Source organism: Anas acuta, chromosome 8, assembly GCF_963932015.1.
Source record: "Anas acuta chromosome 8, bAnaAcu1.1, whole genome shotgun sequence".
Taxonomy (NCBI): Eukaryota; Metazoa; Chordata; class Aves; order Anseriformes; family Anatidae; genus Anas; species Anas acuta.
Genome location: NC_088986.1, coordinates 6,168,177 through 6,277,860, shown reverse-complemented (window position 1 = coordinate 6,277,860; position 109,684 = coordinate 6,168,177). Strand labels below are relative to the sequence as shown.

Genomic DNA, 109,684 nt, shown 5'->3' with positions numbered 1-109,684 from the left:
GCTATTGCCATACTGAAAACAGTTTGTTCTCTGCACAGAGTTGCATATACAGCCTTTCATCAGCAAGCTTTGCTGTCCTTTTGACGTCTGTTCAGCTTGCATTGTTATGCAAGCTAAGAACCAACTTCTACAAGAATTTTGAGCACAGACATGACTTTCTCTTGTCACTGTTTAATTAATAAAGCCACCTCAACTATTCTAAGACACTGCTTCTCCATGCAAAACACTAAAGTGAATATCATGGTAAAAAAAAAAGTATTATTCAATATATTGCCTTTTAAATGTTTCTTATTTTATATTGCATATTGTTTATGATTCTTGGTGAATCATCTTTCATCTCCTTGAGCTGATCAAAGTCAGTAATTACCTGATGCTGTGGTGAGCCAGTTTATGAAGCTATACAGACAGAAACAATTTTACAGGATTTCGATGAGTTCCTGATGGTCTGGCTCCCTTTGGAATGGGATGAGAACAAATTCACCTGCAAGTTGTGATAGCTTTTTTAGGGGGGCGGGAGGGAGGCAGTGCAGAAATAACTTTGGAGTTTATTTGATACCAAGAGAAAGAACATCCAAGTCCGAGATCCCAACCTTCAGAGAAATCTCTAGGTTTGTACAGGCTCAGGATCTTCAGGTTTTATTGCTTGCAGATACAATATTGTTATAACAAAACATGCATAAATCAGCTTTACATATTTAGTTCACTTACCGATATAAGCTAGATGGACTAATGCAGAGGTGAGCACAGCCTACTTTCTCTGCTTGGGAGTAAGATTCTGTATTTCTCTCTGTTCCTCCGAAGATCTAACCTAAATCTCGCCTCTTTTAGTTTAAAACCATTCTCCCTTGTCCTGTCATTATCTAACTGAGCAAAAAGTTGATTTCCATCTTTTTTATAACCCTCTGTTAAGTATTGAAAAGCTGCAGTAAGGTCACCCCTGAGCTTTCTTGTCTTTAGGCTGAACAGCTCCAGCTCTCTCAGCCTTTCTTCGTAGGAGAGGTTATTTTCAGTATGCTGTAATGTATTTTCTAATTTTCTTTGTGTGTTTCTTTTCTAAAGATCTCATATCCCTTATTTATATTCTGCAGTCTTAGACTGATTACTTTGAATAAAAATTTTTCAAGTGAATGGAAATTGTTTGCCCTGTTTGTAATGATGAGGAAGTAGGCACAGCCCTGTGACACAGAGCAACTTTTGACATTTCTTTAAATTCTGTTACTTATTTGTTGTCCAACTCAGATAAGGCATTACCTAAGTGTGTACCAATATAGAAATCTCTTTATGAAAGTATTTTCTACCTCCATTATGCTCTCTTGACCAAGCAGCTTAAGCACCTCCTCTCCAGCTGAAATACTCTGTAACGTTAGATCAACTTTTCTTACAAAATGCATGTACTACTGCAATTCTGTTATGTTACCTTGATTTCTTGAGGGCAGAATTAGAAAGGTACCTAGGAGGTTATGAGTCACTGAACGCAGCAAAGGCCTGGTGTAAAGAAAACAAACAAAATAGTCCTCTGGTCAGAGGGTTCAGTGCTTTCAGGTTCCCAGTTCACATAAGGGGAAATTTCAGCTTTAGACATTAAAGCTCAGGAGGGTTGTTAACCCTTCATGGACTCTGGTGAATACTCTTTGGGTTAGGACTTTGGTGAATACCCTCTGGTGTATACCTGTTTGTTTCTTTTTTTTTTTTTTTAAACCAGGAGTGATTGATGTATTAATCATTAAATAACCAGGGGTGGTGTCCGGTTGACAGGTATACATCATCTTTACATTCTTTTGTAAAATTCATGGAATTCTTTCAGATATCAGTTTTCATAGTAAAGAAAGTAAAACAGATGCTTCATTGTTACAAGAGAATCAAATGGATTTGTCAGAGCTGGAGCCAGAGAACAGAGCAACGCCTGACTCAGCAGATCTGGCTTGCAGGAATGTGAGTGAATGCTTTGCGTTTGGAGTACAGGTTTTATTTTTAAACATCTACTGTTGCTTTGTCTAGTCAGAAATGGGTACAACGGAGTAAATGAATTTATGCATGTTGTACCATATGTGTTTTTAAAAATGATTGCTGCTTGTATTATAATGAATTTTAGTCGTTACAAGAGTAGCTGGTGTTCAGAAATGGCACCTTTCCTTAAGAAAACTCTGCTTCATTAAGTAATCTCAGTTCCCATGTTGCTCAGGCTAACAAAAAGGATTTTCTTACAGATCTGGGAGATTTGCAAGAGAGCTGTCTGTGGATAAATGAGGGCATATCTCTGGGCACATTAGGTGGTCTGAAGGGGAAAAGAAGTTTCTGCAGCTGGACATTATTGGATGGGGCTTACATTATCATGGGGGTGTGTGGCAGAGTAACTAATACAGGTGTTCATATCTGTGCTGCTTTTAAGAGGTGAGCAGAGAAACTGGCAGGTGGCTCCTTGTGGCTTTATTTGCACAAAGAAAGTCCTCCCTAGTAAGAGGTGACCTGTGGTCCCTTTGGCAAACAGCAGAGAGACCAGTTTGCTCGAGCAAGGAGGCTGTGAGTAGCTGAGAATGGCTTGTGGCAGCTGGGTTAAGGGGCTACTCTTTGGGAGATGGATCACGTTGGGATGCAGGAGGATGGGGCAAAGGAGCTTGATCGTATCTTCCCTCTCACAACAAAAAAAAGTCAGATAATCACAAGGCTGGATTTGTCCATTCCCCTTACACCCAATTTATCTGAGGTCAGTTTAAACTGTTACCTCCTTGGAACAGGAACTACATCCCTTCCTGTTTTACAGAGCGCTGAGCTGAATGTCAGCTCTCGTTAAACAGAAAGAAATAAGAAGGCAATTAGCCTGGTGGATAAAAGGCAGGAAAAAGTCTCACAGCTATGAAAAATCAACACTTAAGGAAGCAAACCACATGTGGAGAGCAAATGCTGGGGATGGGAGGGGGGGAACTAACCCACAACTGGAACAAATTCCTTTATTACTTAAATAAACAGCAGCATAATTTGTTGGAGTGACAGTGTGAGCTGTTCTGTACCGTGTATCTGTAAGAAGAATTCATTGCTAAGATAAAAGCAGATGGCTTTATATGGCCCTGGCTGGGTTCTCTGGGAAATGTTAGTTATTTACTGTAGATAGAGGAACAGAAATATCCTAATAATGCTGCAGCAAGCTAAAGGAAAACATATAGTATAAAGCAAGTACAAAATATGCTGTGTCTGTGTCCCATATTTCAGGTAGATTAAAAGCAGTCATGGATTTTGTTTATTTATTTATTTATCTTTAATTTTGAACAGTACACGTCCTCTGGGAGAACAGACATCTTAAAATTCATTTGGATCAACACACAGATGCCAATAGGCTCATGGCCAGGCTCTGTTGTGCATACTTAGGTTTGAAAAATACTTCCCTTCCTGCCTTGGAGACAAAAAAGCCTTTTACTCTCAGTGTTTTGATTATTCATTTTTTAAAGCGAATGACAGCAAGTTACTTAAAAGATTTTTAATAGGCTTTGTTCTCTCCTTTCAAATAAAAGCATAGTATCAGCATATAACAACAGACCCTTGAGGAATGTCATTGTTTCTGCAGTCTTTTTTTAAATCAGCTAAGTAAAGGTGAAAATAAATAACACTTTATTACATATTAAGATGCAACTAAAACCTCCTGAATGCCTTATGCCTCACTCCATGCTTATCAGAAGTGAGCTAATGTAAAACCTCCTGCTAAACCAGCATTCTTGCATCTCCCCAAATATGCTTCAATAGATGTGTTTATACCTTTTGTTCTCTTTCTTACTGTTGCTTGACTGGGATGGGCTTTATTTGAGTTTAGCATATCCCATCTAAATTTAGTCTGCAATCTCTTTAGGACAGTGACAGTAGTTGCAGAGTCAGAGCTGAGCAGGTCTTATGGATTTGAGCTCCCTCTGTGCTTCCTGATCCTCCGTGGTTCCAAGAGGCAGATGCAGCTTTGGTGTAACTTCAGTAAGTCATAATTCTCAGTTACTACTCCTGGACAGTAATAATTATGTGCCATGTACAGCAGCTTGGCCCTGGACATGTCCTGATGCAGAGTCTATGAGAGAGATCTTATTTGAAAAATAAGAGTTCAGGTTAGCAAAGTCTGTCTTTCACCACCACTATTTTTTTGTTTGTTTGGTTTGGTTTGGTGTTTTTTTCTGCTGCAGCCAGGGCAGAAGGTAGGTCTTGCCCAGTGCTCTGGATGTCAGGACCACTGCAAAGGCCCCGTGAGCTGCTGTGGTGCAGGCAGCTGTGATAGCTGCCAGTTGTTCACCGAAGTACCCCAGCAGTTTGTCCAAGGACTTGTTTTTGTGCCATCTGTGTAACCTAAAGAAGTGATTGTACCAAAATTTAAACTGAATTTTCAGCTCCAGGTTTTGAACCTGAATGTCTCTTTGTTTAGACTGCAGCTACCGCAGTCACTTGTCAACAGGGAACAGCAAGGGTACCCAGGGTGGTTTGACCAGGAATGTGTCATGCAACTAATCCTGAGTTGTGAGTCCTGCAATGGGATGGCTTTCCTCTGAAAGCACCTGACTGCTGTCGTAAGAGAAACTGGTTGCCTGAGACCTTACACCATGCTAGGGCAGCGTCCTTGGCTTGGTGGTGGGTAAGAACACCTCTGGGTAGGTTTGAATCCAGCTCGTTTCCCTATTTAGGTAATTTGTAGCATAGTGTAAGGGTGTAACCTTCACACATGATTTCTCATACCAGCTCTAGGGTGCTGGGTAATCCTGAGCTGGCCATGGCACTTCTTTGCCTCTGTCCCCCATCACTGAAGGGGACATAATGCCCATCTTTTTGTAATGTCCTGCAGTACCTCTAGATGCAATGGGGTAGCTAAGTACTCTACTTCCACAACAAAAACACAGAGAAAAATACACTTTTAGATAAGAGTGAATCTGATCTCTACCTCTCCCTCTTGGGCTGCTCTGGCATTAGTAGTGAGCTGGGTGATCACCCGACTCCTCTGTTTGCAGACTGGGGTAAGATAGGTGGTTTCCCAACATAAACACACTTTTTTTTCCTTCCTGAAAACATGGTGTTAATTTTGGTCTGTGGCTTCAGGATGCTGTAATGAAGAAAGGGTAGCAGGCAAATACATTCTGGATCTCTGAATCAGTAAGAATACGCAGCCAGCTTTGCTTTGTTTTTATTTTTGTTTCAGTAGAAACACACTTCCCACAATAACTTTTGAAACTTACACGTGGCACAGACGGGGATCAGTTCCAGTTGATATGAGCCTGGAAGAAGAGAGGGAGGAAATAACTTAATTGCTTTAGACTTTAGTTCAGCTGGAGTCGAGAGGAAAGAATCGGTGTGGGGATTTTTTTTGGGGGGGTAGGGGAAGGAATACAGCAAGAAGGTTGTGTTCTTGATGAGGAGAGCTCCTCTGCGGATTTTGTGAAGGTACTGTACAGCATGCTGCAGGGCATTCACAAAACAGGTGGCTTTATATTAAAAAAATACAGCACAAAACCTAACTCTGCTGCCAGTGATAAACAGCTGTGTTGCTTTCTTGGAAGTATTGCTGCACTTAGAGCATACCGTGTTATAAACAGCATGTTCCTCTCTTTTTTTACCAAGACGGGAAAAATAGGAAATCTGAGACTTTGGGCTAAACGTGACCGGAGAGGTTTGAGGGGTGGGGGATAGTTTTTTGGTGTTTAGTACTGTAATATGGGGCTTAAAAAATATAGAAGACATTGGGTAGATTGTGTGTTAATGTCAAATGCTGTGACTTTGCCTCTAAGACTTTTGTCATTTCACAGCCTATCTATCCCAGGTCCCTGAAGATCAGTTAATGTGTTAAAAAAAATAATGGGGGGGAGTTAAAGGGCAAAAAAGATGAAATACAGGAAAAACTGTTGATCTCTCTGTTCCTGGCTAATCTGAAACAGGCCCCCAGGGAATGGGAGAACATTCCCACCTGGAATTCAGATTTTGTGTTGAATGCAGCTAAAATTCAAGATTTAGTATCAGACAGTGCAGCTCCAGTGTCCTGCAATGAAATGCTAAAGCACACACCGCCTCTGTGTCTGTCAATTCCAGCATGCTTGCTTTTGGCACCTCTCAAAGATCTCACAAACTGTGTTGACAAAAAGCAATGGGAGATTGCTTCTTGCCCAGGTCTTTATATTCGGACTATAGCTGCTTCCTCTTTCCTACTCACATTTTCCCATATGGTGACTTTGGAAAATTCCTCTCTGATTTCGTTGGAAAGTGCAGGAAACTCGTTGGTAGAGGGTTGCCTATTACTCTCTCTAATTCTGCTGCTCACATCTGGAAAGGATCTGGCTTGGAAAGGGGAGACTTGCTCTGAGCTCAGCGCATGTAACTGACATGGCATGAGCTGAGGGAGCCTGTGGGGGCAAGAGAAATGTTCTTCTCCATTCATCTGATCTCTGACAGCAAAGGTGAGTTTCTCAGCACTTTATTTTTTTTAAAAGCTGTATTGCCAGACATCATCCAGCAGCCTGCCTTTCAGCTATAGCTTTCAGAATAGATATCAAATGTAAGCTACAAATTTACTTAACCTGTTGATATTGAAGGAGAGGATATTTTTTCAAGTGTGCATGTGTCCTGTAAGAAATGTGTGTGGAGAACAACAGATGCAGAGATGAGATATTTTGAACATGAGCCTGCTGTTCTTTGAGGTAGTTGGAATTGCTGAAAACCTACACTAACTCCTGAAACTTCAGTTTACTTCTGGAGACTGTGCCTTTTGGAGCACCCTGCCCCTGGGGCTGTGCTGCAGCAAAGTGCAGAAATCCGTGGTGCCTCTGTCTGAACTCAGAAAGATGCAACCACAGGGAACCCTGAACTTGCTTTCAGTGTAACTTCGGTCTCTGAGTGGAAGAGTCTGATCCAAACCCCTCTGACAGTGAGGGAAGAGTGCTCTTTTTAGTGGGTTTCGAGCTACCCCTTTAATAAGATTTCTTAATAATGCTTTGGATCAGGCCCAATTAAATTCATGGGAATGAATTTAAAAGGAGTGAGTTACTTCAGGCTTTCTTTGAACTAAAAGAAAATCAAACTCATGCCTGGTTTTACTGCCTGCTCTCCAGATGCAAGCAGATGTTTCTGTATCTGAAGTGTCTCCCTGTGGCACCAGAGCAGCATGCCCTTCAGAGGCATTGTAGCAGAATCATACCTACTGATGACAGTAGGGTGAGACTGTCTAGGAAATTCTAGTATATAATGGATGCACTACTTCATGCTATTTTTTTAACATTGTTTTTTGCTATAGATGTGGAAAAATCTGCATGTTGCAAATATATAGAGCCCAATACCAGTCATGATGTAACTGCTATCGAAACAGTGTTGGCATTGTTACAGCAAGGCTGCTCTTGACCTGTATTTAATTTTTTTATTCAGTTTTGCTTGTAAATATCTGTAACAGTAAGCTGATATATAGGAAAAAAATAACTTTGTTAGAGATATGATTCATTGTACTTTCTGAGATTATTTTCTCTAAGATTTCTGAAATATTTTCTGAGGTTAGGTCACCAAATACTAAGGATTTTACTAATCCCTTGTTGGCATGTTCATATGGCCAATTTTGATCTCACTGTTAATATCTAGCTATATTGCCATATAAGGAACACCATCTGATCTCTGGAATGCTTTATAAAGGAGATTAATTTCATTATATTCAGCTTTTACAGATATGGAAGCTGTGGAATAGTGGAGCAGGGGGAAGAGGGATCAAGCAAACAATGTTAAATTCTTAAAATCACCCAGCAAGTTGGTAGCAAAGACCAGGACCAAACCAAACCCATCCATATCTCAGGCCAGTGCTCTGTCCTCTAGTGCCACCCTTCTCCCATTTCTTCAAGTGTAAGTCAATATTTAAATAAATTATTTAACATTGTCATGACTGGGACTCAGAGCAGGATCTCTCCAATGCTTCCCAAGCACCCAAATTCTGCGGGAGCCCCTCAGTTCAGCTGGTGCAAAGCAGCAAATCCCAGGGATGCAAACAGAGCCGTGCTGCTCTGACAGGTGCCAGCCGGGCTCTGGTCAGTTCTTGTTTCTCATGCAAAGAAACCTGGAGTGGTAGGAGTATTTATTTCACAAGATCAAAAATCTGTTGTGCTTGTTGTCCTTAAAAGATGAGCCTAAATAAGAATTTCTCATCACTGCTGAATACAAAGGATAGTAGAAAGGGAAAAAAAGGAAAGCCATCCCCGGCTGTTACTGCAAATTGTTGTGTATAAAATTTGAGCAGAGCAACAAACGAGATGGGGGGGCTGGATGAGGGCCAGCTAGCTGATCTGGTAGATACCCAACTGCTGTTTGCATTATTTTAACCTGCTGCCAGAAAGATAAAAGCTGAGCGTTAGCCAGGCCTCTAAGGGTCGGATCAGCACCATCCAAAACCAATAGGCAGCCCGTGGGGTTTTCAGTAGCGGGGTGGTTTTGTTCCCCTGTTAGCCAGGGCTCCAGAGCAGCCCCTGAGAGGCATCCTGGTGGCTGGGCCAGTTTTCCAGCGCACCTCCTTTCCGTCCATTCTCGCTTCCCTGGGCCGGCGTGACCAGCAGCTACACACGAATAACATTGCAAAACCTCCTCTATAAACCTCCGGGATCAGCTGGCGTTTCTCAATATAAAAACACGCAATAAATAACGTGGGCGGGCAGGGGGGCGGCAACTGGGGACCCACGGGGGGTTTCAGAAGGGATCGGACCCCCCGGGGAAGGCCTCATGGGGCTGACCCCGAGCTCTCTCGGCTTCCAGGGGCGATGCCGGCCGGCGGCCGGGCGCTGCTGGCGCTGGGGCTCCTGGCTCTGGGCTGCGCCGCCGCCACCGCCGCCGATTTCCCCGAGGGCTCCCCCGAGAGGCGGCGCCGACCCCCGGCCCCGGCCCCCGGCTGCCCTCGGGACTGCGGCTGCACCCAGGAGGGCGTCGTGGACTGCGGCGGCATCGACCTGAAGGAGTTCCCGCTGCTGCTGCCCGAGCTCACCAACCACCTCTCGCTGCAGGTACGGGCCCGGCTCCCCCCGGCCCCCTCAGGAGCCCCGCTCCCCAGCACCACACAGCTCAGAGAGCGGTGACCCGGTGCTCAGCACAGCCCTTTGGAAAGGCTTGGGCTGCCGCCCAGAGTCAAGGGGGACATTTCACCCTAACTCTCCACACATCAAAGGAGGAAAAAAGATTGGATTTCTTCCCTCTTTATCCTCTCCCCAGCTCCAAGAGAAGAATTTTTGTCCAAAGCAATATACATATGTACATATATATATATATATATATATATATTTTTTTTTTCTGGCTAAGGCCTTCAATTCTGAGGTGTCTTTGAAAAGTATGGACTAAACTGCTTCATTAATAAAGTCTTTGGCAGCTCTACTTAGCTAAAGTATTGTAAGCACAGCACACTGGTCCTGACACAGAGCCAACCAGTGGCTCCCAGTGTCCTGTCTCCTCCAAGCCTCCTCCCTGCAGCCTGTGCACGCAGCAAGGAGTGCTTGAAGTGTGGCTGAAACCATCCCTCACGGGCCTAGAAGCAGCACCAGAGGGATGGATGGCCTCAACACGGGGTGACAGCCAGTGCTATGCTTGCTGGGCTGAGTGCAATGAGGATATTTTGGGGTCATTTTACCCAGGAAGCTGTAACACCACAACCGCAGCCATTGGTTACACTGTGGAGCCTTCATGTCTTTTCAAGACAAAGGCACACAATAGGAGACTCAAACTTCAGGTAGGAGCCTGTCCTGGACTGTCCACAACACGCTTTGCTGTTTGGGTCCTAGATCCCTATGACCAGCATTTTGGCAAGCATACTTCCCTGCCCTTGCTCTGACACCGCAGGACGTGAGCAGGGCTGGTGTGTGGCAGAGCCGTGGCTGTTCCTCCAAGGTTTGGTCATGGCTCCAGACTTCTCCACAGTGCTTCTTTGGCTCTTAAGCAATTGCTTGTTGTTTACTGCTCCTGTTTGCCAATTCTGATCAATGGTTAAAATGCAGTTTTTGTTCAAAGCTTTCCATCCAAGTGCTGTGTAGTTAGAAAAACCGTAATGTAAGCTGGCACCTTCCTCAGCAGATCTGTTCCAGGCATGTGCTAGCCATGGCTCCCACCTCTACTGCCAAAAGCAGAGAAGCTACTTTGAAGCAGCAGCTGTCACTTTCTGTGTATTAGCTTGGCTTCCAGCTCAGTGGGTCCTTGACTTTTTTAGTCCCCTAGATGCTAAAATGCTAGAGTCACTCATTAATGGTCTAAATGCTAGTAAGCCTGTTAATGAAAATCTGATGGCAGTCGCTTCCGACAGTAAAGCCATTGAAACTGAACTCAGTTTGACTCTCCCTGCTCATGACAAGTTTGCAATGGGACAAAAATTCTTCATTTTAAAAACAACATTTAAATAACAGAATAAACCTGAAACTCTACAGTGCCAACCTCGTAGCAAATGCTTTGCTGCAGCTACACGTTTGGCTGTGGCAGATGGATTATAAACCTTGCCAGGCATGATTGCACTCTGTGTGCTACCAGTCCATAAGCTGGATATTTATGGAGATGAACACAGAACTTGTTTCAGGCCTTCAAATGCTGCTGGGTTTGGATGTCTTGGTTTTGACATCCAAGTTTGGCTCATTATGAAGAGAAGGCTGTTGACAGTGATTTGACATGGTGGGTTCATTTCCAAGTTTTATTGGAGTTCATAGTCTGGGTTTTATTGGGATCCTTCTTGGATTACTTTGCTGATGATTAATCCTCTCCTTTTTCTTAGAATAACCAGATAGAAGAAATCTTTCCAGAAGAGCTCGCTCGTCTTCACAGACTAGAAACTCTCAATTTGCAAAACAACAGGCTGACTTCAAAAGGTAAGCCAGAAGATCCGTGAAGTGCACAGAGACAGAGCCTCAGCAACACCAGCTTGTGCAGTGGGCCCAGTGGCAGCTGATAAGGAAGCCATGAGGAGTGATGGACTCACTTGACTGGAGTGGTTGGCTGTAAGCATCACTCCTTTTGCCATCACACAGATTGTGGAGGCACTTTATCATCTGAAACATAATACTCAGTGTATAAGAATGCAGCCTTACTGAACCAGTGGAGGAGACCTGGCAGCAGTACTATGTACTGTGGCGTGAGATCTTCTCATCCAGGAAACTCCCTCCAGTCCGTCAGGCACATCAATGCAATGCACTTGAGAACCAGAAATGTCTACATGCTGAATGATTTCCTTCTGACTGGCCTCGTTTCTTAATTCACTTGTTTAGTTCAGTCAGTCAATGAAGTTTACTCCAGTTTGGTTCTCATTGAATTAAATATAAATACATATAACATATATTGCAAATATTGCAACTTCTCCCCTTCTAAAAGCATTTTCATTTTTGTAGGCAGGCTTTGTTTGCTAAGCCTAGTGTTTACTAGAGAAACTTGGTAACTGGTCGGTGAAGAAAGTAGAAGAATTTGGAGTAAATAATAAGACAGTAGGATATGCAATACAAAGGATGCAATTGTTCTTAACATGTGTGTTCAGTTGCTCTGATTTTTCTTACTCTTCTTGTTGCAATGATAGCAAACAGCTTTTATTGAGAATGTGGGCACATTATGCATGGGACCCAAACCATATCACTCTTACGTAACACAAGAAGGACTGCTTAATAGATTCAGACCTTGATATTACTACCTTTTGGGTGTGATGTTTCTTTCACAAGCCTCAGTGCAGCTCTAAGTTTTACGTAAGTTTTGACATGGGAAATAGCTTTGCCTTTGACTTCCAGTTTTCTAAGTGCCAGGTCAAAGTGTTATTTGCATCCTTTCCATTGTGACTGCAGTAGTGCTTGTGTGATCAGCTGGATGTGGGGTGATTCAGCTGAAAATTAAAAATTATTGGAGGACGATTAGCTCTGAGCTGGATCAACTCTAAGCTGGTTACTGCATGGCTGTATGGGATTGTGGGGAAGCAGCACAAGAGAAGAGTTACAACATGCAGCTACTGGTGTTACTTTGGCGACCTCATGGTCATAGATCAGATTGATCTGATCATTAAATGACCTCAGATTATGTCCTGCCAAGAAAAGTTATCTGCAGATTCATGAAAAAATTACAAAAGAAACTTCTCAGATAGCATGGTTGCTGCAAGCACTGATAATCAGCTGTACAGCAAATCTACGCCAGCTCTGTACATGACCCCTGTCAGCGGGGTGGGCCACAACCATGTATGCTTATAATTTTTAACAGTCTGCCATTGTTCTTAACAGTCTGTGTTGGCTTGATTTGGTTTGGTTTTTATAAAAAAGCAACAATAGGTCTGAATCAGATTGTATCAGTGCCAATGAACGATATCTAAATCTTCTGTTAAAATATTCTCTGAGAGAGAGAAAAACACCCTCTGGTATTTTCAGTCAGAGAGGCAATAGGGTGCCAGTGTTACTGATCAGAGCTATTCCTGTTTCTAAGGGCTGCCAGAGGAAGCATTTGAGCATCTGGAGAACCTGAATTACCTATACCTGGCAAACAATAAGGTAAGAGGCTCATAAGGCTTTCAGAGCTCTTTTCTAATTGGGCTCTGAAAGTTGAACAAGCAAGTTTTCAATTCTTTTAAAAATAGATATCCTATGGATGTAAAATTGTCCAAAAGTGATATTCTAACGAAGGTTCATTTAAGGTCAAGACAACCAGTTAGAGCCCGAAAAACTTAGAGGCTACACATGCTGGTATGTTTTGAATGCTTATTTCTTTGTGTGGTTGGTGAAAGCTTTCCCTTGTGTGTGTAGGGAGATATGGAGAGCCTCTGCACCTATAAATTACCCCTGTATGCAAATAAGCTGTGGGGGAATGGTGTAAAATGCTGCATATCTCAATCGGATGAGGCTGGGTTGAAATACCAGTGAATAAACGCATCCTAGTACCTGTGTATGAGCTGTCAAGATCTGCAAAATACCATCCAGTTTTCTCAGACCCCCATTCACAGTAGGTTTGTTCAGGGCGGATATCCACACACAAGTGAAACTGAGCAGGTAATGAATTTATTCTTTTTGCTGCAGTGGTAGGAGTTGAATTTCTTTTTTAATGGAAAAGATCCCATCTGGAGGATCCAAGATGATTTGTCATGACAGAAGCACATTTCCCTTCCTGCCAAAGCAAAGAAGCAAAATGTCTACTCATATACCCTTACAATACCACCATACCCACCCTTAATGGTGGTTCCCATTATGGCTTTTTCTCTGGTCATCTCCCACAAATATTTTCAAAGAAATGGGATGCCACAGAAAAAAGTTAAAAATCAGGCAGAGCTTCTTTCGTCTACAAATACCCTTCCCTTCTTCCTTTGCTCTCTCTCTACATATCTATATGTGTGTCCATATATACATATTTTTATTATCCTTTTATAATCTGTGACCCTTTGATGTTTCATTTATATACATGTGGCCACACTGAGGTTTCAGTCATGCCAAGACATTTCCAGAATCACTCCACAGATTTCTGTGTGGAGTGATTGAAAATAGAACCCATTCTTTAGTACAGTAACATTGTGTTCTTTTCTCTCTTTCAAGCACCATTTCCATATAACAATCTTGGCAGTTAATAACTCCATAAAGAGGAACAAGCCAGACTGTGACTAATATTCCAGAACTTCGCACTCCAGTTTTCCCTGTGTGACAAAACAAAGTGTTTGGTTTTTCTGGCTTTACTGCAGAGAGAAAAGGATCCCAAAAGAAAATGCAAACATCAGCGAATGTCAGAACTAGTTATGGTGAGAAGTTGTGGACCCACAAAAATAACACATTTCTTTATAAATCACAAGCCAGGACAAACCAGATTGGCTTCAAACTGCATCCACTCTGCAGTGGGAAATGATGCAGATCAAGTAACTGTGGTGTCTGGAGGAGAGCAGGGATTTGCTGGTAGTTTGCTCCTTGTTTTATTTAATATTTTTTATGCTTTATCTTCACTTGTGATCCCACCAGATATTATCTTTCATTAAACGAGCTTAGCTAGTTGGAGAAAAAAAATATTGTAATGGACTAAAATCCTGCAATGGCTTATGATTAAAAAGTACTTTAAGTAAAGAATGGTTGCTGTAGTTTCCTTTAGAATTTTTCATCGCACTCATGATATGTATTAATTAAATAGCAGCTACAATAAGCATTGCTAATAACTGAAATCTCTCCCATCAAACTGTAGATCTTGTCCTGAGCTAGTATATTCATCTAGTATACTGAGACAGTATATTAGATGAAGCTGTTCGGTCACCTTTGATTTTGCTAAATTACAACAATCCAGCAGTAATCCTTCAAGCAGTCAACCAGTGGAGATCAATTAGCCTCATGACTAAGTGCTGAAATGCCAAAGCAAAGTTCTAAGCAAGTGAATGCTCTTTTTGGATGAAACTTCTCTTTCTCTTTCCTGTGGTTCTGATGTTTTTTATTTCACATATCTTAGACATTCACTTTGTGTTGTATGAAAGTTATGACCCAATAGACGGTGTTTCAGGAAAAAAGCTTTAATGTGCCACTGTGTATGAAAGTGATTAAGTTTATTTCCTGTGTCTGTTATCTCAGTATTATGTTGTGGTAGAGACTTAGTTCTGTCAGCCCTTCCTAATCAGAGCTGAGTGTCTTTATGCACTTCCATGAGATCATATCTCCCAGGTCAGGAGGTGAGAGACTACCAACAAAGTCAAGGGCAGTGCTGTGGCAACAGTGGTATTACACAAACACCTCTTATTTCCACTGCTTAGGTACTATCTGTACATATAGATAGAAGGGACTGAGAGATCTTTCCACTCGTGTTTGTGATCATTAACTACTTAAGACAGCTTAAGGATTGCACAGGTGAAGATTAGAAATAGTATATAATGTACTTTAACCCTTTAAAAAAATACAACTGTATTTTGAGTCCAGTAAGTTACAAGTTAATGGCTATAGTACATCAATACACACTTGACAAACTATCACAGAGGTTTTACTTTAGGTAAATACATAGTATAAGTGTTGGGTTAGATCTTCAGTAAAGTGTCTGTTCTCTCATACATTATTCATCTTCCAAATAGTTCTGTTCTTACACTATTATTAACAACCGATTGCTCTTTCACATAACAGTGCTGTGAGGAAGAAGCTTTACAAATTCAAATAATTTCAAGCTAGAAGGTACATTCCTACCAGTTCCCAGAGTTTTCAGTCATGATCTCAAAGCCCTAGAGGACAAAAAATACAGTGTCTCCTTAGAAAAGAGTCCTTCAGAGTATACATAAAATATTTTATCAGTTGTCTCACTGCTACTATAGTTAATATATGTAACCACAATGGTAGCACGTGCCTACTGCAATTCAGTAGTCTTCTGTTTATGTACTGAAGGATCATATCTAGCACAGCATCATGTTGAGAATTTGTTTCCCAGGGAATTTGTTTTCCATCTTGATGTATAAGTCTGCTGGGTTCATGCTTTCCACAAAATTGTCCTTCTGTATTTGGTTTCTGATGCATCACTTCATCAGAACAAGGTACCCCCATACAACAGATCTTTGCTTTGAAGTTCCATTTGATATCCCGTCATTGAACTCGGAAACATCCCTGCCCTTTGGGAACCTGTGTCCTTTGTTGAAGAGATCATTGTAAATGGACACAGTACTGGAACAAACACACGAAGTGACACTTCCTCTCGCAACCAACATACTTTCATTTGGGAGTAAACAGTAGGCCAGTGTGAGGTGGGTTGGATTTTTTTGGCACAGCAGACTGAGGAATTATGAACAATAACAAGCAATGCATTTGCTTTCAGAATAATAACTTCTTGACTTCTTCCACCAAAAAGAGGCAGGATTCTTCCAACCAAAACAAATATTCACATATCTTGGAGCAAAAGTCTGTCTCCTTCCTGGAGAGATTAGTGAGTGAGGACAATTTGTTTTTGTTCATACAATCTGCATTCTGTTTCATTTGCTTTTGCCCGTTCAGAGAAAATAAATTTGCAAGTGTTTTGTTGATGGCTTTATACTTGGTCAAAACATTTGTTGCATTTAATTGGAATTGCCCCTTATATTTCTTTTTCAGCTAACGGTGGCTCCAAAATTCCTCCCGAATACCTTGATCAGTGCAGATTTTGCAGCCAATTATCTCACTAAGATATATGGACTCACATTTGGACAGAAACCAAACTTGAGGTAAGGGATCAGAAAGTGAAACAAAAATAGTGTGCTGCTGCTGCTTGGAGGTAGCTGGTGAGTTAAAGAAACTATCTGGCTAAGCCATTTTATTGCCTCCTCATACTTTTTTGAAAGAAGCTGACTACTGGTTAATTTCACCATCAAGGATCAAATAACCTCTCAGACAAATACATTCCAAGGTCTTTTACTAGCTGCCAGACACTTTGCATAGATAAAAATTATTTTGTCTCCATTTTGGCTATGCTTCAGTTACAATTTAAAAGGAAGAGCTTCAGTTTCTCAAAATGGGGATTTATGGCTAGAAATTGCCAGATTTTTGTAATCCATTCATTAAAAAGAAGAGTCACATTGAGTGTACAGAACTCAATACAGTTGAGTGTAACTCAACTATGTTGAAGTTAAGCATAGTTACCTTCCTCTGGTGTCTGAGGTCTCTCTGCTAGTTTCAGGTTGTGATTTTCTCAGCTGAATACAGTGCAACACATTAGTCCATCTGTGTGTAGACACATCTCCTGTGAGATACAGTCTTTTCCAAAGGCCTTTTGGGTAACCTCTTTATATGGACACTACAGTATCTAAATCCTGCAGAGACATCTCAGGCTCCTTTGGTAGCAATTTATGCATCCAATTTGGAAGCACTTAATAATAGCTGACCCAGTTGAGCTCCAAGAGCCCAATCATGTGATGAATTGAGGAACTCAGTTCCCTCTGATTTCACTGAGAGCAGAAACTATTCTGCTTATTAGGCCTTTAGTCTCATAGGCTCTTGGTAGTTGAAAAGACAGAATCGGGCATTGATTTCTGGCAATATCTCATCATAAAAGAAGCAAGATTTATATGTGTTCTTCCTAAATTTGAGTTACTTAAGCTGCCATATACCAATTTTATATTAAAATACTTGCACTTCTTCTGAAGTGATTTTTGCAACAGCATTCATTTTAATAAGAGTGATAACTCATTAATTTCTGAAATTGCTGATATCACATCCTAATTCAGTTGTTTCATTTGGTTTATTTGCTCCCAGCGGAGTTCATGGTCTCACACTGATTATTTGGAAAACAGCATTTTCTGAAAGGCAAATATTTGTAAGTTAAAAGTACAGCTGACCATGAAGGGTGAGCTTTATTTTCATGTGGCTCTGGACCTCCTGGAGTGTGTGATCACACTATTGTGTTTCCATTCTGAGCCTTTCCTTCCTTTCGGAAAGATGTTGCCAAGTTCTCTGGAACTGGTAGAGAGTCCAAGCCCACTTTTACACTGTGCTCTTTTTTGCAGCTTTAATCTGTCTCCATGATTTTATCTGCCTGCTTCATCTCAGGGTACACACAGGGAATGAAGGGGTAATAGTGATCAGTAAAGTCCTGTAATTTCTTTTGTTAAAAAGAAGTGAAATTATTTTATTTAGCAGTTAAACCAGCAATAACTTCATAGTTACTTCATAACTTTGTAACAACTTCAGTTGCTTTATACAGAATTACAACCAGTGCAAGGAAGATTAAATCTTTTTGTTTGTTTGTTTTAACCTGATTGGAGAAACTCTTTGGTGAATATTAAAGGTTAAAAGCAAGAAAATAAGAAACCTTCTTTCTCTAGATCCCAAAGGGTCATTAAAAAAAAAAAAAACACTTCTACAGATATAAGTTTTAACCCTCTTGAGTAAAGCCACAACACTGATGTGTTTTGTCCCTCTTAGACAAGTACAAAGCTAGGTCCAAATGACAAAACTGAAATTTAGGTTTCAAAGCATTGTGCAATCTCAGATTTGCATTCTGTTATTTGTTAAGAAGGTGAGGCTACTTATGAAATTCATATTCACATCCAGGTTTGGAATTAAATAGACCTACATTTTGGAGAGTATTTGGACTAAGCATTTGGTTGTGCATTTGGTTATGCCTCCCTAAATTAAAGGGCATGCTTTGAAAACAACTCTAATTATCTCAAGGAAAGAAGAATAGACTGAACCACAATTTTTCAACAGCTTTCTCTTGGTAAAACAAACAAAAATAGGTCTAAGTATCTGTTTATCTTTCTTCTTCTTCTGACAGATCTGTGTATCTTCATAACAACAAACTTTCAGATGCTGGGTTACCCGATAGCATGTTCAATGGCTCTGATAATGTGGAGATACTCATCATGTCCAGCAATTTCCTGAAATATGTTCCAAAGAATCTCCCTCCAGCCTTATACAAATTGCATTTAAAGGTAACGACACCAAGCTTCTGTATTCCTTTACAGTTGTGACAAAAGTACTATGTTTGTATGGGATTCAAACTGCACAGCCAAGTGATTTCAGTTCACCTGAACACATTCCCAGGCCCACTGTAAGTCTTGTAGCTATCTCCTTACTTTTTTCTAAGTAATAGAGTGTTTTTGCAAAACACGAAAATGCTCACAGGAGATAAAAGTGCTTTTCAGTGTTTTCAGGAGAATGAAAGGCAAATGCCCATGTGGTAGCACTGTTGGACCCTGCTTGAGTATAATCATATTAATGCCTGGTAGTACAAGAAGGTAGATAGATCATTCTTCATGGCCATTCACTAATTGGCCTACTGGTTAAGTTTGCCACTGATGATGGTGTTTTTCCTGACAGCTGCTTACCCCCTAGATGTTGGCTTTGCTCACTTATTCCTATCACATAGACTGCTGTTCCCTATCATCAGTGATTTTTGTTTGCTACCGAACTGGCAATTCAGTCAACACAGAGAAAGTTTGGATCAGTGATTCTTCACTGCTACAACTTCTCCATCAGTAGTGTAACAGCAGAAGTTGTGGTATTATCTACTCTCCAGCATTTTTAATTCCATGTCATCTGATTTCAATAAAAACATTTCATGATGTCTGTGCTAAAGTTCTTAGCTTTTTTAGCAATGGGAGAGCTGCAGTGGTGGGGAATCCTGGTTCCGTTTGTTTCTCGTGTTGACAGCTCCTTGGACGTGTGTAGACTGAAGTCTGTTATCAGCCCTTGGTCTTATGCAGTTCTGTGTTGCCTCCAAGCTTTCTTTTCCCTTGAAGATTTCGCTGCTAAATCCCATTAAAGTCTTCTAGAAAATGGGCTTCTGTAGCTTGAAGAAGGCAAAGGGTCTGATCCTTTAAATTTCTCGAATTTCTCTGCAAAGTGTGAAGTTACTAAACCCCTGGGTTTTATTGGCATTTATAAGTAACTGTTATCTCCCAAGGGAAGGCTCAACTTTGAAGACTCTTTGAACTTTTATCCTTCCCCGCTGTTGCCAACTGTGTTAAGGGCAGAGAAGTGGGAGAGAGAAACAGGCATTTTGTTTTAAAGTGCACTGCCTGTCAATAGTGACATTAAAATTGATGTTTTGAATGGGAAAAAAAACAAAAACATAACATTGAGAAATGGGAAATAGCAAATAGTGGGCCAAAACGGATTAAAAGTACTGTAGGTGTGACAGGTCTTTCCTTTTCTTTTGCTGTTCATTGAGATACCCAGCTGAATCAGTCTGTGGTGGTATCCACTTTATATTAGTTGGGACGTATATCTCATTTAGCCTGCCAATCATATTATTGCATATACCTTAACAATGGAAAGTTTAACATTCAGTTTCAGAGTTTTATATATCCTTTTATAATTCCTACAGTACCCGTATGGAATTCCTAAATGGAATTTAGTTTTATATTTTATTCATATCTGCCTGCTGGCTACTCCAAAGCCACAATAAGCAATAATTATTTTGGAAGGAGTAATTATTTTGGAATGTACATTGCAGAAACTGTGCCTTTTCAAATGCTGAATACTAAAAGAATGTCTGGTTCACAGCTTCCAACCAAGCATTAGTTGCCTAAATTACATTGTAGATTTTCACGTAGGTGCAGGGACTACGAATACAAAATAATTCCTCCTGGGGTCCCAAATTCTAACTCAACCTAAAAATTCCATGGGAAATCAATAAAAAGAAGTTGTAATATTTTAAGCTCTTATTTGTATGTATTTCTTAGGCAGAATTATAACATCCCCTAAAAACAACTCGTGTCTGCCTGGTATTAAATTTGTTTGCCTGGTATTAGCTGAGTAGAACTCGAATGTCTTATGTTGTTTCATGCTAAATAATGTGCTATGTTTTTCTGGTGACTCTAGAACAACAAGCTAGAGAAGATTCCCAAAGGAGCCTTCAGTGAACTTACAGGCCTGAGGGAGCTGTATTTACAGAATAATTACTTGACTAATGAAGGAATGGACAATGAAACTTTCTGGTGAGAATCACATCTGTAGATTGAACCTGTGTTTGTGAATGTCTGCCTCCTCTGGTTCATCTACTTAAAAGTACATTTATTAAAAACGGCACTACGTTATGCATTTCTCTGCTAGCTCCAGATGAAAAGGTGTAGATGTAGATGCTGCCATTGAAAAGCAAAGGTTGTGGTGAGTGGTGTGAATTCACACTCCAGAGTACTTGTATACGAAAAATAGAACACTGCACATCAGACTGCACCACTCCTGATGGCCACAGACCCAATCATGTGAGGTGCTATCTGCTGTCTGAGAACAGGCAACCAGAGTGATGGTGCAGGCTGGTCTCTGTTCTTCCAAACAAGTCAGAAGTGAGGCTACTCAAAACTTCTCAGTATCAAGGGCAGTTCACTGGAAGTTAAGGCCAGACATTCATCTTTGTTAAACCACTTCTCTGTTTCTGTGACCCGAAATCAGCAGCCACAGATACACAGTTGTGAATTCATCTGGGTAGATGAATTCATCATAGAATTCATCATAGAATTCATCTACCCCAGTGCAGAGAGACTGCTGGAGGGGATGTAATGGTGCTGCTCAATAGCCAGATGGCTGCAAAAGCTTTTCTAGAAACTGGTGCGACTGAAAAAGCCTTTGGCTGTCCTAAATTTAGCCTGGGACTTAGCGCTTCAAAATGTTAACCTTTGTCTCTGCTTGCACTGAGTGCTGCCCTTGTTTTACCTGAAAATCCAGGCCTGCCTATAACTTGGTGTGAGTTATGTAAACTTTTCTGATCTCCAGCAATGAAAAATTTCTTTCCTTTTCCACATCCCACTCCCAGAAACCTCCTGTAGTATTTTACTTTAGCTCTGTTGTGTCAGGTAATGTTGGCCGTATCATTTCTGTTAAGATTTCGATGAACAGAGTACAGTGGCTACACCAAAGGCACCAGTCACAGTCAGCAGAGGGGGTGGATATTACGCTGCTGTTGTGATATTAACTGTACAGCACAGCATAATCCTATTGGAGATGTACCCAACTGGGGAGGCATTACAACTTGCATCAATGAAGTGCTTTACCCAGAAAGTGTATTTGTTCATTCAGAACATACTTGGATAGCTCTGAACAACAGCGTAGTAACCAGTGAGTAATGTCTGCAATGCATTAGTTCTTGTATTTCCTGAAAACTTTCTAGTCATCTGCAGCGGGTTATGTAGTGCCATGCAGATTAGTCTCTTCGTAGGAGCTCCTCAGTCCTGGCATATAATACCACTGATCCACATCCAGTTGGTGTAAGTGGCTGGTCTGAGGATTTATTTTAGCTTCAACTGAGTCCATGGAATCCAGATTCAGTAGCTTACACAAAGCAGATCTAGCCCTGACTCACTTCCATAATGCTGGAGGGTCAGGAGAAGTTCAGTATATTAGTCTAGGACACTGAATTAGCATTTCTACTTTCCATAAGAGCAATATTTCATCATCTCAAAAGCAGGCTTGCTTTTCAGTTTAAATATACAATTTCAGAGACAAAAATACTCTTACTTGGACTATATTTTTGTGAAATTGAGAGCTAAATTATATTTTAATGGTGAGCTTTTTTGTGAGGCACTGAAATTGTTCACATTGCTATTTGTACTGGCAAATGAGAGAACATTAGACTGCAAAACTGATCTCAGGTCTCATCCAGGTGGCAGGGTTTGGGTGTTTGTGTAGTCTAGCAAGGTTCTCTGCTAGTTTGGCCATGGAGCAATGGCAGAGCCTAGTCCTTAATGGCAGTGTGGGAGCTCCCTGTTTTGCTGTCTCCATCAGTCATTTTGTGAGACAAAAAAGGGCAGTAACAGGAGAGCTGTGCCAGGGAGAAAGACTCTCAAGCACGATTGTAAAGACTGTAAAATCCTAGGGGAAGCTGATTATCATTTCACCTTGCAGAATCTAAACAGAGAGTGTTTTCTTTCCTGCTTTCCCAAGGAAACTGTCTAGTCTCGAATACCTGGATTTGTCCAGCAATAACCTCTCACAAATCCCAAGTGGTTTACCTCGAAACATCGTCCTCCTTCACCTGGAGAAGAATGCAATTAAGGTGATTGGCAGAGATGTCTTGACCCAAATTAAGAACCTTGAGTACCTTCTGCTCCACAATAACAAACTAAAAGCCCGAGGTATTCACCCATTAGCCTTTCAGGGCTTAAAGAAACTGCACACTGTCCACCTGTACAACAACATGCTGGAAAGGATTCCCAGTGGTCTGCCCCGACGAGTGAAAACCCTTATGATCCTTCATAACCAGATCTCTGAGATTAACAGGAATGACTTTGCTACCACTTACTTCCTTGAAGAGCTGAACCTGAGCTACAACAAGCTCAAAAGCCCCCAGATCCATCGGGAGGCCTTCCGTAAATTGAGGCAACTAAAGTCCTTGGATCTTTCTGGAAATCATCTCAGCACAGTGCCTTTTGGTTTCCCAAAGAACTTGCAGATTCTGAAACTGAAGGAAAATGAGATAAGCATCATTCCAAAAGGGACTTTGTCTGGGATGACAAAACTGCGGGAACTGTATTTGAGCAACAATAAACTGAAAGTCAATTCCATTTATTCAAGAGCATGGAGAGAACTCAGCAGTCTCCAGGTAGAAACATCACCTTCTCTAATTGTGTTAGTAATGCTGATGTCCTCATCCGTCTGCCTAAGCCAATTTATGTAGCACCAGTACTAGCTTTGCTTGGTACTCATGCTTTGGGCTTGCATTGTAAGTGCTGCATGCTCTGTTTCTAGCAGTAGAAATGGTGTGCTGTTGTGCCAGAGGTGAGTACCTCCCACTGCTGACCAAAGTGGTGGTCTGCCATGTACTGCTAATTCTGGGAAATGTGAAGACATTTTTGTTTCTGAACCCTAACAGTGTCCTGTATATTCAGCTAAACATTAACAAATGTTGTCATTAAAACTGAAACTATGTGTTTCAAATAACTTGTATCCCAAAAGATCTAAAATCAGCACCGAAGAGAGAGCAGAAGGAAGGAATGCATAAACAAAAACACTCTTAATACTCAAAGCCCCCACATCAGCTTATAGGCAGTCAGGCCAAGCTGCAGGATTTAGCAGCTCAGCTGGCTAAGGCACCTGGATAGCAGTTAGGAGGTCTGGATTCAATCAGCAGTCTTGTCATTTGCTTAATTGTTGGAGAAAGTTAAACACAAACCATAAGGCAGGCAGGAACAATCACATTTGCGCTGTGCAAAATGACCTTTCAAAATTGTTACACTGGCTGAAGGATTTGTCTGCATTTCCTTTTAGGCAACAGCCTGTGTCCTGCAGTAAGAGGTTTTACCTGTGTCATATGGCAGCCATCTAGGGTGCATATGGGTAGGGCACTGTACAAGCAAACTTTGTACATCTGAGAGCAGAGCAGGGATAAAGAATGTGGAGTATATGTCCTACCGGTGCCCAGTGTGTTTTCAGACATTCCAGGCATTTATCTATGTGAACATTGCTCTTTCTGTTGTCTCTGGAAATAAATGAGCATGATTTTTAGGTAATGTAAATCAGCAGTGCAGGAACAGTATCTGTAGCGCTGTTGGTTTGCATCAGCCATAGATTTGGTTGGTGACTTTAGTGATACATTTTGCATTTGTTTGGTGCCTCGGTGATGTGTGCGTGCCTGCGTGTGTGTGCAAATATATCTGAGATGGAATGTAGGTTGGAAGGAAGCTGGTGATGAGAATTACAGACACTGGAAATCTTTCACTGCAGTAGCTTAATGAAATGTAGCCATTGTCACCTGCCTTTTTTCAAATCCCTCAAACAAAAATCGGTCATTAGGCAGCTATAGCTACTTTCTTGAAAGGCCTGATTCATTGCAGTTTCATGATACTTTTATGCTGTGGTCACTCCCCTGTAGTCACTATCAAGCCAGAGCAATGCATTGCTGAATGAAACATGGGCCCTTCAGCTGTACATACCCCACAGTAAACACTGTTCATTTTAAACAAGGCTAAGGTAGTAGCATGTATTGCTAGACTAATGGCCATTTTTGGCTGTGGCTTTTTCTTAAACAGTCTTAGTACTTGTTAGATATTTCCATAGTAGTATACATGAATCTGATTTTTTAACATTGAGGGCTTAACTCTGCACTTGGCTAATGAGTTAGTGCACTGGAGATTGGACAGATAACAATCCCATAAGATCCTGATTGTGCAAGTACTTAGCATACAGTGCAGTCCACACTGTTTCCATGGAAATCACTGAAGACTATCTATTTGCAATTGCAAAGCTAGGCATTTGCATAATTGTTTGCCAGACTGGGATTATGTGGAGAATAAAAACACTGAAATCATGACAATCATCCGCAGAACTGTAACTCTGGAAAATGTGTAACTAGTATTTTGGCTTGGTGCTATGAAAATGCTACAATACAGGATAACAAAACACTTATTTTGATCCATTTCCTTGCTTAAGCTCATCTAAGAAAGTATCACAGACTTTAGTCCTGAATGTCTTTGTTCATTGATCTATGTGAGAATGTTTTTAGGTGTTTTTATGTGTAAATTTATCTAAAGTAACCTTATCTAGGGAAGCATTTGCAATAACAGCTTCCAAAGAATATTCTCAAGCATATCTGAAACCCAGTCTGTTTTAATTCACTGTAAATAGTCATGGGCTAAAGCTTGGGGACAGACATAGAGAAATGTTCATCTGTGTAACAAAACAACATGGTATGGCATGTGAAATCATGACATTAAATGTAAGCAATGTAAGAGAGCAGAATTGTCACAGCCACACTTACCTTGATGAGAATTAGTAGTAGTAGATTAAATCAGTTTATGCTACAGTTAATATCACTTAAGTTTTCCACCATGAAATCAAACTCAATCTTTGTGCATGGCTGACAATTTACAATTTCCACTCTACACACAGCATGTGTTGTTTTCCTGACCTCACCAGAAGGTAAAGGTGCTGAAGCAGACTCACCAAAGTACCATCTGAAAAATAAAGCATGCTTCCAGATGAATTTCAAACCCAAATCCTGGATAAGCTTTGCGTAAACATCTTATTTCTGTGCTGCTACCATACTATTTTTTTTGTAAATGCACATATGCATGCACTATATCCTTATGTATGTATGTATATATGCACATAAAAGCAGTGGATAAAATTTTAAAGGAGAGGGGTATGTGTGGATATAGCCATCCTTTAAAAGCTCATTTGTTGTTAAGCTCACTTCTCTTTTTGAAGTGCTGCTAATATTTACATTCAATTATTTAACCCTTGTTGTCTCTTCCTTGCAGTCACTGGACATGGCTGGCAACCAGCTGCTTTCTATCCCATCAGGCCTGCCAGAATCTCTAGAATATTTGTATCTTCAGAACAACAAGATCACAACCATTTCAGAGAATGCTTTTGAATCCACACCCAAAATAAAGGGAATTTACCTCAGGTAGGGTCAGGTTTCTACTTCAATGTGCAAGGTTTTTCTTCTCTATCCACTTTATAATTGCTTAGTTTTCAGAAGGTATTTAAAATACTAACTTTCTAAATAAGCATTTTTGTTTTGTAGAAATGTGATGAAGCTATGTTAATCTGCTCAGAAAAGACATATGTACACATAACATGCTTTTTCTCTTGACATTGTCCATGCCTTATTAGAACGGATTAGGCACCTTACAAATTCTGGGAAATTAATGTTTAACAACACTATGTCGTATTCCAATATTTAGCTGTGAACTAAAAGTTTACAGTCCAGTTATAGGACTTCAGCATTGCCTTTGTCTGTTAGCCCTGGATTTTGGTACCGTACAAAAAAAATATCTGTCATGGGGCTTCTATGACTAATCTTGATGTGCACATTTCTTTGATAGTTCTGTTAGAAACAGATGACAACGTAATCAACTGTCACAAATATGGCAGTTATGTAACTAAATTTAGAAAGCTTTTCTGTTTTTTGCTTTTTTTTTTTTTTTTTCCTACTCTGTCATTTGGATGAGGACCTTGTTTATTAAATTGTGTTTTACGGGTGGCAGATACTGACCTTTTTTACACATAATGTAAAGTCACAACGAAGTAGCTGATTTAAGCAGAGTTATTAAGGATTTAAACCACAAGAAGTGAAGCCCGAATCTGGCACAGTAATATATTCAGTTTTAATGTAACAACATACTATTGAAAATATTGCTTAGAAGTAAAATACAAAATCTTCCAGAATATGTGATTAAACTGATCCCATGTTCAGGAATGCCTGCTGTCCAACATTAAATATGGCCTTGTTTTGTCTGTGTGCAACAATACTTCCCTACAGTTCTGAATCATACCTTTTTGGATGAATGATTCCATACCAAGCAAATAAAATTAAAATGTCTGGTGTAAATTAGAGCAGTCTGTCTATTCAGCTGCTCATATTTATGAGATTTTTGTGAATGCTTGGATGCAAACCAGAAACCACATACCACATTCTATATTCCTGTATAAAGAGAAAAAAAGAAATTTGCAGAACAGTTTTGCTGACATATTTAGGAGGCAACTCCACCCACGTTAAACTGTATTTCTTAATGGGAGGCAATTAATCCATGTAATAGTGTGAAACAATAATATACATCTGGAATATTAGACAGAATACAATTTTAAGCGTGTTCAAGAGTAAGGAACGAAGCAGGAAATGTGATGGGTTCTGAAACTTCTTATTAGTTTATTTACATTCTTGGAAACCAAAATAACATGAAAAATTATTGTATGTTGCCATGTTTCTAAAGAGATACTTTGTGCCGGTATTTCATATATTGTGGGAGAAGAATTAAACTGTCAAGGGATGACATGGAATCTCATGGAAAAGCAAGTTGCACTTTGAAATATTGGCAATGGAGCAGATGCCTTTCCTCTCTGGGAAGGAGAAAGCAGAACGCCAAGAGAAAGAATTTGTGGGGGAGGAATTTCAATATGATTTTTTTTCCTTGTAGAGTACCTTTATAGAGGGGGGAGCAGGGGCTGGGTAGAGAAAAGTAGGAGGTTTTTTTGAGAGTGCGACCAGTGAACTAGAAATCAGTGGGAGATAATTAATGTTTCCCAGTATTTTCCTGCAGGGTCCTTTGCAATGATATGCAGTGCTGTCAACAAGCTTTGCTCAGTCACTTTGCTTGCTTGCTTGCTAATCTGTACCTGCTTTCCCTTTCTTTTTATGGCCAGAGGAGTCAGTACTCTGCAACCTAATGTGTCCAGAGTTGGGGGGGGAAGCGGGAACAAAAAGTGAGGGGTCTGGAGGGGGGAACATTGATTTTGAGCTTCAACTTTTTATTGTCAGCCAGAACCTTTGTACACTGTTCAGACACTTGAAAGATAATCATCTTTCCATATTCCTCATTTCAAAATTCAGTTCTACATGAGGAGAAATCAACAACAGCATTTTTGGCGGTTCTGCTTTCTTTACAAGGGCTGGCATCTCTGAAGTGCTGTTGTGGGTCAGAGTAAAGTCATAGTAACTCTGCAGAAAGATTTTCTTGTAGTCTCCTTTCATTTCTGTGTTGGATATAAAAATGGGCTTATTTTAACAGTAAGGTCTTTTGTTTGTTTGTTTAAAGGTTTAATAAGATTGCAGTTGGAGCACTGAAGGAGAATCTCTTCCAAAGCCTAAAGTACTTACAAGTACTGGATATTGAAGGCAACCTTGAATTCAGCAACACTTCAAAGAATAAGGATGACTCAGAAGAGGAAATGGAAGATGAGGAAGAGGAAGAAAACTGAGATAAAATGTGAACTCACACAAGTACATCATGTTGGAGGTAACAATTGAAGTTTAGTTAAATCAGAGAGTGAAGTTCTTACACTCTCAGTAAATATTTCCTCTCTGTAAATAATTCCAATTACAAGTATGATTGAAGCATAACAAGTAGATGTCTGAGACCTAGATTCAAAGACTTTTGCTAAAACATGACCAGGAATTGCATAATTAAAAAAGATTAAAAATACTTTTTTTTTTTTTTTTTAATTGAAACAGGCAGTATATGCCTTTACTTTATCAGACGCTGTGGACTTCTCATAGCACCTCCGGCTTAGAGCTACAGCAGAGACAGTAGATAAATATGGAGGTCATTATTTACCAGTTCTGTTTTTTTTTTTTTTTTTTTTTTTTAATAAAGGTGTTTGATGATATTTTTAAGTAACTAGTTCAAAAGGAAAACAAAGAACGAACTCCAGTTTACTGATGCAGAAGACCATGTGAGCTGAAAGTGGATTAAAAAAAAAAAAGACAAATTAAAGGGAGGTAGTCCCAGCAGTAACTTGTAAACATGGCATTAAGATGTAGCCTGTCTCAGGCAATCTCTAAATCACTGGCCACTGAACTGGGTTGGAAGATAATACTGTACTTGGAATATTTCGTATGGAAAGTGTATCCATTTCAGGTCACTTTTGGAAACGTTATTAAGAACTGGACTGACTCTTGGTGCAGGTTAGCCATGCCTAAGTTCTTAGAACAACCTATGCTTTTGCTACTGATAAGTCTTGACAAGGGTTCATTGCTCACTTCACCCAGATTCACTGAAAAGCCTCTTGCCAGATACAGGTAATAATTGCTGCTGACTTTGATTCCAGACTGGTGATACTAAAATCTCAGCATTCCATAACCAGTCTGACCAGCCACTTGAACCTCTTTTCTTTTAAAATGCAGAGGACAAGATGAAAGGAAAATTATATTTTAAAAGTATGTATTTTTATTCCATAAGAATATGTATCTGCTTTATGCATATCTTAAGCCTTTTATATTCAAAAAGGATGATGAGGTTCAAGACACTGCCCTCTACTTTTGGAGAGCTAAACACCAAGACTTTGAAAGAAATGTTTAGTTTTGTCCCAAATCACATTTTGTCATGGGAAATGGCACAAGGAATTGCTAGGAATAGTGCTAATTCACTGAAATGATGAAGGAGGTTGGAAAGGACAGAAGTTACTTGGAAAGTTAAACGTTAGACCTTCAGGCTATGCTCTGTCAAATCTTTGTGGGAAAATAAATAATTATGTTTAAAAACTAAGAGTATATATAACTTCTTTATCAGCACATTGCTGGTTTGGTTTGGGGCATGTGCAGCTTGTCAGCAGGCACTAAATTTAGCCTATTCTGTATTCTGTTATGTAACTTATTTTGTTTTTCTGATGTTTTGCAGGAAAGCATATGGAAAATTACATATATGTCTATGTGTATATATCTATATAGATATATAGAGAACACTTAGCAAAACGTGCAATGAATTATGCAGAAACTGTTATGGCACTGGGCCAGGCTTATGGAAGACAGTGTGTTACAGTGCCTTATTCAGGGAGAGACCCTGAATGCCTTTCCAAAGCTTCCAAATCATCTTATACAAGACCCAGGATCATAAGGGATTGCTCTGGAACTCACAAAAGCTGGCTTTTGTTTCTTCTGTTTTTCTTCCTTCACTGTTTCCATCTGTAATAACAATATGGGACTGTTTTGAACACATGCCTTCAAATGCTGTTTTTGTCACTGCATTTTAAGTGAACCATGTATATGCTTCTTTTTTTTTTCTGCCACCCCAAAGAAGCTGTTGTTGATCAGGCAAGATGAGTATTTGCAGTAGTTTCATGTGTGGAGCAGTATATGAGGCATTTGGGTCATCAAGCAGCAATAATATGTCTGGATTAAACTATTCCTCTGTTAGAACAATGTGTATATTTGGATGAGAAAAACAAATTAAGGCTGGATCCCAAAATATTTTATCTCTACTGCCAAAGCCTGCAGTATATGCCTGTTTTAGAAAGGTTTTAAAATAAAACAATTGCTCTTGTGAATATATATAAAAAAACTATGTCTACCTTCCAGAGGTTTGTATAGTTTGTGTCTTGCTGTTATTTGTCCATGTGGCAGTTGTGTGAATGTCTTGGAAGATATGTCCAGAAGACTGAGTAGTGGTATGCAGTATGTATGATATATGTGGCAGAACTTATCATATATTGTATATCAGTACATTAGAAGTGAGACTAATGAAGCAAAAGAGATAAGTGAGTGTGAGGGTATCTTAAGAAGAAACTGTTAAGCATCAACTGAAATTTCTTTGTTTAGTTCAAGTCTTGAGACAGTACCTGCTATCGTACTCTCTTAAAGCCTCACCTGTTTTATGATGTTGAATATTCTCAGCTCCTGTTCAAATTACAGAAAATGAAGAAATCAAGGAAAAGAAGACTTACAAAGGTACCTGGATGGCAAGGTTCCCTTTTGATTATAATGTCCTTCATCTGAGGTAGCTAATCTGCTTGAGGAAATGGTCTTTTCTTTTGAGGATTTCTGATTTAACACGTGTTGTTTTGCACACTGTATTCCAGGATTTACTTGGAAACACAGTTGGCCTGATTCTTTACCAGCTGTTTTTCCTGATGGAGAAGATCTAGTTCCACACTCCCTTTGGGTTCTTGTAGCACAACAGTAATTTTGAGCTGATACTTTCTAATTTACGTGATTCAAGATGGTCAGGAACCATAGAAGGAAAGATTGCTTCCTGAAAAAAAAACAAAACAACTTGGCCCTAAACAATTACAAACAAACAAACAAACTAACAAAAAACAAACAAACAAACAAAAACTTTTTGAATACTAGCTATACAGCTGAGCAATAAAATAGCCTTCCAACTAACTTTTGGGACAGATTTCTATGTGAAATATTTGCAGAAGATTTCTTAAATTACTGAGGTATCGCTAGTAACAAACCCTAGTGACCAGTTTTGCTAGTCTTTGGTGAAATAGACTTATTTACTATACTCCTGAACAAGCTGAGAATTTGCACACTTGTACAGTTTTGTGTAGAAGTGTTTGTTTATCTTTAAACTTCAATGCCTTACACTGCGATTCTGTGAGAATTATGGTGCCCCCAAGCAACTTTGAATTCCTTGAGAGTCTGGTGGGGAGAATGCAGTGGTGAAAGCACCTCGAAGCACCTTTATGCACCTTTTTAGAATCAGGTCCAAAATGTCAAGATGATGAAAGTTTAATACTTAAGTGAGAGTCAATCTCTGCCAAAAGAGACCCACTGACAGTCAAAGGGGCTCATACTATAGACTGGTACAGTTAAGAAACCCTTTTCCAAGTTTTTTGTTTTGTTTTATTTATTTTATTTTATTTTTGTTTTTAATACCTGCACACTGAACTGTCCTTTGGAGGGGACAGTTTTTCCCAGAAACACCAACAATGCCCACCCACACCTAGCCCAGTAAAAACCAAACCAACTGGTATTTGTTTCATGCTTTCAAAGGGATAAGAGGCTCCAGGAGAGGTGATGAGGAAGAGTCAAGACCACAGGACTATGCCCACATATTTGTCTTGTCTGTGGATGGAACCTGTAATCCCAAAATCCAAGCCAGAACAGGATGCAAGAACAAAGTCTTGCTTTCTTATGGCCTTCACTGAAAATGAGGAGAGCTAGGAAGTTGGCATCTCCCTAGGCTGGAAATTTGGGCCAGAAAAGGACAACATAACCACTGTTTTCATGTGACTTTCTTCCTGTGAACTGCTTGGATTTAGGAAAGAGGAATAGCAAGTATTTAATGCTGACATAGATGTTATGGAAAGTGAAATGTTGAAGTATAAAACATTCAGTTGGCAACTTTATTCCTAAGTATGCATTTGGACATGCTTGGTATTATGTGTGGTCTGTATGTAAACTGAGATCTGGGTTTATTTGCTGTTTTTCTTTTAAAGGCCATGTTTCCTCATTATAGAGGGTACTGCCCAAAACGGGGAAAATGGTATTTTTCTGAGACTGGATATGAATTTTCCCAGCAAGAAGAGTGCAAATGCAGCACATAAACTATAAAGAACTCAATGTGTGCCAAAAATAGCCCCTGGATAATGAGCTTTTATTTCAGATGGTGGGCACATAGCCCAGCCGTGCCTGCAAAGTGGACAGGGCACTGCAGCCATTCTCCCCCTTGTTGCCCTTCCTTCAGGCTCCTCGCCTCTGTGGCCGTCCCCTTCTGAAGACTGGGGTGCCCAGTGCCTGCTCCCCACTCTGCAGCCCTCCCCTCACTCCTACCCTGCACTGTTCCCCTCAGGGTAACCCTAAGGGCTTGTTACTGGGGGGCAGTTCTTGGAAAAAAAGGTCAAGAGTAATTGTATCATCCCCACAGGTTTTGTCTCCCCCTTTTCCCTTCTGGGGCTCTGGGAGGGGCCACAGGGCCCACACTGAGGTGCCGGGGCTCAGAGTGGATGCAGGGAGCCCATCTCCCTCCACGCTCAACGTGCACAGCAGTGAAGGGCTCGGCCCCAAACACCAAAGAGACCCCCACAGGCTCTGGCACCATCCCGTGTGCTGTGAGGGTTGGGGAGATCCCGCCGCCGGTGGCTCCGCTGTGGTGAAGGAGGAGGCGCAACGCTGAGGTGAGTTGTGAGGGGAACTGGCGGCCATTTTGGGAAGATGTTTGATGAAACTTTTGCCCCTTTGAACATGGATGTGGGGGGGCAGGATGGAGGCAGCGAAGCTCTCCTCAGAGGAGCTGTGGCAGCCCATAATAAGCTGCTGGTCGCTGGCAGTGACAGCATTGCTGCAGGGCCGTTTCCCCTGAAGGTCAGCAAACACCCTCGGCCTCCAGGTCAGCCAGCCATGGCGAGGTGGAGATCTTCTGGATCTTCTGTGGAAAACAATAGCTGCTTTGGGGACTTGGAGATTATTTTCCTTAGCTCCCTCCCATAAATATTGCTGGATTGTCCATTAAAAGGGCAGTTGGGGAAAGGATCCTCCAACTCCTGCAGGTGTTGAAGAGCCGGGCTGGCAGCCCTACTCGTTAGGCACCTGTGGTATGAACCCCTCTACTGCTGCTGCTGTGCAAGAGGGATAGAGGGAATTTTTCCTGAAAAGGATGAGGATCTGGAGTAGCAGAAGGTATGAGGGAGGCTATGCACTTAAATTAACAAAATGGGTGAGAACAGTGAGTGTCCTCCCTGCGACCCAGCTGCCTTTTCTCCTGCCCCTCAGTGGTCCATGCAGAGAGGGTTGGCAGGAGGGGTCTGCAAACAGCTGCCCTTCCTTATGCTTCTCAGCTCTTCCTTTGTGCCATAACTGCAGCTGAGCTGTCTTGAATTTACAGTGTTTGCCTGCAGCTATCCCTGGCTGCATGGACTAAACAGCAGTGAATGGAGCTGGGCTGGAAGTTGTATTTCACTGTCAGCTAGGTCGTACTCTACTTCTTCAGAGGTGGCAGAAAGAAATGTTACGGATAGCTCATTAAACTGCCTTCACACTCCATTGCTTCTGGTGTCAGCCTTGCTAGATAAAGACAAAGAAGAGCATACTTCGTCTGCACTTCTGTGAAGAGAGACAATCTGCTCTTCTTTATGCACATTTGGTGGCTTAAGCCAGCTGGCAGTGTCTGACTGAAGTTTCACGATTGTTGTCTTTTGACAGTGATTCCTGATGGTGAACAGGAGTTTTGTTCATGATCTGTTTGTCACTGTGTTGACCCAGCCCACTAATTCTGCTTACAACAAAGTAGTAAGAATAGCGACATATTTTTCAAATAATATTTTTGATGGGATGCAGTCTCTTGGAAAACTTCTGCGTTCAGTATCCTATTAACTGATTTCACTCTGTTATTGGTAAATCTTTCTCACTGGGCATGGGAATAGTTATCCTAAAAACTTATATAAAATTCTAAATATGTTTAATATGAATTAAGCCTCATTTATTCACGATATTTCTTTCTCTAATGGGTTTAATCTATGGAGATCATTGTAATTGCTTTATTATGTTGCTAATGTAAAAACAGTGAGTAAATTCCCTAAAGAACTCCATTTCCTTTAGTGAGGAAAATATTGGTGTGCCCTGTACCTCTGATTCATACTGCTATTGTAGTCAGCCAGCTGTGAGATGTATGTGGAGGCAGTGGATGATAAATGTGTTCTAATAATGCAGTATACAGTGTTTCCATAAAAATTCTTCAGTAGTATCCAAGGACATTAAACAGTCCATCAATAAAGTCCTTCTTCAAATGGTTTTGAATCAGGCTAAGGCTGTTTTAATACACAGTTGTACAGGCTATCTCAAGTTTTCCCCATGGTAGTTCCAGAATCTGTTTTTAGCATATGATCATCATATTGTTAAGAATGTTGGTTCTGATAAAAAAATCAGATTGATTTACAGTATTCTCAGCTCTAATTGCAGGTGAGAAATGAGAGAGTGTTGTGCTTTTTTTTTTTAGTTAGGATACGATTGTGTGTTTGTTGACAGTCATTGAAGTAGTTAGCTTTAATAAATTTTACTTTTGGTATATCTTTTCTGTGGGATTAAAATGAACTTTAATTACTTATGTAGCACTCTAGATCTTTTCCCATCTTTGTGGTGGATCTCTCTGTCAGGGCTGTTTAACTCAAATGCAGCAGCAGGATAACACCCAAAGCACTTCACTGGCATGCTGAAGACAACAGAGTTGCCACACACTGACGTGCCCTCATCATCCACAGCTTCAAAGATTTGTCATTGGAAGAATTGCTTTGTTTGTTCCTACCCTCTCTGTAAAGCAGATAGGAACAAGCAAAGCGAGTTTGCCAATGCCGGACCAAGTAGGAACAACCAAAGTGAGTCCTTCAGGTTGTTCCCACCTGCTTTATATACAAGGGAGGAACAACACATCTGGGATGCAGATAATCTGTGATACCTATTTCCTCTGGAGAGCTGCAGATTACTTGCACAAAAGGTATCATACAGAGCCATACTTTAGTCCTGTGGACAGAACCAGTGAAAAACCATTTGAGAATGTGCAGTCACAGTAGAAAGTTTCTCCATCGAAGGAGAGCTTTGAGACTTCCTTTCTGGATTTTCTGCTACAGCTAAGTTCAACCGCAGTGCTGGACTTGATGCCCTCCTGTCCATTCTGACTCCTCTCTCCCCAGATACTTGGTTAGGAAGGATTTAATGTCAGAGAAATGCTTTCTTCAATTAGGAGAGAGAGAGAGAAGATTGGATGATGTATTCTAAATAAAGAACATACATTTACTGAGTAAACTATCAATAAAATATAGACTGCTCAATCTCAGCATATTGAGTTTGTTTTCCAGAAAACTAATGAAAGATAAAAGAACTATTTAAAGTATTCAAATGGAAAAGAAGATGGAAGATTAGAGTTGAAAATGCACTGTTTAACTTAGTTCTGTATAATTTCCACATGTTTTTAATAGCCTAGTGGTAAAATCCAATAAAACCACTAGAAGCAATGAAATCATAATGAAACATCTTAAGGTCAGTCTTGTTTTTCTTTTGGTTTTACCATCTAGCCCATACAGTATTTGTAACAGATGTAATGTGAGATATCTGTGAACATAAAACACTTCTTGTTTTGCTTCCCCTATTTTTCCATCTTATTAAAATACCCTTCTTTGGGGGAAAAAAGTACAACTAGAGATATTATATCCTTAGCAGGAAAGTTCAAAAACAATAATTAAGTACAGTAAGTTTCATGTGGTGTGTCAAATTCTGGCTTTCAGCTAGTGTTGTGTGCAGACGCATACAACATATGTGTAATTTCTAAATGAAATGCAGATACCTCTTTGTGATGAAAGACGACTGCTTTTAAAGAAACATATGCAGAATTTAAAGAAGAAAAGCTCCTATGGTGGAACCTGAAGAGCAAAATTGAGACCTTTCCTGAGCACATCTGTAATTCCCAGTGGCATGGGAAGTCCGGAGTTCTGTAATGATTTTTAACTGAAAAGACTTTTAACTTCAGCAACAGTACTCGCTTGTTCTTGTGCTGGACTGAATGCTTGGTGCCAGTTTGGAAGGAAGGACGGAATGCCCTACCACAAAAAGTCCTTGTGGGAATACAAATAACTTTTCATGTTATCACACATATGAGAAGAAAAAGAGTTGTTCCATTAACTGTATAATCTGTTCCAGTAGTTTTCAGTGAGTGAGAAGTAGCAAAGAATTAGCTGTGACAGGGTGTCCAGCGTGTCCCAGCTGTTTGTGGATGCCTGTAAATCTCTCTGCTTTGTCTTTAGTGGCTCTCCACAAGCAGAAGCTCTGTGAGAAGAAGGGTGGCTTGCTCCATCCCTGTATCTCCAGCTGTTGGTACCCTCTCACCTTGGAGCCAGCAAAGAAGAGGTCTGATACTATTGCAGGGGAAGAAACACTTAAACACTCTTTCTCTTCACCTAGCAATACTCAGCATCTTGTCTTCCTGAAGGCTTCTTTAATCCTTCCCTAAAATACCTCTCTCGGTAACAGACCGCTCTGTTTTCACTTTGACAGCCTGTAAAATATCTGAAATGTCCTGTGACACAAATCTGCCAAAAGTGTCAGCTATGCCAAATCCATTCCCATGCATCATCTTTTAGGGTATGGAGATGCAACTGTTGATGATTTATAAATGATGGATTCTGAGGTTTTGTCACTTACTACGGGGGCCTGGTAATTCCTGTGAATGTTCTAGACAGTGATTCTGTGTTTCCTGAGAGAGAGAAGTGGCTAGTCCAAGGTAATCAGATGAGTCCTCTTTAAAGAGTCATGCAACTCTCTCAGTGGTCAACTGATTTATCCTTGCTGTGAAACACCCTGTTGAATTAAAAAACCTGCTTTTTCTTGGTTTATAGATGGGAAGCAAACCCTGCATTCTTGTGGTCATTTGACCATGGATCACATGAGGAGTCTGAGGTAGTGAATAATGAACTGAACTACAGCAGTGAGCACCCTTCCTGGTCTGTTTCTCTCTTCCATTTGGGGTTATGTGGGACAAACTCATAAATTCCACAAGTGTCATTTGGTGTGCTCCAAAGTAGTTGGTAGGGGGTGTAATTTTGAGCATATGCTGCCTCTTTATTGCTTCTTCAGTTGTATATGAAATCATAGGCTAAAGTGGGAAATGTGATACCTGCACTTCATTTGCAACTCAGCCCTTAGCAAATGGATGCATTAAATTCGCCTGTTCTCTGGCCTCTTCTTGTGAGTGCTGCAGTCAGATATTTTCCAGCCATTATTACTATGGAAAGATGCCCTCCTGCACTGTAAGATAAGTACAAGAAGCATCCCCTTGGAAAAAACATCACTTTGTGTCCTCAGCTGGAAGGTTGTGATCTCAGCCAGCTTAGTGCCTGGAGGGGAAAACCAGCAATTCCTCCTCGCCACTGTGGCTGTACTGAAAGATAGCTGTCCTGATGTCAAAATGCACCTGGGCTTTCTATGGAGACGCAGCCACAGGAGCGCTTAGCATTGTGCAAGATCAAAGGCAGCCTGAGTTTTCCACATAGGTTACACATTCTGCTTGCACGGAGCGACCACCTTCTGTTAGTAGTTACCTCATTTTTATGGAAAGCACAAGAAAGGCTGAGGTCATTTTTCAAGGCTATCCATCTGGCTTGAAGACTTAGCTTTCTGTCTGCTCTGAAAATATGACAAATCACTTCTGCAGTTGTTAAAGACGGACTAAAATCAATGTTAATGTTTGTTGTATTGAAAGAGAGAGTTCTTCAAATGTGGTGATGTTACAGAGCTACTGTGTTTTCTAAGCACTTTAGAATTGCTAGTGTAGCATGGAGAGAATCTATACGATTTAATGTTTCAGCTAGTTATTTAGCTCATCTTCTTTGTATGTTGGGATACCTATGCAGGTGACACAAATAGGCTTAGCTGCAATTAAGACTAGGTGAGAATGAGGTAACTGCATTCATTTCATAAGCAGCTATTTGGGTTGGCACCCAGAAGCTCCTGGGAGTTCGTAGGATGCAGAAGTGCCCTGGTTGTGGCTCCTTCTCCCCGTTCTAATTTTTGCACAAGGATTCATTACAGCAATTCAGCACTTCACAACTTCCTTGGCATTAGCAAAATCCTCAAGGGCCTGTTTTAAGATACCGTTAATGATGCTTTATGCCACAACAGTCTGCAGCAGCTTCTTTCTTCTTGGTAGTGTCTCTGGAGTAATGAGGTTGCAAATGAACTAGCATAAAACTGGTGTCTCTGATACGTATTTGTTAATTTGGGTAATTTCTCAAATTATTTCTTCTACGGCTATATACAATGCATTATCCTTTTGAGTTGTTTTTATTTCCTTCCAACACACTGTTCTATGATGTAGTGAGTATACTCTAAATGGCTAAGCTCCCTTTCCTCTCAGGAGGGGGAGGCAACTTCAGAATATGACTGAATGTTGCCAGTTAGGAAATATGTTCTTCCCACGTACACTTGAACGTATTCCATGCAAACTGTTGTAATTAGTGATTGATGGATTTTTTTATAAATGTTTTGAGTCTGTAAGGGTCACATGCTTGCTTAAATGCTCTGACAGTAGGAGAAACATATTTACCAACACAGAATTTGCACTCTAACTTAACAGTCAACAGCTTCATTATTTTTGTTGTACAGAAGCGTGATTATAGCTGGAAAATGTGAACAGATCCATACGTGCAAATATGTTATGGAACCTACTGCTAGCCTAACTGCAGCAAGTGTCAAGATGTTTGACAACAAGCACCACGAGATGCAGAAAAAAAGCTAAGATGGAGGAAAGCTTATAGTAAAACCTCAGTGGCTCTCTACAGTGAGCAGTGGTGTCTTATATTCATAATATAGCATGGCTATAGCAGCAGTCAGATGCTCCAGTCAAGGGCACACTACACTGAACTACCTATGTTTACCAAAACAATGACCTAGAGTGCCATAGTCCTCTGGTTAGCAGCATCTATTGCCACAAGTGATAAAGGTCAGGTGAGAAACTGGCCCACAGCCTTCCTCCCAGTGGGTTCACGTTGCTGCTGCTTTGGTGTAATGCCCTAGAGAGCATCAACAGAAAATAAACCCGCCCCAAAAAGAGTATGTAAAAGCAAAATGCAAGAAACCAAGCTGTGGCTCCAAACTACAGGAGAGAGTGACTCGCCAAAAATAACAGTGAGTTAAGATTGGTGCAATTTTTAGGGTGAATGGGAGGCAAATATTGGTATAAACCACAAATTTTAAGAAAATAAAATATATAATGTACAAAAATAAAATATATAATGTACAAAAAAAAAAAACACATTTCAAATTTGCAAAGCAAAACTTGACAGTCTATGAATAAGGTTTGAATGCAGGCTAATTTTAAAATAGCCTGTTGATTCTACAAACACATGAGACTTCCCATCCTCTACTTGCCAAATAGAGTGTAAAGGGCAAAATTGCAGCTTTCATTATTGTTTAGGAATTGTGTAGCACAACCAGCTCCTTCTGGTCTTTGCTGATGTATCCCATCCAAAGTTCACCTTGTAGAAGTCGCATAGTTTCTTAGCACTGGTGTTGGCTTAGATCTCTTGAGACATCGCTAAGCTGAAGAGTGTCAGACTGGGTTAGCTGGCTCAGGCAAGCAGGCAAAAGGGTTTGCACTTTGTAGTTAGCCAAAAGCTATATGTGGCTGGAGAAGAAGGTGTGAAGGTGCTAAGGATGGCAGCGCTTTCTGCTTGGCACACCAAGTACCTTGGCATGGTGCGTGGGCAGACTCCTCCAAAACCTTCCAGGTCGGAGCTAGTTATTTTAACTCTTGCATCTGCACAGCCTCTTTCTTCATCATCTGTGTCTATTCAAAGTGACTGCAAAATGCTGGATGACTGGCAGGATTTTCCTATCACTTCACATAGCTGTAAATGACCGTGTGAAGGTGAAACTTTATGTTACATTCTCTGCTGGCAAAGTCATGTGCAGAGATCCTGCCCTCTCCATGTGAACTCCCACTGTATCATCCCTGGATGCTTGTTCTTGTCCCCGTGTCACCCCTTCACTCGTGTTGACACAATTGTTTGTTAGGACTGTGCTAAAACATATGTGAACTGGTTTGAATTAAAACTACTCATCTGATTATTTGTTTGGTCTCATAAATAATTGGGTCTGTACAGCTGGGAGAGGAGGGGAGGCAGTACAGGGAGGAAAGTATCAGATGTTTGTTTGTTGCCTAAGGCTTCTGCCCCTTCAGAGAGCCATGGAGCAGCCTCAGCCCTCCAAAATTGTACATTTTAATGGCACTCTGTAGAGCAAGTACGTTATATGACTCGTGGAATTAGACAAGAGACCTCTTGTAAGTGTCTGCACAACAATAACAATTGTATCAGTGCATTTAAGATATCTACAAATCTTCCCTATGTGATAAGAAGCTGCTGACTCTTGACATAAACCATTACGAAATGGAGAAAAGAAAAGCTAGTCATAAGGTCAGACCTCTATTGCATGGAAGCAGAATCACTTGGACTTGGACCTGGACTTCTGGAATTACAGGCAAATAAAATGCATTTGTTCATTCTGGCTTTGCCATTGGAAATTTAAGCTACCTATGCTACAGCCTTCAGAGGCAACTCATGACAGCATAATAAAAGAATGGTCTGAACAGGAACCCTTAAAAAGAGGTGAATATGCACATCACAGGGAAACTGTTAATCATGTGCATGAATCACTTCTCCTTCTGGCAAGTGTAGAAATTGTCCATTTTGACTGTTTTTTTTTTTTCTTTTTTTTTTCTTTTTTTTTCTTTTTTTTTTTTTTTCCTGTGAATGGGAGCAGCGTATTAGAATACCAGGCACACGTTATCTGAAACTGATATGTCACAAGTAGCTAAATATAATGTGTCAACAGTATTGGCATGAAGTAGTATGCAATCCCTGGATCAAATCCCAACTTTTGAAAAGGTCTCCTCACTTCCACTATCCTTTTTGGCAGAGAAATAAGTCACTAATAGTAGAAGTGCACAGACAGCCTGTTTTTGAAATGGCAGGTTTATTAAAAATGTTTTCTATCACAAACATTGGAAACATGCTCAGCAGGTTTTATGGGAACTGAAAGATCCAGTAGATTATGGAAAGAGCAAAACCTTCAACATAATTCAACCACTGAATTATGAAAAATAGCAATCCAGTTTCCTCAGCAGACTCCCCACAGAACCCCAATATTACTCAACATCACCAGGTTCCAGTTGGTGTACCATCTGCCCTCAGGATGAAGTGCATGGTTCAAGAGCTCGAGCTTCAAATGTGTACATATTTACAGTAGAAGAGCTGACAGACTACGGGTGAGGACACATTAGCACCAGTGCTCATGGATTGGGGCTCACGCTGCCTCTGCCACTGCGTGTGCATGGAACTGACTCTACCAAAGAGAGAGGTTAAAAAAAGGTTCATAAATCTGGCACTTGGAAGGCAAACTGTGCTCTGCAGTGATCTAGGATTGTTTGTGTTACGTATCACACCTGAGTGCCTGTCCCTGAAGGCTGCCCATCAGAATTACCTTGACGTGCTCTCTTGCAAAATCACAGGCTTTGCTTCACCTCTGCTTGAGCTCAGGAAATCAGTGCGATCTTCTTACCGCTGTTCTAAAACTAAGCACATATTCTATATTTCATGAATATTAGATACAACTAGTATCTTTAGCAGTTTTGGTGAAACATTTTCACACAGCAAATATATATATATATATACAAATACAGTGCTCATAATTACTGAGAGTCACAAAAAAAAAGGCTTTGGTTAAAAAAATTAGACAGGGTCAAATAAAAAAGAAACTTTTAAAAAAAGAAGCCAAAGGAGTGTCAAATACTATGTTGGAGTCAAATGAGTGCAGAATAAAACAGTAGTCATCCATTAGATATTTTTTCAGTATTAAGATCTTCCACCTAACGAAGCCCATGTCTCTTGCAGGCTGTGTGCCTTTCCTGACGTTCACAGCTGGTCTCCTAGCTCCAGGACAAGCCGAGTGGCGATAAGCCCACTTTTTTCTGTTCAAGGCAAAGAGTTCCTCTTCCAGCTGTGAGGTAGAGATTGGGTATCAGGTCACTGGGGTGTGAGATACCACTGAGTGTAGCAGTTACACGTTTGTTTCTAGTTCATTTATTTCAATAGTGCAGTGGTCTTTACTGTTGGATTTCTTAGTGTGATTCTCCACTGGGCTTTCTTCTTGCTCCACATGTACAGGTATGTGGTGCTGAAACCCTTTCTCTGTTTCTGGTCCACGAGATTCATTCATGGTCTTCACGCAGCCATTTCGCTGGTAAGCCACAATCTGATGGATGTTAATAGGCTTAGTTTCACAGATCAATGGCACCTATGTGAAAAGCAGTAAGATTTGGAACACTGCCACTGTTTGCTGGATACAACAGGAAGGAAATTTTTACTTTGAAATCTTCTAGTCTGCTTTGCATTCACCAGGATTATCTAGGCCCCCACAGTCTTCCAGGACCTGTCTCTTATATATACTAAAGCATCTTTGCACCATCTGGACAAAGTGAGGAAGTCTCTAAGTATGGAAAAATGTAAATTCTACCACAACTTTAATTTAACTTCTACCCACAGTGATACCTCTTTGCATCAATACAGTGACAGAAGTGGTGTACATAAAGTCTAGACTTTCAGGTTCCAAAGATATGGACTCAGTATGCTGAATTTTGGGCAGTGCTTGCTCTGAAGTGCAATTACACAGACCAGTAAGGCATTCGGTGTGGCCTCCTGCCTTTCTTCTAACCTGATGAACTAACACCTGTCTTTTTAGTTTGTCCCATTTCTAAAGAAATAAAGAGGATTTTATGGAGTGATTCATAAGTTAAATACTGAGGTGTCCTTTAAATCAGACCAGAAGTTCTGGTGGGGAAAATAAGACATAAATACTGGCAGAGAGGTGGGCTTGCAGCTGACAAAATATGGCTTTGTGTATACATTACTAACTCACAAATTATGCAGCCAAAACTTACGGCAGACTGATGGTATATGTTAATGCAATTACAGAGCATGATGCAAAGAAAAATCTCATCACAGATGACTAAATAATCCCTTAGGAGGGATTTTATATTCTTGAAACATCTCTTCTTGAGTTCCGACAGTTCTAAATACAGCAGTGAACTGTCGGGCCTGCATTATGCAGGGAGCCAGACTGCACTTCTGGCTTTGTGGCTGCTGGTACCTTCCCATTAGGTTGTATTTTTGTGTAACACGCGATGTGTGCAGCCAACGTATTCATGCCCAATCCTGTCATCAGTAATTACTGCAGGTGCTAAGCACCTCTGAGGATAAGACCTGTCTTTCTTTATAAAACTTGAAAGAGCTGGAATTTTAAATGCATATTCTGGGAAGGCACGAGAATGGGATTTACCAGAAAGACTGACTGTAAAATGGGAGAAATAATAACAGAAATAAAAGTTTTCTGTTAGTACTGTTGTTTTTAAGTTCTGCTGGTGAGTAGAATACTACAAATGACACAGAAATGAAACATGCTGTGTGGATGCCAGTCCCTGTGAAGGACCTTCTGTGTAAACTCTCCTGTCCCTGGGGAAGAAGGTGGGGAGGGTCTGCCAGTAGCTGCAGTGGGGGGGAGCACCTGTGAGCATGACAGGCTTGGGAATTACAGATCTCCTCTGCTGAGGATTTGAAGGAAGAGTAGAGAAGGTGTTCCTGGTGGAAGGACAGACTGAGTGAGGCATGCCAAGGAAAAAGGGAAAAGGGCACAGGAGTGGAGGGAGGCACATGTGATATATGGATTAAGAGCTAGAGAACAAAGTTGTAAGAAGGGACTTGTATTCAATGTATTACGCATGAAGTTGCCTGAGATTGAAGTCTAGAATGGAGCAATGTGCTTGTGTTAGCCCAGAATGGAAATTATTGAAATGGTGGCTTCAGATTATGCTAACGCAGTGGCTTGAAACACCCGGGACTGTGCCTGAAGCACCTTTTGTAAACTCAATGAAACAACCGTGGGAAGCTGAGAGCTTGTGGGATCTGTGCGGGCACACCCTGCCTCGTGTGCTGTTACCTCATCGCCGTCCTTGATGAACTCCTTCCGGCAGATGTGGGCCATGATCCCAGCAGCAAGAGCATCTCCCAGGACGTTGATCATCGTTCTAAACCTGTCCCTGACAAACGACATGGTAATGGTCAGCTGGGTACATGCCTACACCTTCAGCACTGCAGTCATAAAAGCTGACTGCCAGTTGGGCTGTTTTTACGAGCTAACAAGTTTGAAGTTTAGTTACGTAGCTGCTTGGCTGGGTGTTCCAGTTGTTTCTGAGCTTAGTGCGCTGTGCTGCCACACGTTAATTTGTAGCTGAGGTAACAGGGCAGCTGTTGCCTTCCGATGCGTGCACACCGATTCAGCACTAGAAAGGTTTAACACAGCGGATAAAGATTGCATCTGTGTCTGTATTTTTATGTTAAGCTCCAGTGTTATGGCCTCATTTGGAGGCTTGTGCCCAGACTCAATAAACATAAAGGGCAGCCAGTACAACCAGTACCTTCTGGTAGGTATCAGGGGCTCAGTCCTGCAATCTCAAGAAATTTTTTCAGCAAGAAGATTAGTGTATTGGTAGAATTTGCACAACACAATTAAAAGAAGATTGCTAAATAACTACTCACAAACTAGACAGGCACTGACCAGGGGTGACCTTATTGTACTCTACAGATACCTTAAAGGAGGCTGTAGCGAGGTGGGGGTTGGTCTATTCTCCCATGTGCCTGGTGACAATACAAGGGGGAATGGGCTAAACTTGCGCCAGGGGAGGTTTAGGTTGGATATTGGGAAAAACTTCTTTACCAAGAGGGTTTTTAGGCATTGGAATGGGCTTCCCAGGGAAGTGGTTGTGTCACCATCCCTGGAGGTCTTGAAAAGACGTTTAGATGTAGAGCTTAGTGATGTGGTTTAGTGGAGGACTGGTTAGTGTTAGGTCAGCGATTGGACTAAGTGATCTTGGAGGTCTCTTCCAAGCTAGATGATTGTGTGATTCTATGATACTTAAATCCTGTTAATTTCTGAAAAAGCTGTGGTGGCTATGGCACCTCTGGCTCTTAAAGAGTCTTCATTTTCAGTTACCTTTTTTTCCAGTCCAACTTTATATATTTGACAATATTGCATATATATATACAGTTTCACTATTTTTCATTTAGTTATTTAAGTGATCAGTTTTTCCCCATTTTACATCTTTTACCCACCACCATCTCAAAAATAAATCTATAAAAATATTGACTGTAAAAACACAGGAGTAAGTGGTTGCCATAGACAAGTGCTACACTTGAAGCTGCTTGGAATCTATTAGTTAAAACTGATGGGAGTTCAAATAGATGATATAGCTTTTAAGTCTGAAATATATCGCATAATTTCCAAGAAAAACATACACATCTGAAAGCTGTCATATTGGTAACTTAATTTATAAATGTGGGTTATAACACAGAGGCTCAGAAATCTCCAGATGTTTGGCTTATTAAAGTTAGTGACCGTCCAATATCAACAGTGCCCAGATTTCTGATCCTGCATCTTAATATAGAAAAAAATTGAAGCTGTGCTCTGAATTTTTTTTTCTCTGTACATTTTCAGCATGTAATCAATGCATGCAAATGTTTATGCAGTTGCTTGCCTAATTAGCAGGAACAGTTCCTGCATGAAATGTTATTTGCCTGGGCAATTACCCAAACTGTACATGCAATTGCAAGTATCTTCATCACTAATACTTCGCAACCTATACCTAAATACATTTGTTGATCCCAGTCCTTGACTTGTATGCTGAATCTATTTTTCTGATACCTGTTGTTCTGTGTTTGGGTTTTGCCCCGGAGGAAAATTCCCACAAGAATGTGTTAGGCAGGGAAAAATACTTGTAATGGCACAAACCAGATAGGTGTTCCTGTTACATACCCCCCCCCCCCTTTTTTTTTTTTTTTCCTTGGTTGATCATCTGATTTTGATTCTTGGAAAGCTGTTTTGGATTGTTAGTTTTGGACTGTGCAAGGAGCTGTGGTGGAGGAGAAGCTGGATGAGCAGAGCTCATGAGTTTGCACTCTGTTCTGGGCTCTGATTTGGATCTGTTCTGAAGGCAGAAGTTTTCTGCACCATACTGAAACTCCTAAGCAAATGGGTTGCCTGGCACAGTGTTGGACGCGTTCTGCTCCATGTTCCTGTGTGTACGCAGGTGTCAGCACAACATATGAGTAGAACCACACCACACAGCGCTGGCATTTCTCCACTAAGAGGCCAACCAGCACCTAGTGACATTTCTTGCACTGTGTTGCAGTGGTATTTTAGCTTTATAGGTTATTATCATTAAAGATGCAAAATATTTACCTCATGTTTCATAAATTAGCTGATAAACATTTTAATTTTCTTCTTTTGTCTCCAGGCACTAGCTAAAGGTATGAAGTTCACATACATGTTATGGCTACCTAAGTGAGTTGTAATACCTCCAATACATTGTAATGGGTATTTCAGTCTTGTGAGCTCATCTAATCAGCCTTCATTAAGCATTCTTCATACTCCAGTACTTCCAAAACTAATACTGAAAATATTCATCGTGTCAACCACGTTGACATTTTGCATCTGGAGGCTCTTGAAACCAAGTGCTGAAATAGTGAAATATACTTTTTACACGAAAGGTCATCTAAAAAAGACAGAAAATTGAGTCTATTCCTTGCTCACTTTTTAATACCATCTGGAACTACAGCCTGAACGAGTTTTTGTCTGCTGTTTTGAAATGTTTTGTTAAACAAAAAGAAACATAATTCCCATATACGCTGGAAGACTTACTGGAAAAACAATGAAATGTTGATGTTGCAAGAGTTGGGTGAAAACTGAGCAATATAGAGGGAAAAGGTTTTTGTAATACAGCTTCAAATACTTTGACTTTTGTTGTGCTTCCATAGCTATGGAGCTTCAGTGACTAGCATTAGAAAGGCTGCTTTCTTAAAATCTGCACTGCCATTCCCAAGTTTGGGTGCTTACAGCAGATGTTAGCTATCACTCACATAAGAATATTCCTGGTATTTGTAAAATAAAATAATTCTTAGAATATGCATACAACACAACTCTCATGACTCCTATTAATAGTAGTAATATTCTGTTACACTGAACAGGAAAGTAAAGAATTCCTTCTCAAAGTTCTTTGCAGAAAAACTCAGAGACTTAAAGCTGAACCAAATTGGCAATGGAATGGAATCAACTTTTAATTTTTATCCAGAACCCTGATTCAATTAAGCTCTACTGCATTAAGATTGGTAATGGAGATACATTTTATATAGATTAAATTAAAAAAAATAAAAAAGGACTGTTTCTTTGTCGTTATGTACGCTAGTTATGTAATTTTTTGAAATGTTAATGAGCTGGGGACCAGTATTTTACAATTCATCTTCCTAGACTATTCAAAATAGTTTGATTGTTTAATGGACATTTACATAATAAGATAAGAGTCCAAATAAACCACTACTTAGGAATTTTTAAGCTATTTCTTCTCCTGGGTGGCAGGACTCTCTTCTAGTCTATGTGTGTTAAGTTTTAGCCTCTGCTTCTGCTGTGAAAGCCTCAGTGATTCGGATCCTGCAAAGCAACTTCTCTACAGAAGGGCTGTGCTTGCACAACGGGCTCCATGAAGGGGCTATATTTGCTGCTGAAGGCTAGTTGGCACTGAAACTAGAGAGAGCATAACTGTCTCAGGATTCCTGCTAAAAGGATGCTGTCGTTAGTCCCAGCGTAGTGCCTTGCAAGGCCTGTGTGTGGGACTACGGGCGTACCTGCTTGCTGTAGCACTGGCTCAGGCCTTTTGGCAGCGAGTGTCACTATGTGGAGGTGATGTCCTTGAAGTGCCAGGGGGCTGAGAAGCAGAGTGCAGGCAAACCACGTTTCTGAGGAATGCCAGCCTCTAGTCCTTGTCCAAGGCAAGGCGCCAGAGCTGCACCTGGTGGCCGTTTGTCTGGCCTGACCTTAAAGCTTTGTCTATGTTTTTTTAAAGTCTGATGTTCACTGCAGCAGTCTTTCACCTGAGACCACATTAGCATTGTTTCAACCAAAACAGTTACTCCCCATGCCTTTTTTGTACGTTCATGTTAATATACCCCTGGAGTCCATCACCCTTTTTAGCAGTTGCCACCCTGGCCACCTCGAAAGCTGAACCTTACTTACAGTGCCCAGTCAACGGCAATGATCAATGTGATGTCGTCCGTCGGGAGCCCGACTGAGGTCAGAACGATGACCATCGTCACCAGGCCGGCCTGTGGGATACCAGCAGCTCCTATGCTGGCAGCTGTTGCTGTGATACTTGAAGAAAGAGAAAAAGGAGTAAGCTTTGCAGGTGATGGGTTGCTCTGCAAGAAACTAAGCCATGTTTCTACAGATTTCCTAGAGTCCTTCTTATACTTCACAGAAGTGCCAGTGTTTGGTGGGTAGGAGCCAGTTTGGAGAGCAAGAATTGGCCGAACGGCCTGCCCAGGGCTAAATTCTCACCCTCTACCTTTGCAGCCTTGGCTGTGCTGAGGAGGTTCTGTTTTATCTCATAAACTCACAGATGAGGAGGAAGAGGGGCCAGGCTGTGGGCTGCTCTATGCCAGCTCCTTGCAGGTCACGGCACCGCGCAGCCTCAGCAGCGCTGTGTGCCCTGCGCCTGCCAGCGCCCTGCTCGTGGCTTCACCCCTGGCAGCAGAGCTCCCAGCACACTTCTCTGAGTCATCACCCACAGCTCCTGTGCCAGGCAAATCCGCGCTGGCTGCAGCTCGGGCCTTTTGTGTCAATCCATCCCAAAGAGGCTTGGCCAAGGGGCGAGAGGCTGGGCCAAGGGTGAAGCTCTTGCACATGGCTTTGCGTACTTGGAACTAAATATGAAGTGAGCATAAATGTGACTGTACCTCTTCAGTTTCTGGAAAGTATTTTTACTTGACCTTCACACCATTTTTTCAGCCAGGCAAGCAGAAATGAATGGGAGACCAGGGCAAGAGTGGACCTGGCAGGCTTAAGATTTTCTTCATAATGCTATTTTTAGGGGAGGGATTTCATTCCTTTTTCCAGGAGCAGAAGTGACTGTATATATTCACTTCCTCCTCTCTGACTGCTTGCAAGAGCTAGGCCATCCAGCAGAAAGACAAGAGATGAATGTTGACTATCGTAAAAGGATGACATAAAGCATATACACTGATAATCCACAGCATTCATTCATCCAGAATTTCAGAGCTTTTGGCAAGCAGTTCAGTTTCATCAACCTCCTTTGAAGGAAAATGACGGTAACAGTATTCACCCATATGGAAACCAAGACACTGAGATAGCCAGTATCTTGCTCACAGCTGCACAGCGTACCAGTAGAGCAGCAAAGGTATTTATAAGTAGAGCCCTTTCCAGCAATAAAAAAATACATCTGTGTGGGGGTTTGGTGGGGGAAGAGAAAGATTTAAGACTGATTTTTGAAAAAAAAAATAGCTTGTATAGCATCCTAATAGCATTTTAGTAGGCAGAATATAGATAGGAAGGAAGGGACAGAAGCTTAATAGTTGAATAAGAGTTAAGTATAATGAATATTAAAAGATTCTCCAGTCAGTGCTCTAAACCGGCTAGCTCATTAGAACTGATTCTGCCCCCCAGGTCAGTTCAGGCTAGAAAGTCTCATGACTTTATTAGGAGCAAAATAGGAATGTTTAACTAACATTATACAGACAAGCTCATCTGCTGTTCCACTGCATTTTGTCCTCAATGTAGATGTTTCTTCCTGTAATAGTCTCACTTGATGGGAATATTTACTTTCTTCTTCTGCTACATCTAGGTTTGCATAATCACATCGATATAAACTGTCAACATTTATTTTACAAACTATCAACCAAGTAGGCTGATTATTTTTTCTAACATTTTTCCTCTCCAGCAAAAGATATTCTGTGACTAAGGAATATTTGAATTTCAACTCTCCAGTTCCTAGAGTATCAAGATCTAGGGCAGGTTTGGCCCACAGAATACAGTTAGAATCGGCCTTCAGATATCCAGATGTTTAGGTACTGGATCCACTGTGAATTCCTATTTTCCCTTCTTTCACAAACCAGTCTTTTTATTTCTTTTCCTTTCTTGGATTTTTCAAATTTTAATTTGTAAATTCCTTCTACTGTCTTTACTTCTCTCTGGTTCTTATGCACTAGCACTTAATATGGACAGTGAAAATAAAAGAGGGTTCTTCTAAGAGAAAGATAGAACTTCTTTCCATTTACCATCACTCTCCTTCTCCTTAATTTTTCAAATCACCATTCTCTACTTCAAGGTGCATGTAATGTCTGCCCATGGTCTGAGCCGTATTTTGGGACCACATTCTAAAAACACTCCCAAATTCAAGATCACAAGACTAAATTTCCAATAATTTTCAGAGAACAAGAGCCTCAAGCAAGAGCTCATATGGGCACACATTATTTCTTCTGCTTGTAGACTAACTAAATCTTGCCAACAGTCCATTGGCAAACCTCAGCTGTCATCTGGGGTTAGTTGCAGGACTCTCCTCTTGTCATGAAGCTTTTCAAGTCCAGCAGAAGATGGGCAAGGCCCAGCAGAGTAAATGGGGCAGTGCTGAGGTCACTGGGTGGGTAGGTAAGCAGATCTCAAGTATGTTGCACAAGGCTCTGACTATGAAGAATGTTTTTCTAATCATTTGTTCTCTGCTGGAAACCTGCAGGTCTCAGTCCCTGAGGCATTCTTTGGCAGCCACTGGAGTTATTCTGGCAGTAATTGTTCAGCTGGATCTTCTGCTCTCTTGGATCCATTACAGATCTTTCAAGGACAGAGTATGCAGCTACAACACACTCTACCACTGAGAGCGTGGTTATTTATGACGGTTTCTGCTTTAACAAGAAGCAGAGAAGATATGCAAAAAATACCTGAGAGCTAGGACATCTTGATGGAAACCTGCCCTGACAGTAGCATCTTTCTTCCTTCCCTTGAAGGCCTGAGCTTCCTAACACTCACTGTACCCTCTATCTGATGTAGGACCTTTAGCTTTTAACATTTTCCTCTCATGTGAAGAGACAAACTAGAGTTGAAATTGAAAACAACTGAAATTTAAAATAATTTTTTCAACGCCAACAATAATTGTAAAATGTTCAAATTCTAGTAAATGATCAAGGCTGTGCCTAAAAGTAAAAATTAGACAGTTATTCTCAAACAGAAACCCTTTTTTTGGTGGTGTCCCCATAATTCTATTTGATGGAACTGATACAATTTCCCTTTTCATAGTCCTTGATTTTTGCACTACTTAAAAATTTACCATTCTATGAGAAATAGGTGCTTTGATAACTCCAAAGATGAGTTCTGTTCTAAACATTGCACGATACAAGAAGCACACAGCAAGACAAGCAACTCTGGGCATGTGGAATTTGTGGTTTATACCTGATAGTAATAATCTGCCCGAAGTCCAGCTCATAGTTGTTGACTTGTGCAATAAAGATTGCAGCCACCGCCTCGTAGAGCGCGGTCCCGTCCATGTTGATGGTGGCTCCCACAGGCAGCACAAACCTGGCAATCCTCCTGTCCACGTGGTTGTTCTCCAGCAAGCACTTGAACGTGATAGGCAGTGTGGCTGAACTGCACAACAGCGGAGGGAAGCACACATTGAGTTACTTTTCTTTCTCGAGAACAGAAATATTATTAAATGTTATCAGGTCATAAATTTCCTTGTTTTCAATAAGACACATGCATTTTTAGGTAGTAACGTACTCAAACATATTTGTCTTTATATTTCTTCAGCTTTTTATTTTTGTAGCATTCTGCCTTTTACCATTCAGTGTCACATTCATTAGTATGTCATGAGTGGCTCGATTGCAATCACGTGAGTGAGGGGGTATTTTTTAAAGCTTTGTCAATTACAAGGAAGGGACAAAATTTTTTCCTTGTTGTGATACTGATCTTAATGTATTGCGAAGTATTGGAGACTATTGAAATCGATGTAAAATAGCAATCTCTGAAACTATTCCAGAGTTACCTCTTTAAAGAGGTAAGTAATTATGGGACAAATATTGGTATCATGATACTGAGGTCTTTAATTTTCTGTTCTCTTGTGAGCTACATGCCCCCAGCAGTGAAATTTAGGTGTCTTTTCACTAGTTTGGGCAGTCCAGATTGTTCAGTCACTGTGTTGTGCACCTCACATCAGCAACACACTCTGATCTCTTATAATGGACACTATCTCTTCTTAATGGAAAAAAAAAAAATAAAAAAAAGATTGATAAATTCTTTCTCCATTAATTACGTTTCATCTACAAAGTCCTGAGAGGTTCTGAAAGCCCTGATATAACCCCAAAGTTTCAGGAATGTATTAGCAAAAAGTTTCCATGAGTAGGAGCTGTCAATTTGTATTTGTGCAAGCTGTTTTTTGAGGCAAGGCACAGTTAGTGTTTGGAAAGGAAAAGTAGCTTCCTGCGAGAGAAGTGCGAAAGGAACAAGAGAGGTCTATGAGAGGATGTGTTCATTACAATATCTCTGTTTTTTATAACCTGATGTCTGGCTGGTGAATGATTCACTAGATGGTCACTACCACACAAATCTGGACAAAAGTAATTCACTAGATGTGTAAATAAGGAAAGAAAAATCTGATTTCCTCTGGCAATTGGGTTATTTTCAACTTTTTCATTCTGTCAGTCCTAATATTTAATGAATATTTACTTTGAAAACCAAATGGAGCAAGGCATAACCCCCCAACTATACACTAGATGTCACTTCTCTCTCGGGCATGCTTGTCAGTTTTTACACATTCATTTGGGAATGACTGAAATTCTCTATGTGTTGTTTGCCATAAACTGTTCATAAAATAAAAGGGTGAGACGAGGGCTCACAGGTAATAGAGAATAGAAAATCCTTGTGGAGCTGTAACTGGAGCAGACCACCCCAGTAACACTTGCAGATGTTCTTACAGCTTTCGGCATTGCCAGGAAGCAATTAGTAAACCTAGGACTCACCGTGTCCCTTCCCTGCAGTTGCTGCAATTGTAGAAGGTTATTTGTTTTTAAAAATAGTCTTACCTTGGCCATTTGCCTTTTCTGTAACAAAAACCTGTCTAATTTTCTTTGTGGGAAAAAGAAGAGAAAAATTAATTCTCCAAGTCCTTTTCCACCCTTTGACACAGCAGAATTTTAAACCTAAATGCCTTCAAGTTCTATGCGCAGAGATCTGAGCTGTGAAACATGCAGATTTTAATGGACATCTGATTTGGTGGAGATGTGGAAAAGATTGCGGAAAATATCCCATAATACCAATGGTACAACCAGCAAATTCTGTATCTATTTCCACTGCTACCAGCTGAATGTATGACACCGTTTTTGCAAAAATTCAACTTTCAGACTTGTTTATTATCTCACAGAGACAGGCAATTCTTTTAATTTTGTGTTCTGTTAGAAGTAAAATTTCTAGGGCACATCACCAGATGTTGGTTTTGTGTTTCATTAATTATTACCATAAAAAACGTGGACAGAATGTAAGCACAATGATGATGAAAAACTTTGTGCAAGATATTTAAAGGAAGTGCATTTCCAGGTTACAAATCCTAGTGTCTTACTAGCACAGATAACTATTCCATGCAGTCTCACTCAAGTTTATGACACCACATCTTAGAGCTGGCAGAGCATCTGTCCTGACTATTCCTACTGAAGGACACTCCCAAACTTATTCCTCAGGTGAGAAAACTAATTTTTGACCTAGATGTATTATTTTCAATTTACACAAAATTTGTTTCTATGTGCTTTATGCATATGTTCTTGCACAAATAAGTCCAGCTATTACGACATGCAATGTTAGAACTCAGTTTTGTTCCTCTGGATTGAAACAATCAGACTTCTTAAATTTTTTTCTTATAAGACCGTTACTTTACATCCCTGATTTCCCTTTTGGGAACCTGCTTCACTGATCTTAATCTGCTAAGTCTTTTAAAAACTTTTCTAAAGCTTTCAGCTAAGAGGAGAGGTATCTTCTCCTAGCGCTAACTTTAACAATTAAAAATACATTTTTAGAGTCTTATCTCAATTTTGTTTGGGATAAAATGCTGCAGCTGGAGAGACTGAACATAAGCTAATGCTGGATCAGGCCAAGCTCTTAGTAGTGTGAGCCACAAAGACAGCTAGTCACTGTGGAAGAACAGCTGTTCAGCTTGCTCTGTTTATCTTATCATTCAAATGCATTTTGATATTTGCTCCAAAAAATCAACAAACTGATCTCATCTCCCTTTTGCTAAATCTGCCTTTAATTTACACTGTGCAATAGCCAAGACCTTAGTGTTTCATAAGCAGCAAAACCCTTGAAAAATTCGTGTTTTATTGTTTGTCTTCAGAGAAGATGAAAATTGCTTCTTTTTGATGGGATGTACCGCAGAGAAGACACTGCTTTAATTCATTAATGGTATGGAAAGGTGACCTAGAAAAACAAAATTCCCTCATACATTGGAATGAGGAAAGCTAAAAACAAGAGGAATCTGTCTGCAAGCCAAATACTGCTCTTTCAATACAGTGAGAGGTCAGGATCAGGGTTGATGTGCAAGTCCAAAATCCGTGGCTACCCCTGACCACCCCCGAGTAGGGCAAGGTGGCGATACCAGCATGTACTGAACACAACGTTCGGATGTGGTGAACTTGAGCCGTGCACAGCGCTCTGGCCTTGGGGGCTGGTGGCCTGGTGGTGCCATGCTTGGTGCTAGTAGTATGAACAGAGATCATTGTGTCCTAAACAGATGCACCAAAGGAATACAAGAACTCTTCTCTGTTCCTACCTCGCTGTTGACATCTGTGTGAGCCCAAAATGCTGCTGTGAGACTGGGATTTCTGGATACAGAGCCTGAAAATGCATTGCAGAACCTTTCACTGATGGGAAGTGGGTTTAAATAATGTGCACATTCAATAAAATCATTGCCATGAGATGACTGTTAAGTTGCTTTCAGGTTCCCTAGTGTCACATTCTGGGGATTTGTGTGTGGTACTGTTTTTTCCTCTTGCAGTGTGACTCTTTGCTTGAAAAGAAAGGTTTCCACAGGTGCAGACTGGCTGGAATGAGCACCAGGACACTGATGTGTGCCTTCCTTTCTATCTTTAGATGTAGACATGAACTGACACAGAAACATCTGCAAGAAACCGTCAGTATGCTTAAAACCAGCTCTTTGTTCTCCTCTTAGATGATCTTAAAATCCAATACCCACATTATGAGTGTTATATAATGCCCTTGTGGCAAGTGTTATTTAACCACATGCAGATGTGCTGACTGTCGGGAGAAGCAGCTCTCCTGTCCAGCCCCAATTATTTGTGCATGTTCTTTTGGCAAACGCTCAGTTATGCACAGTATCCATTCCTTTCAGTGTAATGAAGGTGAAAAGTTCAGCCATCTCTAGACAAGACACTGCTATTTGAGAAGAAAAACATTAACAACCATGTTGGACCTGTGTTGGATTTGCAAAATACACCCACTGGTAAGCAGGGGCAAAAGTGAAATTTATCAGTGGTGTTCAAGCCCCAAACCTGGAATTTCAGAGCTGTTTCCTAGGGCTCACCTTAGCTTTGGTAGCACATCAGCTTCTGCCCATAAAGGTCCTAAATCTCTTCAGGTGGCAAGTCCTGCTGGTGACCACCGACAGGCCGAGCTGCCAGCTGGTGCCAGAGCTGTTCCCAAACTACAACTGCTCAGGGCCTGCATATACACAACTGTTCCTTGCACAGTGGAAGGGGGTGGAGCACTATCTCAGCGTCCTCGATATCCTCTCCTGGCAGTCTACACTGGGATGTCGAAGCCAGTGCAGGTGTACAGGAGAGGCAAATTCCCTGCACCTACCCCACTGTGAGTGAGGGCACCTCGGCTTGCAGGGAACTGGGGATGGAGAAGAAACTTAAGGACTGAGAAAGGTTCTTTAGAAACAGAACTCTTTGAGGAGCAGAGCAGATAGCCAAGTGTGTCAAATGTGAACCTGACGAGTCTTTTCCAACACTAACATCTTTGAGTGTAAAATTAACATCTTGATTGTGGGAATGTAGCATCACAAGCTACAAACTTTTAATGTTCTAATAAAAAAGCCTGCCCTAATTATTTAAGCCTAATTAGAATTTAAAACACCACCTAGCACATATTTTTTTCTTGACTTTGTATCTCACAGTATGTTGCTCTTTATAGGTCAGTTTGGAGGAAACTACTAAACATGAAAACACCTTGTTAAGCGAAACATAGTGGAAAGCCAGTTCCTTCCAACAATACGGAAATAATCACTCCCTCCTGTCCTTTCTTTTAATTCTCATATATTCCTTCTGCTCTGCCTACCCCTGCCCTAACCACTTCAAGTATATTTATGAGAGAAAGAGCCATCTGCGTATGCCCTTGCTGCCCCAATTTACCTTGTTGGACCTCGTTAGAACCATAAGGAAATTATGAGCCTAATCAGGTCAGTGGAGCAGGGATAAAAATTTTAGGTTCTTTTCCTTCCCAACTCTGGCACAGGTCTGGTGCAGCTTTAGTTTTGCCTTTTGCATTGTCCCTTCAGTGAAAGAGAGATTATTGCTCTTTTAGCGTTGACTATAATTACCACATTGCAAGATAATGTTTTGTAGCAGAAATGTTTGGCAGTAAATTATAGTGAAAGTGAATGACATCAACTAGTCTGAGTTCAGGAAACTTACACAATGACTTCTCCATGCATGTATTTACTTAGATAATTTGCAGAAGAGTTTGAGATTTATGCAAACCCCACATAATTATTTATCAGCACTATGCAAAGCCATATGCTCTGATTACATAATAGCCCTTACTTGACTATTAAAAATAAGTTATTTAAATCCTTTGATTTAAATAACATTTCCCAGAACTTTTTATCCATATGTCACATTCGCCTTTTCCTTCTCTAATCCTACCAACTGCACATGCACTTTATTTCTGAGTGGGTTACTCTGCCATAGGATGAGAGGTTACGTGAATTCCTCCTCAAGGAGCTTGGGAAGTGACCAGGAAAACTAGGATTAGAAGCACACAGGATAAGAAGCTGATACAATCCTATTGCCATAAAGGCTGTATCAGTTGTCAGAGTTACAGAGTTTATTATTACAGAGATTATTGCAACATAAAAGACAAAAATCAGCATTTAAGTATAGCTAGACGAAGTACTCCCCAATGATTATTGTTAATAAGAATAAATATTTCTGGCTTAATAAAAACCTTTTATATTGTCAGTATATATTTCATTACAAATAGATGTTCAAAATTTATCAATGATTTTGTAATAATGACTAATTTGAAGTCTAAATTAAGTAGACAAAGGTAGGTGTTTGTCACTAGCTGTCATCATTTCAAAATCGGATAGGAGTTTTGTTTTCCAGCCTCTCTGTAAAATTACTTTAAAAATGCAAAAGCAAAAATGGAAATCAAGCTGAGATAAAAGAAAGGTATCTTTTCCTTTCTTCAGCCCTCTTCCTTTACAGCTGAGAGTAGAAATAATAAATATGTAAGATGTGCTAAAGAGATCTATTTACCTGGCATTTTCCACTTGTGCTGTGGCTTTCATTACTACGTAAAAATTGCCAGGTACAGCTGCTCTCATTATTTCAGAGTAACAAGCCTCCAGCCACATAGGCAATGACACTGCCTTTCTTTGGTATCAGCAGCATGAAAATGTGATTTTAGTTGTCATTCTTGTCTGTGCTCCATGCAAACCAATTCCAGCCCTTTCAAGCATTTCTTATGCGCAAGTTTATCCGTGTTGGTGGTCATTTTCCTAACCAGCCCATAAGCTGTTTCCCATGTCACTGTACCTTTGTTCAGCTATGGTTAAAGCTCATTGGACACCCTCCCTAAAAAGGATGTGAAAAACATTGTGCCTTGTGTAGAACAGCGGAATATTTTCCCAGTGCTGGACAATGGCTTGCAACCACAGTCTTTTCTTAATGTACCCAAAATCAAAGACTAAGATGAGTTGAAAGTGTAAAATGTTTCCATACGACTGAACTAATGCCAAAAATACAGTCTGGACAAACTGTGTGTCCCTTAATATATATTAACTTTGTTGAAACACAGTTGTTGTGTTTATGGAAAAATACCCTTATTTCCTTTCTAGGCCTCTAAGAAAAACATTTTTGTCCACTATTTTTTAACCTGAGGCAAAACAATGTAACAAACATTACTTCCAATAGCTCCCACTCATAGCTTCCAAATGTTGAGAGACACATCCAGAGACTGGGTGATACCTGGAGGAGGTGGCCAGAGCAATGAGCAAGGCTTGAAGGATCCCTCTGATGAAGACGATAGGATTCTTCTTGGTGATAAAGAAGTACATCATTGGCAGGATGAACAGCCCGTGCACAACCAGGCCGCACACCACGGTAATGGCATAGAAACCCAGCTTCTTCCCAATGGCCGAGGGGTCGTCCATTTCTAAGATTTTGCCCGCAATTAGGAACACAATTCCAAAGGGAAAGTACCTGAGCAAAAAGAAGGACAGTCATTACTAGGAGATCGTTCACTTCCACCAAGCAGTGTGCGATGGCAAACTGCTGTACCCCCACTAGCAGTGCAGCAGAAGCAGCCTGCCCAGAAGCAGCACGGTTGGGCTCTTTTTTTGGTCAGACCAGGTGGGTTAAGCCCCTGTCTCACACTTAAGGAGCGTGCCCAAAGTGCCAGGCTGAACACCCCTTTATGTGGGGTACCCCTCAGCACCGCTGAGGTTATGGTGCTGATCAGGAATTAATTTAAAATGTTTTGCTTCAGAAGCAGGCTCTGACTTTGTAGCTTAAAGCAGGTCATTTCCTTGGCAGCAGGGGAATGAATCCCAAGCTCTGCTCATGTGCTTGTGCTGATGTGATTGTTCGGGGATTTTAGTTGGAAGCTGTTAAGTAAATGTTTATGTGGCCTTTGGAAGACATCAGAGAATTACCAATATGCATTAGACATGCTCTTGGACTGCATGGGAGTTTGATTCAGGGCAGAGGGCTACCTTGTTTCTGAACTGTGGTGTTCAGAGACAGCCAAGCTAGCAGTAACTGCACTGACTGCAGTACCCTCAGGTCAGCGCAGGAGCCCAGTCCTCTCCTGAGGGCTCATTAACTTGAGCAAGCTGAAACCAGGCTAGGATTTTTAGTGGAGCAGTGCTGTAAGGTACAGCAGTACCAGCCTGAGGAGCTCATCACGCTCCCTTGTGTGGGCTGGATACATTATAATCCCTCAGGGTGTACAGCACACACACACAGCTGTACTGGGCTTCATTATTTGGAAGTGATACACAGGGTGCCTCTGTTAGAGTGACAGAATGAGCTAGGGACAGGATGTATGTCTATTTGTCTTCCTTCAGATTGTGGGGCCCCACAAAACCAAGGATTGTTCACCCTCATTATTTTCCTGGAAATAAGTTTCTGCTATGTCTGTGTATCCTCTCAAAATTTTCTTTACTGTTTAAAAAATGTATATTTTCTTACAAAAACGGTTACTTACCAAACAGCAACTGCTACTATCTTCATGACAGATTCATTTAAACACTGGCAAAAGCTGACCAAAGGAACACCACTGTTTCCCATCCTTCCCAACATTATACCTGCAAACATAGGCATTTGGGTTTAAATTCTCGTGTGCTTTGTGCAAATCGCCAGTGCTTTCATTCAGTGCTTTCACTCCCTGCTATGACTCAAAGTGAAGTAAATGGGAGGTGGCTGGATGAATGTAGATCTTCGTGCTGTAGGAATAGACAGTGCTCAGAAATGAAAAGAATACAGCTTTGGGATGTGTCATCCAACCCTATATTCTCTAGACAGTGTTAGCTTCCAATAATGCCTATAAATAGCCATCGTTTTACCACTCTGTTAATCTGGCAATATTTATCTAAGCTGTGATTTTTGCACTGGAAAACACCGATCTTAATAAGCATGTTGGTTATCTTTGCTAGCAGGGTGTTAAATATAGTTCAGCTCTTGTTGCCTGGTCAGTGGCAGTTTTACATGAGTCTTGGCTTCTAATTCTGTACAGTGCCAAAAAAAAATAAAAAAGAAACACCTTCACTTTTATTTTACAGGAATAGCTGAAAATTGTCCTTTAAAACACTGTCCTATCTGAGCATGTGGCTATTGCTGGGGTCACGCAGGGGAGTGGGCAGGACTGGAGTCTCTGGCTGTGCATCCCTGGTGAAGCAGACTCCATTCCAGTGCAAACATTTTCCTTGCAGTGCATAAACAATGTGTGCTCCTCCGAGAAAAAGATCAGATGTTTCAACTGTTATCCACTTGTCATAATATCTAACAGAAATTCCTGCACACTCTGAGTTGAGGCAGTATAGCTTGTCACAGCTGAGCCTAGCATCAGGGCTTTTCCTTTGCCCTCTCTGCCTCACACTGTTCCTGCCAGAGGTGCCCCATTTTTATGCATGCCTGGCGAAGAAGTCCGGTCATTCATGCACAGGATTTACTCTTGGACTGAGGTTACTAAGAAATTCACCTCCTGCTTCAGGAAAAGAAGAAGTCAGTTGACTCGAGTCTGTTGTTCTGAAGTCCCTGTATCCTAGTCTGAGGCTGTTCAAGGGTCTTAATGAAATTATAATAAGAACTCAGAGAATACTAGAGTGGTTTGGGTTGGAATGGACATTAAAGATCACCTAGTTCATACCATCCTAATGCCATTTTTCTATGCCAAAATGGTGTAAAAAGACCTTTGTGCAAATAAAAAAAGAGCCAAAGTGAACAGAACTGTTACCAAGCACCAAGGCCTTTGTACATTTTTTTGCTGTAAATAAAAACCTCAGAAGGATGCCCTTCTTTCCGAGAGATTCAAGTCATGTCTGCTGTTCCACTCCTTCCTTTTTGGATGGGGAGAGCTGCAGAAAGCTGAAGGCAGTGATAAATGCTTGGCTGCATCCTTTGTTAGGAATGACAATCTGAAATTGCCACCAAGATCCGACACGTTTTAAGCACTTAGTGTCTCAGGTTTGTGTGCAGCTACTGCAGTCGCAGCTGGCCCCACAGCCAGGGCTGTCGTGTACGTGGCAGCACCGGCAGAACGTTTTCTGTGTGTCAGCCCGGAGGAAACCGGCTCTCTGCTTCTATCTCTTGATCCCTGGGCCAGCAGGAGTGAGGGGCATGGTAACAGTAATACATTCAGTTCTGGGAAGACAGTGAGTGGTTTTCAGAAGTATAAAGTCGTCCTTGATCCTAATGAGCACATGTAATTAATTCATGCATATCCATTTTGGCTGGAATATTGGTTGCTGTGACATTGTACTTTGGGAATCAACTATAAAATATTACAAACTGAGGGGCAGCCAATTTCCAGCAGTGATGCATATGGAATACCACATACTGGAGAAACTGAGAAAGAGAGACAAATCTGCTAATTCCAGACTTGATTTTTGACCCCTTCTGCTGGTATGAACCATAATATAATAAACGTAGGCAGAGATGTTTTATGGAACTACCTCCAGACCAAATTAACTTCCAAGAAGAAATTGAGATAAAGAAAATTTCATCAGCATTTTCATGTATTAATCATCAGCACCTTACCTTTGTCATCATTAACTAAGGCACATCTCAGGGAGTGGTTAAATTCCCTCTTCCAAATCCACAAGCATAATATAACAGACATCGTAACATGGGACCAACGAGTTCCTCCAGCAAATGAAACTGAATAAATTATCTAAACATAAGCTCTTAGAGTCCACTGAGATAAACTACTGGATGGTATATTACTATTACCATTGCATGATGAAAAAAAATAAAATCATGAAGTTTCAGTCAAAGAGAGAATCCATGGATTTAAACTGATAAGACACTATTCATCTGTAACTCGCTTACCCATCTTATCTCTGAGGTTTATAATCTGAACTGTGCTTTAACATAGGTGACGGTTACATTCCACACTAATAATGTGATAAAATGCAATTAAGAGTGGATAAGAACGGCAGACGGGGCAGATTCCAGGGCAAAAATTGTTTCCTGCTTGGTGGGGGGAGCTTTAGTGGAGGACCTGGTCTGGGAGCAGGTCATTCTTATTCAAGAAACAGAACAACCAAACCCATATCTTTTTCCCTTAATGGCTACCTGGACTATTGCAACCCAAACATGTCTGAAACCTACCCATTGTTGCAGAGAATATCACAATCCCTAGCACATTCATGCCGTCACTAGTGCCTGGCTCTGATTTGTAAATCACTTCAGGTGGGGGAGTGATGTCCAAGGCAAAATTCTGGACGTTGGATCCATTCTCGTCCTGGACTCCATATATTATAATGCGACGAGTGGTGCTTTCAGATGATGCTTTGTTAGATTTAATGATGGGAATGCTCTTGGTGCGATACTGAAAGAAAACAAAGCATTTTTTATTATAATATCCCAGCAGGAACTAACAGTTAAATGAGACCTCCGAAGTGCTTTTTTAAATAAGGCTGCATGTGAGAGGGACAAGCATGAAAAGAAAGACAGCTCCTGTCCCCATGCTGCTAAAATCTGTAAGAAAAGTTGAATTTTTTGAATCTCAAAAGAGTTTGAGGCTTATAAAATTGCTGTTTACGTGGTATCTCAAAATAAAGCTTGGAACGCTATGCTCTAACAGAAATGTGAAATCCTAAAGGTTTCTTTTGATAAATAAATGGCAAAAGAGCATAGCCATTGCCTGACCCATGCCACAGCTTCGCTCCAGGTGGGAGGCAGGTTCCCTTTACCTTTCTGGGCTATTAAAATAACTTTGACCTACTAGTTGTAGGCTGCTAAGGATAATGGAAACATACTCATGAATTCCTAAATGCTCAAGGTACTAATAGGATGTGACATAACACAGCGTCTGTACCTGGGTTCTGCTTTACAAAGGTACATCTACATCTTTCTATGATGTTGGCTCATCTCTTCAGTGGTAACAGAACTGTAACCACTTACCTGCTTGAATGTGGCCTCAACAAGGTTGGCTGGAAACATGTTCCTAGAAATGAACAAATAAAATCATTTCTATGGGACTGCAGGCAATTTCTGTTCCCTGGGCCTCAGGCCTAGCACAGTGTACTACTTATTTACCCTCCTAAAGAGCAAGGGCTGAATGGGTGCAGAAGGCTGCTGCTCTCCCCCTCCTGCCATACCATTGTAACTCGCTCAGCAAAGCACAGCAGAGGGACGGGTCCTCAGAATGAAAGTCTGGGGACTCACTTTGAAATACCTGGACTGAGACAGTGAGACCTAGGAGCTCTAGTTTCACTTTCTGGCTCTGCCACTGTCATAATTGGGACAACACCATTGCTGTCATTCCCTTTGCTGTCTGCTAACTGTGGAGACAAATATTTCTTTATTCTGTATTTTGTCTTGCATATTTGGATAATGAGCTGTTCAAGACAGAGTCAGAGTTTAGGGACATATTCCTGGGATCCCTGGGTGCTGTAATCTGCTTTGGGACTGCTGGTCACTGCTTTGAGATGACTCATGAACTACATACTGCAGCATGTCCTGATACACCTTCATCACTATAATCATCAGTGATGTAGACTTTATAGAGGTTTGGTCAAGAACAGTTTGCTTTCCGAACAGAGGATCTGATCCCTGATGAAAAGAATCGGGACTACAGCTGTACAGTCTGTTTTAACATGGTTCTGAGGCTTCAGAAGAGGAGATTGACGTGAGGGAAACAGCTTTATCTTTGCTCACAGCCGAGCTACAATGGAAAACAATAACCATACACTGAGATTTGCAGTGAGCTTAATAGATTTTTAATTCCAAAAATGACTCTTGTTACTACCTTCTGACTTTCATTGTATCCCAGGCCATGACATTTCACCCAATAGTATCTGGAGCTAATTTGTAACTTGTGTCTGAGCTAGATTATTACCTTGTAGAAAGACATTCAGTCCTAATTTGAAATGGAGAGCACACCCTCTACAGGCTTCAAAGAGGAATCATAGTGCAGTAGGGCAAAAAAGCTAAAAAGTCATATGTTTCCAGGTAGCATTTAGGAATTAAGGTTTGTCTGATCACTCAAATAGGACCTAACAGAACTGACTTGTTTTCAGCACAAAGCTCCTGAAGCTAGAGGGAGAAGACAGTGCCACCCCGTCACCCAATTCTGTGCTTTCATATACACAAATTTATGCAAAGAGAATCATTTCTGAATTATCCCGAATTCTCCGACCAAAGGACTTTTTATTGAAATTCCAACTCAAGCTTCAAGACAGGACATCATTTAAGCATATGTGAAAGCCTGTTCTCATTGCAAGGAGAACTGCTGTATGCATACACGGGTAAATGCGTGCCACGCTCAGACGTTTTGCAGATCTGCTTTCCTCTTGCAGCAGCAGCATTTGTGTGCTGCCAAGTGGAGTCATGGCAAGAGCATCCTGTGCAGCACTGGCTTAGAAAGAATTATTTTATTGCTCTTTTAAGTCATAACAACGTGACATTATGGTTGCATCTCAAATTATGATGGACAAGAGATAGAATCTGTTTCAGCATCCTCAGACAGAGCAAATGCTACGAAGAGATAATTCATTATCCTTTGCAGGGTCAAGCAGAAGGAGAGAAATTAGAGTTGCAGGGTAGCAGTAGTGTCTGATGATTGAAGCAGAAGATTGAAAATGAGTTGTTTTGTTGGCCTGCTGTGTGAGAGCAGACAAACCACATAAACAAATAAATTGTCATTTTGGTAAGGCTGTTGCTGTAGGGCAAACTTTAGTGTTATACAGGCAGGTTCCTATCAGCAGGCTAAGAGGTTGATGCACAGCACTTCAGTTGCTCTTTTTTTAACTCTCCTGGCCCTTTCTCTCCTCGGTGAAGGGAAAGCAGCTGAGATGACCTGTCCCTTACAGCCTGATGTGCTACCTGGCATCACTGAGGAACCACAGCACCTCCTGGCTGTGTTGTACACTGCCAATGTCTTCTTCCATTTTACCAGTCCTGCTTAAGAGCCCCAGGCGTGATGATGCCTGTGCTCTATAGATATGAGAAGACAGCAGCCATGTAAGCAACCTGTCATAAGGCTTAATTTGCAAGGTTTAGTTAAATTAATTCAGTCCCTTTGTACATGCTGCCATTTAATTGCAGTGACTTAGCTTAGGACACTCACTGTTCAGCAATGCGGTCAGCAATGAACAATGCTCCCTACACTTACTGTAAGCAGTGCTGTGCTGCTGTGCTGCCATCAACTGAGTTGTCTCTGCAGAGCTTCCATAAAAGCTGATCATTCCCTGGTTCAAGTGTCAAATCTGTAGCCAAATCAAGGCAGACAACAGCCAGCTGTGCATCGCTTTCCTATCAGATGCAGACACAACCTTCTGCCTGAGCCCCAGGAGCTTGGCTGCGGCTGGGGACTAAGGGAAGAACAGCTGGATGGAGCTGGACCTGGAGAGACGGAGAGGATGTTTACAGGAGAGGGAAGCGTGGAAGGGAAAAGTTCGTTACTGCCTTATTATGCCTCATCAGGGGATTCTGCTTTGACATCGTTAAAGGCTTCACTGATATAAAATCACATTTGTTTTATGATTTGAGATGATCAGAAGAAAGGTATGTAGGAGTACAAAGTGTTAGTGTGATGATTGTGCTGTAACCTGCTGTGAGAACGTGAATTATGCTGAAAGCACAGAAAGAATCACACTGAGCACTCCTGCTTAGATCTGACTATGAATGTCACATATGAGACAAAGCTTTACAAAGAAATATGACTTTAATTGCTGATGATTTCTTCTTCTGCCCCAGTTTTATAGTCGTAATTAGAAGAATTAGGAACAAATTGAGACTGCTCGAGAAAGGGAGTATCATATGGTTAGTAGCTAGATTAAATGTTAGACAAATTTGTGGAGGATTAAAGCATTTTGTTTCTTTATCATTCTTTATCCCGCAGGAATTACAACTACCCACTTAATACTGGCTGCTGGAATTCTCCCAATATTTTTTAATATATTATGCACTGTGATCCAGTCTTTGAGACTAGCCTACCAAAGTTACACAATTTATCTAGTGAAGGCTGACCTGAATGTGTTTGCCAGAACTTCGGCTTATTTTTTATTTTAAGCTGGTTTACTTGGATTGAAAAAATCCAGTATTAGCCAAAATTTAGTTTTGTTAATTAAAAACATTCAAGAGAGCAATTCATGGAAGAGAACTGGACCAAAAACAAATGATGAGAAGAAAGTATCAAACTGCCACAAAGAGATGGGAGATGACTGGGAGTGTTTGTTTGGTTAGGTGTCTTCAGAAACAGTTGACAAATTCCGGCCTTAGGGGAAGATTTTGCTGCATGTTGATATTTGCCTGTCTATCTTCCAGGCATCCAACCTACCATCAGATTGGCCCCTGCAGATCCCTACGAGTTTCACTGCAATTCTGCACAAGGATGAAGATCTACCCACGTGGATCTGGTATCAGGATCATAAAGAGAGGCTGTCCCTCTAATTGGAACAGGTACTGGTTTATCACTAGCATATACTGAATTAAAGACATTGTCAGTACTTTTGAAGTAATAATTCAAGCTGAGGTGCTCATTGCTGTCACCACCTATAAATGCTCTTGTGTTTATTCAATTAAGACAACAAAGCAGATAAAATATTTCTAAATTTGCAGCATTGCTTTCAAATTGCTCACAAGATACAGGACACAATAACACTGCGTGAAACAAAGCAATCTGGGATTCACTTCTGTAGTACAAGTGATTGTCTCTAACCTCGGCAGCACAATTCAGCATTCCTGGCAAAAATAATTTCACATAATAATAGGGAATTAAACATGGTACATAACAGTGAGTGAGGCTGGTGTGGAATATAGATAAATTAGGTCTAAGACAAGGATACAGTTGTAAAACAGAAACAGACATATGGTTTCTGGTTACATAAAAAAATTAAGAGCAAAATACTGTCTGCCCTGAGGTAGAACACAAGATGCATTTCCCAGAGCATCTTCTGCTTCAAGAATTCTGCCAGACAAAGCAGGAGTGTTCAATACAAGTTAGAAGAGTGAACAGAGATGAAATTTCAATATCACATCAGTTCTATAGAGCATGAGCTGCTGAGCCACAGATGACATGCCTGGCCTGCATTTGCTGTGACAGTAGCATAAGCAGATAAGTGACCTACTAAACACCTCCTTTGACTACATGCTGCTGTGATGCACAGGCTGGTTCATTCTACTAGCAAATTTTGGAGTCCTTCCCTCATTCTTGCATGGGATAAGAGGATTCAGACATAAGGAGCTATCAAGAGTCAGAAATGTGTATGTATGACTATGGCAAGACATGTTCTGCAATTTGGTAGCCATGGAATTTGAAGAAAGTCCTGAAGACTTGTAGCAAGTACAGGCAGCAGCGGGTCTAAGGAGATGCTCTAAGGGTGCAGCTTTTAATATGTGTAGGACTATTTAGTACCTTGCCACTGCCAAAAATTAGAGGTCTTTTTCCCTTCTCCACTGTCTCCCAGCAATTAACCTAGCAATTAATACTACTCACTCATTTTTGCTCCCTTAGTTTTCTGCTGCTTTAGGAAGCTGAATTGTTTTAGGAAGTACTTTTGCAGCTCAGGCCATGCCTTGGCACTGCCCCCAGGCCGTGGGCGCCCTCTGTCGCTCTTCAGAAGGCTGCTGGCTCTGAGAAGTGAGCAGGACAAGTATCAGCACTATTACACGGTTCTACTGCTCATGTTTTTAGTGGAATTGTCCACAGAACACAAGTGTACAGCTATCGGGATAGTTAGTTTGATGGCTCCTGCATAACTCCTATTACAAATACTAGGCCAAATTCTTGCTGCAATTACACTACTGACTATCTGAAATACTCATTTGGAGTTCTGACTACACCATCTGTTGATTCAAAGCATTCAGTTTTTACAGACCTTTTTAGTAAGAAATTAGGCCAGCAGCCACAGGTACAGCAGATGTTGTTTCCTTGATTCAGAACACCCATTCCCTCTGGGGCACTCTGCTCTGCAGCAGCAATCTGGTTTTGCTCTCAGACTTTGATGTTATCAGTACTTAATCCCTGCCACACCAGACAGTCGTTGGCTGCAGTCTCCCAGGCTGTGGAATTAAAGCCACCTGTTTTGTTGTTTTTTTTTTGCAACATACTTGTCCTTGTAATATTTTACTGGCCTATATTTGCATTGGGCATAAAACCATTTAGGACACTCTGCTCTCTGTCCTATATTTCTCACGTAAGAACTAATATAGCTGAGCTTGAAAGAACATTGTTTTAAGGCTGCATATTTGACAGTATTCAGTACAGCAGGGGTACAGAGACAGTAAAAATGGAGTCTGAATAGTTCGACATGAAAACTATGAAGTTTCCAGGTTTTACAGGTCTGCAGAAGAATGAATAGCACTATGGTTCTTATTTACTGCAATCTCATGTCAGGTGCCTCTTACTTCTCAGTGGCATTCCCTTAACCTCAAAAATTCACTTGCATTTACTCTCCTGTGGATGACTTCATCATCAACTGTGTAGACACCTGACAACTGTTACTGTACCACATAAGCCACGAATCGTGTCCTCAGCCATACTGGAATACATCTGAAATAGCTTGCTGATGTCAGTTGCACTCCTGAAATCAAGGGCAAAATTTAATTCAGCAAGACTGAACTAATTACCTATCTCAGGGTCCATGTGTGTGTTGCACATCAGTAATCATCTCCAGTGCCTCATCTCATTTGGGTTAGAATAGAATAGAATAGAATAGAATAGAATAGAATAGAATAGAATAGAATAGAATAGAACAGAATATTTTGGTTGGAGGGGACCTACAAAGATCACTGAGTCCAAATGCCAGACCACTTTGGGGCTAGCCAAAACTTAAAGCATGTTAGTTAGGGCATTGTCCAAATGCCTCTTGAACACTGGCAGGCATGGGGCATTAACCAACCTCTCTAGGAAATCTGTTCTTAATATCAACTGCACTAGTCCCTGCCAAATGGACCAAAGCACACTTTTGCAAGCATTAAAGTCCTCATTATTGTGATAAAAGATACTGTTCGAATGCAAAAATCGCTAATCAGGAGCAAGCCATTGTGTCTGGCTTGTCTTTTTGCAGATCAAGACAGGACTAGTATTATGGAATCATTTTGCCAAATAGACTTTTTATCTGTCCTGAAGGTGACACTGTTGCATGGCATTTCAGTTCCAGAAAAGGACCTGGAGGGTGAAACTCCTTACTCTGCTTCTTCTCAAAGACAAGGTCATGACACAGCGCTCACAGTGCCATGACTTTCCAAGAAACTCATTCTTTGGGGTGGAAACACAAGCACATCGCATTTATAAGAATCTTGAAAAGGTTGAGTTGTATCAAAAGTAGCATGACAGGCCCAACACATATGAACTATTGTTCCAGGAAAGCAAAATTATTTAATAACAAGTGTTCATCCATCTCAGAACATGTCCAGGCCAATTTTCAGGAGAATGAACAATTTATTCCCCTGTAGGGCTGAAGATTTCCTAATGCAGTTTTAACTCCTGGCCCCCATGTTATCTCCCACTCTGTGACCAGAGGGCAAAAAAGTCCACTTTGCGTTCCATCTCCCAGTCATCATCTTCATAACGGAATTATATTTTTTTCCATGTTGGTTTCCTTTTATGCCAAATAAGAACCACACATGTAGGGGCTTCAGAGCCCTTTGTAAATACTTGAGGATCGGGATTCTGAGCAGCTTGAACTGCTTAAAAATTAACCAGAAGAGAACATCTGGTCACATACAGTGTTCAACAGTGCTGGCACCAGGCTTGTTTTGTGAGATAGAAGAAAACTGGCAGTTTGAAACTAATAAAAAAGGCTAGTTTGCCATAGGAAACATAAATATTTCTATCCTAGTAACACAGTGGCTTTTGGTAAAAGATAGAAGAATGTAGGCCAAGATTATTAAAAAAAGTTCTTTCATAGTTTAAACCCTGGGTCTTTTAATGCACTCTTTAATATCTTACTGCCTGCATATACAATTCAGTCTTCAGCTGTAAACTTCTTTAACCATGATTTGTTCAGTGCAGCCTGGACATTTTCCTAACTACAGCAGATACTGGGTTTCTCCTGCCCTGTTTTGAAGAAATGCAATTTGTTTTTGAAATAAAATACCCCTTAGCTTGAAAAGGGGGAAAGGAGATTATTTTAAACTGTTCAGGATTGCCATGAAAATATAAATCCTCTACAATGTTTATATCCTATTATAACTATTAATGGTGTGTGTGTATGTATATATATACATAAATATGTAAAACAGAAAACAAAAAATACCACCACCAACAAAAAGCCCTCTTGCGGTTAAAGCTGGCCAGCCAAAATGAGTTTCCAGATACCTGCTTCAAAGTCTATTAAATTGGATGCAATCCTGAATATTCAGAGGTAAAAACTGCTTTCATTTTTTCTTCAGTAAACTTCCAGTGTGTACAAACTTGTGTCTTGCTTGGATAAGGCATGATTTGATCCTGTCTGTATTCACTGAGTTGTTTTATTTGGAGCTTTTGGGCTGAATTAGCTCACAATGTCATTCTGTCTGGTTAGACTTGAGAAAGACTAAAAATATATGTGAACTCTATATTTTCTGGTGCCAGTTTGCACACATGATCCACTGTATATAAAACAGGAGGGTGAACCTTCAGTTTGGCTGGGATTTGTTTCCTAATGTGAATGTTCATGGCGTATGATTGTTTATTTTTATCTCATCAGCCAAATTTCATTTCCGTTGATGACAAATGCAAGTAGAATGAATTAAGTTGCAACAAAATTTACCCTTGCAAATTAAAGGTATTTGAGAATGGAAATGGAGTGTGGTGGAAATAATAACTGCTAATGTAAACAGTGTGGTCCTGTGAAATATATCTTGATTTACAAACCTGCATTTTCTAGTCTGCTTGTCAGGTGAATATATGTTTCCAAATTAAACAAACCAAATGTCTTAAACTGGGCATTATTCCTGCAAGTGTGTCCCTTTTTTGTCCTTTTGGGCAAAACACTTAAGATATGAATTATTTTTAAAAACGGTTATCTTGCCTTTCTTCATTTCTTAACTCAAAAAAAGCTACTAAAAATCCACTCTTATTTTTGGGAAAAAGTACAGAGTTAATTTCAATAATTAACACAGAAAAAATAAGGTAAAGATCTATGTTGATTCATTGCTATTATTTTCATTGAGGTGCCCCAAAAGCCACATTCCTAGAACAAGACCCCTACTAGGTCTCATACAAGCTGCAAATATTTCCTCTGGCACCACAGGTTTTTTTGAATGACCCACAGTGACCTTTTTATTTTTTTCATGTCTCACTTCTCCAGCTGTAAGAAAGGAAAATGGATCATCCCTACCTCAAAGAGGTATTGCACATCATGAGAATAAATGCATTAAAATTCATAAGGTATGAGATTCTTTGATGCGTTTAAGAGTACAAGAAGATGATCCTTAGCCTGAGGATTTATAGTCTTAAATATGGAAGAAAATACAATTTCATGAGCCTTGCAGTGCCCATACCAGAAACCTTGAATATAATTAAGGCAGATGTGTACATCTGTCTCAATCTAGTAATAATGAAGCATCTAAAGAGAGAAGCATCTTTAGAACAGCATCTTCTGCAAAGCTTCAGACTCACAATTGCCTTATGAATAGTAATTCAGCCCAGATCCTTGCACAATGCCAAAGAAGAGGGGCAAGTTATGGAAGGGCAGATTTCTGCACAAGTATGAAAGTGAACTAGCTGGTTAAATGGATGTCAACCACAGACAGCAGAAGATGTGTTTGATTTAAAGCTGAATCAGATTAAAGCAAAAATTCAGACACGTAAGACCAAAGCAGCACTAAAGATTTTCAGTAGAAAGCCTAGTAGAGTGTTGAAAATACGTGTATTATTCTGAATTCAGTGGCCTTCCTGTCCAGGTTGAATCTGGGAGAAAATTGGTAGGGGCAGATTCACATCCACAGATCTTGTCCCCCATCTCTGGAGGTTTCTTTTAGAAAGGAAACCTTTCAAATATTTCCGTTTAAAGTGGCAAAAATGGCTGACTTGTGAATACATGTTTCAAGGCAGGAAATTCAGTATGATAATCAGTTAATACATGTCCTGGTTGATGTGAGGGTTAGAGCCATTTCAGAATCACGTGGTACAGCGTCCTAATTGTATCATATACACTAGAGTTGTTGTTATTGTTTTCTTTTACATAATAGACAAATATGTAGGGGAAGCACCACCTGCAAAATAATGCTGTGGATATGGTACATTATGCTATTCCTCCATGTACCATACGTACTCCAGAAATGTGAATATTGATTAATGTTGTAGATGTTCAGAATGATGATGAGGCTCAGCAGCAATTCTTTGTTTTATTTATTAAAGCCACTTCTAAAAGCAGAATCCTCACCCAAAAATTCCAGAAATTCAATTTCTAGCAACATCCTTCCTCCCTGCCAAAAATTCCAAACCTGACAATGTCCTATACAACATCACATGAAATGATAATACATTTCATCATTTCAAAATGGCTTCAAATCTGGAATAAGTGAGGGGGAATAGGTGTATCACCATGCCAAGATTCATGCCTTTAAAATAAACCCCACAATTATGTCACGTATATCATCTCTCCACTTGTACACTTAGCATTCTTTATTTGAAGAATAACAGATGTTTCCTGCGAGAACTTCTGTGCACATGTGCAATTGATAAATTGGGAGGAAATTAATGAATGGAGAAGATAAGCCAATCTGGGCCTAAAAAGATGGTCTCCAGCTGTGAATGGAAGTGATTTATCATTGAGCTGAAGGATCAGCTTTTCTAGCTCAAACCAGCAGATACATCATTACATTTAATCCAGACTTCCACAAAGATATCTAGGAGTTTTGCAATTGACTTCAGCAGAGCCAGGATTTCACCCATAGTATTTATCTAGGCTGAAAGCCCACTCCCCACAGTTGTATTATTATTTATTTATTTAGTGAATGTGGTTATTTCTGTAGTGGAGGAATAAAAACCATCAGTCTGTGCACTCAGGGTAGAGAGTGCAGCTGTAGCTGGTTCCTAGCACAGAAACAGGAGAATGAGCTTTAGTCTATCTGTTCAAGCTTCAGTAATGAGAGTGGCTAATTGGCATGTCATTGTTGACATCTGCCCAAACCATAGACTAAACTAACATGCCTGGGTGGAAACATGAATACCTGAAATAGGCATGGAAACGGTTATAATTTGCTTAGGTAAGTGTTTGTAGGAAGAGAAATTATAGATGATGCAAATGCTTAGATCAGAAAATAGTATTTTATCTGCAATGAGACTCAACAGAATAAAGCCAAACATTGCCAGACAGAATAACCATTTGCCATTAAAACTGTGGTGTACAGGGACCTGAACCAGCCAGATAAAGAGGAGGGGGTGAAATCATAATTAAGATCTTGGTTTCTAGTCACACAACCATTCAGTTGTTTGATGCAAATATAATATAGAACTGAATTTAAACGTTGCAACCCCACATTATTTTTCATCTGACATCTCCATGAACTGGCTTACTCTTGCTTTCAAAAAGCAATGAGGCTGGTACAAAGGGATGGGAACCTATGGCTAGAAAGACCCTTTCTGGAGCTAACTTTAAGATCAGTTTGGGTGTACTATTGCACCATTTATCTCCCTAAGCATTTATATGTTTAAGAATGAGGCCTTAGGAAACAGCTGAACACTCAAGAAAAGCCTTCTAACCACTGACACTACAAAATCATCAAGATCACACATTTTGTTAAATTCCCTTTTATGTCTATTTTTCTCAGATTCAAAACTCCAGTTTCTTCCTCCTGGTAAAAGAATTATACTCCTTCATGCAGCAGAAGCAGAATATTGTGATTTAACTAGTCAGAAGCACACACATGAATCCCGCTGCACGTAGATCAGAGCAAATTCACCAGGGAGATAGGGATACTACGTGGGCATCTTCCCATTTTAGTTGAAGATTGTGGTTTTGTGGAAGGCTACAAAAGAGAGTGCTCTCAGCTGCTGCCCCATGACTAATATAGTTTGGCACCTTCTCAGTAATACATTGATACAACAGAAAAACATACGGCTTTCAGATGGGCTGGCTAAGTGCGACTTGGATGAGAAAGAAAAGATTTTTGTAGGCTTTTCATCCCAGTTCCTTCTGATTTGAAGTCCCAGTAAATCTAATGAAAGTACTTTGTGTGCTGATGCTCAGTCTGGGTCAGGAACTTGGGTTTTTGAAAGAAAGATTGTCCAACACTTTGTATTTTAATAAATAAAACTCCAAAGAGAATTCTTCATGGTTCAGACACACACTGAGTCTAAAAGCCCTTGTCCAATATATTATAAGATCACTGGCTTGAGGAATCACCCCAAAGGCAAAACTTGATCTTTTTGCGTGAGCAATATAAATCTGAGGCACATGCTGAATTCAGTCAGGAAACTCATCCCACTAGCACCTGAATTGTGGATACAAAGAGGGATATTCATGCAAGGCCATCAAAATACCTATTCAGGGTTCAAATGCTGGCCTAAAAGAACAACCCTCTCTTCTGCCAAACACAGCAAAGTAAACAATGAAAAGCCACAAAACAGAACAAATAATATGATGAAAATAAAGAAAAAAAGGTCACAACAGTGGTCTTTCTAATTAAATCCTTCATCTGAGAGCTGCTATGAGCAGTTGTAACAGTAGTTTCAAGGGTTATTTCCTGAAAAATGGGGGGTTCAGCCCTTGTATTTAAGGCTTTTCATATTACAGCCGTCTGCCCTTATTTAAATGAACATTACATCTTAATACTGTCTTCATATTAATAACAGATTTCATGATGAGCTCCACAGGCTACACTTGATTCTATGGGAGTATAAAAACCAGCATTATTAGTATTTCTGTTACATTTGGTGTCCATTCATTTAAATTTTACTAGGAAGTGACAGCATAAGCATCTGATAACTTGAAAATCATCTGCAATTTACTTTTTCTTAATTTAAACAAAGTGTTCATCATTAGGTTCAGGACTTATCCTCAGGCCACAGTTCCCGATGCGTTTATGTACAAAATGTTACCTCCAGAAAACAGAAAGAATGAACGTAGTTACCGGATTAGGTCTAGCAGTGCATCTGCAGAGCTCATGATGGGCTTCCCACCCTCTTCAGTGCTCTCCTTCTGTGCCGCTCCACCAGGATGGATAATGGAGACCATAATGATTCCCACAATCACAGCCACAAATGTTGTCCATAGGTAGTAAGTGACGGTTATGATGCCTAATCGGCTGGAAGTCTTGGCATCCAGGGCTGCCAGCCCAGACATTAAGCTGTGGAAAGAAAACACAAAATATATGGTAGCTTTTGCATAATGTTAACGCAACAGAAAACCCAAATTCCTAGTTATTCCAGTTTACCTGCTTCTTGTGTGATTGCCTGCGTATCTTTTGTAGCTTGCCATAATGCAAAAGCTGTAGCTCTTGTATCTAAAACAATATTCCCTAATTGCTATGTGAGATCCTGGTTCCTCGAAGGAACTTGCACTCACACCAGCCATCTTCTACAGGCAAGTTAGGGTAGTTCTTGACCCCTGAGTTTGGTCCAGGCTGCTCTGACATAGATCCTGGTGCTGTTTCCAAGTGGTCTGAGGCTAAGATTTGAGTTTAGTGTGGCCTGGAACTTTACACTGAGATTTTTCTTTGAATGATTTTCTGTAATCTCTCCAAAGGATGCATCTCAGGAAAACTGCAGGTGAAATAAAATACCACATTTGCTATTTGGTGTGACCTGATTGTCCAGCTTTATCATCAAAACAGAACCGATTACCAGGCCTTTCTACATAAATAGTCGTGTACTAAGCTGCACCTCCTTGAATAAGATCTTGACCTCACTCTGGTCAATAAGGTTGTCTAGAGCCAATACTAAAGTGCAGCTTAACCTTTATAGTAGATTTAATGAAATCAAATGGGTGGGATTTAGTGCTCAGGTTCCTGCTATCCTCTAGATTAATTAAGAAAATGCATTGCTTTTCTGCGTTGCCAATCTCTCATCTAGGATGTTTTTTGTTAACGCTACAGTAGCAAGGGGAAACATTCATTGTATTGTAATGCAGATCATTTAGAAAATGAGCATCTCCATCTCTCTCACTCTTGTAACCATTGTTATTCCCTCTCTTATCATTTTGAGAAAAATTCCACCTTTTTGTGTGCCTTAAAGTATCACTTACAAACACAGCAGTACATATTAAAAAAACAGTAGCAGCAATGATGGTTCCTTAGCATCTCCCTTGGATACTTCCATATGGAAGACTCAATATTCTAAAACAGTGAGTTAAGTGTTACATGTTACATTACTTTTCTGTAAAACAATCACTGTGTTACTTAGATTTCTAGGACTTAATTCTTCTCACAGGCTGAGGTTTCACAGGCCACTGAGCCAGTTCAATAGCTTGCTGATGCCCATAGAAGCTGATACCTATATTGCACTAGATTTAGGATTGTTTTGGTCCCCACACTGCCACCCCGGAAAACAAAACAAAAAAGTATAATCAGGTTGATTTCTAACTAGATGGATGTTTTTCATAGCAATCATTTTCTGTGTTCATCATAGGTATATTATGCAGGGAAATGGCCATCAGTGGTACAAAGGGCTGATCCTTGACCAAGCAGATCTGTAGCTTGTAGGTAGGACACCATGCAGGCTGGTTACTTGGAGAAGGCACTAAGGAGGAGACAGCCAGTACAGCTTTCTTCCTGGTACTGCCTGGAAGCTGTTATCACTGTGGGAATGGTGCACTGTTTCTCTTGTCCCTGATGCCACTGTGTTGTGTTTGTTCTATAGAACAAACTTGTCTCTTATCTTGTTCACCTGAGAAGAATGTTCAGGAGAATTTAGGGGCAAAAATCTTACTCAAGTATGCCCAGTGGGTCATCTGCTTTTGGGGGTGCCACTTCAGCCTCATGTGGTGATTGGGAGCTGGGGGGATGCTGTGCTGCTAGAATCTAATCATACATACATTGGCTCTTAGGTGGCAAATCCTGAGGGGGCTAATAATGAGATTGCTCTGTCTTGGGGATATTCATTAACAAGATCATCATCTGTAATGAGATTATCCTGTCACCAGATAAAGTCATGCTCAGTTCATGCTGTGATGAGAAAGTCCTCAAAAGTAATTAACTATGGAGGTGCAACAGGAGAAACTGGTGTGATGAAGGATGAATAAAAGGTCTGGGTTCAGATAAAGCCCTGTGTTCTTCATGGCCCACAAAGCTCAGTTTGAAGAAGGGACAAGAGGAAGAAGTTTTCCAGAGGCTGCAGAGTAATGTCAAACATTTTAAACAATTGCTCAGACTGATTTTTAGGAAGAAATGCCGGTAACTAGTAAGAGACTGTAGTCACTCATTAACTACTTCTCATTTGTCTTGAAATATTTGATGTCAGAAGGAATAGGACAGAAGACATCAAGATTAATAGACATACTGAGCATCAGAGCTACTGTACGAAGTCAGTAATGCACAGTTACATCACAGAATTTCCTCACTGCTGATCCCCAGAGTTCCAGCATTCACATAGTGTAGCCGAGGAATGATGAGAAAAAAATGCTCCTCTCATTTCCTAGGGAATAGGGAATTCATCAGGAATAGCTTACAAATGGTTTAACTAAAGATCACTGTATTGTGTTCAGGTTTTCCCTTAAAACTAATTTTTATCAGACTTGCTTGGCTACATCAGACCCTTCCCAACAGCTTCCAAGCTTCTTCTAAGACTGAGCAAAGATATTCCCATGCCATTCAATACTAGACTCTCATGAAACACAATGGAATGAAAAATGGGATACCTTTAATTCTTGTCAAGCCTTAGAATCTGATTAGATTTGGAAAAACAGGAAAGATATTTGATTCATAGGTTAAAATCATCTGACCTACTACATAGCTAAGTATTTTCCACAAGTATGTTTTCTGCTTAGCTTCCATAAAATGTTTTAATGATTGCCAAATGGACAAAACAGGATTAAGACGATGAAAAACAATCTGCAGCTTTTCTGAATAATTATAGTACTTGTCACTCTTTTAATGAGTCTGGCAAGAAAAAATATCCACGAAAGTGTTTACAAGTTCTTATTTAGGGACCATTTCTTAGTTTGTATAGAAAAAATATAATCTTGAGAATAAGGCTTCCAAAATATGTATTAATGGGTTTTAGATGAGATATTAAATCTTGTAGAGCAGAATTTAAGTGAAATCCCTGATTACTACAATTAAAGATGTTTCTTGCACCTTGCTTTGAAAACAGCTGGTGCTGGATATGAGCAGACATCATCATAAACTAAGTAGCCTCATGACTTCTTTATCTCTTGCATAGGTTGTTCCAATTATAGGAGAAAATGGTCTTTCCGTGGCTTTTCTTTTTGCTGTCTAGAATAGTCTGCTTCATTGTTTTAGTCTCCCATCTTGTTTGTCCAACAGCTTTTGGATGAAATTGTGTATTCTCAGAGACTAAACACAATTTGGAAGAATAGCCTCCAAAACTGTTGTATCTGCTCTACACGTAAGTATCTGACCTATGGTCCTTTTATTTTTGTGGCTTTCAAGCCTCTTCAGAGTTGTGTTTTGATGACCTCAGGACCTCTACACAATGAAAAATTCATGCTCCACAATATTTGCAGGAGTAAAATCTTATTTAAGGTTTGTAGTTTTATTCATAACCATTAAAAGATGTCTAGATTTTTTTTTTTTTTTGAGACTTGGGTAATTCTGAATCTACTCTGCTTTGTTTTCTGGCAGCTGTTTTCATGCAGACAAATTTGTCTTATCTCTTCTCTGAACTAGTCACATTTTTATTGGTGAAAGAGACTCAGGAAGCCAGTAAATAAAATAGCAGTACTTTGGTCAATGGCTGGAAATGGAAAACAATTCAAGAAAGTTTATTTACTTGCAGCATTTTAGTGGGGCAGATATTTAAGGCTTAATTATTTCACTAAGACTTCAATTGTTTCATTGTTTACAGTTACTAAAAAAAAAAAAACAAAACACAACAGTTAAATTACTTTGTCTAGGATGGCTTGATTAAAATTTGTTTCCTTTTTTTGGACAGTCTTTATGTGATCTATGAAAGATTACAATAAATTATTTCTCTATTGGGTCCTGGTTGAGGGAGAAATGTGAAGAGGGAAGCCAGGATCAGAGGAAGAACTAAAGGAATCTAGATTAAGTTCTTATGGGAAAATGGAAGGAATGAGGAAGCCCTCAACAACTCCAGGAATTATTTTTATATGTGACTAAATAAAAAATTAAACACTGTAATAATACAAACAAATGAAACTACTGAATACTATGTCTTACATCTGCTTTAAGAAAAACCTGCATAACCTCCCCTCTGCAACCACAACAAAAAAATTATTACAGCAATTTTCAAGTAATGAGGAAGGGAATTCTGTCGATACCTTGGAAATCTAATTAGTCCCATGCAAACAGGTCATTAAACTCTTATGAGCACCCTTATGGCTTGTTCTGGTTGTTACTGTGAAGCATCAGAATATTTATGAAGTATTTTATTTACAAATAAAAATAGAACTGTCTAGCTTCCCTACCATTCTCTAATTTTTTTTTTCTGTTGCTTTCTGATAGAAAGCAAATTTTTGACCTACATTGAGAGCAAACCTAGATCCCCAGAAATGGAAAAGACAAGAAGCTGCTGTTAAGACTCCATTCTGCTTGTTTATTTTGTCTTCCTCACCACCAGAAGCCATCTGGATGTTGCTTTGAAATAGATGGATTATGGATAAAGTTATCAGAAAGGATTAGTGTGATTAGAAAGACATTAATCCTGTCAAGAAGTAATGGTCAAGTATTAACCACCAACAGTTGGTCCTAGAATCATGTTTGTTTTCATTCATCTCGTACCCTCCCTCGCATTCTCATTTTGTAATTGCATGCTGTAGAAAAGACCTTCTTGAGCAAGTTGTCCCAGTGAGGCTGGGAAGCTCCTCTAACAGCTACATTAGAGATGATTATATTACAGTTGAGCATCATGAAAGTGAAGTGCTGGCTTCACTAATGCTGCCTGGTCACGCAGGCAGGCTGTCTTGTAGCTTTTTGTCAAGGTCAGTGCCTTTAGGTTTCAACGTGGTAATAATCTCCATTTCTATAACTCGAGCCATTTAATCATCTTGAAATGCTTCCCAAATATAACAGACCATCATATAGGAAGGCAGTATCTCCACGTTACAGACAAGGAAACAAAGAAAGTAAGGCGCTTATTTAAATACAAACAATTTGCAGAGAAAATGATAAGCCTGAAGCTCTCTGTACTGCGATGGGCCATCATCTTCATCAGTGCCCAGGCTGCTTCACTTCAATGGAGGTACTATTTATGGAAGAACTCATTGCAACAATGAAAATAAGACACTTTACATTAATGAGAAAAAGAGATAAGAAACTTTCTCTGGTTCTTTCTGTAGTTTGATGCTTGATTGTTCTCTTAGTTTCCAATGAAATTCAAATGATTTTAGCAGCAGGGATCAGAACGAATTTTTCTTTACAGGATATTTTTTTGCTTTCTTCTAACATGACAGAATACCTACAGAGCTAGATGCTGCTGTGGCTGTGATGGAGATTAATGCTGTCATCACACACCACAGTGACAGTGGTACTAGTGCGAGCACCGTAGCCCGTCTCTGTCTCTGCTTCACCCTGTATGGCCTCCCTTTACAGTGTATATATATTTTTTTCATCTCCAGATGCCATGTCACACCTGTCGTGGTTTAACCCGGCCTGCAGCTAAACACCACGCAGCCGTTCGCTCACCCTCCCCCCTCCCTCTCTGGGACGGGGGAGAGAAATGGAAAGTGAAGCCCGTGAGTTGAGATAAAGACAGTTTAATAAGACAGGAAAATAATAATAACAAAATAATAATAAAAATAATAACAATAATAATACAATGGTGATAATAGGAAAGTAATAATAGTATGTACAAACAAGTGATGCACAATGCAATTGCTCACCACTCGCTGACCGATGCCCAGCCTAACCCCGAGCAGTCCGGCCCCTTCCCCCCAGCTAGCCACCCCTATATATTGTTTAGCATGACGTCAGATGGTATGGAATACCCCTTTGGCTAGTTTGGGTCACCTGTCCTGGGTCTGTCCCCTCCCAGCTCTTACTGCACCCCCAGCCTGCCCGTTGGCAGGACAGAGCAAAAGGCTGAGATGTCCTTGGCTTAGTATAAGCACTGCTCTGCAACAATTAAAGCATCGGGGTGTTATCAGCACTCTTCTCATCCTAAGCCAAAACACAGCATTCCACCAGCTACTAGGAAGAAAATTAATTCTGTGCTAACTGAAACCAGGACACACCACACAGGAAGAAATGCCTCCCACCCAGACTTGCACAAACATAGCTGGTTAGCACACTGCTGGTCCCTACCTGTATACATGTCACAGACAATCAAGTGGCATCTTGGTTGGAAGCCGGTGCCACCCTACACTTCCAGTCCCATCCACCCACTTCTAAGTGATGCCAGGACATCTCATGGCATGACATCACTTGTCTAGGTACAGAGGAATGTAAAATCCTACAATAACCCGTGCTCATACCCTGAACTAAGCTGGATTAGGTATGTGTCATGCACTTGCAGAGGGATGCCCCTTTGGTATAGATAACCACTCTTTCCATGTATGTTTACATAGAACCCAGACAAGCAATAAAACCTAGGTTCTCTATGAACTTTACTGAGATTACAGTAGTTTTGGGGACTGCCAGTGTACTAGCAGACTTACGATGATCTAACCACAGTTAAGAAACTAGCGTGATCACTTCACAGAATCACAGAATCACTTGTACTCAGATGAATGATCTCTATCTAATGTCATGTATTATTAAAAGTTGTAGTATTGCAGTGTGATTTTCAAAGGAGATGGCTTTGAAAGCCAGGAGAAGGGGCTTCCTAAGGTTTAACTCATTTGCAAATCAAATAATAGGAAACAGCATTTTTAAAGTTTAGATATCTAGGCATCAATGAAAATAAAGTGTCTATGCACCATAGAAGTGAATACAGAAAGTGGTAGCTGTTTTACAACTACGACTGTTGCAGCAGTTTCTGTGCAGTTAGATTACCAGCTATAAACAGCACATAAAGTGTGAATTAACTTTTCAGAGAGCCTCAGGGTACAACTGTTTTGCTAAAGACAGTGGAATCTCAAAGGTGTCGAGCATGATGGAAAACCTGGCCCTTCATCTTCAAGCTATAGCAAATAAAAATACCAGAAGATCTATCTGTCTGCAATACACTATTTGAAGTGTTTGTGTTAAATTTTACAATCAGGCTGTCAGGAGCTGAAACAACTAATTCTATATTTCCAGTACATCAGAACATGCAACTTTCTGCAATGCATTTTTTTTCTCTGTTGAATAATGCTTTATGAAATAGCAAGAGTTTTATTTTTTACCCAAAATGTTGAGCTTTCCTTTTCCTTATTCTGTGGCACTTGTAATCTTTAATGATAAACCAACATATATAACAAAAAGCCTGCCAAGAACTTACATCATGCATTGTATTTTCTTAGTGTGCTATAGGAAATCTGCTTTTATGGACTAATGTAAACAAGGCAGGATTTTGTTTAGCTCACAGTGAAGATCAATGTGCAATGGCTATTCCGTCATTGCTTCCTCTCCAACAGTCCAATACACAAGGCTACTGGGACGACACATCTATAAATGCTGGAAGGATTGAACAGCAACCTTTGATCACTGACTGATAAAGGAGACCTGAGATAATGTAATATAGCACATGCAGAATTCAGGTTGGCCTGTTGACTTTAGCTGTGCTGATAAAGCATTTCCTAAATGCAGAGGTCAGGATGCAAATGAAAACAAATTTTCTATTAAATATGGTTGTGCAGCTTAACATCTGTGGAAAGCACGGAAAGAGCCAAGAATCTTAATAATACTTGATTTTCTGGTCCATAAGTTCTTTCAAGTGTTTTTAGATTAAGAAAAGACCAAAAGGATTTGGAAGACAAATTTGGATTATAAACAAAAGTCAGATTTATTCAACTGTTTATAATTCACACATGTTTCTATCCTAAGGATACAGAAGGGATTCAGCCAGCCCCTCAAACTTCACATGCCATTTCTCTTTCTTTTACGAGACACTAAGTATTTTAGAGTGATTAGAAGACTACAGAAAGATTCTGTCAAGTCACAAACTACTCAGATCCCATTTGTAATCACATCAGTGCTTTCCACAGTCATTTACCCTGTGACCATAGATGTCTGTTGCACATCCTTAGATCCCTACTGATGCTGCCTAAATAATTTGTACTGAGTTGGTCCAATTTTGTCATTGTGACATGCATAACTCTGTAGCATGTTGCTTTTCTCCAAAAACAGTTTGTAACTGTAGGTTACACAGATAAGAAAAAACACAAGAAAACTATTAGATATGACCACTAGATTCTATATTTCTAAACACAGCTAACAACACTGACAATATCACAATTTATAAAGTAGTGAAAGCTCTGAAAATGTCTGAGGCACAGAGAAGAGATTCATAAGAAGTTTTCCTAAGAAAGTAGAATGCATTTTTCCTCTACAAGCTCAGGCAATCTCTAAGCATCATTTGGAGAACTGTTGGGGTAATCTGAGATCAGTTCTGCAATATAATAGAGATATGGGTAATTTAAAGTAGTTAATGGTGTTGAGCGAGACTGCTGTGTGCCCAGTTCTTCATATCTTCATATGGGTAATCCTCCCCTTTCACTTTCATTCAAGTGTAGTTCTGCTTTGCACTCTAAAAGTATATGTATTTATCCCCTTGAGTCATCTCCTTAACAGTCCCATCTCTAGACCAACCTCAATAAAACAGCAGATGCCATAGCCTAGGAGAGGGCTAACAGCTTGTTCTCACTGGAGGGAAATGTATTTCTGTTTTTATTTCCATGACAGTGATACATGACAGGTAATTCAGAAATGGGATGTTATACACACTTTATGTTACCATTCAGGCATCCCACATATTTTCCCATACTAACCCAACAGAATATTTACCCTCCTCTGTTGGGAAGACCTGTTCCAAAGTGCTGATATTTTTCTATAGGCAATGTAACACAGGTAAAACAGAGGAAAAATTCCAGAGTTGAATAATATGGAGAAAAAGCCCTGTGTTTCCAATTGCAATTTAATTATACCAGAAAATATGTGTGCTCTGAGGACATGACAAAACACTGTTCTGAGCACTCCTCTGTGAACTCCTGAGGCTCCTCAGTGAACTGTGGGCAGCATTTTGCAGCCACTCCTCAACACCTCACTAGATAATACAGAGTTAAATTTGATTGCACTTGATTAAGCTCCATTTTGGCAACTGCATAAGCATAGGAACAGTGACTGATATTTAGCAAAGAATGACTGGAGGGGATAGTTTCATTCATATGTGGTAGAAAAGACCCAAGCGAAAACTGATGAGAAGTTTACATTATCTATCCTTTCCTATTTAATCTTCAGTTAAACTATGTGAGTTTTTTCAGGATGATATAAAAATTATCTCTCAGGACCAGGAATGGATTAGAAGAAATAGCACTGCACATACTGCCATTCATGCAAAACCAGTACCATTGAGTGAATGAATTTTGGCTGGCAACTTGGTTTAAATTTAATTATAAGAAAGAAGACATTTCATGTCCTTCTAGAGATTTGTATCTCCTTTCTGAATAGGCATGGTATTGCCCATACCAGCCACAGATTTACATTCATGGTAGAAATTTCAGATTGCAAAGTTCAGTAGTGGCCTCTGAGTGTTTGGGTAAATCTTTCATCCCAAGCAAACTCTTAAGCTTTAGTAATAAAACAGACAAATAATCTCCTGTCTGTGGTGTATTATCAGTCTCGTTTACACTAACAGCAAGCAAAGCAGTGCCTGAAATAATTCACCCAAGCTAATGGTCTGTCTTACAGTGTATTTTAACTAAACCCCAAACTCCCAAAGAATATACTATCGCTCTGAAGTTATTTAGGGTATGTCTGCGCAGACAACTGCAGACAGACATGGCCTCCTCTGTCTTCACTTTGAGCTGCCAAGACTGGTCCGGAAGCCATACAGCCGCACCAGCCCAAGCATACGAGCTTGGGCACAGAGCCATACTAATGCGGCTGCAGGCTTCCGGCACGCAGCTGGCCCAGGTCTGCCCGGTTTGGCTCGTGGGCTGAGCCAGTTCACATCTGTGTGCACCCAGTGGATCTCCACAGCCTCTTATGTAGTTATTACAGTTTTCAGATCTTCAAATATAACTAACAAGTCCCAACAGACAAAATTTGGTATGGCACAGTAGAGCTCAACAAGAACAGAATTCCATTAAAACAGCAAGAGCAATATTTTTCATTAGTGGGATGTTAAAAGGCCAATGCTTTCCCCAAATCAGAGAACTGAAAAAAAATAATATGGGTAAAAGGGTGCTATGCTGGAGTAGTTTCCTAACTAAATACCAGGCTTTAACAGCATGAGTAACAATGACCCACTCAGGAATCTGAGCAGAAGGATAAGGGATTACCAGAACTGATGGCATTATGGACAGGAATCCCCTTAAAGACAGACAGTTCTATATTTAGCATACCGTATTTAATTCAGCCAACAACCCCCCAGAAGTATCAAATATTTATTACTATCCCCAAATGAACCTTCAAATAAATGTAAATTTTTATTAGCATACAATTGCTTGTATCAGACACAACATACTTAGAGGAATGGGCTTTAAATTTGTTAAAATTCCTTGTCAAATTAGTTATTTATATGTGTTTTTGCTTAGTGCAGAGCACAAAAACGTTGACATTAGATTTGAGTATTTCAAGCTCTCAGAACCTGAGAAACCAAAGTGATGCATGGGTGTCTCAGACAATCAGTTTGTCCTGAAAGCACTACCTGCCGGTGGAGGATACAAGTGGTGTAAAAAAAAAAAGAAAATAAGCTTATCATTAACTACACTGAAAGAAAGTAGAGATTTTCTGGGTAGGCAACAGTATTAGAAAAAGCCTCGGATGGCCTCCTGTATATACAAGACCTTAGTGCACCGGAGTGACTGCAAACACCCCGGTAACAACTCGTGGTTCCTGACTCTTCTAGACAGAGCCATCTCCTGGCTGAAGGATGTAATACGGCACCGAGATCCCTTTGACAACCTGTTAAGTTCTCTTCCTTCCTCAGACAAGTTAATCAATTCTAACAGTACAGCTCAGAGATTCCTTGCTGATACACCTGTAAATAACTTACAACTATCAAAGGCTGTGTCAGAGCAGCTTTTTCCACTGTGCTGCTTTGCCTCCTAGAATCTCAAAACAAACAAACAAACAAAAAACAAACACACAAGGGTATCTAAAAGACTATGTATTTTAGGGAAGGTATGTGACTTTACTCCAACCCTTTTCTGTCCTCAGTAGATCACTTGCTCATGTGACATTATGTTTTCCTTGGAAAACTCTCCTTCTACCTCTCTAAAAAATCCTTTATTTTGTCTTGATGTTTTCTAGCTGTGTAGGACACAACCAGGTATGAATCTATGGTCACATTAGGAGTGCCAGACATGCAAGCACCATGAATCTGCTTCATTCTGTACAAAAACATGGGAAGTTAGATGCCAAGATGGGATTTAAAAATAAAATTAGCACTGGATTGTGTTTATTTTCAGTAACTCTCAGTGACCTGAAGTCTAGAAACTTATCTTTCTCTTAAAATGAAAGATGAGTTTTTGGCATACTATCGGTTCCAGAAAGAAGCTGAGGCTTCAAGTAAAGACACCAAATACTACATTTTTTTTTTTTTTCTCAGATCTGTTAAGATAAAGTTAGCTTTGCTACTCTCCATCACTCCTTATCTCTTCTCTCAGCACTGGGCTGAGAAGGTTTTTGTCCGTCTAACTGGTATTTGGTTGTTATTGTAGTCAGTTGTAAGACAGAAAAAATTACAGGAGAGTAACTGTTGTCCTAAATTAGGCCAACCCGCTGCAAAGACAGCTACCATGCACCATCCCTGAGCATCAGGATCTAGATCATTAATTCTGCCACTGATAAAATTGCATTATTTAAGGTTCTGCCTTTAACGTACTAGGAAATCACTTTCACTTCCAGCTGAAACCATGCGTACATTAGTAATTCACTGGACACATTTTTTTTTTCAATATTTATCATACTGCAACAAATCTCCAAAAGAACTACAGAGGATTATAAATTAACTGCACTTTTATTAACTGGCAGCCAAAAGGACCAGCTGCACCCTGGGGTGCATCTGGCACAGCACTGCCAGCTGGCTGAGGGAAGGGACCGTCCTGCTCTGCTCTGTGCTGGTGCGGCCTCACCTTGAGCACTGGGTGCTCATTTAGGCTCCACAGTATAAAACACATAAAACTATAAGAGAGCATCCAAACGAGGACTTCAAAGACGGTGAAGGTCCTATAGGACAAGGTGTATGATTTGCAACTGAAGTCACTGGATTTGTTCAGCCCCCAGCAGAGCAGGCTGAGGGGAGGCCTCATGGCGGCCTGCAGCTCCCTCACGAGGGAGCAGAGGAGCAGGCGCTGAGCTCTGCTCTCTGGGGACAGCGACAGGACCTGAGGGAACAGCATGGAGCTGGGACAGGGGAGGGTCAGGCTGGGGGTTAGGGAAAGGTTCTTGACCTAGAGGGTGGTCGGGCTCTGGGACAGGCTGCCCAGGGCAGTGGTCACAGCACTGAGCCTGACAGAGTTCAAGAAGCGTTTGGACACTGTTCTCAGACATTGGGTCTGATTTTTGGGTGATCCCGCATGGAACCAGAAGTCAGAGTCGATAATCCTTGTGGGTCCCTTCCAATTTAGAATATCTTATGATTGTATGATTCTGTGATTTTTCATCCACATTTGCATGGTGTATTTTTCATCCACATTTGCATGGTGTATTATTTAAATATTTAGATTTAAGGTAGGCTTTTTGATATGGTGGGTTATTTATTCATTTAACTTCTAGTTCTCTTGAAGGGAAAAGTCCTCCCATTAGGTGGAAGGAAGAAAACATCAATTAAAAAAAAAACTAGTCTTTGAGCAAATAAAACCTGTATGAGGTACTGCAGAAACGTTCCTATTGATTAAAGATGTTCATAGCTCTACTTTCAATATGAATCTACAGCAGTAGGTAATGCTCCCAGCACTTCAATATTTATTCAGTCAAAACCAAAGTAGTGCTATCCTATTTCTTATTTAGGAAACTTTAAAAGTTATTGGAACGATCACTGTCTTCACTTACCTTGAGACAACCAGGGGGAGGATCAGCATTTTCAGCATCCTCATCAGTAACTCACCGGGAAACTGGAAATAACTAATTTCCTAGAAATACATGGAGAGATGCTTATTGTTTTGAGATAAAGACTATCTGCCTTCATGAGACCTGCTAGAGCTGTGAGTCAAGTGGTACAATCAGGTAACACTGGTAAAATCTCAAGCTTTAGTATATAAGGTAGCAAAGGTTATAGGCTTTAAGAGATCATTTTAAAATTCATTCAATTACATATTGTGTTGTAATTTAACAAAACACGCAGGATTTTTCATTCCTTTGTAAAAGATGACAAAAATGAAATAGGCCACCTCCTAGGGACTACTATTAATAGGTTGCCTTGAAAAATATCTTCATTCTGCATTTTGTGTTTTGCTAGATGTGTATGAAACTACTGCTTGGAAACAAAAAGTCTTCAGACTACAGCTAGGGGTAGCAGAACATAGAATTATTTTAGCTCTTGTGTTTACTAAGTGCCATAATTTTTAACTTTTTATATTATACAATTTTTATATTGTATGCTCAAACAATGCATTCAGCAATGTACGTTGCCCTGTGTACACTGATAGACCAATACAGTAGTAAGAAATGAGTAGTCACAAAATAAAAAAGCTTAGTTTAAGTACACAGGAGGAGAAATCCCCAAGTGATTCCAATAACATGGTCTGTTAATGATGGGAGATCTTAAATTTATTAATATAAAATACTATTGGTATACTATAAACACTTGTACCGCCATACATCTGATGGTGAAAATTATTGACAATGTTTTCTTTAGACATACATGTTCCAAGGTAATATAAAATCCAACAAACATACGATACTGTTTTAACATTCATTCAATTTATTATCTATTCTCACAACATTGCAATGTAGTTATGTCATATTTACTAGCTATCTTAAAGACCAGAACACTTTGCAATACACGTTTGAGAATGTGTGAAAAGACCCAAAGAGCAGTGTGTAGATCAACAAATAAAACAAATTTAACAAATTTAACAAATACACATACATGCTTTTTATCTCAGAAAGTCCATCCTGAAGTTCCTCAGTTGCTATGTCTTTTGTTACTTAAGTACGATATTTTCTCTGCAGTGATACACTCAGCCATGCCACACATACCTGCTGGGAGAGACGTCTCGTCCTAAGGAAGAATCCGAGAAGACAGCCCACGGTGACCGACAGCACTGAGAGAATGAGTAAACCATTTCTTTTACAAACATCCTTGACCCGAGCGAGGATTGCATCAAAAGCCACTGCCATGCTGTCCTCCGTGCAATTTGGAGAAGAATCAGCATCCCACGGAGAGAGAATTCACTCACTCCTCTTGTAGGAGTGGACAGACCTAGCTCTGTATAGATCAGATCAAAGCATTTCCAGTTCTGCTTAGCTGACCTGCAAGGTCACCCCTCTGCCAATCGCCACCAAGCAAACAGCTGGCATTATTGTTCCAAATTAATACCAATAATCCTATTATCGACTACATCATTAAGAGCCTGGAAGAAGATTAGGGGGCTCTGGAAAATTAGAACAGAATGCAGTAGTATTTCTAAAACAAGACTGGTTCAAAACAAAGCGATGCTCTTGCAAGGAAGGCTGTGTTTGAGTACATTGCGTGGTCTTCCTGGTTTGGGATTTGGGGATCAATGTAATTCATGCATACAAATGCATACAGGTAATGTTACTGCACCATTTTCCTGTGCAGGACAGAGCAGGTAACATTGTGAACTGGACTATCACAACAGGGCAAACCAGGTAAAACTGAACTTCGTTAACTAAAGCAGGCTTGGATATTTTGTTTTTGAGACCAAGAAAAGACTGAATGTGTAGCCTAAGAGCCACGTATTGATCAGAAAAGACTGATATACTGAAACACGAAAAGAGACCTTCTGGCATTTGGCATTTATTATCTTGGAAGCAAAATGATTTCACTTTTTCTCCTGCCACTATGTTGATTAGAGTAGGGCCAATTTACTTTCAGAGGATTATCAGACTAAGCCACAGGGATTGCTTTCCTTTCCTTTGTCATGTCTGCATTCAGCCCAACACTGATTTTTATGCTAGTATCTGATATAATTACACTACCGTAACCATTTACCATGCTGCACTTACTGAAACTCTACTGTAGTGTATGGGTTATCCTAAGATTATTCAGTGTTTTTATGGAAAATATTCCATACAGAACAAATGTGGGTATTTACTGTTTTATTTTAGATCGCAATGCAGTACTTGTAGCTACATGCTCATGTGTGAGTCAAAAACTCATGAGACCAGACCATGGTCTGCAAGCAGGATCTGAATACTGTCGGATCAATATGACAAGAGTGCTGCTGTCAGGAGAATCACATAGTATGTGATCACATTAGGTGATCATAAGTGTCAGGAGAATCCCATAATTTTTTATTAATTCATGTGGTAAGAAAGCACTGAACTGACACTGCAAGCTCAGTGCAGGCACTTCCTAAAACTGAGGTGATTTTGTTACCGTGACAGCACGCTTCCCCAACGGAGAAACGTGGCAAGACCCCCTCCCTCCCTCAGGCGCCCCGGCCGCCATTTGCCCCCCGCGGGCGGGCCGGGAGCTCCGCGGCCGGGGCGGAGCTGCGGGGGCGGAGCCGTTGGGGCCGGAGCTGTGGAGGCGCCGCCGCCGCTGGGCCGCAGAGCGGGGCTGGGGCGGGCGAGGCGGGCGTCATGGCGGCGCGGCAGCTGCTGCTGCTGCGGCGGGGCTACAGCAGCGCGGGCGCTGCCGAGTACCTGCACCGCAGCATCGTGCCCACCATGCACTACCAGAAGAGCCTGCCCAGGTACCGCCGGGCTCGGCGGGGACGCGGGCAGAGGTCGGGCGCCGCAGGGCCGCAGCCCTGGGGTGTCTGCTGGGAGGAGAGGGCACGGGAGGGAAGGGGAAGGAAGGGAAGGAAAGGGCACGAAAGGAAGGCGGTTTGCTCTGGCTGGCTCTGGTGTTCTGTGTTCTCTTCCTGAAACTCCGTGGAGAAGGATGGTTTTGTTCTTTAAAGCACAGATACAACCGTCAAGCCACTGTCGAAAGTTGAGATTGAAAAGTAACTCGTGTACGTGTAATGGAGTTACTTTATAGTTAGAGGAGGCTTAGAAAGGTACTGAGTAGGAAATCTGTAAGGAAATGTTCAGCACCCAGCAGCGAGCGGTAGTCTGGTACAGGAGGTGGCCACCGAGCTGCACCGTGCTCCTGAACAGAGGCTTCCCCTTGGTGCACCTTGTGACCCTGTGCTGCTTACGAGGTACTAACACCCTTCACTGCAATAACTTTATAACAGGACAGTCAAGTTGTTTTTTACCTTGTTTTCCTTGTTGTCCTTCTCACAAGAAGCTTATGTATGTCCATATATTCCCTTTCTTCCTCTTACTTAAGAAACTTTTAAACTATTTAGATAGTGTGGAGGATAAGAAAGAAAGAAGATGGAAAAGACTACAGTGTAAGAAACTGAGTCTTAATCGGTGCTGTTACTCATGAAGTGTGTGTCTCTTTTTGTTCCCCTTCCTTCAGACTGCCGGTTCCCAAGCTAGAAGATACAATTAAGAGATATCTGAATGCACAGAAACCTCTTTTAAACGATGACCAGTTCAGGTATGGACAAACAAGATACACATACTGCGTTACAATTTGTTGCTTCAAAGCCACGGTTTCATATAGAAAATATAAATTATGACAGAATTTCAAATCTTTTATTGATTGCTGTAGGAAAACTGAAGAACTTGCTCATCAGTTTGAAAAGGGGATTGGAAGAGAGCTGCATGAGCAATTAGTTGCTCAAGACAAACAGAACAAGCATACTAGTTACATCACAGGTATGTTGACCAACTGGATATTGAAGGAGCCCTTATATCATTGTTCTTGATAATATGTAGCTCATAATGCTGCAAATAAAACAGGCTGAAGCTTAAGTTCTCTGTTCCATAAACTTGGAATAACATCCGGTGTATTCTACCTGTGACAATATTTGAGCAAATTCTGAGTCTCTGGTGGAATGAAGAAGGTCCTTCATGTAGCTTGAATATGCCAGAATTCTGCAGGATATAATACTTAACAAGAATTATAGTCCACAAGACATTTTTCCCTTTTAGAAAAGCAAAAATACCCTGTTAGAGTAGTAAATACCAAAGTCACTAGTAAAATATAATCAAAAGGGATGGGAAAGAACGGTGATGCTATTGGAGTTAAAACAAAAAAAAAACTGTGGAAGGAAGAGGTCAACCACAAAGATAATATTTGATTACAAGTTAATTATGCAGATGTAATTATTTTTCTGAAATCAGATTGCTTTGCTGAAAACAAGATTTCTCTGTGACATACAGTCTTATTTTTAGTTTGGTCTTTTCTAATGGAACATTCTGCATTCTATACTGCCATCATAAAAGGGGAAATAGATGGGAAATAGATCACGGCAAAAAGTTAGGTACCCTTTCGTAAGGGTAGATCTTAAAATGTAGGATGGGCAACTTTGTAGGAGTATTCTATAGTGATAGTTTCTTGGGAAAATTCTCTCATTATGCTGATACAAGAGGTGGATAGATATTAAAGATTAGTTTTTCATGAGTTGCTTTGTGTAAATTTGAGTTTATGGTTTTTATTTTGTATTGTATTCATTGCTATCTGTTTACTGTAGGTTAATAGAGGAGCTTAACCAGTAGCTCCCCTAAGGAAAGTAAAGCAATCATTTCCAAATAATTCCAAGTTACTTAGCAATAAAACTGAACCTTGAGGGAGGTCAGAAAATATGACTAAGGTTTGGAAGGCAGAGATAATCAGTGCTCTGGACTTGAACCCCCCCCCCCAAAAAAAAAAAAAAAAAAACTTTTTCAAAGAGCAAAAGAAAAAGAGATATACAGAAAGAGGAAGATGAGAATAAGGGAAAACAAATTAAGAGAGGGAGAGTATGCATGGAGTTTTTAGGTTGTTCTTCTTCCTTGTTGCTTCCACTGGCTTCCAAATACAAGTGCCTCCTTATGAAATTATTGGATGGATAGCAACAGAGGTGGAAATACTCAATTACTTAAGGAAGTTGAAGCTTACATGTTGTCTAGCGAATGCAATTCTGCCCTCACTGTCTATTGAGAGTGCCCATAAGGGTGTTAGCTTAACAAGTTGCACAGCAACCACAAACTCTGTAGAGAATACCAGATTATTTCACATAAGCTGCTAGTCAATTTATTAGTTTATGCGTTCTATTCACTTTGTACAGTATCTGGGTTTTAACTGGTGCTGACTGTATGGTGTTTGTCTAGGCTAACCAGCATGCTTCTGCTTTGTGTCAATGAAATACAGGGTGTTCGTTTTCCTCTGTGTTATTATTTTTAGGCCTCATAGAAGATCTGTTCTACTTTAAATTGTTTTCTGAAAATATGTATAGTTGCATCCATGCTGGACTTTCAAGTTCAAGGTTAAAAGGCTACATAATGATGTGGAATGTGTTTTTAAAATCATAATGAGTGCCAGTTACACTCATCTGGAATTAAAATTATGACAGATCCTTGAGTTACCTGTTGGCCTTCTTAGAACTCAGCTAGAAATTTATACTTGGGAATGATCCAGGCTTGAAATAATAATCTTTCATTCGTCGGCTGCTTTGAGATGAACTTGGTGTCCACTTGTTTCTGGTGTCTGCTTCCATACAACTTGTAATACCAAAACTTAATGAGTTCAGTGTTGTTAACAATGATGAAATAGATGCTACTTAAGAAGAAGAAAAAAACAAACACAAAACAATCCTTTGCTGCCTATGGCTATGCCTCTTGGATTTTTGTTTTACTCATAGGCATAGGTGGAGGTGTGATTGCATTTTAGAGCTATGATGGCCTCCCTTCATTACAGCACAGACAAAACGTTTGTGTCACATTCGTGCTTCTTGCTATGCTGACATACCATGTGATGAACTGAGACTGTAAAAAACCTGTAGGTGTCAGATGTTATTCTTCTTTCTGAAGTTTGTTGTCAGTCTGGAATAATAACCTTGAGGTCCCTTCTAACCTAGAATATCCTGAGTTGGAAGGGACCCATAAGGATCATCAAGTCCATCTCCTGGCACCACACAGGTCTACCCAAAAATTCAGACCATGTGACTAAGAGCACAGTCCAAACTACCCAAAAATTCAGACCATGTGACTAAGAGCACAGTCCAAACGCTTCTTAAACTGTGACAAGCTTGGTGCAGTGACTGCTTCCACAGGGAGCCTGTTCCAGTGCCCAACAGCCCTCTTGGTGAAGAACCTCTTCCTGATGTCTAGCCTAAACCTCCCCAGCTGCAGCTTGACACCATTCCCAGGCATCCTATCGCTGGTCACTAAAGAGAATAGATCAGTGCCTTCCCCTCCACTGCCCCTCGTGAGGAAGCTGTAGGTCACGATGAGGTCTCCCCTCAGCTTCCTCTTTTCCAGGCTGAACCTCATCATATTGCCAGCTTAAGAACCCAATTGTAATGCATCAATATCAAGAGTGCTGTTCAGTGCTGATTGCTTTAGTGGATAGGAGGAGGAAAAAGGTGAAAATACGTGACAGCAAATGTGGATGGAGGAATGCTGCAGGAAGAGAAGAGTAGGAATGAGGACAAACAATAAGGGAAACTCTGCCTCAGAAATAATTGCAGAATCACAGAATATCCTGAGTTGGAAGGGACCCACAAGGATCATCAAGTCTAACTTCTGATTCCACACAGGACCACCCAAAAACCAGACCCTATGTCTGAGAGCATTGTCCAAATGCTTCTTGAACTTTGTCAGGCTTGGTGCTGTGACCACTGCCCTGGGGAACATGTCCCAGTACCCGACCACCCTCTTGGTCAAGAACCTTTTCCTGAAACCGAGCCTGACCCTCCCCTATCCCAGCTCCATGCCATTCCCTTGGGTCCTGTCGCTGTCCCCAGAGAGCAGAGCTCCCTCATGAGGGAGCTACAGGCCACCATGAGGCCTCCCTTCAGCCTGCTCTGCTGAACAAACCAAGGGACCTCAGCCACTACTCAATGTCTTCCCCTCCAGACCCTTCACCATCTTTGTAGCTTTCCTTTGGATGCTCTCTAATAGTTTTATGCCCTTTTTTTACTGTGGCACCCAAAACTGCACACAGTACTCAAGGTGAGGCTGCACCAGTGTAGAGCAGAGCGGTACAGCCCCTTCTGTTGACCAGCTGGCAGTGCTGTGCCTGATGCACCCTAAGACACGCCTGGCCTTTTGGCAGCCAGGGCACACTGTTGGCTCATATTCAGCTTGCCGTTGACCAACATCCCCAGATCCACTTCTGTGGGGCTGTTCCTCAGCCTCTTGTCTCCCAGTCTGTATGTATATCCAGAGTTGCCCCTTCCCAGGTGCAGAATCCAGCACTTGCTCTTGTTAAACTTGATATTTTTGGTGGTTGCACAGTTCACTAATTCGTCAAGATCTCTCTGCAAGGCTTCTCTATGCTCAAGATAAGATTATAAAGAGAAGCATGCCCTCAGTGATAAAGAATTGAATAAATTTGTAGTTTAAGTGTACTTAAAGGTGTGTTGTAGTCTAAATGTGAGGTGTTCAATGAAATCAGTGCCAGGGAGCTGCACTGCGTACCGCAGGAATTATGGTTTGTCACTGAGATATACAGAAAACATGGAAATTTTCCCTCAGTGTTGGTGACATTGAGAATCTTCATATGGATTGCTCCAAATACAGTATTTTTACAATTAGCCAGCAGTACCTCTCTTAGTAATTGGAGATTGGGAGAGTCCTTGAGGGAATTACTGCACATTTTTTCTAGTTTATTTGCACTTCGATAGGTATTAATGATTACTGTTTGAGGCGGGATATTGATTACATGAACCTCTGGTCTGATTCAGTACACTGCTTTTATGTTCTGACCTGTTTCTCAATTCTCTTGTTTCCAGGTCCCTGGTTTGATATGTACCTAAAATCACGTGACCCTGTTGTTTTGAATTTTAATGCATTTATGTCTTTTAATCCTGACCCAAAATCTGAGTATAATGATCAACTCATACGAGCTACGAATATGACTGTTTCTGCTGTACGTTTTATGAAGACCTTCAGGGCTGGTTATCTTGAACCTGAGGTTTTTCATCTCAATCCAGAAAAAAGTGACACTGAGATCTTTAAGAAAATTATCCGATTTGTGCCTTCCTCACTTTCTTGGTTTGGTGCCTACATGGTCAATGCATACCCCCTAGATATGTCTCAGTACTTTAGGCTTTTCAATTCTACACGGTTGCCTAAACTCAACAGAGATGAGCTTTTGACAGATGAAAAGGCAAAACACTTGCTGGTAATGAGAAAAGGGAATTTTTATGTATTTGATGTTATTGATAGAGATGGAAATATGGTGAAACCTTCAGAAATACAAGCACACTTGAAATACATCCTCAGTGACAACAGTCCAGCCCCGGACTTCCCACTTGGCTACCTCACCAGTGAAAACCGAGATACTTGGGCATTGCTGAGAAAGAATCTGCTGGATAGCGGCAATGAGGAAGCTCTTCAAAAAGTAGACACTGCTCTGTTTTGTCTAAGTTTAGATGATTTTCCCATTAAAGACTTTGTGCACTTGTCCCATACTATGTTGCATGGAGATGGTGCTAACCGCTGGTATGACAAATCCTTTAATCTTATCATAGCTAAAGATGGCACTGCAGGAATTAATTTTGAACATTCCTGGGGTGATGGTGTGGCTGTGCTCAGATTCCAGAACGAAGTCTTTAAAGACAGTACCAAAGTACCAGCTGTCAGCCCTCAGTCGCAGCCTGCTTCCGTAGACTCTTCCAGAGCAGTGCAGAAACTTGACTTTAAGCTGAATGATGCCTTAAAAGCAGGAATCACCAAAGCAAAGCAGAAGTTTGATGCCAGTGTAGAATCACTGTCTATTGATATGATTCAGTTCCATGAAGGGGGCAAGGAACTTCTAAAGCAGAAGAAGGTGAGCCCAGATGCTGTGGTTCAGCTTGCCTTCCAGATGGCTTTCCTTCGACAATACAATCAGACGGTTGCTACGTATGAATCTTGTAGTACTGCAGCTTTCAAACATGGTCGCACAGAAACTATCCGTCCTGCCTCTATTCATACAAAGAAATGTTCGGAGGCTTTTGTCAGGGAACTGTCCAAACATAGCACAGAAGAGCTTCAGAAGTTGATTGTGGAGTGCTCCAAATACCACGGCCGTTTGACAAAAGAAGCTGCTATGGGTGAGTAGGAATGCATCACTTTTCTTTTTGCACTAAAATGTTTGTTGAAGTTGCTATCAAAGTTTTACTTCACAAGTAAATAATTAAATTTCGATGTAGGTCTGATGTTAATGCAAACTTAACTGTAACAGAAAGCTGCAGTTTAAAATGTGTTCCATGACCCTCATTTCTTGATTAGGGGGAGATGCCTCTGTGCTCCTAGTTCCCTGTTAACATGTCTAGATTTCTTTCTTACTGTAGTTTTGTCCTTAAAGCAGCTGGACTGTTTGAAGCACTAATACTTAGTATATGCTATACTCTCCAAGGCAACTAAGAACTTTGGCTTTATGACTGAAGAGTTGCTGCCTAATCCCTGCAGGGGTATAAAGGCTTTAACAACTTCCAAAGCAAAATGATTCTTTGGCTGTGCTACTCCTGGTATTTTTCTAAATGCTTTATTTCGAATCGACCTTCCCAGAAGCATAACTTGCTGTACTGTTTCAGTGAAGTCAGTGAGACTTTATTGAACATTACCCCACAGAGTCTAAAATGTGCCTCCTGTTGATGCAAGATCTTCTTTAGATTCACAAATTTTAGGAAAGCCTTTCTCTTTTGAAAAAAAAAGGAAATGTTCAGATAAAGAATGTGATGCATTATTAAAATTGTCTGTTAACGTTGCTTTATTTACTATCATGATTCCTGGCTGAGGCTAGCAGTACAACAGCAAGCCCTCATTCCTCAGCACAGGTGCATTAAAAGTGCAGAAAAATTTCTAGGTTCTGAAAAGTGTTTCTTGCTAATACAAAAAAACCCCTTAGTTCTTCAGACCTCTTCTTTTGTGGCTTAAAAGTAAGGTGTTATCTAAAAAGTGAGTTTACTTCCTACAAAAATTAGTCATATCTCTAATACTCATTATTTTATTTTAACAGGTCAGGGATTTGACCGACATCTCTTTGGGTTGCGCTATTTAGCCCAATCCAAAGGTATTGCATTGCCTGATTTCTATCAAGACCAAGCCTATGCTCGACTTAATTACAACATCATTTCTACAAGCACATTAGTTAGCCCAGCTGTGCAGTTAGGAGGATTTGGCCCAGTGGTGCCTGATGGCTATGGAGTAGGATATCAAGTACATGATGATTGGATAGGTTGCAATGTTTCATCTTACCCAACTAGGAATGGTAAAGAATTCCTTCAGTGCATACACAAGTCACTGGAAAATATCTTCAGTGTTTTAAAGGGCAAGAAGGTAGGTAGTTAAACAAGAGGGATGGAAGACTTACAGTTGTGATGGAGAATACAGACCTTGTCTAATTGGCAGTACCTACTAATCAGTGTTCAACGTGGCTGAAACTGATGAGCTAAATTGGCTTCAATTAGCTTCCTTGAATTTGAATACTGTGTAGATTCAATTTGAAATTTTTATCTATTTTAAAGAAATCAAGTGCAGACCTTGAATGCATTATTTCAGGAAATACAAGCATTCATGATGTTGAAAAATGAAGTAACAGAACTGTCTGTTAAAACAGATCCACATGCTCTTAAAATACATTTAAAATAAAAAGCATCGTTACCAAATTTGTGACCTCTAACATCTTTGTTCTATGAGTGTTCAGGCAGACAGCAGCACTGTGAAACCACCCTTAAACTGTTTGGTTTTAAAATAATATATGCAATAGTTTTAAATATGAAAGAGTGATTATGTTTGCACTCTTGCAGTAAGCTTGCTTACTAACTTGTCACACCTACTTTTCTCTTTAAACTTGAATCAACATCAGAACTGATTGTACCTCAGTGGTTTGAAGCCTTTCCAATATAACAGCTTTTTGAGAAACAAAAAATGAAGTACAAGGCTTTAACTAACCTGCAGTCACCAACTGTGCTGTTAAATTGACGAAAAGACAATTGTGATGCAATAAAGCTATATAATAATAACCACAAAGTTATTTTATTACTGGTATCAAAATCATACGGTGTGGGTAGTCTATCAGTATCTCATGTTTCTTGTAAAGGTTAGAAAGAATACTTTTCAAAGCCTGCTGCAGTGTTGTCTTTCACCTTCCATATGTGAAGTTTGTCCAATAATCTGCTGCTTTTGTTCTGCTGTGTACATGTGCTCCTGTGCCTTCAAAAAGTCACTGAACTTTATCATTGGAATTCTCTTTCCAATATTCCTCCTGCTGTAGTGACCTTAACAGAATATTTTTCTCATTTTTTTCCTTACTTTTGTACTTGCCTTTGGCTGCAATTCTTGATGTCATTTATTGTACCACATATCAGAGTTTTAGTGCTTAGAGATGCATCTTTAATGCATCAGGGTTTGTTGTAGAAATTCTAAAGACTAAGGCTTAGCCAAACATGCTGAAGGGTTCAAGGAAAGCTTGAGCATAACACATCGCTATAAAGTAGTCACACCATGAATTCAAGATCAAACTGGCGCAGACAGGTTCCTCACAGTGCTTGTAACTCAGACTTACCATGATTATCCTTGCAATTTATATGAAGAAGGGAAGGTGATCATTTTGGGGGGCGAATGAACTAATTTAATCAGAGCAAAAGTCTTTGAATAAAGTTCCTTAGAGAAAGTTGGTGTTTTTTTGAACATGAGAACTATTAGCAAGATAGCGAGAGCACTTTCCAGAAGTAGAAAGTCTGTCTGCAATTCGAAATGAGTAAAGTTGATCTACAGAAAGATAATTTGATTTTCAGAAGGTGTAACAGCTAGGCATAAGCGTCAGTGTAAGTCAAACTCAGTAGTATTCTCAGTAAATTCACTTCATTGTCTTTAAGAGCTGCCAGTTCAAATAAAGATCTACCTTTTTGCTTGAACAGTTAGTACCATCTCTTTACAAATGCTCTTATCCACCTCCTGATGCTAGGAATGGTGGGTGAAAATACCTTATTTGCTTACGTTAAAGAATCAAATGTGTATGCTTCTCAGTGATACTATTTAAAACTTCGAGGCAGTGAGTTGCCTAAATAGTTGATGCGCTAGTTAAGCTACAGCCCACGTCAAGCATAAATTTTACCAAAACCAACAACATTACGAAAATGGCCAAGTTCACTTGAGCATACATGCAACTTTCAGTCTGTACTAAGACCATCTCAAAGTGCTCTGTGAAAAATCTTTTATTAGATGTTCTAAGGACAGTCACTTACTGAAGTTTATATTTCCGAAGTACAGCCGTGTGAAAAGTAACTCCAAGGAAACTGTCTCTGATGGTTACAGCTCCCTCATCAATAAGCATACCAAGGTTTACGAGCGGAATGAACGTTAGCATTTCACAAATTTATGGGTAACTTCATAGATTCCAACAGATTCCTTTGTTTTTTCATCATAGTCATTCCAATCCTGTAGGAATTAAGATTTCATAGTATTAGTCACAGACAATAGATGGCAATAGTGTCTAAATCTGAATGGAATTCAAACTGAAACTAAGCCTTACTCAGAGTTTGGGTCCTAAAGATTACACAGTACTTCCTGCAGAAATGTTACCTACATTCTAATTTCTGAGAGAAGCAAGAGCACTGCCCTGAAATTAAATGAAATTCAGTATCAGTTTTTATTTTAAACTTTTTTTTTTTTTTTAATGTAGTCCACGGCCTGTAGTGGACAAAATGGCAACCATGGCAGATGAAAGGATTATCTATCATTTACAATGCCCTAGTCACGTGGCTCAGCAGACAAGCAGATCCCTGCCAAGTAGGATACAGGGGAACAGATTTGACCTTGAGATTCTTGCTCACAGTCAAGGAAGATTTGCAATGCTGGAGTCATTATCCTGCGCTTTGAAGGAGTGTCTTTATCTTACTTTTTAAGATCTCTGTGCAGAGGAAAAAGTACAGATATTGTAGAGAAATCAGTTCACCACTCTGAATCACCCCAGCCACTTAGTATTGCGGGTGTTTGCTCTTTGACATTTCTGATGACTTATAAGTTGTATTTATACCTTTGTCAGCTCTTGAGATTTAAAATATGTACTTCTAAAATGAAGCTGTTAGTCATGCTGGTTATTCACAGTTGTTGTAGCTTCTCTATCTGGTTACAACCTTCCCATACCTATATGAAAGCACAAAACTAGCCTCTTGTATGTGTAAGTTCTGTATTTTGGACTACTGTCTTAAGGAAAGAATGCTAGATAATGAGACTCACTAATGAAACTAAGACAACGTACCTTTTCTAACAAGTTTATGTCATTAAAAGGTGTACCAGACTCTGCACCTTCAGCAGCAAACCCTGCCTGCAAACACAAACAAATTGGGAATAAGTTTGTAAGAAAAAGCTGTAGCAAGAAAATAATAAATATAATCATTGAAACGTTTAAAGAAAGTAACAGCATGTTTTTATTTTATTTCTTCTAGATTAGGTAGGAAGAATAGCCAGGCTGTTTCAAGGGTCAGTATAAAGTTGTGATCCTGTTTGTGAAGTGGGCAATTTTGACCTAAACAACCACAATGTAAAATTAAGACAAGACTGCTCTTCTATTTTTCCTCCCAAAAAGGTACTTGTAAGAGTTATAAATATTCTTAACCTTGAGTTTTTACATTCATCTAGCAGTATCCAAGTACTAATAACTTTAATTTGTGTTCAGAATCTGTACAGGCATGATGTGTGGAATAGCTTTGTGATAAACTCACTGCAAGAAAACAATAGAAAGAACATATGGAAAAGTTAATAGTTTTGGCTTAAACATCATCAGAATCCAAGCCACTCCAGAAAAGGAAGTGGCCTGTAGTGCATTTAGGTACTCAAGTGATTAGCAAGCCTTGAGTGAAAGGAGGATCAGTTAGCTGACTGAACAGATCAAGATACCCAAATAGTCTTTTAAAGGGGAAAGTTCATCACTGTTGCTACTGTTCCTGTTTTTAAAGAAGTGAAAGAAAAGATAGCACTAGCACGAGGAAGTAAGCAAGCATATCAATGATGTATATAACACATGGAAGGTATTTTTTCTGATTTTCTGTAAACCATCTGTTATTTTAGGGCTTACAGTAATCAAGCTGTAAATTAAGTTCTACTAGTTTTAAAAGTAAATTTAAAAGTCTTAACCATCTCGGTAGCATGCAGGAAGGTGTCGTATACTGCCATTTCTAACTGCAGAAGTGACTGTGAACTGACAAAAAGCAAAGGTTTTCTGCAGGGGATCTGCATGAGCATTTTTGATAAAGAAATCCCCAGACATTTAACTGTGTAGGAACATGTGAAATAAGCCACAATATTGTAAAATATTTGGGGATTTGAGTGGAAGGTTAAGCATTTGGGAGTTAAGCAGACTACAGAGTGTAGCAGACATGACAAAAGGAGAGCTATCTGCAAGGTGAGGTGTGAATACATCCTTTATATAATTATCAGAAGCCCATCTCAAGGGAATTGCTATGGGTTAGGAGGAAGATCAGCATCAAGGGACAAAAATGCAGAGCTGCAGTACAGAACAAAGACTAGGAAAGTAAAAGAAACCCAGCTTTTTCTACCTGAAGATATCCACCAGCACTCCAAGGAGCAAGAAGCCATGTGACTGGAATTACAGGCTCCCGTACCGGACACCCTCAGGGGGACTTGCATTCTTACAGCTTTGGTGTCAGGGCAGACCCATTTCATTTAATCTTTGCTGAAGGGACCTGAGAAATGCAGTGACTCGTCTGCCCCCTGCTGACTGGCGAAGGACCAGCAGTTAGAGCGTCAACACTGAAGAAGCAAAATCGCTCTGTTGACTTTAAAACACAAGGTACTGTCACACTTTTTTTTTTTTTTTCTTTTTAAGCAATATAACTATTATTTTTGGCACAAAGCAAAGAAGCTGAAAAAGATATAAGAGAAATTTTATAAAACTTATATTTTTTAGTTGAAGCATTCAACTGAGGGACAGGAACAGGAAAGTAGCTAAACTATCCTTAAGTAAAACCAATAATTATATATCAGATTCACAGTAGATGTATCTATGTAAGCATGTTAAAAAGAAAGATAAGGAACTGTAAAAAAAATGTCCTTTCCCATTATTAGAAGTACCTTGTTTGAATATGTTGTTCAAAGTAGATAGAAGAAGAGGTTTCAAGTCAGAGAATCATAGGATACTCTCTCTTTAGACTCATTTTATTTTTTTAGGAAAACTACTACTAGTTTGAATAAGAAACACAAGTATTAAGGCAGTCTAAATTGACTTCACATGTGGTTGTATTATGTTCACATATATATGTGTGTATATATATACAAATGCTATGGCCAGTCCTGTTTAGTGCTAGTCAAGAGCCAGTCCTAGGACTGCAGAGAACTGAGGCTGGCTTGGATCATGCGAAATACAAAGCAGTTTATAAAACTGTAAGGAACTGCAGAGTCTGTTTACCTGCTCAGCGATTTAAGTGTACTCTCTAGCAGAGTGCACAGACCAAGCTTTGAGAATATTACTTTAAAAGCTTGATTACAGCTGTGAAGTCTTTGTTCCGCAGGTAAAAGCCAATTGACAGATCTGTAAGCATCTCCTGCATCTGTAGACTTTCCATAGATTTTACTCGAAGTGCAAGTTCCTAGGTCTGGCTGCAAAGCTTTCAAAAAGAGATAAGCTAAGAACCTTTCTGTTCCTCAAAGGGAAACAAACAAGCAAAAAATGGAAAATGAAGACCTCCTCCTGCAGTGCAATGCAGTGATGATTTCATTTATACCTAATCCCTTGTACTATCAGCTTTTTTGTTCTGTTTGTTAGGATAGTGTCACAGTCTGAGGGAAGGATAAAAGAGGTTTATATTTGTCAGTCTATTTACACCTAATCCGACCGGAATAATAGGTTAAATATAGCAGGGAGTTAGCTTGCATACAGCATGACCATGCACAAGCAAGTGAATCACTGAGGACTGGTTTGGCCACAAAGATCTCCTTTAACTGTAAACCCTGAGATGTGCTTTGCAACAGCCTTCAACTGCCATCTTCAGTTTTGGTATGAACAAGTTTCCAATAGAAAAATGCCAATACTCAATACTCAAATACAGGTTTGGTGATTTCAAATCTCAGATAAAATTTATTTAGAGGCCATATACTGAAAACTGTTCATAACTGGAACTTTGTTTACTCTTTGTAACATACCAATAACCAAAGAGGAGCTCTCCTGAAAGTGACTAGCTAACTGTGCACTCCTGTGATGCCCATTTGGAAAGACTCCCTTTTGTAATGCTCCCTGAGCAATGAAGACCTTTCAGATCAGTTCAGATGATCAGTGATGAGTTACCTGTAAGGCAATTTGAATACCACTCCAAGGGGAGTTTAATTTTAGATTTCGATACTTTTTTTTTAGTCACTGGAAGCGAAGTACAAAAAAAATTCCAGAGTTGTTCATGTTAGCTGTTTGTGGGGTTTTTTTTGGAGATGAATAAACTAAAAGAACTGCAGAGAGGAAGGAAAACTGGGGAGTTTCAGGACATTTCAGGAAGAGCAGCAGTGTTTCTAATAGTGTATTTTTTAGAGGCTGTAAGTGGTCTTAAAACTGAGAAACAAATCATGAATAAGAACTCACCTGTGGCTGAAAGTCAACTGGTTCCAGACCTCGGCATTCAAACTCCACTATTGTCTTGAATTTCTCACTGTCTTCAGCCTGTAGTTGAGTCAGAATACCATTAATTTTCAGCTAAAAAAGTTTTCAGAGAAAGACAGTGACAAGTATTAGTCTAGTAATGAACTGCTTTTAAACTACGGCACTGTCAACTCTGATGTTCCAAGTGACAGCAAAATCCTAGGGCTTGCTTAATAGTTTGCAATTAACTACAATTTCTTAATCTGCCACAAGGAAGCCTTCAAATATGGACGCTACGTAATTGTCTGTGATTTGAGTGGTACAGTTTTGTGTTTTGCTTATGAAATGCATCATGGATTATTCTATATTTGACACTTAAGTGGAAGGGGTAAATAATTACCAGGCTACTGTTAACTGCATATTTTTTTTCTTAGACTGTGTGCAGGAGTCTAAAACAGACAATTTTCTATCAGGTGAACATCTCTACCTTCTGTGTTCTTAAAAGTGGAATGCAATGGTACAGCAAAAACTCAAAATACTATTAATATTTATCTTTCACTTAATATATAAAAGAGAAAACAAACTTACATTGTAAGGTTTGATCGTCTGACTTAAAATATCTATAAAGAAAAGATACCAGAAGTATAACAGTGAGTGACATTATGTCTTCAGAGTTGTGCACAAACCAAGTACCAGCTTCTTCTCCTTTCTTAAAAATTTCCTTATAAAAAGTAATAGAAACAAAGTAACCAAACAGTTCTGAGAGTTGTCCATGAAAAAGTAGAATTTACTTTTTCCTCACTTCTCCTGGGAAGTTTATTTTGCATTGGTAGGGTATCAAAATGGCATAAAGAAAAAGAAATTACAAGCTATGCTTTTGTAAAATGACGTTAAGGGTACAGGTTTTGTTCATGCAGAAACCCAAGCTCCCCAGAAGGCCTGAGAGCCCATCAACTGCAAGACCAAGACCATAGATCACTATTGTACAGTTTTTTTGTCTACCTATCCCTAGCTCCAGACCCAAAGCTGCCTTTGTAGAAATTTTATATAGGGCACAGAGTAGCAAAGAGCCTGCAAGTAACTCTCAAAACTGTTTTGTGCATTTCATGCAAATTTTAACTAGTAGCATAGTCCATCCTATATTTTTCTAACGTTTCCTTTCATGCTATCATCATATGTACTTATGTATCTTTATAATGGTGCACTTCAATCCCAGTAGACAGAAAAACCGAATTAGAGAAGGTTGAAATGGACAGAATGCAATGGAAAAAAATAGATGTGAGGGCCCAACCTACTTGACCATCTGTAGCTAGCATCTCTTTAAATCAAAGTAGAATCTCAAAAGGAAGAAGGAATAGTAATCCAGCCATTTGCAAACAGTACCAGTTTTCAAGCTAAAAAGAGACTTTGATTTCAGGAACTACTTAACAAAAACTGACATGTGGTATTAGAAGTCTATACTTGTGATAAGCAGCAGGTCTCAGTATCATTCCTTATATTTATTTTAAAATATTTATCTAGGAAGCTAAGACTTAGAATCCAGTGGGATTATTTTCTTCGGGAAGGTGAAGTGTATATACCTTTCTTTTTACTGCTCCTCATAAAAACAGGATGTTATGCAGTGAGACTGAAAGGCAAAAAGCTTATTGTGTAACAGGTAAAATGCATTTGCACTCAAGGGTATAGCTTGAATGGCTGGAAACAGGCTTACTTCTGTGTGAAGACAAGCACGTACCGGGTAGGAAATACCTCTCCGATAATGAAAATGTGGTTTATTTAGGGATATAATCCCTGTAACCTCCCAACCCACTCCTGCTTAGGACATTCCAAGGCTGGACAGATACTACCTCCATAAATGTTTCTGCCCCTTTTTTTTTTCATAAAGAACAAGAAGTGCTTCATCTCTCTCCTGTCACTTCTTAGGAAATACAAAAGTAGCACTAATATTTAACGTTATCGATTAAGATTATTTTGCCTATCGCATTTAGAGAACCAAGTATTTTAATAGCTTGTATTACTGCTGTTAGTAGCAGAAAATAACTCGCTATTGTTAGTTTTAGCAATATGCTGCAAAATTGTTCCTACTATCTCACCATGTGGACCTAACTTCATTTTTTTTTGTTGATGACCAACTGACCTTCCTATGGCCCTCATGACCATGACAGCAAGCGTGTGCCTGCTTTGAGGTCAAATGTCAGCGTACTTGGAAAAAAACAGCACACCTATCATGCAAAAATTCGGACTAAAAAACAAACTTAGAGAAAAAATATAAAGTGAATGTTTCTTAAATTTCTAAGCACGTACCAATGGAGTTCTCCCTGGAGCACAGCTTGCATTTCTGCACCATAGTGGCGCTTCCTCTGCCTCCTTTCAGGGGAGCGCTGTCCTACAAACCATGACAATGGAGACACCATTTTTAATTGCATTCTAGCTGAGCCACTAGAAGCCTTGGCAAAGGTGAAATAGGTGGTTTTTTTTTGTTTTGTTTTTACAAAAATGGTCTCAACATTTAAAAAAAACTGCACTGAGAAGGTGTTTTTAAACTAAAGACATACGTAATTCAGAAAGCTGTGATTATCAAGAACAATTCTGTTCCAGCTTTAAAATCCTGAATAATGATAGTTATGTTCTGTCCATATATATAGGCATGTTTGATTAACTCAAAATGTATTCTTAACATTTAGTGTACAACAAAGATGATTATTCCTTCCTAATAACAAAACCTTCTCCTATCCATGACAAATTTTATTCTGCTTTTTCAGTTTCCAAATGCTCATTTGACATGCTTAACTCCCCTTAAATAATCAAAACTTCTCCATAAACATTCCATCAGCATCAGAGAAATGTTCTACAGGCACAGGATTATTCTAATATCACTTCAAAATATGTTATCAATTGATATTTCTACAGAAAGGAGGCTTTTCAAAGCAGACTGTCACCATTCTAATAGCATATTTCAATTAAATCTCCAATTATTTTTGAATATGAAATATGACAGCATTTCCTGGATGCATATAGCTACTATTTACTATTTTTTCTAAAGTGCAGATTGTCACATCTAATACTAATGTCCACTGCATGTGAGAGGCAGGTTTGTTTCCTCATTTTTGTTCTGAAGCAGGTTGTAAGGGAAACATACCATCAATCGCAGGTACTGCCATTTTTCAGAAACTTCTCCACAGTTCCCACATTTCAGCTGAAAAACAAAAAACAGAATGCAAAGCTGCCAGTAAGTAGGGAGTCAGAAGCTGAAGAAGCTGGTGTGAACCCTCAAGACTCAAAGCCCCCCATTTGGCGGCTGAGAGGAGCCCGAGGTGGGTGTCAGCTGCTGCCGACCACACAGCCCCACAGGCTGCACCAACCTAGCAGGTATGCCCACAGCAGGGGTCTGTCCTTCCACACGCTGGGTGCAAACTGTGGTGTAACGCACAGTCACTGAGCACAAGGTGGGAATGGCACATCCTGCCTTTACTGCAGTTACCAGCAGTGGTTATCAGAGTTAGCAACCACCTCAACGATAGAGGCCCGAACGCTTCAAATTAAGGCTTTTTATTATTAAATAATTGTACTAATATACAATATCATGTATGTGTTATGAATGTACGTGTATATCTATACACCTACACCACCTTATTTGTTGCTCTTGTAGCAGCCTGCTTGCACTGTGTGGAAAAAAAAACAAAACACAACTTTTAAGCTCACCCCACTGAAACTGACATTTAATGCCAGACACCCCGCTGTTTAGGCTCGCTGGCTGCGCAGCATTTAGCGACAAAAGTTTTTTTCCCTGCCCCTGAAGCCCCCGAGGCCGCCCCGCACCTTGAGGTACCAGCGGAAGTCCTCGCCCTCGGCCCGCAGGCGGGTGATGTTCTCCAGCGTGGCGCGGAGCTGCAGCCCGATCCTCTGCAAGGGGAGAGGCAGCGACAGAGGCCGTCAGCCCGGTATGGCCCTGCCCGGCCCGGCCCGGCCCCGCTGCGGCCCCTACCTACCCCCATGGCCCCGGAGGGTGCCCCGCAGCCCCCCGCCGCTCACGGGACTTGCCGCCCTGCAGCCCCCGCTGCCAGCCGACAGCTGCCCCTCACGCCGTCCCGCCTCTCGCGGGAGCCGCTGCGGGTTTAAAGCCGCTCTTGGGTGTTTTGAGTGATTTTTTTTTTTTTTCTTTCACCCTCCCCTCAGTGCCCTCAGTCAAGCTGGCGGCCGCCTCCCTGTGATCTCTGCCGGGCTGAAGCCGAAGCTGCCCTCAGCTAAGATGGCGCTCGCCGGCGCTGCCCGTCACCGCCCCGCAGGCGGGAGGCTGCGGCCGGGGAGGCGCGGGGTGCCGCCAGGAGGCCCTGCCAGCGGGGCTGGGCGGGCACGGTATGGGGTGAGGTGGTTTTGCTTTTTCCAAGACATTTGGGCACAGTCTGATGTAGGAAGAACAGGAGGAGGTGCGAGGGTGAGGGAGGGCGCTGCTCGGCAGAGCGGGTGTGGGGAGCACCCTCAGAGCCCTGCTGGGGTTTGGGCGGCCAGAGCTGCCTCACCTGAGGGAAAGGTGAGGGAGATCCTTGGTAGAGAAGTGAAAGAGTGAGATGAATTTTAATAATTAACATAGATACACGCCCTACTTTTTTTTTTTTTTTTTTTTGTTTAGGAAATGGCATCTTCAGCTTTTTTGACCAGAATGCAGATTTTGCTTCAAAGTTCCTACTTTTTTAAGACAAAAAAAATCAAGCAATGTGGATTTTGGCTATAGAGGATGCACCCAGATACTTTACAGTATTGCCAGACACAGAACTAAATTCATGCCTCAGGTAAGGCTTCAATAAATAGCCCTTGAAGAATTATCAGCTATTACTAAGCTAGAACTACTTCTCTAACGTTCCATATATTATGCTGGAAAAAGTCTCTAAGTTCATTTATCAGAGCAAAAGCTTGA

General features: G+C 40.4%; 4 protein-coding genes across 9 annotated transcripts; 2 read left to right on the top strand and 2 right to left on the bottom strand.

Annotated features, from left to right (window-relative positions):
- The first annotated feature begins 4,960 nt into the window (after nucleotides 1-4,960).
- PODN (podocan) lies at nucleotides 4,961-30,107 on the top strand. Of its 5 annotated transcripts, XM_068690159.1 has the most exons (13): nucleotides 4,961-5,400; nucleotides 6,215-6,407; nucleotides 7,650-7,830; nucleotides 8,731-8,975; nucleotides 10,718-10,811; nucleotides 12,394-12,458; nucleotides 15,990-16,099; nucleotides 18,148-18,304; nucleotides 20,199-20,314; nucleotides 22,257-22,914; nucleotides 25,571-25,719; nucleotides 27,851-28,051; nucleotides 29,432-30,107. In XM_068690159.1, the coding sequence occupies exons 4-12, from the start codon at nucleotides 8,736-8,738 to the stop codon at nucleotides 28,011-28,013; spliced, it is 1,752 nt and encodes a 583-aa protein (XP_068546260.1). In that variant the 5' UTR covers nucleotides 4,961-5,400; nucleotides 6,215-6,407; nucleotides 7,650-7,830; nucleotides 8,731-8,735; the 3' UTR covers nucleotides 28,014-28,051; nucleotides 29,432-30,107. The 5 variants fall into 5 exon arrangements, with proteins under 5 accessions (XP_068546260.1, XP_068546261.1, XP_068546259.1 ...); XM_068690158.1 differs by lacking the exon at nucleotides 7,650-7,830 and having other exon boundaries at nucleotides 4,966-5,400; nucleotides 6,282-6,407; XM_068690157.1 differs by lacking the exon at nucleotides 7,650-7,830 and having other exon boundaries at nucleotides 4,967-5,400; nucleotides 6,220-6,407.
- A 10,937-nt stretch (nucleotides 30,108-41,044) lies between these two features.
- SLC1A7 (solute carrier family 1 member 7) lies at nucleotides 41,045-89,500 on the bottom strand. The gene is made up of 11 exons (XM_068690161.1): nucleotides 89,223-89,500; nucleotides 88,074-88,153; nucleotides 74,931-75,146; nucleotides 62,826-62,868; nucleotides 62,031-62,250; nucleotides 59,407-59,506; nucleotides 58,167-58,400; nucleotides 51,361-51,555; nucleotides 48,139-48,273; nucleotides 44,014-44,113; nucleotides 41,045-42,315 (listed from the first exon to the last, which is right to left on the bottom strand). The coding sequence occupies exons 1-11, from the start codon at nucleotides 89,361-89,363 to the stop codon at nucleotides 42,079-42,081; spliced, it is 1,701 nt and encodes a 566-aa protein (XP_068546262.1). The 5' UTR covers nucleotides 89,364-89,500; the 3' UTR covers nucleotides 41,045-42,078.
- A 1,209-nt stretch (nucleotides 89,501-90,709) lies between these two features.
- Nucleotides 90,710-99,212, top strand: CPT2 (carnitine palmitoyltransferase 2). 2 transcript variants are annotated; one of them, XM_068690164.1, is made up of 5 exons: nucleotides 90,710-90,904; nucleotides 91,624-91,704; nucleotides 91,819-91,925; nucleotides 95,987-97,291; nucleotides 98,200-99,212. In XM_068690164.1, exons 1-5 carry the CDS (start codon nucleotides 90,792-90,794, stop codon nucleotides 98,529-98,531), a joined length of 1,938 nt encoding a protein of 645 aa, XP_068546265.1. In that variant the 5' UTR covers nucleotides 90,710-90,791; the 3' UTR covers nucleotides 98,532-99,212. The 2 variants fall into 2 exon arrangements, with proteins under 2 accessions (XP_068546265.1, XP_068546263.1); XM_068690162.1 differs by lacking the exon at nucleotides 91,819-91,925 and having other exon boundaries at nucleotides 90,743-90,904.
- Nucleotides 99,213-100,384: 1,172 nt separating this feature from the next.
- On the bottom strand, nucleotides 100,385-109,046 carry CZIB (CXXC motif containing zinc binding protein). Its single transcript, XM_068690169.1, has 8 exons — nucleotides 108,759-109,046; nucleotides 108,589-108,672; nucleotides 107,909-107,965; nucleotides 107,074-107,155; nucleotides 105,358-105,389; nucleotides 104,773-104,850; nucleotides 101,446-101,511; nucleotides 100,385-100,622 (listed from the first exon to the last, which is right to left on the bottom strand). Exons 1-8 carry the CDS (start codon nucleotides 108,762-108,764, stop codon nucleotides 100,545-100,547), a joined length of 483 nt encoding a protein of 160 aa, XP_068546270.1. The 5' UTR covers nucleotides 108,765-109,046; the 3' UTR covers nucleotides 100,385-100,544.
- Between the last annotated feature and the right edge of the window lie 638 nt (nucleotides 109,047-109,684).

Bases quoted from the DNA above. Each gene is read 5' to 3' on its own strand.
- SLC1A7 (XM_068690161.1), bottom strand. From the start codon at position 89,363: ATGGCAGTGGCTTTTGATGCAATCCTCGCTCGGGTCAAGGATGTTTGT. The intron at 62,251-62,825 runs GTAAGTGGTTAC...GTTTTCTTTCAG, and splicing joins TTGAGGCCACATTCAAGCAG to TATCGCACCAAGAGCATTCC. The intron at 44,114-48,138 runs GTAAGTAAGGTT...GTCGTTTGTCAG, and splicing joins ATTGCCGTTGACTGGGCACT to GGACAGGTTTAGAACGATGA.
- CPT2 (XM_068690164.1), top strand. From the start codon at position 90,792: ATGGCGGCGCGGCAGCTGCTGCTGCTGCGGCGGGGCTACAGCAGCGCG. The intron at 90,905-91,623 runs GTACCGCCGGGC...CCCTTCCTTCAG, and splicing joins TACCAGAAGAGCCTGCCCAG to ACTGCCGGTTCCCAAGCTAG. The intron at 91,705-91,818 runs GTATGGACAAAC...TGATTGCTGTAG, and splicing joins TTAAACGATGACCAGTTCAG to GAAAACTGAAGAACTTGCTC.
- PODN (XM_068690158.1), top strand. From the start codon at position 6,371: ATGTTCTTCTCCATTCATCTGATCTCTGACAGCAAAG. The intron at 8,976-10,717 runs GTACGGGCCCGG...CCTTTTTCTTAG, and splicing joins CCAACCACCTCTCGCTGCAG to AATAACCAGATAGAAGAAAT. The intron at 25,720-27,850 runs GTAGGGTCAGGT...GTTTGTTTAAAG, and splicing joins ATAAAGGGAATTTACCTCAG to GTTTAATAAGATTGCAGTTG.
- CZIB (XM_068690169.1), bottom strand. The intron at 107,156-107,908 runs GTATGTTTCCCT...CATGGTTTGTAG, and splicing joins GGCAGTACCTGCGATTGATG to GACAGCGCTCCCCTGAAAGG. The intron at 105,390-107,073 runs GTACGTGCTTAG...TTTTCTTTATAG, and splicing joins CTCCAGGGAGAACTCCATTG to ATATTTTAAGTCAGACGATC.